Source organism: Trachurus japonicus, chromosome 1 (assembly GCF_045865225.1).
Source record: "Trachurus japonicus isolate A0001 chromosome 1, Traja_1.0".
Classification (NCBI taxonomy): Eukaryota; Metazoa; Chordata; class Actinopteri; order Carangiformes; family Carangidae; genus Trachurus; species Trachurus japonicus.
Window position 1 is genome coordinate 26,681,665 of NC_140907.1, and position 141,942 is coordinate 26,823,606.

Sequence of the window (141,942 nt, forward strand, 5' to 3'; positions counted from 1 at the left end):
CTCCAGCTTCAAACAAGAACTAATGATTTAAATATGCCCTTTTGCTTGATTTAATAAAAAGGGGACTTGGAAAGATGAAAGCTGATTCACTTGCCGAGAAGTTGCAAAGTATTGAATTTTAAAAAGGTCTAATGGATATCAACCTTGTTCTTTGAAATGATCATCGTCAGTTTCCATATTCACAATTTCAGTATTCATGTTTTAAGAAGCTTTGAATGCATCGTGATAACGTTCTGGGATAACTATCTAAAATACACTCTTTGAATTACTGTGTATAGACCATGCAGGTTAAATGGAGTGGAGCCAATATGGTTTAAAGCGTACATGAGTGACTTCTCTGGACACAGTTAATGATAATATATTTTTAGATATTTCATGTCTGTGTGAACTGAAGGTTTTGTTATATTTTATTTCTGTGAGTTTTATCAGTTTGAAGCAGTTGAGCCGAGTTCAGTGCTGGTGTTGACACATGGATCCAATGTCAGAGTCACTGTTTCCTGAGCTGAACTCTGGAGAGCGTCTCGGAGATGGTTTTATGGTTGATGGAGATGTAACAGGCTTTTACTTGATGTCACATGTTCTCTTGGCAACTGACCGTAACCTCTCAAGGTCTCGCTGCCTCGGTATACTGTTAAAAGCAGAGCTGTTACTGTATAGCCAATGGGCTGATTGAAGGACTAATTCATATATATGTTGTTTAGCATCAACTATAAGTCTTTGAAGAGCAAGGTTGTTTTAACATATGCCTATTTTAAATTATACATGTGTATATGTATTACTTGTATGGGAATATAATTTTTTTTCAGGATCCTTGCATTTTTTGCTGTTTAATTGTCCTGTATTGCTATGGATCATTATGAACTGAAATGAATTTTATTTGAGGATTTGACCATGTGTAAAGCTAAATAATGTAAACAACCTATAGAAAAGAACATGGATCCTCATGTATGCCAAGTTACATTCACAAACACTGCCACAAAACTGGATCATATTATGCAAAGGAAGAATATTTATGCAGTTAGACCATAACAACCACATAGGGGAGTGAATAACGCTCAGGCTCTGACCCTGAGTGAGTCGTGTTTTACTGCTGACACATAACACATATGTGTTTAGTGGCACTTTAGTCTGAATTGGAGAGCAGCTGTAGCATCAGGATTTAGTTGTTTGCCATAAATACAATATTCTAAATCACTGGGTGTAAGATGTGAATGTAGCGCTCGGTGATTTTCACACAGTCTCTTAAACACAGTCTTTATCATCACTGACTGCTTGAGCGCCGAAGCCTGGGTCATCTCTGCCTCAATTCTAGATGCAAATCGTCAAAACGTCAAGAGCAGTAGTCTCACAAAATCAACACCAATGACAAGCACAGACAATCTGAATCACAGACAAATATCCATTATTATTTGACTCACAAAAACACTTGATCTGACGAGCATTATTGTTTGGGATTAGTTAGTAGGACCCAGTTCTTTGTACGGACGGTTATTTAGTTTTGTTTTTGGGTTGTTTTTTTTGTTGTTTTTTTAAGTCAAAGCCCTTTTTTATGTTGATTTCCATTCCATCCAACCCATAAACAATTTTCATTTCCAGAGCAAAACGCCCACAAAAGCAAATGCAAACTTCCCATATCCACAAATGGTAATCAATGAAGCTTCCTTGACTGTACATCTTACACATTTGTTGATCTGCTGTCGGTGCACGCCTTGCCCTCCCCCTTTAGTGTGTCTCCGTTTTTTGAGCGTCTCGACCTCAGACTGAACGGCCTGTAACACTTACACACGGACAAAAAGGCCGACCTGTAGTTGTTGTTCATCCAGCCGTACAGGATGGGATTGACAAACGTGGAGCACATGGCCACAATATGGAAAACGGTGAAAAGCAGCTTGAAGTCTTTCATGTAAAGGACGGTGCTGTCGATGTCAACAGCCAATTGAAACGCATGGAAAGGCAACCAGCTGACGGCGAAGACCACCACCATGGTGAACAGCATCTTGGTGGTCTTCTTCCTGCGCTGATGGCGGTCATTACGGCCTCCGAGAGTCATGTGGTTCTTCAGTTTATTCCAGATGCGGAAGTAAGCGACAGAGGTAATGGCCAGTGGTAAGCCATATTGAACCAGAAGCATCGATAAACTGTAGACGCTTCCGTTCATGCTGTCTTCCGGCCACTTCTCCATACACACCTGAATGGATTTGTCTGGTGAAAGATCAAATGTCCCGTACTCCCTGAAGATGGCGAGCGGGCTGGCCAACAGGGCGCTCACGGCCCACGTTATGGCGATGACCACTGCACACATGTCTTTGGACATCTTGGTCTCCATGTGGTAGACGATGCTCCTGTGGCGGTCCAGGGCGATGATGTTCAAGGTGATGGTGGACACGTGCACGGCCATGCCCTGAGCGCAGGGCAGCATGAAGCACAGCACCTGGCCGAACATCCACTCGCCGTACAGAGTGTAGACGAGGGTGAAGGGCAAACACAGCGTGTTCACCAGCAAGTCTGCCACCGCCAGGTTCACGATGAAGAAGTTGGTCACGGTGCGAAGATTTTTAAACTTGTACACGACGTATATCACCAAGGAGTTCCCGATGACTCCGAACAATATGATGGTGCTGTAAGCGAAGATGAGGATGATCTGGACTCCGATCAGCTTGGTGCTGTCGTCCAGCTTCAAGAAGTTCTCATCGACTATTGTTCCTGCAGTTGAGCAGCAGTTGGAGGATTTGACTTCAAGTTGTGAATCTTCGACTTGACTCATGTTGAGCTGATGTACTGTATCCATGGCTCACAGTCCCCATATGTCACTCTGTGAAAAGATTAACTTAAAATTCAGCAATCGACATACAGTAGGCTATATGTTGTGACCCAGACAAGGTCAATTAGTTTTTTGTTGTTGTTGTTTTTTATGCATTAAGCAATCTGGCAAAATGTTATCAGCATTCTGTCAAAACAGTTCGGTTCTGAAAAACATACAATACACATCAATCTATGAGTAGATATTAACAACAATTGTCTTAATTAGGGCCACTTTGATGCTGACTAAACATCCAATGTGCATTGCAGAGGAAATTGATGGGATGGGACATAATATCCTTCTTTAACATGGAAACAGTGCCCAGAAACCACATCTTGAATATTGTGCAGCTCAATGAGCTGATGACAGGGGCAGGCTGCAGATGACACCTTTAGGAGATAGACAAAGAGAAAACTCTGGACACTGACAGCAGCTGTGATTTTTTTTTTTTTTTTTTTGGGGGGGGGGGGCACATTTTCTGATCCATAGCTATCTTTTAGTAAAGCAGCATCTCTCTGACCTAATACTGTCAGTAGCTCCATACAGTGTCATCTGGTGAATTGCTCTTTGTAGATATCTACTTGTCCAAACAAAAGGCACAAAATACACAATATTCATATTTCCACCTCTGGAAACCACCTCCACCACCACAGCCACACTCTCCTTTTAATAAGTTGCTCTTATCTATTAAGGATCATAAAACCTGAATTTGTGATTATGAACTAAGACAAACAACCTGCTTTTAAATGTTTATCTCTGAGCTGCCTGCCTCAGCCTCTATAGAGCTACTGTATGGGACTGCCAAGCGTTATTTATCTGATACATGTGTCACTTTAAATGGCTTTATAAGTTAAAATGCAGTTGTGACTGAGTCCTACAGTAGCAGGTGATAATGCCATACAATAAAAAATCACATTAAATACAAGTCCTGGGTCAGTTGCTATTACATGCAACAGATCTTTCTTTCTTTTTTTCTCACAACTGTCCGCATCAGAAAATCAAGCGCACGCCATCAACAAGCTTTTGGTTCAGATTAAAATCCACTCACCTCAATCTGCGGAGTGAGATTTTTTAGATTCTTCTGAATGTTTCTGTCCAGTTAAGTTTTTTTTAAAAGCGTCTCTTCTTTTCCTTGTGTTATCCAGACTAATAAAACGATCGATATCCATCAAGGGAGCGCAACAGCAACGCGCGCAACATTTTGCCAGTGCGCACTGCAGCCGGTTTGGCACTGAGGGTGCGTTACTACCTGCCCCGTGAGACGCAGAGAGACTGATATATGAGGCGGGTTGAGCAACAGGGAGGAAACGAGTCCTTCCCTGAACAACATCCTGAGACACACTGATGTCTGACTGCTGTCTATACCTCTGTCTCCACGTGGCTGCGTTTTTTTATGCACTTCAATCTGGGAAAGTATACGCGTCTGCTCGCGCTGGAGTGGAAAATGTCATTTATCCTGCTGTCTGTCAACAGTGGGGAAAAGCTAACGCATTGTGTATCTGGAGCGTTTTTATTATAAGATCTCAGTGAATAAAGTGTGAGGACATCCAGCTTTAAAATTAAAAACCGTCTGAAGTATCTAGAAGCAGAGCATTAATACACTTCATCATAATCTGCTTAAATTGATCTGTTTTTCTTCAGGGTCTGAGGCTCTGCTCTGGGTGTGCCTCTCTGCAGACCAGTCAGCTCATAGTTACACAACAGACTGAAATGAAAAAGACACTCATGACTAGATCATATTACCTATCAGTCCTTTTTAATAAGAGGCAGCAATTAATTTAGAAAGGATAATCATTAATGTACAGCATTGACATGTGATTAGAATATATATTTGTTGTGAATCTTAAAATGGACACAGCATCATCACTTTGCTCAGATGACATTTAACTGATGTTACAGATGAGATGTTACATTCCTGAAGCCTTATTGACTCCAGCGCGCATAAAAATATATAACTAGAAAACTCACTTGCTGCAGTGATAGATTACTAACATGTCATACCATGGTCAATGAAGTGTAGTATACAATGTGGCCATCCCATCCCAAACAGTGAAAGCCCCTCGATGGTAATTGGGCTCATAATTTAATTACTGCTGTTATAAACCAAGACACCATGTAGCCGTTAGAAATTGAGTTACTGTCAAGCAGCCTCTTTGGCAAAAGCCCACTTCGCTCAGAGTGCAACAACACAGATGGTGAAGTAATGAGAAAAGCCAGGAAACCCTGAATAGATGGGCATGTTAGTGGTGCCCCCATGATTTTAGGAGTTGGAGCAGATTGTAAATAGTGACCTTGCTTTCAATGTAAATGTCAGCATCAGAAAAAGATTCACCTGTTGTCATTTAACTGTCCTATATCCTGTATCATTTTGGACTTGTTTTCAAGTTTTGATTTGTGAAAAATACCTTTTGAAATGTCTTTGATCATCGTGATCCTCAACCCTTTTTTTTCTGAATGCCTATACAAAGAATAGTTTAGTTTAGTTTAGTATGTTTATTTCGGTCTCATAAAAACAAATACAGTAGACAAATATAAAGGTATAAATACAAAACAAAATAAATCAGAACAAAAAACACAACAAGCAAATCAATTTACTTTGACCGAAAAGGTGTAGGCTGAAGCATCAGCTTATTTTGCCTACCCTTCTTAAATTAACATTTTTCGTTCACTCAATAAAGTGCATGTCCTTACACCAAAGACTGTGCCGGACCCAACTCCAGGAAGAAGAGGAGTCAGATACTTTCATGTCAAAGAGAAATTAATTGAAAGTTTCGAAAAAGTAAAATTAACATTTTCTCTGCAGCAGCACATCATGCAAATTGGGTGGCTGAGTTAAAAAAGAATTGTGATTTGGGAGCACAGATCCACTGTTATCTTATTGGTGCTTGGTAGGTAGCGTGCAATGAATTGATCAACTTTTTTATAGAAAAAAAATCTGTGCTGCAACTACAAATTAGATTTAATAAGAGCAGTGAGAGTGAATCAACATGATGGAGTTGCAGAAAACCATAACATTTGCAGAGCACAGGTGAACAACCAATAAATCTCTGTGGGATTATTTGACACAGCCCACATTCATATTGTCAATCATACTCGATGTGAAAATATTGATTATAGCAGGATTACATACTTATGAAAGGATTTATAGCAAATCAAAATCCCACTTTTATTAGATCCGACAGGATCAAGTTGGATTTTCTTGGTCTCTTGATATTACATTACATTTCTACATAGTTATCATTTTACCTCTGGCAAACCAAGTTCCAACAAGACTGCTTATAGCGCTTGATGGCAATTTCACCAACAAATATTATTTCATTCTAACTGTGTCCATGTATACCTCACGTCTCTCAGTTGGCTGCACAAAAGTAAAATGCTAAATGTATTTCCTTTGTTTTTTTGTGCATTATCTGCCCCATTTAGAGCTGAATTATATTGTCACAATTCACATCCGTTGAATAAGAACTATCCACGGCGCTAAGTGGAAATGAGCACTGAACCGGTGACTGAACATGACGGCACAGAGAAGTGACTGATTATTGATGTCTCCCATCTAAATAGAATCATGCTCCAGAGATATCCGGAGTGATTGAAGCATACCTAAATACCTGCAGGAGTTTCTGTGGCTTACCCACTGTGTCTGAGGAGGACAGCTGCACATTTATCATCCTGAGCAGCAGAGACATTAAGATGCAAAGCTACACAGGGCACCTATGTCAGGGATATTTAATCATAGCCTGTTAGGATTATTGACCACATGTCACCAGTTCTTTACAATGCTGCCAACTCCTGTGTCTAAGTCTAAAAAGCAGATTTCAGTTTGGAGCTAAACTGTTCAAAAAACTTCTCACTGCATTTACTATCATGTTGACTGTGCTGTTGTTGTTTCATTCGGGGCTCTGTGTGTTTACTGCCTTATCTCTAGAGGCAGCGGAGACTAAACAGAATCTAAATGAGGTGATCATGATCCATCTTCAGTCATTCCTGCAGCAAATTCGCAGTCAGATAACAATAATACGTTGCCCCCCACTTTCACACACACCAGGCTTCCATTGTGAGTGTATATAGTCAATTTAGACATCTATTACCACACTGCTCTCGCACAGTGAGTGAGAAATAGTCTTTCTGCCTGCAGCCTGACTGCTTCTCTACCTCCCTATACATCATGATTACTACAGTTGCAGCTGAGCCATAGTATTTAATATAGCATTGGAAAACAAGAACTATACAGTCTGTGCTCTATAGATTTCCTAGCAACATGGGTTTTTCTTGAAATACCATTTTCACATCAGCAATGACTGAACTGCAGCAGTAAATACTATATTTTGGAGGGAATATAACTCCAGATAACTCCATATAACGACCAGATTGTTTTCAGCTACTCCAAAGACTTTAAGCATCAACATTTGGGACTTGAAAAGTGAAAAAAACATCATAGAATAATTTTAGGCACTCAGTAACCTCAGAGTGCGTTTGATGCCTAAACAACAAAACATATTTGCTGCTGCAGATAGATGGATATGTTATTTCCAGCAACAGGTGTGGAATCAGAGTTTTTTTTTTCCTCTTACAACATATGAGAAAAGATAGTTTTTTTTTCCATTTTTGTCTTGTCCATAGGGACAAGGACAAACCAGTTATCTATTTCCAAGGCTGAATTCAAGCCTGGGGATGAAGCTTTAGTCACGGTTCCATATTGCTACTCACAGAATTGCCTTTTCTTTGGTGGCATTATGTCTGATTATTATAAAGTATTTTGAACATGTAGCCTACTATAATGTTATGAAGCTTAGAGCATTAACTGGGGAACTGCACTGCAATCAAAACAACAAAAAAACATGCAAAGTGTTCCTGTATAATCAGCTCTTTAATGTAGTTAATAGCTTCCAATAAAATAGCAAATTCAAATATCATTGACTACAGGACAGGATCATACTTTTTTGTTTGCTTGTTTAACTTCAGTCTAAAAACTGAATTGGTGTAGAAACAAGGCAAAAACCTGAGGTACTTAGAATAGGTGATCACTAAAATAGTTGTGATTCATGTCACAAAACTGTTGAAGCCAACTAACTGGCATCCAAGGTTTGGTAGCAACAAAGGAATGCAAATTCTAAATGTGACTTTTTTGAGCGTAGAACACTGGTTCATCAGACACAGGTTTTAAATGGTCATGAGTTTCAATTTTGTTTTGCAGTGCAGTTGAATTTACAGTCCATAGCTGTCCCTTGCATCCACCTGCCGTAGGAGCATATATAGCTACTCCCATATATCGATAATGCCATGTTGTGCAGAACCAACATTTGTTAAGGCACCAGACTGCAACTAAAATCCTGTTCTGTGCATCACAATAGGATGGCACCACAATACCTGATTATTGAGGTTGAGGAGAAGTCCCAACAGGTGATTGGATTCATTTGCAGGCCAAAAATGTCATGTGCTGGACTGGACCGTTTTTCAAACCTTGGCTATGGCCCTTTGTCTACACTAACTGTTTTCTATGTAGCCTTTGTGGTGATTCTGTTGTATTTTCCTTCACAACCTCTCTAGAGAAAGCAAGTCTTTTCTGACAGTCACTTCCTAGATGTTCACAGCCCCTGGGAAGTTCGTCTCTGAATTCTAGAGAAGCTTGGACCTGAATTGCAATGTTTCAAATAGACTATTGCTAAAGAGGCAATCATTTATTAGTCTTGCAGTGGTGTGGGAACTATTTCACAGCTGGAATGCTTGGACTTGGAAAATCCCTCAAGGCTGTGGCTGGGGTGAAAAACTGTTCAAAATGAAGAAATAGCCCCTTACTTATATGCTCGAATAGGCAATACAAAGAAATAACCTCTTTTTAGAAAAATAAAGCCTTTACATCAGCAACAAGAGAACACTGATGTCTTCTGTTTGCTGTAATGATCCTTCTGAATGGTGTATATTATACTGTAGGTATGTTTATGCTGGAAGGAGAATGTCCTTTTATCCTGGAGATAGGATGGGTTTCTGTTTGTCTCCTATTTAGCCTTCATCCTTTATTTTCGAAGAGCCCATGTGATTTGGATTTGATGTATGTATTGTTTGCTAAATAAGGGAGACCCTTCATACCATGTGCGGAATATAGAAATGAAAATCGAATTTCCCTCAGTGAGTCGAGACTAAAATCAGAAAGGTGTCAGTTTTAGACGTGACAAAACCAGGTTACTCTTCAATTTTACAGGGGCCGTGCACCTGCACTCCACTTAATAGAACTTGTGTGTTTCTGCCCATTACATGAGCCTCTGTGAAATCAATACATACATCTTCTCTGCAGGATAAGTGCCCTAGTGTAATGGCGAGGCAATTATCCTTAATTAGCATCGGTCTGTATCGCTCAGGTTCAAGGTACAGATGATACATTTTTTCAGTTTGACCTTTTCTGCATTGTCTTCTTTACATCCATCCTGAGTGTCTAGCAGGTTTGAGTTTGAAAGAAAACATCTCTGACATCATTCATCTCAGGATGAGTTTCTGATTTCTATGATGTTCATAGGCTACATGAAGACTTGAGGTCTGTTTACTAAAAGTCCTGATGGATGTGGCTCAGTTACTGTAATTATGGAAACCGATGTTGTGACCAGTTTTGGTCTTGTGTTCACTTCATATCAAAATGGTGCTAACAGGAAGACAGAACACTAAGCCTGCAAGGTACAGATATTTACTTGTCTTTCAGATTGTTTTTCGATCTTCACATTGTTTGTTAATGCATTTACTCATTTGGCACACGCTTTTATCCAAAGTGACTTACAGGTAAAAGTACCAGTAGACTTCAGTGCAGAAGAACCACAGTGCAAATATTAAGTGCTTCATTTATTCAATAAGTGCGAGGAGATTATATCAAGCAAGCGCACCAAAAACTGATAGTAAGTGCTGGTTAAATGAATTGGGGTATTGCAATTCTGCACAAGTGTCTTCATTTTAAGTTTAGTCAAATTATTATTACTTAGGGAGAATTTGTATAATATTGTGTATTGCCAAACAACAAATGGTTTTAAATTTGCTGTGCTTTGTTTTTGATATTGTTCATCATGGATTTTTGGCACAAAATGTTATTGACACTAAGCTTTGAATCAATAAAAGAGTCTAAGATGAGATCCACTTCAGAGATAGGTACAAGATACAATGGTTTTAACATTTTTGCTCTGTTTCCAGTTTCCACAAACACCACCTGACCCTAAATCCCTTATTAACTGCACAGTACAGTATACAGTATATATGTGGACTTTGTCCTTTGTCCTCCTGGATAATATCATGTATTTGTGTCACCAGTAAGCCCAGCTCTGTATTGACCAAGCGTTGGTTTGTTTTTTTAGACTTTGCCCCTTTATTTTTTAATTTTTTGGTCACAGCAATTCTCAGATTTTTCCAATCAACTTCTCTCGTGAGATTATTCAGCAAGGTGTTTGAGTTTAACGTTTTGAAGCCCATTTTGTTCCTTTGACAGGCTTTCATAAACTCATTGTGGGTACATATTCACCACCAACAAAGTATAATGACAATATATTGACTAGGGTTGCACAGATTGTTGGCCAAAATACACAAATATGTCAGATAATTACATTTTTTCCAAGAAAAAAAAAGAAGAGTTATTGTGCATCCTATAAAGATTATTCCTTTCTCATGTCTGTTTCTCCTCTGGGTCATGAAGTTATCTTGAATGTTGTCTCTTGATCACATTTACCACTCTGAGCCTGAAATTGATGAAAGTATTCATCACTGTGAAATTCAGAGTTGCTTGTATGAATAATTCTTTATCACAGTTGAGTATCTCCTGTGTTCGGTGACGGTCCATCTGGGTGATCTTTTTTTTTTTTTTAATATGAATCCTTAGGGAAAATGCTAAAAATAGGTCTTACGAGCATTGCCCAGTGCACAATGCTATGCTATTCCTGTTGTGGTTACAGTGACAGAGAGTTGACCACATTCTCTGTAGTAATCAGTAAAACAGTTAACTCAAATTGAATTTTTTTTTGTGGCTATTTTTTCCCAAGAATTTATTCAATAAGACGTTCCCATAGCCCCTTTTAAATGTATTTTAAATAAATGTTTTTCCACTGGGTAAAACTGAGACACGGAACGTAAATAACTTAGATGGCAGCAGAGAAGATGTGAACATAAGTGCAAGAAACACAACGGGAAACTGGTAGGAATGCAAGTTTAATGGGCTGACAACAACATATACGCCAAACATCTGTCAAACTGATCTATCAAAGTAATATCACACAACAAGGTTATTGCACTTTGTCCAAGCCAACATTCAAGCTACAGCATGATACAAGGAGTATCATACGGATGGCTTTGTTTATAAAGCACATAAAAGTTATTTTCTTCTATGCTCCGGCTACGTATATCATTACTATAGGATAAAGTATATCATAGGGGAATATCTTCACTGAGCTTCATCTCAGACCTCAGGACTTTGCCTTTGTGCTGAGTCAGAGTTCATATATAAACCATGAGCTGGAGCTGCTGAATGAGATTGATGTCGAATGTCGGAGTCTGAACATTAATGATGAATAACAGATAAAATTAGACATCTAACAAAAAAAAAATGGGTTTCTGATAGCACCAAGGAGAAAATCCCATTAATGTAAAAAGAAAGATAAAACATCTGTAGATATAAAAACAAAATCAATAACTGCTCAAACAATGTAAACACACAATAACAGCATTTCATTATGGTGTACACATTATCTCCCAGTGCCTTTTTGTCACACAGCTAAAGCACGGGGTTTCATTTCACCGTCCACCAGCTATACCGGTTACTTGAGTCTTTCCCCCGTGAGGCCTTTAGGCCGCCATCCAGATGGTGAATGAGATGAGCACGGTCGGCAAAACCGTCAGCGGCGTCACACACCCCAGGTACAGCATGATTCCCACACCGCAAAGAGCAGTCAAATACGCACTCATCCTGCTGCAGACGATTTTCCTTACGGTTGTGCAGAACTGGAGGAGAGGATGTGAGAATTAGACAGTGATTTAGGGCAAAGTAAATAATAAAGTAGAGGAGCAGCAGCTGTGTGTTGTCAGAGGAAGCCTTCATTACCTCCAGGATGTCAGTAAATTGGACATAAGGCAACACTAGATGGAGCTGCTCGCCTCATGAATAAGTGACATTACTTTTCACTGCAGTGGACTGAAGCCAACAGCCCACTGCAGTGAAAACATGCCTATACTGCCATGGGTGAATAAGTCCGGAGTTCGAACTCTAGCCAGTAATTTCCTCATAAGAACATTCAGATTAGCATTGCTTTGCACTGAGTGTGACTGGCAAATTGTCCAATAATCTCTTTATCGCTAAACTCCTTATAATAACTGAGGGGTTTCCAAATGCCACACGTGCAATAATAACTTGTGGTTCTGCATGTGACCTTTTTAGTAATGCAGGATGCAGATGTAGAAATAAGGATTGCAGTGGATAGAGACTGGTACTCATTGTTCTGTAATGATCATTGACAGTAAAGCTGTTTGACCGTGACAAACAATAGTTTTGTACAGAATATGTTGAAATATTTACTGTTAACACAAAAACAAATGCAATTCAATAGCATGTCTTTTCAAATCTGTCTTAAATCAACACTCGCACATACTGTATTACATTGGTTATTGATTGCCTTAATTGTTCCTCTTGTCCACAAAGGCTGTGAAAACATTTCATCATCTTCTAATGTGATTTAAGTCTCAGATTGAACAAAATGTATAGCTACATCCAAGCAAAACTGTATTTCAAAGTTTAACTCAGTGAGATAAGATATAAATTATATTATCTGAAGTTTTTTGTGCAGTATTCCTTCCCTTTTTCTGTGTGTTTGTGAGTTTGGGAAGAGTTATGGACACACACAACTGCAGCCACTAAAAACTATCTCTCTGTGATAGGCATGTCAGGATTGTTTTAAGACACACTTGTGAACCTATTATTCAATCTCTCACTGACTGGAGGCCAGTAGTAGACTGTAGTACCTGGTATGTCTGGTAGCTGATAGCCATGCCGTATCTGCAGTACATGACATAGTGTTCACAGTTGTACCACAGTAAACTGTAGGTGACGGAGCCCAGGAGCTTCTCGGCCCTTCGAGCCACCTCATCCCCGTCCAGTGGAGGCTGGCTGCACACCTTGTCCATGTGGTTGACCAGGATATCTGAGCCATAAGCGAAATCCACCAGCGAGTCCACCCTGACACTGGCCACTTTGGTGATCACCCCAAATAGCAAACGGTTATTTGTTACCATCTTGGCAACTGCAGATTTATTCTTTGTTATCACAGGCAGGATGTCCGGGATGAGATGAGCCACACGGTTGTCGCCCAGGTAGATGCCGAAGTGGGTGAACAATGTCCTGGGCACTTCCAAGAGATCGCCACGCTTGTAAATTGACAGGTCATACTTTGAGTCCTCCTCCTCCTCCTTTTTGGAAGCTACAAAGAAAAAGTTGAGTAGCTGGTAGAGAAACATGATGTCGATGTGCAGCACAGTGCCCGACTACCTGAGCATTTTATGTGCGTTGTGATTGGGGAGGGAGGGGCCATGGCTGTTAGTAGGATTAGATATTGGTCAACCTTTCAATTTGATTTTGACAGAAACAAAGCAGCTTTCTCTAATCACTTTGTTCTGTGGCTCGGATTTTGAAACTCAGGCCTTGTTCGTGGTGTATTAAGGTCAAGGGTCCTCATTAAGACGGCTGAACTGGCATTGAAGTTAAATCCTCATTTAAAAGGTTAGATATTGAGTGATTGTGCACAAAAAAACAGCCTTTGTTATTCATTGCTAGATTGGTCTGCGACCGTTTCATCATTATTCAGCACTTTCTTGAACATTAAAGGGACAACGAGGAGTTTTGGAAAGTGAAGTGTTTTCACACTACATTTCCCATGAGCCTCCACGCACACAGTGATATTCTTGGACTGGCGCAAGACGGACGAAAGCGAAAACATTTCCCAAGAATGTTTTCATTCATCAAGAATGAAAGTAGGAGGTTCGAAGACGATTCGGCGCCGTTATTCCCATGACCCGCCGGGCAGCATCAGCGAAACCGAAATGCTGGGCGAGCTGACCACTAATAATAATATCAAAATAACGATAAAGACAAAACTATATATTATCGAAAATGGACCCATTAACAAGTGTGGGTAACGTAGATTCATCCACATTAATATGAGACTTTTTTTATAAGCAAATACAAACTCCTTGTTGTCCCTTTAATCCTTAAATCTTATAGAAATATAATAGTGATGTTCATTGTGACAATATATCATCACAGGTTCCGATTTAGTTGTAGAATTGGGTAGGTTGATGAAGCTCAATGTAATTGGTTAAATTTGTTTTCAGTTATTCACTTATTCTTAATACTAATTATTTGCTTACACCGAACAAGTTCCACAAACAGCGCAACATCCTAATCAGCCATTACAGCTAATTTAAGCCTCTGCTTCCACTGGCATATTGGTAGGACCACATTCACACAAGACACATGGGTAAAAATAAATTGTTTATTAAACCTTTGTCATATTTACATTGCTATAATAAGTACAATACTATAAAATATCCACTATATGTACATTATGATGCTCAAAGATATTGTTATCAGATATTGTTACAGTCCATGATGTGCTGTATTTTGTGAAAACTCATAATGTTATCAATGCATTTACCACACTGTTATGAGAAGACAAGTACAAGTCATATAGTAAATTATTTATGTACAAAACATTCAACATGGTCTACACAATAAAATGAAAGTAATTGTAGTAAAGTAGATTCATGAGGCATCACATGACGAGCATTTGGAAGGGGTTCCCGGTCAGTCGTCTCTGCCAAGTAAAAGTTCAGCTCAGTTCATTTGAAAGGTCTTTGTGCTGAGGCCTCCCTTTTTTCATTTTTACCCAGCCATCCACAGAGTGAAGGGGATAAGAACTGTGGGTAATGTAGTTGAAGGCGCCATCCCGAAACAGACGATGGAGATAATTCCTAGCAGTCCTGAAACAATGACGCTGCGCTGGTCTCTGATGATTGATTTCAGACGCTCGCAGAACTACAAAGGGGAAGAAGAAGAAAAAAAGTGAGTGACTTCACGTCTCTTGGCTGCAGACAGTTTCAGCTCTGCCGTCACCTGGAATGTGTTTGTACAAAAAATCATCACATATGGCCCCAGTCGTTAAACTGCTGTTGTAAATCAGTGTGCAAGGTTAAACCCAGTTCACCCGGTGTTGGGGTAGGTTGTGCACCACACACACAAGTACAATATGAACTCTGGGTCGCCCCTGTATTATCAAGGTTTATAGCAGAAGTAAAAATGAAGACGACACCCGAGAACACATTAAGGCTCTGGGTAAAAGAGCTGTGGCTTGGTCTCACACAGCAGATGTCATTTAAGGAGGTTGATGAAACAGGATGTGTCAGCACCTGGGTGTAAGGGAAACCCTGACTTAAACTTTTGGTCGTGTCTGGTAGGGGGGACATCAGTCTTGTTTTTTTTTAGACCTTATTTTTGCACTATGTTCCTTTGGTGCAGCTCTATTAGGCTACAGTTCAGACTCAATTTGAGTTCCTGTTTGTTTGGCTGTGTTGGTATTTGTGTGCCCTCTACTAAACCAGAACCTGGATTTGTCAGGATTTATGGGCTAAATTGGAGGGGCCCTAACTGAGGGAGTCAGTAGGGGCCCAATAACATATTTCCCACCTGCCTACAAACATGTTGTGGTCGATCTTAGATTTCTGATTATGGATTTGAATAACAATGGGCTCTTTGCACAGCTACTTCCTGAACTTAATGCTGCTCCTTTCTTTCCTGTCTTACATTATTGGACAAACTGATTAATCCAGGTGTGTCTGAGTAGTCACAATGGTCAGACACACCTGGATTAATCAGTTTGTTCAATAATGTAAGACAGGAAATAAAAGAGCAGCATTAAGTTCAGGAAGTAGTGGAGCTGTGCAAAGAGCCCAGTATGTGATGATTCAACTCCAACATGTAGAATATAACTGTATTCATCTAAACCAGTGCTTACTCTGCGCCATTAGTCTACTAATGACCTGAGTGTTGGCCCCAGTGCCCATCCATACCTTCTCTGTTTGGCGGCTCGCTGCGTGTCCGTATCTGCAGTAAGTCACAAAGTGTTCACAGTTATTCCACAGCAGACTGTAGGGGATCGCTCCGATCCTCTTCTCGGCTCTCTTGGCGACATCTTCATTGGAAAACGCCCGCGCCTTCACCATCTTATCCATGCGGTTGACCAGGATGTTGGAGCCGTACGCAAAGTCCTCCAGCGTGTCCACGCGCACCGTGGCGCACTTGTAGATGCAGCCGAGGATCAGTCTCTTGTTCGTGATGACGGAGCCGATGAGCTTCGTGTCGTTGGTGAGCGCGGGGAGGATGTCAGGGATCAGGTGAGCCACTTTGTTGTCACCCAGGTAAATACCGAAGTGGGTGAAAATGGTTCTCGGGACCTCGAGCAGGTCTCCTCTCCGGGGGGTGCACGGTGGGCCGCGGTGGTGCGTGGGGGGCTCGTGCTCCTGCTCCTCACTGTCCAACCAGCTGGACTCAAAGAGTTTGAAGTTGGAGAGGAGGGAGAGCTTCTCCACCAGGAATGTCAGCAGCTGCAGCATCGTGCGAGTCGTGCAGGGAAACGTCTGTGAAGTGCTTCAGTGAAACGAGCTTTTTATCCTTTAGTGGCACGAGGAAGAGGGAAAGCCTCCTGGACACGAGTGACCTTGTGCACGTGTGCATTCTCCTTCCATCACCTCCTCAGCTCTGCTGCATTGTTTTCTTAGTCAACACATGTGCAAACGCTCTCCTCTAATCCTCTCTGCTTTTGCAGTGCAGAGGGAGAGAATTAGCTGAAATAAACAGAACTTGTCTAATTTCTTCCAACGTTCATTCTGTGAAATACAACAAATACACAAAGCTTAGTTTAAATGCGACTGAAAAACATTTTAATTCAGTCATCATTTCCCAGGATTAAAAACATATCCCGTTGGCTTTTGCTTATCTACCTCATGAACTGGCAACCCAAAAGAGGTTCTGAGTAATGAACTCCATAGCCGGAAGATATTAGGCACCAATAACCCATGTAAAGCCATTCATTACTCTCTATAAGCCATTATTACAAGGTGAGTGTTAGCAAGATTATTTGAAAACAGCAAAGAGGAAAGAGGAGGATCTTTAAAATCAAGGAACTTTCTAGCTGTGGAAAGATTTATATCTACAGTACAGTAGGCTATGGATGCACTACATGGGCACAGACCTGACTAAAAACTTGCATTCATTTTCAAAGTTCCACATCTTTTATTTGAGTTTTTTTTTTTGACAGCAGATTGAGTCCTTGAGATTTTAGTCTGATCTGCTGGTGGAAGACATTCGGATCATTTATTCAAAGAGGCTCTCTGTACATTTTCTGTGCCACATAATGTATGTGGTTTCTTGCTGGGAGTGAGTGGTGATGGCTGCTTGACATCTGACCTCTGAGCAGAGCTACATCATGAGTGCAGACTGGAGGCTGCAATTTGAAAGTGATGAGACAAGGGTAGCTGGTTAGCATGCTAAAAGAAAGATTGATTTAAAAAAAAGAGTTAATTGGCTTTGCTTTCCACAGCAGTTGATTGAACTTAAGTTGATGTGTTTTGTTGCTTTCTAATGTGTAACTTCACATCTCAGTAGTGTAACACTGGTTAGTGTTCATTTTCACTATAAAATGAGTTCTTATTGAATGACTCTTCATTTGGGGCACTTTGCCTACTTTGGGCTAACATAGGGCCCATCATCACACATTGCTTCTTCCAGGGCCGGCCCCTGGCATAAACACTCTATGCGGTTGTTTAGGGCCACAGCCGTTAGGTGGGGGGCCACATGATCAGAAAGGTACCGGGGTTCATCAAGTCATTTAAACATCCTGAGGTCTGCACGCACGCTATGAGCTTTATATGTAATTTAAAGTCAATATTCAACTTCTTTTATCTCACATTTGAGACATTTGGTGAAAATAGAATGGCAGAATGACAACATTTGTGCTCAAAAAGCAATCTTACAAAATGTCATTTTAGACTTGTTTTCTACACTTATCTATTACTGTATTCATATCCCATTTCAAGCACCAAAACAGTTCATTCTCATGACTGAAGGTGTGTTTTCACAAGGGATTTGACATTTTTCAAAAAGCAGACCTCACATTTCCAGAATTTGGCCTAAATTATTTCTTTATACAGTGTTCTAGGACAAACTGGCCTCAGTGTGCTTACAGAGGAGGTTCTAAAATTTAGACGTAAAACACTTGAGTATTGTTACATCTGCAAGTATCTTAAAAAGATCAATCACACACAAAACTTGTTTAGGGTCACCAAAATCCTAGGGCCGGCCCTGGCTTCTTCACATCATATCTCTCTTGTCTTAACCATTAGTTGCACACAGGCAAAGTGGATCATTTGATTCAGTTTCAATTCAGTTTAGCAAGAATTCATGATTACATCTCATCTCATGGCACTTTAAATGATAAGGTTATGATCTTACTTTATTAAAGCAGAAGTAAGCGGAATATTTGTGTTAATATACGTATATCTTCCAACGGCAATCACTTATACTGTATAGAGTGTTTGGTCCGACTGTCAGTCACTCTGCTCTGCTGTAAGCCGAGGAGAAAACTTTCCTTGTATCCTACAACCTTTATCCAATGAGGAGAGAGAACGGCATAAAGGGGCGGTCCTCTCTGTGTGTGCAGCCAAGGGATGCGCGTGAATGTGGTGACGTAGGGACGAGGACGGGGACTGCTAACTCCATCTGCTGACAAGAAGTTAGCCAAAACGACCGGATCACTTACTTCTGCTTTAATGAAAAGAATGCATCATATGTTGTGTGCTTATCTCAGTTCTTTCAATAAATCAATAATTCAACAATAAATCTCATCTCAAACTTGGCCTGATGAATGACAGATTAGTTTGGGCCCCTGACAAACTGAAATGTGCTGCAATGAACCAAAATAATGTGATTTAAAGATAAAAGTTTTAAGAAAAGGTCACTATTTTCCAATTTGATAAAATAATGGCTGTTGTTGTTTTGTTGTGATTTTTCCCCCCTTCCCAACTTCTAATTGGCCTATTAAGCTGATTACAAGCTACCTTAGCAAGTCATTGTCTGGAGGTTAGACGTCGCAGACACACAGAGGCCGGTCTGTTCTGTCTCGTCATCAATCCAGGATCAGCCCTGTGGCTGCGCTGGATGCCCTGCACTTTCTCTGAGAAAACTTATGATAAGATTCTTTTGACCAGATTATACTTTAATCCTTTAGGATTCGATTACACGCTCATCCTTTAACCCAGAAAATACCTTGAGAAACATTCACAGCCTTTTTGATCTTGTGTCCTTTGGATCATTTGTCACAGTACCTTTTCTGACCTAGATACTGCAAATTCCTTGAAAATGGGGATAAATGATTGGTGGTATTTAATTTAGGCCAGTCACTGCTTTTTCACACTGTGGGAAAGCCCCTTTAAGCCACAGAGCATACATACCCTACTTTTGAGGAACTGTCAAGTGCAGGCACCAAACATATTTTACACACAAGCCTTGATTAATTAAGGCAAAGCTAAATGAATATTCATTAAGTTCATACACCAAAAACATCACATGTAGTTTATGCTGTTTTAGTTTTTGGACCAGTCAATATTGAGTTACAACAAAGAGCCGAACTTAAACTGTCAGTGGGTGTACAATGCTGAACTGACTTGAAACAGTTTCATTTATTTACAGACACATAACATTATAGCGTATTGTGTATTTCGGTGCAGCAGTTGCAAAGGAGGCGAGGCAGAGAGAGTCGGCCAATAACCAGAGGGTTGGCAGTTCAAATCCCCTTACCCACCTTTCCTCGGGTGAGTGCGTATGAATATGAATGTTTGGCGGTGGTTGGAGGGGCCGTTTGGTGTGTGTTGTGCCATGGAAGGCATTATATTTTATCATGATGTAATTTCTAAAAAAATACGAAACAAGTGCGTACAATATAAATCAGAGAAAGTTATGAGCCAGCACAGGCATGAGGAGCAACGTAAGACCAATATTAATATCCTAGTAGTGTAAATAACATGTAAGATGTGCCCCACATCTTTTATTACGGAGCAGCTGCAGGACAAAATGAACCCACAGCAAACTGAGATGTAGGCAAATTAAACACGGAAGCAATAAATTGACAGAGCCGAGTACTGTGGCATGTTCAGGTCAACTCGGGTGCTTAGTAACGAGGTCAATGAAAACCAAAGACTACTGCGTCATATGACAGATGTTTTCCCGTATGATGATGTACGTATTATTACGCCAAAGTGGACAACAAAGTGTCAACCTGGCTGCATGTTGTAGCTCAGATCACACCATGTTCAGCTGAGTCGACTTACCGTCTGTGACCGCAGCTTGAACCCTGTGGTGGCATTGCAACAAACCTTTGCCCTCTGTCCTGGGGAGATTTACACCATGGTCAAATGGCTCCAGACTTATAGTTGCGGCCTATGAGGCACCCTAACAAGGCTCTTTCAATGTAATTCCTGGACCGACGACCTGTTCACTATGCTGACTTTGTTTTTCAGCCTTGAAACTTAAGTTGATTACTGAAGGACGCATTTCCTAAAGCCGTGAAAAACAATGATTCAGCACAGTATTCCTACAGTTGGATTTACAGGGAAAACCGTGGGGGACGTGCAGCTGTCAACTTTTTTTATATAGAAAACTTATAATCAATGAACTAATCTTGAATTCTGCTTATGTGTTGTTTTTGTATTCTGTCAGCCTGTCCGAATACATCAACAAGTTGAGAACAACAACAACTCAAAGCACGTCTTAACGTCCTGGACACAGTGTTTAAAAATGGGTGTCCGTGTCTTTCATGGCACTTGGAGGAACAGAGAGAGACACTTTCCATCTGGTGTTTCTACACAAAGAGGCCAGTTCAGCAAAAGTTCAGCACTGTTTAGGTTCATGTCCCTGGCAGTTCATTCTCAGGTCAGCAAGGCTTTATATCCATCCTGCGCCCTGGTTTTTCCCACATTATAAAACCCTCACAGAGGTAGTTAAGGTGAGATTTATCATCTAATGTCAACACGGGGGCAACAGGCAAAGCATTATTAAGCTCTATCTTGTTACATGTATCTTCACTGTTTGTTTTGATACAATAAAAAGGGGTGTGTTTGCCATGTGTAACCTGAAGAAAACCCTCAGGATAACCTCAACAGTGATGTTGAACTGTACATTTAACAAAATATTCCAGCGATAGTACAATGTGTGGTTGAAGAAAACCATTCAAACATTCCTGTTTGACCTCAAAGAGATATATTTTCATTCACCACAACTCAAAAGGAGCACAGCAGCATGAAACCCGAGTCATGTGTTTATAACCTACTTTTACTGTCCATAATATTTATGTACTATATATGTCTTTGAACACACCACTTGATAGATCAGTTCAGCATGTAGTTTCTGTATGAAACCTTAACAGCTCTGTTATTATTACTGTGAGCTGCATCTGATGCTGATGAGCCACATCTCCACCATACATACCTTTAATCTCTTGACAATGAATTGAGAGCTCTGTCTGATACAGTTATGCACAATAGACACATATTTAGAGACTATGTTCTTCCAACAGGAATGATATTATTTGTTATTTTCAGAAAGTCCAAGCCCAGAATGACATGTTTACCTCCAAGTGACAAAGCCCTCCAGTGGCTGCATCAATTATGACAGGAGCGGAGTCGGGTGATGACATCACACTCAAAGTCCATGCTGAGAGGAGGTAACCTTGGTCACTTTGGTTTGGGGGTTTTAATACTGGAGATTAAAGGTTATTACCAAATTAAACTGAAACAAATTTTCCTGGGATAAGATTCCAAGCCTGGAAAACTTTTATTTGTCTTGTACAATGATGTTTAAACCACAGCTATTACCCACAGAGAGGCTGTGTTCAAAACATTATCCCTGTTTGTTTGTTTGTTTGTGGTCAGTTTTAATCGTGTTTTCATCTCATACAAATGCAGCTGCCACAGTTATCTGCAGGTTAAAATATGATATGTTATATCTTGATGTAAAGTTGTGTGTTTGTATGGAAGCCCAATACTGCCAGCAAAACACACAAAAAAATGCGATGCATTATTAAAAAAAATGGTGAATGTCAAATTTACAATTGGATAATGATCTAGAATTGTGACACATTAAAATCAATGTATTGTATTTCTAATGTGTTTATGCCATAAATTAAGTCTGACCTTTTAATTATGAGTAGTGGATCGGTCAAAATTGGGGGTTAGCAAATGAATATCAACAAGTCTTCCCAATTAGACAACAACATGGGCCTCACAAATGACATATGATATTAGGATTTTCTTTTTCACATCTCCCGACACCATCTGTCAGTCTCTCCTAAAACAGTTGAATAAAATCAAATCATTTTCTACTCGAATTATAGCTAAACAAATATGGTGATTAGGCTTTGGTACAAAACTGATTTGCATAGGATTACAGATGCTTTACATTTTGGCAAATACAACATTTATAGGTTTCATAATCTAAACAGTAACATTCATGACTTCTTAAAGTAAGGGAACAATGGAGGCATATCATTCTTATTTTCAATCCAAAAGTTCAATTTCCAGCATCATCATCATTTTATTTTTGATAGAAATGGACTTAATCGTAGGAAATTTTAACTGACATCTGCCAGTTCATTTGTTTATTCATTAGCACATCTGCACAGACAACATGTTTTAATGTTTCATGTCTGCTAACAGTGACTCATGATCCCATCTTTGATATTTGTCATGATGTCAGATGAATAAGAAAAGGTAAATACACTGCCCTATCTCTTCACTGCCCGTAGGTTTATTGGTCGTTGTCCAGGTACAAAAAAAAGTGTCATTGCACACAAAGATGCGTCGTCATTCTTTTGGATTTGCCGTGTCACCTTTCCGGACACAGAGTTGCAGCTAAATATACAGTTTGGCGATGAGTCACATACAGCTGTACTACTGTCAGTCAGTGGGATCGGTCAGTTGACAGATCCCACCGAATACTGGAAATGACGATGGTTGGACATTTGAGTCACAGCCTTGTCTGAACAGAGTGAGTGGGATGTTTGCGTTTGAACCCCTTATCGAACACTGAACTGATGACCCTGTTCAGATAAATATCCCGCAGAGTCAGGCTGCACTTCATTCTCCAAGAAGACAAGACCACAACTGGTGGCTAAAACAACATGGCTCCATCACTTCTCGAAACAGCAGGAGGACTTTTGTTACTTTTCTCCGTCACTTCAGCAGTAAGTCCCCGGTTTACTTTTAGAACCGATGCGTTTCTCTTGAGTGGAAAATCAATTTAAATCATTTTGTCCTTTTTTTGTGTGCAGCAAGTAAGAGGAGACAACCTCTCACCCGTCTGCAACCCAAATGATGGCTTTGTAAGTAAACAATAAATAAACTAGACTGTAAAAATAACCTTTTTACGCTTGCTGTGCAAATGTGTCTATTGATTAACACACCATCATTGATATTCTTTATTTGCTTTATGTGCACTTAGGGACAATACTGTCCTACAACATGTGGAGTGGCAGATTACCTACTGCCGTACGTTTCAAGAACGACCAGGGATTTAGACAATATGCAAAGAGAACTGGAAACAATTGCTAATTTGACCCAGGGGGCTGAAGAAAAAATTGTCTACATGAAAGACTCTACTGTTGCAGCTCAGAAGAGTTCCCCACAAGGTACATATGTGTTCTTTTATTATTATTATTATTATTATTATTATAAACAAACAGTTGCATGTATTGAAAGTGTTCTATAACTGTTATTAATCTACTGCTGATATTGAACCTTCATTTCAGACTCATACGTCAAGAAGGCATCAAGCATGATGGATGATATCCTTCGCTATGACAAGACCATCATTGCACAGGAGCAACAAATTTTGTAAGTTACTTCAACTGCAATAAGATATGATGCAATAGTCGTTTATTAGTTCTTCGGTGTAACAACTGCAAAGTGGACATTACAAATGAAATGCCAAATACATGTCAAATACAACAAAATTGCAAAAGATAAAAATGGATGAATAGATAGTGTAATATAGTATGTACAGATGTTTTTAAAAAAAATAGCAGCAGATGAGGACATGACATCTGACATTTGTTTCACAGATTAAGGCACGAATCACTTTTCACATTAAAGTATCCCTGGACAAAGAAATGAACAGCTTATACCTTTTGATGCATTGTACTTTTAACAGTATGTGAAGAATATAAAATACTCCATCTCTACCAGTGTTAATGTGAAAATGCTTCTCTCTCATGAAGCTATATAGGTAATGATAATCTGATTGCATCAAATGATATTGAATACATGTTGTTTTGACATAGCTGAACTGGTTCTACTGCCCACGCGTTCGGGTCATTGCACGCCAACCTAACACAGATCATTGGGCAATTTGCCACCCACCCACTCCCACTCACCTTTATACACTTGTGAGCTCAGACTCATGTGCTGACTTTATTTAAGGCAATTCAATTTGATTATGCCACTTTTCCAAATTTGATTTGTCTTTTTTTTTTGTTTTTTTTGTTTGCCGCTACTGCTTTCCCATCTTCTTGTGTGTGATGAGTGTATTGTATTGTTTCCTTCTTCCCAGTGAACTTCAGAACCTCATTTCAACTAACGAGAGGAGAATGTTAGAACTGAAACAAGCCTCCATTCAGCTGCAGCAGAGATGCGATGAGCCTTGCCAAGACTCAGTTGAGATCCAACCCATCACAGGAACAGGTAAAAAAAAAAAAAAAAAAAAAAAGATCTGTGACCCTCGGGCCATTCCCATTTCACAAGAGGTTTCTCAATCCTGCCTGGTCTGAGCACCGTTTGTCCTTGTTCAGTGTTTAGTTAGAGACTGAGATCAATAAGGTGCATCAGTGCAAAGTAAACAGATTTATTCCAGATGTAATTTGTTTTGACCTCATTTCAAAGAACTTTTCAACTTTAAAGTAAATGTGGACAAAGTCACTTTAAATGTAATTGTGAAATAAATCTGATGATTTCATTTAGGATTTACTATTAAGGAGTTTAAGGATTCAACCAGATATTTTTTTAACCTTACTTACTTAACATACTCAGTGATGTTGAACTATTCTTTCTCATCTTCTTTTCCTTTTCTTGTCCATTTTTTTAATCAGATTGCCAGGATATTGCAAACAAAGGTGCCACTAAGAGCGGTCTTTACTATGTGAGGCCTGTCAAAGCCACTGAGCAGTTCCTGGTCTATTGTGAGATTGATGAATTTGGACGTGGCTTCACGGTGTTACAGAGGGTATGTGTACCTGGGAAAAATGCACTTGCACTGCTTCCATTATTTTATTATTTTGTAAAACAAGTTGATAGTAATAGATTACATGCTATTGATCTGGCTGTCGCCCCTGAATGCAAACCACTGATATGACCGTCAAGAGACTGCACAAAAGTCATTAAGGAGGCAAAGTGACGGCTGTACTATAGTTAATACTATATAGGTTTTAATATTTTCAATATTTACTTTGGATCCTTAAAATAAAAGTGCAATGCCCACTTTCATAATCCCAGGCTGGCAAAGCAAACATATTTAAGGTGGTATAGCCTAGTTTAACTCTAACATAAACATATTCTTTTACAATAAAATGTTGCTGAGGCCTGTTGTGTAGGTCCTTAGATGTCTGACTTTCAATCATAGCTAACGATTATTTGATAGACCTAGATGACAAGGCCACAACAAAGCTTAATTTGAAAATGTTCACACTGAGTGAGCCACTTAATGAGCCACTCTCTCTAGTTACATACAGAATTATAGGGAAATGTTTTGTTGGCCAACTGGAGAAACATTAATTAAACATTAAATAACATTAAGTTCTTTCGCCTCAACAACACATTTTGACTCTGCAATTATATTTGTGTCTGCATAGAGACGTGACGGCAGTTTGGACTTCAACAAAGACTGGGTCCAGTACAAGGAGGGCTTTGGCTATCTCTCACCGGACGACACCACCGAGTTCTGGCTCGGTAACGAGAAGATGCATCTGCTGACCGCCAGTGGGACCATCCCAACTGTGCTGAGGATAGAGCTTGTTGACTGGGAGGGGAACAAAAGGTATGTAAACACGCACACATGTACGATAACAGATTATATAAGAGGAGAGCAAATACAGTCAATTACACAGCAAACATGACCCCCAGACGATGAGGAGGAAGAAAAAGATGACTAAGCAAAACACTCCTATGTGCCCTCCTTACTCCAGGTATGCTGACTACAACATGTTCAGACTGGGATCAGAGGCCGACAATTACCGTCTCACCTATGGTTACTACTTTGGTGGTGACGCTGGCGATGCTTTTGATGGCTTTGACTTTGGAGATGACCCCAGCGACAAGTTCTACACATCCCACAATGGCATGCAGTTCAGCACCAGCGACAAGGACAACGACAAGTACGACGGAAACTGTGCTCACCAGGACGGCTCTGGCTGGTGGATGAACAGATGTCACGCTGCACATTTGAACGGCAAATACTACCAGGGTAAGACCACATACTCTGACCGATGCTGACCGAAGCCCTGTAATTATGATGTTGTGATTAACAAATTACCCACAGTGCATCATCCAAAACCCTCATCCGAGTACATATTACAGCGCAAACTCCTTTGAGGCCTTGTCTAAAACCTACACTGTGCTCTGTTCATCCAGGTGGCAGGTACACAGAAAAGGATGCAGGTGAATACGGCTTCGACAACGGCATCATTTGGGTCACATGGCACAACCGCTGGTACTCCCTGAAAGAGACCACCATGAAGATCATCCCCCTCAACCGCATCGCAGCAGGCGGCGGACAGCAGGCCGGTGTGAAACAGTTTGGTGGACTTGGAGATAATTAAAAAAAAAAAAAAAAGTAAAGTAAACGCACATGCTTGAGGTCAATACTGAATGCGTCCAGCGCAACAACCCTGACGCCACTGTTGATCAAATAACATGTCTGGTTTGTGATTTGTCACCATGTGATGTTTGCATGCTTTGGTGATCTGACCCAGCTGGACACTGATGTTGTCATTTCCTTTTCCTTCGTCAGTGTTGTTTTGAGCACTGAATAAATAAATGTCTTTTCTGTACCAGATATGGTTTTGTCCTTTCTTCACTGGGCAGCCTTTGGACTAAGTTGGCGCCAGTCTGGAAACACCTCACAAAGTCCATATGGCAAACAGCTGTTGTATAAAACAATATCCAACTGAGACTTCATGTCTCAGGAAAAAAAGAAATTCAAAAATGCTAAAAGATGATGTGTCTGAAATGACTCTGCAATACCCTTAAATGTTTTTTCATAGTAGGCTACACATGAAATGCAGGGCACCGCCCTGTAGGAAATATTATCTTAAATATAAGTGTTTCTGTCCACATCGTCTGCTAAAGGTATATAATGTGTATAACTCCACTGTGACACAACAATCATAATCTATGAGTTTCTTTGAATGTAGTTTAGCACAAAACCTGTGATTTAGTTTTCCTCTCAGTGTACACGTGTCTCTGGATTACTGACAACAGGTCATACTCGTAAAGATTACAAACACCCACACATGGACACATAAGCATGTTTGTTTTGTATTCAAATAAAGAGCTTTTTTTTTATTGATGAGCAATTTGTCTTCACAGAAAGCAATTTAAATACATTCAAAGAAACATGGCGAAAATTAATTTTCTTTTCTTTTCTTTAAAAAGCAGCAAAGTGCAATCAGTCAGCTGCCTCTTGTCTCCATGAAATTAATAATTAAAAACTATTGACCAGCACAGTGAGTGATCTTCAAAGCACTTCATGAGGCCACTTGGAAATAAATAAATTTAGGAAGTATATAATTAATTTTCTTTTACTTAAAATTCAGATGAGCAGAAAAACTCAAGGTTGCACTTCATAGCTCGGCCCATCAGGTTGTTTACAATGAATAAAAGCAACCCACACTTATTTTTCCAGGACAGAATTTCAGTTTCAGTTGAACTGATGAAGATGAACTAGCAGGAATAATGATTAGATTTTCAATATTACAACAGCAAAACCTCACCAAAACAACTCTTCGTTATCAGCTCTTATCAGGACATTCCTCTTTTCATCAGTATGATTCACATTCGAACAGTTTATTTACCTTGCATTGTGTAGGACTACTTGTGCCCATGCATCACTTGTGGAGTCCAAATTCCAGCTGGCACAGTGTGATGGTTGTGCCAAGATGGCAAATGCCTTTGTATGGCCTAACGTTTAGTGTTTGCATAAAGACCATGCAAGGCCGGGACTCCTGAGAGTCCCTGAGGTCAGCTGCTGTTTTTGAGAATTGTATCTCCTAAAATGTCCTTTTATGCCAAAACATGGCAACCCACACATCAGTCACTGGCTTTTTTTTCCCTTTTTTTGTGCCACTGAAACATTGGAAAGCCATTGATCTCTGTACTTTGTAGGGCAAACATGACCTGGTACACAAGGCAGGACAATCAAACTGTAACCTGTGGTCACAATAAGTTACACTCACTCAAACTGCATCCATTGTATTACAATGGTATCAGTAAAAATACTGTATTTGATAATACTACTTTATTATCGACGATTAGATTTTCCTTGGAGAAAGTGTTTTTGTTCTTTTAGTTTAAAGGGATAGTTCAACATTTTGGCAAATTGGCCCATTGCCATAATCGCTATAGTCATAGCAGTAGGTTCATTACCTTTAATTGTAGGTGTAAGTAAATTTTCAGTACGGCGGAGCGCAGCAGCTGGCTGCTCAGAGCTACGCTATGGAGGCTAACGGAATTTCTTGGTTTCCCTCATTAAACTCATCAAATTCAACATCCCAAAACTCCACAGCGCTTTTGTAGACAAGTTGTGACCTGCACAACCACCACGCTATGAGATAATGACGGAACGATACGAAACGGAGCCGTTTTCGAGGTAAATACAGGGTAAATACGGAGACTGCTTGCTGAAAAACTGTCCCTGAACGCAACGCGCATCAACGGTTTTGTATGAATTTACCTCGAAAACGGCTCCGTTTCGTATCGTTCCGTCATTATCTCATAGCGTGGTGGTTGTGCAGGTCACAACTTGTCTACAAAAGCGCTGTGGAGTTTTGGGATTTTGTATTTGATGAGTTTAATGAGGGAAACCAAGAAATCCCCTTAGCCTCCATAGCGTAGCTCTGAGCAGCCAGCTGCTGCGCTCCGCCGTACTGAAAATAGCTTACACCTACAATTAAAGGTAACGAACCTACTGCTATGACTATAGCGATTATGGCAATGGGCCAATTTGCCAAAATGTTGAACTATCCCTTTAACAGAGTAGCAGCTTGCCATCCCGGCCGACAGGGGGCGATGTCCTATTTCCAGCGTCTGCTGTTGGTGTTGTTTACTTCCGGGTCACCCAGTCGTCAGTCTGTGGTGGTGGAAGTGGTGGTCATGTTTTTACGTTTGTGATACAATTTTCGAGTGCGACCAAGCGATATATATTCAAAAATAGTATTTTCTTCAGCCGGGGTGTCACATCTGGACATTAAAACGCCACCATGACGGAGGTAGGTCGATGTTTTATCTCCTCTCGTGCCTTTTTCTTCGCTCCCGCTCACGCGCTGCCGCACGGGCAGCCACCGGGTTGGGCCCCGGCTATTTACTGGAAAGCGTTGCAGTAACGTTGTGTTTTCTCCTCAGGAAAACATGTAGTAAATGATGGAGTGAAATAAATACATTAAAGTAAGAAACACATGTTTTTTTTTCTCCCAAGGATGTCCAGAAACACTCGGTCCACACTCTGGTCTTCAGGTCTCTCAAAAGGACCCATGATATGTTTGTGTCCGACCATGCGAAATCCATCGCACTGGACGAAGAAAGGTAAATCTGGTATTTTACTTTTAAACCGTGCAGCAAAAAAACAACAACAGCCTTTTTACTGTGCGTTGTAATCCTTCCAACGCTTTTACGGTTCTTGAAACTCTCCTCGGTCTCTCCTACTTCTCCTTTACTTCAGTATTTACATTTCATGCTACTTCTAAGATCTATTCCCCCAGAGTTTAGACGCCGACACCACACTTTATACTCAACTACCGGTACATTTATCTGATACTTTTAATTTATACTCGAGTAATAATGTCGATATCGAGGCTGAGACAATAATGAACAACCATAATAAATGTCTTAGAATAATGTCGAGTAGTTTATTGAAAGTTGTGTAACAAAGGAGGATACAGGCAGAGGAGTGTTTCCCTTTCATGTTTCCAAAGAAATCAGCTGACGAGATTCACTTTATCTTAGGTCTGACAGTATCCTTAGCGAAAATAAGAAGCACAATCACAAATACATACAGCAGTAGTAATATCTGCCTGTATGATTGCAGTATGATCATTTTTACATATTGTGCACCATCCTAGGTTCTGGCATTTATATTATTGATACTGTTATATGGTTTGTGCATTTATTATAAGTAGCTACTCTACAGGCATGAGAATGAATAGTTGGGGTAATATTTTACTGCTGTGTGCAAAAGTTTGTCTACCAAAGAGCAATTTACATAGAGCCGAAACTGTTAATTGGTTATTAAAATTATTTTTCATGCAGAAATGATTAATATGTGATAAAAATTGAACAGTGCTGTTTTCTTATGTCAATAACCATGGTGGGTTTCAGACTTTTGGCAAAGAACTAATGAAAATTAAAAATTAATAATTGCACCCCTAATCAACAAGTAAGTATTGTTATATACAGTTACATGTGTGACACAGCAGAGAGGATTTTCTCTCCTTGTTTGTGCCAGTGTTATGCACTGTATCAGACAAAAGTCTAATGTTTTGTCCTGTAAAATAACAACACGATAAGATCATATCATCACTATAGGATGCTCATTCTCATCGTCTCCTGTATTTGCAGCCACAAAATGAAGATGGGCGTGAAACTGAAAGCGGACTATGATGCCGTTTTACACATGCCAGTCCTGAAGGAATGCAAAGAGAGAGTCTCACTTCTTCCAGGCAGCATGCTAAGCCAACAGAGCTACACGCAGCCAGGTGAGGAGGAAACAAACACTGCATGACAATTAATTTACCCGTCATAGTTCACTTAAACCATTTCTTTCTGTTCGTGAATACTTATGTATTTGTTTTTAATGTGTATTTGAAGATGACCCAGAATACCTGATTGCCGGGACACATGCTTACCCATCTGGACCTGGTAAGTACGATGCTCTAAATTGAACTAATCTGCATGTTTCTGAGTTTAATGAGCTTGTTCACCATATTGCACTGTTCTTGCGAGTGTCACACCAGTGTGTCTCTCTCAACAGGAGTGGCCTTGACCGCTGACACAAAGATGCACAGGAATCCCAGTGACGGAGGAGTCCTCTCGATGGCACTGGCTCTGCCACCTTCACAAGCCAGGTGAACATTTACCCTCCACCACATAGGAGTGAAATTATGGATAACTGACAGTTTGTCATAAACACTTTTTTCAGGATTTCCTGCAATTTATTATATGTGAAATGAACAATAATCAGTTGTTTTTTCTTGTGTAACTGAATCACAGGCAGGATATAAGCCGCACAGCAGCGAGCGTTGGTGACATCCACCGACACGCAGGAGCAGCAGAGAGAGTTCACCCCCACTCGACCGCCGTGGTAGGTCGCAGAGGATTTCCACGTTCAGTTTATGTGATATCCTCATTATCCCTTAACAAAGTGCAGAGTTGATAATGGATTATTATTATTGGAAATTTCAGTCACTCCTGGAAGGAGGAGGCGGCACCAGAAACTCTGCTCTCATGAGGAAAGCACCAACCATGCCCAAACCTCAGTGGCATCCACCATGGAAACTGTTTAGGGTAACTACACATCATTTTCCCAGTGTTTTCCTTTGCCTTTGTAGACATACACGAAATACCCGTGTTTTTAAGTCAGGTCTGATGACGTCTGTTCTGTCTGACAGGTCATCAGCGGTCATCTCGGGTGGGTGAGGTCCATCGCCGTGGAGCCTGGGAACCAGTGGTTTGTCACAGGATCCGCTGACAGAACCATAAAGGTGAGAAAAGTGGATGACAACAATAACTTTCTCTGTCAGATATTTAACTGATTACCGTACTTTTCAGACTATGGAGTGCACCTGAGTATAAGCCGCACCAGCTAAATTTGAAAAGAAAATACATATATAGGCCGCACTTGAATATAAGCTGCAGCTTTTCATGTTGTAACATGAGATGAACTGTGCAAGTCCGCTCCCTTTTCCGCTGTTTTGGTTACGCTCCTCTCGCCCATGTGCATTTGTTGACAACGAAGCCGGCAAGAAATCAATAAATGGAGCGACCGGATAACGTTACTTGTTTATTTGTTTATTTGTTAGGATCCCCATTAGCTGCGCTCTAGAACGCCGCTAGTCTTCCTGGGGTCCAGTTACATGGGGTCCGGTTACATGACATATACGATGTTACGGCGTGTGTTTGTGTAGTCTTAACCATCATGAACAAAAGATTACGGGTTACGGAGCGCGTTTGTGTTCAGAGACGAGAGCTGGGACACCGGGGCGAGGGAAAAAAGTAGCGGCTTATAGTCCGGAAAGTATGGTAATTATTCTGTGTATAGACCTTCACATATAATAACAAAGATGCCACAGAAAAGTTATCGTTTGGTCATCTTAATGTTGAGAAATCAAAATAAAAGAAAGATAATCTTGGCATTTTTGCTTGTGTATCTACCAAGTTTAGTATTTAGCCCCTTTTGAGTTTTCTGCTCTTGTCCCGTGTCCTTCACCTTTCATGACAATATCCCTCATGTCGCCTCAAGGTGGCAGTCTTCTACAGTATGATGATCCTAATATGACTGGAACAATGTTTGTTGTGACAGATCTGGGACCTGGCCAGTGGGAAGCTGAAGCTCTCTCTCACCGGACACATCAGCACGGTGCGCGGCGTGGCGGTCAGCAGCCGCAGCCCCTACCTGTTCTCCTGCGGTGAAGACAAGCAGGTCAAATGCTGGGATCTGGAGTACAACAAGGTAACGCAGCGTGATGTTATTCAGAGGATCTTAATATACAACTTAGTGTATATAATGAGGCATTTGTTGTCTGTGATGTTGCATTTCTTGTAGAAGTTTCAATGACAGAAATGTGTGTTTTCAGGTCATCAGGCATTACCACGGGCACCTGAGCGCCGTGTATGACCTTGACCTGCATCCGACCATTGACGTGTTGGTGACGTGCAGCAGAGATGCCACAGCGAGGGTAAAACTAACTCTGCAATACGAGATCTAAATGTTTGTCGTCTTTGCTCAGAACAAGGAGGAGACGTTAGATTTTAGATTTTCATTTCACCGCCATAACAGAGTCAAACCGTGTAGAGAAATTTTTAATGTGGATTCAGAAATGAGTCCGTTTTGGAGACGCCAAGGGTGTTTTCTGCATGAATGGATGAATAACTGCTGATGTCTAAACCTGCCACAGTACACAGCCTTTTAGAGAAGTAGCACAATAATAAGCAACACACTCGTCACACACTCACTCAGAGACCTGTATTGTTGATCAGTTGAGGTAAATTCATGCAAAACCGCTGATGTGCGTTCCCGTCAGTGCAGTTTTTCGGCAAGCAGCCTTGCACCAACAATTAAAGGTAACGAACCTACTGCTATGACTATAGGGATTATGGCAATGGGCCAATTTGCAAAAATGTTGAACTATCCCTTTAAAGTCCTAATCACAAACATTTAGACGAATCAGCTGTGCAACACAACAATGTTGTTGAATATGTTTTCATTATGATACTGATCAGTGTGATCAACAGGCATCTGCAGGATTGTTTTGTTGGACTTAAAGCAGAAGTAAGCGGAATGTTTGTGTTAATATAAGTCTTAAAGCCGAGGAGAAAAGTAACTTTCCTTGTATCCTACAACCTTTATCCAATGAGGAGAGAGAACGGCATAAAGGGGCGGTCCTCTCTGTGTGTGCAGCCAAGGGATGCGCGTGAATGTGGTGACGTAGGGACGAGGGCGGGGACTGCTAACTCCATCGGCTGACAGAAAGTTAGCCAAAACGACCAAATCACTTACTTCTGCTTTAATGTGGTTTCCTCTCTGGTCACACAGGTGTGGGACATCAGGACCAAAGCTAACGTCCACACGCTGACCGGTCACACCAACACCGTGGCCACAGTCAGATGTCAGGCTGCAGAGCCACAGATCATCACCGGTAAATACATTTTACAGCTCCAGTCCTCATCAATATATCGGCCATGTTGGTCTCTGTATAGCTGCTGCCTCCACTCCTCTGTCGCTGCTTTGTGTTTGCTGATGTTGAATTAACTTGTTGCAGGAAGTCACGATTCAACCATCAGACTGTGGGATCTGATCGCTGGAAAAACCAGAGCGACACTGACCAATCACAAGAAATCTGTCCGAACTCTGGTGCTGCATCCCAGACAGTAAGTTCACCTGTGGAGTGATGTGTAGCGAGTTAGATGGTGACTCTTCACGCTAGATAGTCAATTTACTGGAAACTAATAGTGATAACAGTGTTATTCGATCAACTCCCGTAAATGACCTGTCAAGTTAATGCTGATCTTTATCATTCTAAAACATACAAACTCGAAACTTCAGACAGGAACGCAGTGCATGGAGTGCTTCTTGGGTGTTGCAGAAAAGTGTATCCCTCAGGTGCTCTTCAGTTGGGGAGATCCATAAAGAGTTGCAGACAGAAAACCGAGGCACTCGTGAGGGTACGACCAATTAAAATGCCTTTATTGGTACATGGCTAATCTATTAAAAGCGAGTTAACGCGTTTCAGCCAAACTGGCCTTCGTCAGGACAAAAGTGAAATGTTTGTCAGTCTCAGTTCACAGTTAAGTAGGTAATTGCAGACAGCTGCTCAGTGTGAGCAGTAGAGTCACATGACCTGAACAGCAAGACCTGCCAATGACAAGCAGACTCTGTACAAAAAGAAAGAAATAATAAAATCACAGAGTCAATAAATCAGCATTGCACATTACATAATCAATTAAACAAATCAGAAATGCATACAATATAAATATTGAGCCTAATAAGAGACTGAGGAGCCGTCATCAGAGTCAATCTTAAAGGACAACAAAACACACCAATAGTCACAAAATACACTCACAGAAAAGGAGAAAAATCGAGTTCTCCATTCAACCCTGGATACTGAGTGGCCTTTAATGTATAAATCCAGAATGACTCACTTTGCAGGAGTATTTTGAGTCTATCTCCTCCCCTGATAGAGTCTTTAATATGTTCTATGCCTGATATCTTTAAAGAGTCGCAACTACCATGACTTACATCTTTGTAATGGACAGCCATGGGGTACTGTGGGTTACTAGTTCTAATGGCATGCTTATGTTCTGCCAATCTTGCCTTCAATTTACGCTTTGTTCTCCCAATGTAGAAGCGTCCACAGGGGCACTCAAGTCTGTAAACAACAAGGTATTGCAATTAATAAATGCATTTATGTCAAATGTATGACCAGATGTCACATCAGTAAAAAAATTGGCATTTATCATATTGCTACAGTGATTGCAATGTCCACACCTGTGATTACCCTTTAAGGTTGAAAGCCAGGTTTTCTGTGATACAGGAGGGAGATGACTCTTAACAAGTTTGTCAAACTCTTCGAGACAAACTCTTCGAGACAAACTCTTCGAGCTCCTACTCTGAAAGACAAACTTGTTAAGAGTCATCTCCCTCCTGTATCACAGAAAACCTGGCTTTCAACCTTAAAGGGTAATCACAGGTGTGGACATTGCAATCACTGTAGCAATATGATAAATGCCAATTTTTTTACTGATGTGACATCTGGTCATACATTTGACATAAATGCATTTATTAATTGCAATACCTTGTTGTTTACAGACTTGAGTGCCCCTGTGGACGCTTCTACATTGGGAGAACAAAGCGTAAATTGAAGGCAAGATTGGCAGAACATAAGCATGCCATTAGAACTAGTAACCCACAGTACCCCATGGCTGTCCATTACAAAGATGTAAGTCATGGTAGTTGCGACTCTTTAAAGATATCAGGCATAGAACATATTAAAGACTCTATCAGGGGAGGAGATAGACTCAAAATACTCCTGCAAAGAGAGTCATTCTGGATTTATACATTAAAGGCCACTCAGTATCCAGGGTTGAATGGAGAACTCGATTTTTCTCCTTTCTGTGAGTGTATTTTGTGACTATTGGTGTGTTTTGTTGTCCTTTAAGATTGACTCTGATGACGGCTCCTCAGTCTCTTATTAGGCTCAATATTTATATTGTATGCATTTCTGATTTGTTTAATTGATTATGTAATGTGCAATGCTGATTTATTGACTCTGTGATTTTATTATTTCTTTCTTTTTGTACAGAGTCTGCTTGTCATTGGCAGGTCTTGCTGTTCAGGTCATGTGACCTCCTACCTGCTCACACTGAGCAGCTGTCTGCAATTACCTACTTAACTGTGAACTGAGACTGACAAACATTTCACTTTTGTCCTGACGAAGGCCAGTTTGGCTGAAACGCGTTAACTCGCTTTTAATAGATTAGCCATGTACCAATAAAGGCATTTTAATTGGTCGTACCCTCACGAGTGCCTCGGTTTTCTGTCTGAAACTCGAAACTTGTTTTGTTTTTTATTGTCGACAAGAAAATCCAAAAAGTAAATCATCAGGTTAATTAATAATGGATATAAATGTTAGCTGTAGTTTGTCTTGAACAACATGTTTACCAGGCACAGAAAGACATTTGACTAAATTCTCTTTCAAAATGCTTCAATAAACAACAGAAACAAATGACAGAGTCTGTTCACTTAGCCTTTTTTGTTTTGTTTTGTTTTGTTTCCTTGTACAGATACACGTTTGCGTCTGGTTCTGCTGACAACATCAAGCAGTGGATGTGCCCGGACGGCAACTTCATCCAGAACCTGTCGGGCCACAACGCCATCATCAACACTCTGGCTGTGAACTCGGATGGCGTGTTGGTGTCCGGAGGTATCAATCACTACCTACACTGTTGCTTTCCGACATAAAGTACCTTTATTCACCTACTGATATTGATCAGATAGAAATGACAAGAAATTAGCTTTTCAACATCACCTAACTGTGTTCTCTCTTCAGCCGACAATGGGACCATCCACATGTGGGACTGGAGGACGGGCTACAACTTCCAGAGGATTCATGCCGCGGTGCAGCCCGGGTCTCTGGACAGCGAGTCGGGCATCTTCGCCTGTTTGTTCGACAACTCAGAGAGCAGACTGATCACCGCCGAGGCCGACAAGACCATTAAAGTTTACAAAGAGGACGACACAGCGGTACGTTTTAGGAAAGGTATTCACAAGTGGGTCGATGTCTCTGTGCTCGTTTCCAGCTACTTTAACGAATCTGTTTTGTGTTTCTTCTCTCTTGCAGACAGAAGAAAGCCATCCCATCAACTGGAAACCAGAAATCCTCAAGAGAAAAAGATTCTAAGGATTTTATTTTTATTATTATTATTATTTGTTGCTCTTGTCACAGTAACAATGTTATATTTTTATTTCTACCAAACCCCCCTGTTGTAGATACATCCATCAAAAATGCTTGTTTAGTGATTTATCATCAGGCAGATTTCTTCATAGCAAACATCTTTAACAAAGGCGAACGCATCTTTAGACAAAAAAAAAAAAAAATCAATTTGTCTGCTTTATTCTAAAAACCACTTGCAGTCTTGATTATATGATGTCAGTCCGATGAGGCGGCCATGTCGAACGGCCAGGAACTTCCCCGAGTGTTTGTTCTTGATGATGACGGCCCTCTGGTGGCTCTGGTCTGTCTGGTCCACCAGAAGCTGCCACTCCTCACACACAGAGGGACTGGTGTGGGAGTGGACCTCGTTGCTGCTCGGGTCCAAACCTGCAGACAAAACCAACAACATGTGTTGAAAACTTGGTAGAAAAATCATCTTTTGTATCGACTCGAGAGTTGTACAGGCTTGGAAAACAAAAAAAACATTGCCCACTTTTTTTTCTGGCTTGCAATGTGAAAGTTATTTTGTTCCATTTAATAAAGACACACATTTTTCACACTCCTGATGACTTTCTCTACTCACCGAGGTATCTGTTCGTCACAACGTTTCTGTAGTATTTACAGCCGGAGCCTTTGATCTCCTCCCAGTAGCAGCGATCTCCAGGTGTCTCATCGAGCTCCACTGTGTTTCTGCTGTCGCTGGTCGAGTTGATCATCTGCTCACCTGTAAACGCAAGTTTATGATCTACATTCATTGTTGAAAAAAATAACTCATTTTATTTCAGTAAAACCTGTTAATCGTACAGTTTAGTTTCAATGTGTAAATCCAATCTTCAAAATTAAAGTCACTTCAACCCTGGTTAACAAATAATATCTCAGCTCAAGACTTATAATAACGACTGTATCAATGACAGCATGTCTGCTTCCAAATGATGATTGGAACTAGCTTCAATCAAACAAAAAACCTGTGCAAACTCAAATATCACCTTAAACCTTGTTTTGTTGTTTTGGCCATATCAGGAAAGACAAATGACTATTGTTTTTAATTGACATTAACCAGGATTGTGCCCACCATGCTTTTGTCTGAGGGGGAGTAGAAATCTCAGACACCCTGTTTGTGTGACTCTTTAGTTAAAAACTTCAACAGTTCTTTTTTTTCTTTTTTACATATTTAAGAAATATTTACCCAGGATTTTTATTCCTAGCTCGATTGGCAAGTGCTCTGAAATCACATTTAGACTTTATATTGGGAAAATAAAATGGTAACACTACATTTTACAGGTTTATAATTTCATGAAATCTGATTAATGGCATCTTGTACCAAGTATGTAGTGGATGGATAATTTATTCTTGTGCCATTTATTACATAGCTAAGTTTATTAATGCTTCATTTTTAAAGTTTTTACCATCAAGAATTTCATCAAATCAAAGCAAAATGTAGCTATGGTTGGTGTTTATTCTGTCACCGCTATTATATGTGTTTATATCTTAAGAAATCCTAACAGCTCAGGAGAATAAGAAGCGTTTGTTTGCCTGTAATTTGAGTAAACCGGCCGTTTAAGTGGTTTTCAGAGTGTATAGTCTGTTTTGTTGTTGTTGCCAATATCTACCTGACTCCTGAATGTAGAGCCTGGAGAGGGCATGACGAAAGGCTCGACCTGGTTTCTTCTTCAGGCAGGGTTTTGGTGGTTTTGGCTCATCCACCTCTTCTGTGGGAGGTTCCTCCAGGGCCAGGAGGTGACCGGCGTTAAACATGATCTCCTCCTCCAGAGACCTGAGGCACATCTCGAAGAGCTCGTCGTCATTTTCTGCATTCCTAGAAGATACCAGCAAGGATGGAAGATGTTTTTGCAAAAGCTTCCCCTGTGTTTAGGTATCTAGAAAACATCTAGCACACTTCTAACATTACATATTGAGCATCAAAATTTGTTGTTGTTCTGTACATATTCTTTCACCTGCGCCCCTCCTCCATAGGGTTGCTCACCTGAAGTCCACCCACAGCAGACCTGCAGTGATCAGTCCCAGCCACTCACTGGCCTCCCAGTTCTTGGCCAGCATGACGGGCACCATGATGACCTCCCTGGTGTCTGCGTAGTTGAGCTCCTTCTTACAGCTGCGGGACGCCTGGTAAGCCGGGGTCATGAACGGACAGATCACCACGGCCTCCTCCACACCTGCAGCCATCCTGAAGACAAACACACAGACACAGCTTTACAGAGTTTATATTCTTATCCCCAACATGTAGGAAAAATGCTCACTGTCCAAAAAACTCTCTTTCCAGGTGCGTAGGCCAACAAACATTTAAGACAACAGGAGGAAAAAGCTCATACACTGGTCAGAAATGGGAATGTTCACCAGAGAGATTGAAACATTTAATGGTCCATCAAACACACCAGGTGTGTGATTTTCCCCTTAAGACAGACTGAAGATGGCTGTGTAGGCTGAAACGTTTTTGTCTTAGTTGCTTTTGTTTCTTTGGTTTTTATTTTATCACCATGGTTGCACTTTTTTGTTGTTTTTGATAGACCATTAAATGTTTTCCTGCATCCATCAATCTCTCTGGTGGACATTCCCATTTTTGACCAGTGTGCGAGCTTTTTCCTCCTGTTATCCCAAACATGTAGAAATGTTAGATAAAAACAAACCACATTCCTCTGTACTTACGCATCGTTGATGTTCCCTGTCACCCCTCCTTCGATGTCCATCCACACTGGCAGCCCGTCATCTTTGAGACGGTCGTAGATCTTTTTCACAAGAGCCTGGTCGTCCCACTGGTAAGAGAGCATTATATGAGACGGCATTTTATCTCCTCTCAACTCAAGTGTATCTGGAAATAAAAAAAGCTGCTGAGACGAGGTTTTCAGTTTGCTCTCAACAAACCAACATGGACAAAAGGAGAGTCCGTTTCTATGCAGCTTGTTTACCCAGGTATGCTGCTCAGGTTACATCTGTTGCCCGGTTACAGTGGCTGCGTACACCAGTGGGACAACACTTGATGGAGACCTGCAGGAGCAATCAAGTCGTTAAACAGAGATGTGGCCTAAGATTAAAAGTGCTTCAACCAGTGAAAAGTGGCCTGGCACATTTGTATAGAAATGAATACTCTCCATATTTGGTGTTATTTTGAGCTCAATTTAAAAGACAATTACTTCAAACCCTCTTTTATCCTTAGGAATATCATATTCATCAGTAAAAAAAAAAACAGAACAAAAAAAAATAGATAAGTAAGTCAATGTTTTTCATTTTTAATTGATTACTGAAACATTATGTAAAGTAAAAAGTTACTCCAAGTTTTTTTTTTCTGTACATTTAAACAATATATTTAAATTTAGAGTAAAAAATAATTCAGATTAGGGTTAGGGTTAGACTAATTAAAGATTTATTGTCATTTGCTCTATACAGAAAAACAATTAGAAAGGTAGGGAAAGTTTTTTGTGAGTTCATATAATGTGTGTGACTTAATTTTATGTTTATATTCTAATAATATTATTATAACCTATTTATTATTGCTGATCGTGATAATGCATTTATTCTCTATTTTAATTCTATGTGTTTTTATGGATATCTATCAAGTTAAGACAAATAATTGAGATAAATAATCATAATATTTACAAACCCTCTCTATAAAATGTACAATTTAACAGATTAAATTAGTCCCGTTTACAACAAACTGCATTTTCATCACTGCACATTTTTTTGACACTAATTTGACTCCATATACCTGTTGCCCTGGCCTTCTCTCCTCCTTCTCTCCGGTAGAGGGCGCTCTTACAGCGCTGTAACTTTGTGCCAAACATTAAAACGACCTCGTAAAATCACTCACTAGATGTAATTTCCTTAAACAACTTCACCAGAACAAGATGAGTTAAATCATAGACTTGAATGCTCTGAACTTTCTAATATGACTGAACTCCTCCTGACCTGAGCTGTAGTATCTTTACTCCTCCACCTTTCCTGCTCACTTTATGACCTCCCACGGGTCAAACATACACCAACTGTGAGCACGCGGCCCTCAAGGTAATCTCCCGGCCTAATTAAATCTTAAGCAATCAGGGCCACAGATGGAGCCGATCAGCGTGGGACGAGCCGCCTGCCAGGAGGTGTGTTCAGTTCAGTGCGCGCAGCCGGAGCTCCGTGTCGTGTGGCCACTCTGTGCCGTGCCGTGATGTGTGGAGGAAGACGCCAAAGGGGATTTGCGCCCTCGGATGTGCGGATTTCAAGTCTCCAAAATCATCACGCAAGGAGGAGCTGCTGCTGAGACACTGCGATGGAGAATGACTGCAGGCTGCTGCTTTCATGTGCGCAAAAATGCCCCGATATGCGTTCACCTGTCTCTAAGTGGAAAAGTCCCCTAAAACGTGAGTGATGCGTGTGTGTATGACAAAGAAATATGTAGTCTTAATTGGACTCTCAAGCCAAGAGATCTGAGGTTATGTATGAAGGAGAAATGGGTTGCAAAAATGCCGCAGCTTTGCTCCTGCGGACGCTCGTCCTGGCGCTGCTGTGCGCGCCGTCGCTTGGACAGGTGTTCAACCTGACGCTGTCCGTCAAAGAGGGTCTGCCCGCGAGGACCATCGTTGGAGACCTTGGAGCGTTGCTCAGCAGGCCGAGCACGGGCTTCTTCATCTCCGAGAGCAGAGACTCGTATGTGTTCAGAGACCTGGAAATAGACGCGGACACGGGGATCATCTCCACGGCCGTGATCCTGGACAGAGAGAGCAGGGACAAGTACGAGTTCGTCGCAGCCACTCTCACAGGTGAGATGATCAAGGTGAAGATAGAGGTGGAGGACGTGAACGACCATTCGCCTGTGTTTCCCTCAGAGGTGGTCGACCTGGAGATATCAGAGCTGAGCCCCCCGGGGAGTCGCTTTCAGCTCGAAGGCGCCAAAGACAAGGATGTGGGTGAGTTTGGTACCCGGGGATACAGGGTCACCGAGAGCGAGACCGGAGGTTTGTTCCACCTGGATTATCGCAGCGGATCTGAGAAGAACCACATGACCCTGGATCTGATCCTGGACGGCAGACTAGACAGGGAAACGCTGGACTACTACTCCCTGACCATCGAGGCCTTCGACGGCGGCATCCCGGCCAGGACGGGGACCCTCCAGGTGAACATCCACGTCCTGGACGAGAACGACAACCCACCCGTGTTCAACGAGACCGAGTACCACACCTCGGTGGCTGAGGATGCTCCGCTCATGTCCGCCGTCTGTCAGGTGCGCGCAACCGACATGGACCTGGGCGACAACGGCAGAGTCACCTACGAGATCAACAGGCGCCAGAGTGACCCCAACGAGGTCTTCTCCATCAACGAGACCTCGGGGGTGGTCTACCTCAACAAGCCGCTCGATTTCGAGACCCAGGCCTTCCACGAGTTGATCATCAGGGCGAGCGACAACGGGGCTCAGCCCGAGTACAGCAGCACTTTCGTGGGTGTGAAAGTCCTCAACATCAACGACAACAGCCCCACCATCAGCATCTTGTTTCTCAGCGAGACGGGAGATGCGGTGGTGTCGGAGGCAGCGGCGGTCGGGGACTACGTGGCCCGGATTTCGGTGTCGGACCCCGACCTGGAGGAGCAGGGGGTCAGCGTCACACTGGAGGGAGGCGATGGGAAGTTTAACCTGAAGCAGACGGATGATTTTCTTTACGCTTTGTGTGTCAACGCGGAGCTGGACAGGGAGGAAAAGGATCTGTATGAGCTGAAGGTGCAAGCGTCGGATTTCGGGAGCCCACCGCTGAGCAGCGAGACGGTCTTCCTGCTGAAGGTGGCCGACACCAACGACTGCCAGCCGCTGTTCGACAAAGACGCGTACATCGTCAGCATCTCGGAGGACGCCCCTCAGGGGAGCTCGCTGATCCAGATGCAGGCCCGAGACGCGGACGAGGGCGTCAACTCGGACGTCAGGTACTCCATCCTCAAGTCCAGCCAGGACGCTCTGATCAGCGTCGACCCGGAGTCGGGCCTGGTCACCACGGCCGCGGGTCTGGACAGAGAGACGCAGATGGAGATGTGGTTTCTGGTGGTGGCGGCGGACGGAGGCGAACCGGCTCTGTCGTCCACGGCCACGGTCACCGTGCTGGTGGAGGACGTCAACGACAACGAGCCGGTGTTCCAGCAGCAGCTTTACAACGTGTCCATCCCAGAGCACAGTGACCCCGGGAGCTGCTTTTTACAAGTATGTTGGAGAACCAGCAAAGAAACACATTTACATCACTCATTTTCACAATTTTTATGAATTTCTGATCATAGATGGTAGGGGTGGGAATCTTTTATTTACTATCTCACGATTCGATTTGATTCTGATTTTTGGGGCTACGATTCGATTCAAAATCAATTTTCGATTCAAAACTATTTGATTCATAATCTGCTTCAGTTTATCGGTGTGCAAAGGATCCTCATGGTCTACTCCAGTCTGCTTTGCAAGACAGAATGACTAAGACATTTTTATCCATGCTTAGATGGGATTGTTGAAACTGTTGCATAAAACAAACAAAATTAAAAGTGCCTCTTTAGTAAAAGAAAATAGTGCAGTTAAACATGCTGCCTTTTAAATTCTAAGGAAATGGAGGCCGACAGCCAGCAGATTTGTTTCATTTTTTTATTTTTTAAAATCGATTTTGGGACATTTTATATTGATTCTGAATCGTATTAAATGAGAATTGCAATTCTTATGTGAATCGATTTTTTGGCACACCCCTAATAGATAGTGATATAGAGAAAACAGACAACAACACAAAGGTCTTCAGCTTGACTAAGACAAAAGTAGCTTCAATCTATATCCACAAAGCCATCAGTGTTTCTCACACACACACACACACACACACACACACACACACACACACAAACACACACTCTGGAGTTCAGTGCTGTGTCACTGATATGACAGAAGTGATGCCTGGTACTGAACTCCTGCTGCCTGGCACGAGCTGCAGCCAATTACAAAAGAGGCTCTGTTTCCATCCCTGAATGCACAGTACGTAACCTCGGCCGCTACGGGTTGGATGATGTAACAAAATGACATTGGATCATCTCCTTGTTGTGATTCCTTCGCTGTCAGTCGTTTCGGTTTAGAAATCTGAGTTCTGCCAGCACAGCTCAGCAGATAGTGGGCAGGACGTCTGACAGTTGTCTAACATTTATCATCCAGACGTCAAATGACTGAAATCCTTCATCTAGATAATACATATATTTTGAAAATGACCAAAGTTTAAAAAAATGTTTTGTAGCTTCAAACTAGATAAAAGTCCAATTTTGGTTTTTCCCAGGCAACAACAAGTCTGACGCATGAACACAGTGGATATGATGCAACTGACCGGCAACCAAATGATGCAGAACATGCTCATATAGAAACAACACATTTCTCTAGGAGGAAACATTTACTAAGATAAATAACACAACTCAAGAGCTATATATAATATAGGCCAATTCATTTTTAGACATTTTGATACGGAAAAGTGGTTAACTGTAAATACAGTTTTTCTCAGTCGCTTTGGTGCTATTCTCAGATCAGAATGAAAGTTCTAATAACTATTAGTTCAACCTCCACAACATGTAGTCATTTGTCCACATCATAGTAGCAGTTTCTCCTTCCTCGGAACAAATTGCAAATGCTTTTGGACATGTATCAGTTGCTCTCATACAATTCTCTGTTGTTTTACAACATTATCATTTGTTTATGTCCTGTCAGTCAAAATTAACTATACTTTTGAACGCTGAATAGTCTTTACAGTTTTTCTCTATTGGTTTGGCTCAATTCTTGAAACAGAAATTACATTCTCAAAATAACATGGACAAATCTCCAAACCACCTTGCAAATGTTCACAACAGAATGGCATTTCTCATTGATTTCATCAAATTGCAAATGTCTTAGTACATGTCTCAAGTGTCTTAGTGCATCTTTGCAAATGGTTATGTACAAGTACCCTCGAGTTAGCACAATGAGCATACATTAAGCACATTTTCCAAATGAATAGATCTTGCTGATCTAAGCTGATTAGTTGATTCTCAGTCTAATGGTTGCTCTCTCCAAAACATGTCAGCATGATTTCACTGTGTAAATCATCATATGCACAATAGTCTGTTCAACTGTCAAAATTAATCAACATACTGTAGGCTAATACCATGAAAACCATATGAATTTCTTGCAGCATTTCATGAATTCATGACAGTAATTGACAGTCAGGTGAAATTAGAACTTGACTAACGAAGGAGGAGTTCCTACATCTCAGATGACCAATCAATCAGCTGTTTAGCTACCTGACTGGTGCTGTCTATGATTGTGAATGCTGCCAAACGCGTATATATAGAGCTTGGCTAGGGCCTGTACCTTTTGCAGTATAAACATACATACACATACATACATGTACAGAGAACTGTGCCTATACATTTTGTTTTTACAGTACATAATCTTGAGTTACTTTATGTAGGCTATATGTGAATAAAAATGGTTACAATTTCCTTGGCAATATGAGTGCAGTGTGTGTGATGTCAAACTTTGGAGGCTGCTCTTACTGTAAAGTCCTTTTCTTAGGTTTTATACGTCTCTGCCACAGTGACAAAACATCTAAGCATTTTGACTTGCAGTGCTCACAGAATGCCACAGGGATGATGCATTTTGGGGGCACTGACTACTTACATGAGAAAGAAGTTTGGTTTTGACACATAAGTAAACTGTTTTGGGAGAGATATGAGGTTCTGCAGCTCATCCATGGTGTTATGCTGAACCATCCAGTTTATTTTTGGTAAAAGCACTAAGTGAATGCAAATAAGCCAAAAGCAATTGAGAAAGATCTTTGCCATTTTGATGGTACTGACACTTTACATGGTAAAGGAATCTAGTTTTGAAGCATGTGTGAACAGTTTTGGGAGAGATATGCGCTTTTGCTAGTGAGCTGTAATGTTGTGCAGAACTGTAAGACTGTTTGGCCAAATGGTCTTATAGTTTTAAGAATGTAATTTCTGTTTCAAGAAATGAGCCAAACCAACAGAGAAAAACTGTAATAGTCCTCATTTCATTGCTTGAGTCATTACATACAAAATTGTTGAACTAGTTTTCAAAATCTGTCAAACTAATTTTAGGAGAAGTGCAAGTGGATGTGCAGGAATGATTTACAGTACTCTGTAGGTTCAGTTACTGTACTGCAACATTGTTTACGTAAAGTTGTTATGTTTGTTGTAGATGACTGTAGTGTATTTTTCCTTTGCACAATGCTGTGAACAAATCAGAATTGCAAAGAGCATATGCAGTAGAAATGTGAAACATACATATTCAGTATCTCCACTAAATACAGTAATGTGTAACTTTACTGTAGTTTTCACATGGCTGTACAAGTAGTGTATAGTGCTGTCTTGAGCATTTTCAGGTAGTATCATCACTTTTTGCATTGGAAAACACTTAGAGAATAAAGTGTCCTAATGAAAACATGACAAAGCCATTTGACTATCTTGTTCATAAACGATGGTGTCAGGACTTCTCATTTTGACGACACTGACAGTTTCATTGACATGAGTACTTGCTTTTGAGGGATGGACAATCCATTTTGAGCAAGTGACGCGCTTTTGCAGGTCATCCACTAGGTTTTGCAGTTTGCAATAATTGTTCTGAGAAATGCACTAACTGTTGTGCAAATGTTAAGAGTGATGTGAGAAAAGCACCAAAGCGATTGAGAAAAACTGTAAAATGCTGACATGACAAAATCAATGGAAGTGATCAAATTGATAGATAAGATAGATAGATAGATAGATAGATAGATAGATAGATAGATAGATAGATAGATAGATAGATAGATAGATAGATAGATAGATAGATAGATAGATAGATAGATAGATACTTTAATAATCCTAAACAGGAAATTATGGTTGTTACAGCATCAGCATTCACATGTCATTCATTGTACCAATAAAAAAGATAAATAAACAGATCTATCTAAAGAATTGCAGACCTAAATATAAAATTAAGCTATAAACACCCAATAAACTAATAAACCTACAAGTAGAAATAAAAATAAATAAATAAATACATCAGAGGTAAAAGACTAAAATCAGTTAATTATTATTACATTATTATAACAACAAGTTATTTTCGTTCTTATTCACACACACTACAAGTTGCTCTGTTAAACCCTCTAATAAGGAAACAATGGACAACAGTTATGATTTCACAGAAACAGCACGGCGAACAAGTGATGTAAGATAGAAATGAAAAGTGAAAGCAACAAGGTCTGGTTCCTTTATCCAAAAGACCTGTTTCTCATAAATTAATCAACTTTTATTTTTATTCAGATCAGTTTAGTCATAAAAAAGACAGATTTTTCTTGACCTCCACGAAGAAATCAGACAAACTAAAACTAATGCAGATCTTTATTATTGACTTTGACCTTATTCCTCAACACTGGATGGTTTTGCACTGACATGAGGAGAAATTCAAGATTTTAAGTTTGTTTTCTTGGCATCAGCACAGCCATAAATAATCTTATCCATTGCATCAGTTTCAGATTCATATGAAACGAAACCCGTCATTAAAAAGACACAGACCATGATCAGGATGTTCGGCTAAATGCTCTGATGACTCTTGATGTTCACAAATGTGTATGTGACATGAATAACCGTGGTAACTAAACACACGTTTACACTGATATAACAAGGACTGACTGTGTGTGTGATGTGTATCATCAGACTTTGACCCATGATCTCAACGACTTCTGATCAGAGTTCACTCAGCCTGACGTGCTATCGTCTTTCTTTTTTTTTACGAGTGGTAAAAGCGGTCTGTCTGTGAAACGTGTCTCTTTTAACGAGCACACGGAGACATGAAAGCAGCTGTGTGGGATCAGAGTGAGGAGTGGCTTTTACAGCGGCACTACGTCTCCTGTCTCCTGTTCTCCACCGACCGCAGTGACGCTCGTTCACTCTTTCATCAGGGGGATTTTTCTTTTATGCTTTTATTATTATTATCGGCCTTTTCAGTCAGATCAAAACTAGTAAAATGATCGGTTACTTCAGAGGCTACATCTAAACATTGACAGATGACGTTGTTGCTGCAGGGTCGCAATACTGTTAATAAAAGATCTGTTGTTACAGTTTCATGTTTAGTATCTTTTTTTTATTAATTATCGCTCAAACACAAACCTTTTAGTCATAACTCAAGACGATTATTTTTCATGACTCTGGATAAACAGGGATGTAACCTGAAGATAGTGTTAGAGGAGGAAACATACAACTATGCGTTGGCAATTATAGTTTGATTTAAAAAAAGACTCATATAGTGATTATGATCATTTAATGCAGTTACACTTTTTTTTTTTTTAGCTCGAACAATATCATTTAAAACAACATGGACAATCATCATAACTGGGATGTGCAAAGGGGAGGTATAAAACCCAAAAGGGCTTATATAAAAACCTCACCCACATATTCAAAAACCAAATTTGTTATAATTTAAAAACAATAGACATAGGAAATAATTAAACAATAACGAAAAATAAGTAGAAAAGTAAGTGATTAAACAGTAAATATTAGGAAATAAGGAAAAATACATACATAAATGAATAATACAAAACAATAATAATGAATGAGATGATGAGAAAAAGAAGGAGAGAGAGAGAGAGAGAGAGAGAGAGAGAGAGAGAGAAAAAGAAAAACATGACAATAAACGTCTTATGTCACTTAAACAATGTTTTTATTCTCTTTGGTTTCTTAGCATCTCTAACAGTGTGTTTTGTTTTTTTTCATCTTCAGGTTGTGGCCACAGATGCAGACAGCCCAGACTTTGGCACGGTGCTCTACTCTCTGTCCGACGGTTTTGACAAACAGGACAAACACCCGCTCTTCCAGATCCACCCACAGACCGGAGAGCTGTGCGTCTACCAGGATATCGATCGAGATGCCGGACAAACTGTCCACGACATTCTGGTCAAAGCTGAAGATCCGGTGAGTGGATTCATGCATGAATACTTTTGTGTGTTTCATGCTTTTGTGTTTTAATGATCACAGAACGTCATTCATTCTTCTCTCATCTTCCCAGGGAGGCCTGAGTGCTCAAACCTACGTGCACATTGAGATAGAGGATCTGAATGATAACGCTCCGGTGTTCAACCCTGACGAGTACGCCATGAGCATCAGCAGCCACGCCCAGCCCGGCACTGAAATCCTCAACGTAATCGCCACGGACCGAGATTCTGGCAGGTTTGGACAGGTCACCTACGACATCCTCCCCGGTGACATGTCCAGTTTGTTTGCACTGGACAAACAAACAGGTCGGTGCAGACACACAGAACCGAAAGAAAACATGTAGATATTTAGACAATGCTTTTAATGTCTACAGTTGTAGATCCTTTAGATTACAGTAATAGATTTTAATGTTATTTGTGGAATAAGTTATTTTCTTGACCTTGTCCGTGAAGGTTCTCAGTCATCCAGGTCATCTTATTCTTGTGGAGTTGTAGTAAAAAGCAACTGGACTTCTTTTCTTGCTTGAAGACGTTTCACCCCTCGTCCAAGAGGCTTCTTCAGTTCTGAGACTAATGCCAGAAACCCAGGTATTTAAACCTTTGGTTTCACTAGAAACCAATCACAGGACCACCCACTCTGGGTTTAAATACCTGGGTTTCTGGCATTAGTCTCAGAACTGAAGAAGCCTCTTGGACGAGGGGTGAAACGTCTTCAAGCAAGAAAAGAAGTCCAGTTGCTTTTTACTACAACTCCACAAAAATTTCTTGACCTTGATTTATCTCTGTGTCCTTAAGTCCTGTAAGTCCTTGTGGTCCTGAGAGGCAAAAACATGACAACACGAGATGAAATATGTCAACAAAACAGAAAACAGTTCAGATTATGTTAACAACTTTAGAAAACACAAGAAAAAAAAAGACAGACAAAATGGGAAAATCTTCCTACAAAATCCAGGTTTGGTCAGTGATACCCATCAACACCCATGAATGAATGAAAGTTTTGTGAAATATTGCTGTGATTTGACCCTCAGGGCCACCATACACACTCTTTGTACTTGAGTTATTACATCACCAGCCAGTTTGTCACAATGAGATCAACTCCAAACACAAAGTCACACATCAGTTGAGCCTGTTGTTTTTTTTGCTCTGTGTTTGGATGACGTCTCTTGAGCTTCAGTGACTTTAAGTCTTTGTGTGACTGTGATGCCCAGAATTCAGGGATAAAGAACAAGTGCTTACTTGGTGTAAGTCCCTGTGAAATGATTGGCAGTGTCACTGCTCAGCAGGAGGGGGCAGAAAGCCCAAAGCTTTAGATCCCCATGTGGCAGAGAGTAAGATAAGATTTAAACCCCGGCCACAATGTCACACTAAATAAAACTGTGACTAAATGCAGTAAGGGAACTATTTTAAGCTCCTTTTAGAGAGTTTGAAGTTTCTCTACCTGCAGATGGTTCAACACGCCGTCATCAGGAGGAGGTTTGAGTCAGAGCTCCCAGCAGGAGACACAACAGTGTTGTTTTATTGTGAGATTGAAAATAACATGAGGTGACAACAATTAATCCCAATCTTTAGCCTTGAGTCTGTGATGCAGTAGTTGACTGATGTAAACGTTGCTCAAATTAATGTTCTCTGTTACAAATCTGGATCTGAACAAAGGAAATTCAGCATCATTCAGTGTGGAAAATAGTTGATGAGACCAAATGGAACTAATTTCATCGTTAAAAAACGTATTTTCAGAGGAAATCAGCAAATTCACATATTAAAGAACCTATGATCAACTTGTCTTGCTGTTGTTAAATTAGACTTTTATTTGGTTAAATCTGGAAAAATAACACTTATAAGAGGGTTACTAAAATGAAACCAAAAGCCTAAATGTCTAACATCGGACCTGTTGCTGCAGGCATGCTCTTCCTGTCCTCCACGCTGACGCACCTGGGCGCAGCCAGCGTGAAGCTCTCCATCACAGCGCAGGACGGCGCCGGCCTGACCTCGGTCAAACCCGCAGAGGTCACCATCAACGTGTTACGCAGCGCTCAGGCTCCAGCTGTGTTCCAGAGGTCACGCTACACCTTCACCGTGCCTGAAGACGCACCACCAGGGACCTCAGTGGGGACGGTGGAGGCCATGAACCCAATGGGTGAGTGTGTTTCCAGACATTATCCTGGTTATTTGCTTGTTAAAAGGGTTTTCCATGGAGTTTTTCCTCAGTCGATGTGAGGGTCTAAGGACAGAGGATGTTGTTATGATGCCATGTAAAGCCCTTTGAGACAAACCGTTTGTAAAAACGAGCTATACAAATAAAATTGCCTTGCCTGTATTGTAACAACAGACAACTTATATTATAAAAAACATCTTTCTTTCACAGCTTGTATTGTTTGTTTTTTTTTGAAGAAAGTTTTTGTTTTTAGGGCCAAATTTTGTTTTCACTGTCAAAATGTTATTGGCTCTCTGCCCCTTATATGACCTTATACCAAGTCCAGTTAAAACACCAGGATTATGAGATACCATAGATGTTCTTTTTATCTTCCTGATTAAAATGAAATTAGCTTGTTGTTTTATGCGGGGAAAAAGCTGCTGTTTTATTATGAGTCAGGGTCGAGTGAGTGGGTCTTGAATTACAGGTAAATGTCATTGTTATCCAATTGGAGTAGGTGTACCATAATTATATTTACTTACACTAACACTTACTTTTCTCATGGACCCACTTCAATTGAATAGAAGACCACAGAAGTTCAGTGAACTAATTCATTTAAAGAGCAAGTTTCTCCAACACTGGACACTGTAGAGAAGCCGTATTAGAGCAGGATTTGTGCCGACAGATGACGGTGACAAAGACAATTGAACGAGATCATTGTCATGGCTCAAATCTCCTTCCAGACATGAAGAGGCAAAGAGGAAGTTGCAGTTTAATCTTTAATCCGCCTCCTATAAGCCTTGTAAATAGATGACAGATGACAAAGGCTGCAGGACAATTGTTCAACATGTCGTATCGGTGTCGTTACAGGTCAAAGATAATCCTATAATCATAAACACAGACTGGTGGAGTTATAAAGATTAATGATGTTGTGTTGTTATCTAAGTATGTGTGAGTTTATGGTATGATGTCATTGTAGGTGAAAGTGAGCAACATTTAAGATATTTAAATATAAAACAGGATTCTAATTAAAAGACATATACAGTAGCAGCTTTTTTTCTTATATATTATATTTATATATTTATATTTATAACCACACCAGATATTCAGTCTCCTCTTTCCCTGAAGGGTTTTCCCAGGATTATCCTCTCCTAGTCCACTTGTTATGTGCCACTAACCCCACAGCAGCTAAACAACTCCACTACACTAGACAGTCATTTAAGGTTGTCTAGTCAATTAGCAGATTAGCTCCTCAGCTTAACGCGGACACAACAGAACTGGGCCTGTTTGACAGGGGGGCGGGCGCCGCTAAGCTCTCTGCTTGTTTCAGTGGTTTGTTGTCAATGTTAAGGTGCCACAAACACTTGGAAGGGATTAACAGGATCTGCACTGTAATGACTTCATTTGTTTTACAGAGTGTGTGAGCTGTACAGAGTGTGTGAGCTGTATATTCCTGTTATTGTTGTGATATATACGATATGTTCTGCCTCTTTACCATATTTTCCAACTGTGACTGTCTACTATAATGACCTTCTCCGCTACTTCTTGTCATCACATTTGTTTTCTTTATCGGCACACACGTCCCTACAAAATGGTAGAGATTTAAGCTTTCCTGCACACACTCTTACCCACAACAATATGTACTATATAACAGACTCTTGTGGAAATAGTAGCAGCATTTCTTATTCAGGCATCATCACACACACTGCAGTAAATACACACAATACAAACAAACCAAACAGTCCAAGGCACTTAATGGACTTGGACACGTTTTTTCTCATTCTCAAAAATAACCCTCTCACTTTTGAAAACCAGAAAGCAAATAAGCAAATATTTAAATTTATGTTAGCACTATTATATAATTTGAGACCATTCACATCTGTAACACTCAAAAATAACTGAATAGATCACTATAAATCAACATGATATTCTTCTTTCTTTTCCCATAAAATCCCTCTTGTCACTGCATTTACATTCAACTATGAAAGAAGTCTTCATTTTTATTCATCTTCCCTTCTCTGAATCTTAATTGTCAATGCACTAAATTACAACTATTTACTACATAATTCACAAAGGTCAGGATGCATCATATGGAAATCTTTCATTGTCTTTTTGTGAAGTTATATCGACCATCCACTGGTGCATGTATATACAACTTCCTGTTAGCATCAGTTGGAAAATGTGTTCATTTATTGTGCAAAAGCATTGTATAACACTATAAATATTAATATACCACAACTAAAGTTAAGGAGAAAGATCCATTGAGGCGAACCAGCCCTTTAATGTTTCTCTCCATTCTTCATGTTATCAATACAGTAAAGACTCTTTGTCTTCACAGATTTCGGGGAATCCGTATCCTACCGAATCTCTTCTGGAGACCCTCAGGGTTTGTTCTCGGTCCATCCGAAGTCCGGCCTGATCAGCAACCTCAAGCCTTTGGACCACGAGTCTCAGCCGTACGCACTGCTGGTCCTGCAGTCCTACACCGACACGTCCCCCGTTTACAGCACCACTCAAGTCAACATCACTATCGTCGACGTCAACGACAACGCTCCCGTCTTCCCCAAACTCGGCGACACCGTCACCGTGTCCCAGAACACGCTCCCAGGAACAGTGTTGTTCATCGCTCATGCACATGACTACGACAGCGGCGCCAACGGGAGGGTGCGCTACTTCCCGAAGAGCAGCAGGAACGGGACGTTCGTGGTCGACCCCAACCTCGGGACCGTGACCTTGAACCGGAGCTTACAGGCGGATCATCAGCAGAGGTACAGCCTGAAGATCGTGGCCAAAGACGAAGGAGAACCGTCCCTGAGCTCCACGCTGACCCTCTCGGTCAACGTGGACCGCAGCAGCACCGAGGACAACCTGGCCTTCGAGACTTTAGTCTACCAGGTGGAGATAGGCGAAGGGTACCGCAAAGACTCCCGGGTCATCCAGGTGAGGGCGCACCGGACGCGCGGAGCTCACATGTCGAACTCGGGCCTCGGCTACTCCCTGGAGGCGGAAGCCGGGTTCCCTCCCGCTCCGTTTCGGGTTCACCCGAGGACCGGGTGGTTGTATCTCGCCCAAAACCTGGACTACGAGACCGAATCCACGTATCGTTTCCGAGTGCTGGCCGCAGCCGGAGAGGCCTCGCTGGCCAACGCCACATGTTCGGCCACAGTCATCGTGCTGGTGCTGGACATCAATGACAACGCTCCGGTGTTCAGCAGTGACGTCTACTACTTCACCGTGTCGGAGGGGTCGTCCCCTCAAGGCCTGGTGGGAACAGTCAGAGCTGTGGATAAGGATTCTGGGAAAAACGCCCAGCTGTCCTACATCCTGCTCACAGATGGGAAATTCTTCCGCATCAACGCTAAAACAGGTAAAAAAAAAAAACATTCACGTCATTTCATCTTGAGCTTCGGTTGCTGCAGCTTCACATCCTCACCTCACCTCACTCTGTCCTCTCTGCGCCCGTCCAGGTGAAATCATCAACTGGGTGGCGTTGGACCGGGAGCAGCACAGCCAGCACAGCCTGAAGGTCATGGTCACAGATCAGGGTCACCCTCGACTCAACGCCACCGCCACCGTTCACATCCTGGTCACCGACATCAATGACAACGCTCCGCAGTTCACACACCTGCCTGTCAGCAAACAGCTCAACGTGCAGGTGAGAAAGAATCCACGTGGGAGTGAAGACATGTGATGACCAATTACATTTCTATAACTAAATTTGAAATGACTCAGTGCTCCATTATATGGTGCATGTGTAGGAGCATTAACAGTAATGTTTCTAAATGGCCACAGTGAGGCCATGAACAAATGCCTGGCAAAACTAACACAATGCATAAACAAACCACTTAAATCAATACATGACATTTTATTTATTTATTTATTTGTTTATTTGAATGGGACAGTGCAAATTAATGGACATAAGAACATGTAAATATGCCGGATGCTAGTGTCACAATAACATAAAAACAGTTCAAAAACAATACACATTACACACAAAAGGCAACGATAACAATGAAAAACATATTGAGAGACACATTCATTGAAATTGAATAAAATCATCTGACACATGAACCATTACTAAATATGAATCTTTAAAATGTGCTGCAGGCTTGATATGTGCTGACTGTTATTTATCCCCTGCAGATCTGGGCTGGTCTACCCACAGGATCTCTGGTGACAAACATGTTTGCCAAAGATCTGGACGCAGGAGAAAATGGAACAGTTTCCTTCTCATTGGTCACAGGTGAGTCACTGAGTGTCACCTGTGCAGTATGTATGTGTGTGTGTGCTACCATGTGGCATTTAACATCACATTAAGGTTCTGTATATTCCCCTTCCCAGCTGATTTTGATGAAGATGATGATCTGGGACACTTTGAGATCGACAGTGAGAGCGGAGACATCCGAACCACAGAGCTGTTCAGCCAGGAGGCCGAACTCTACTACACTCTTAAAGTAACCGCCAGGGACAGTGGAGCCTCGCCTCAGGAGGACACGGCCGTCGTTCATGTACAGGTAACAGTCTCTCCTCCACCATCATGCTGTGATATCTGGTTTTCTTTTATACTTGATACCAACTCAGCTTCAAATGTGAGTCTTCACTCGTTTATTGATGTCGTGATTATTGGATTCATCCTCTTGGTTACTGCAGTGCAGCGTGGGGAAGAAAACAATACATAAATTGCCAACAAAAATAATTTACAGAAGAGATGGGTTATATTAGTTTTGTGTAGTAAAGGATACCCTTCTCATTGTCTTCCACAACCAACAATGATAAGTTGTTGGAGCTTAAATTTAAAATCAGATTTAAAATCTGTCTTTCACAGGTGTCAGTGGTCAACATCTGCATCTTTAAATATTATACATCAACAAATTCTGAATGTTCAGGCTTATCAAGGTCTAACAGGCTGCAAATGAATCAACTCTGTATTAAGTGCATTTGTTCCCCAGAGCTCCTCACAGACCAAGTCAAAACATGGTATTACTAACTGCTTGTGTTTTGTATTGTTCATTCATACACACTGGTAACAAGTCCAGCGCTCTGGTTTTGTAAATATGATCTCTCTCTCGAGATTTCAGCTTTACTCTTAATGGAGAATAAGTTTAAAACATGTAAAACAAAAAAGCCAAAACAATGTTTAGAAATGACATCTCTAATTAGGAGATTAAAAAATGATCTTTATATAATCTCCATAATGTTCCACTGTGCATATGATAAAAAAAAAAAAATACAATATATTATAATATAATATAACTCTATCTTATGGCCAATGCACTGCATGTGGTGCACATCTGGCACCAGGGGGAGACATTTATTCTTTTTTCATGAGTATACCTCTGTGACCAGTGGATGAAATGTTATGTTGTATTTTTCTTTCCTTTTTTTATGTTTCACATTTTATGTATATTTTGTTTGCTTTTTACTCCTTCCTTGCTTTCTTACATGTTTTAATTTTGTGTGAGCAAATAAACAGTTTTTCAGTATTTGAATATTCATGTGATCTGCAGGCTCATGGCTTAGAGGCTCCGTACGGCCGCTCCGACCACCACATCGTGAGGCGTTTCACGGTGAGAGAGGACACGGAGCCGGCGGCCGTCATCGGCTCTGCAGCCGTTGCAGATAAAGGGAAGTTCCTCTACTCCATCTCCGAGGGCGACGGCAGCGTTCACTTCGGCATCGACGGCTCCTCGGGCGACATCTACATCAACCAGCCGCTGGACTACGAGTCGGCCGTGCAGTACTTCCTCATGGTTCGGGCCGAGGACGCCGCCCTCGCCGCAGCGGCCAACGTGACCGTGCTGGTCAACGTGATGGTCGAGGACGTGAACGACCACACGCCCTGGTTCCCGGATAAACTGGTGACGTTCGGTCTGAGGGAGGACGCCGCGGTCGGATCGCTGGCGTTCGCCTTTCACGCCAGAGACGCCGACGGGACCCTCCCCAACAGCGCCCTCCGCTACACTCTGACCTTTGACCCCGAACTCACCGCTTCATCCCCAAGCCTCCCCTTTCAGATCAACCCCCGCACCGGGAGTTTGACCGTAGCGGCGCCTCTGGACCGCGAGACGACGCCCGGCTTCGCCTTCACCGTGACGGCCACGGACCAGGCGGAGAGGAAGGAGGAGCGAAGACAGACGTCAGTGACGGCTCAGGTGTTTCTGCTGGACGTCAACGACAACCGGCCGGTGTTTGTGTCCGCAGACACGGTCCAGGTGATGGAGGACGCTGAGGTGGGGAGTCTGCTGCATCATTTCCTGTCCATAGACGGAGATAAAGGAGAAAATGGACTCGTCTCCTTCGTCATCATCGCTGGAAACAAGAATGGGTTTTTCACATTAGAAGAGAAAACAGGTAAGAGTTTTATAACCGGTGTTGGACTGTTTTTAATTCAGATAGACTCATGGACAAGCCGTGCTGGTATTACACCTCTCTGTATATGTCTTTGGAAATTATGTATGTAGAATAACAAAACAAAAAGGTGTCGTTAGTAATAAGAATTATTTTTAATAGTAATGATAATAATAATCTTTATTTATACAGCACTTTTCTCAGCACAAAGTCACAAAGTGCTTCACAACAGTTTAAAAACACAGAATACAAGCAGAAACAGAAAAAATCTAAATAAGGCACCATATGTGTGACAGTGAACATAATAATTAACATGCAATTCAAAAGTTTTTAGCTGCGGCTTGAAGACTTTATGTGACGTCCTTACTTATCAAAGGAGGTCACTTTTTAACTTTTATTTTAAGTACGACTGCCCTTCTCGCTCATCACCCACCCTCCCTCATCTCCGTCAGGGCTTCTGTTTCTCTCGGCCCCTCTGGACTACGAGAGGCAGCGTTTCCACCGGCTGACGGTCCGAGCGGTGGACCACGGCCTTCCCTCGCTCTCCTCCACCCAGACTCTCACGGTGGAGGTGGGAGATGTGAACGACCAGCCGCCCGTCTTCACTCAGAGCGTCTACAACGCCAGTGTGGCCGAGAACAGAGACCCCGGTGAACCGGTGGTCAGGGTCTCTGCCACTGACAAGGACTCAGGTAAGATTAAGGGGAGACAACATTATTATAGCTTTTCATGTCATTGGTCGTTCAGCATGAAGTTGCAATTTACTTGTGTTTTTAAGGTGTATTATTTATTATTGGAATCTATCTTTCGTATTTTTTTATTTTATTTTATATTCTATGCATATGTTTGCACTGAAGGAGCTGCTCTTAATCTCATTGTACATGTGTATAGTAGGGGTGGGCGATATGACGATATTAGATTGTGAAGGATTAGAGCATGTAGACGATCTGCCAAAGTGCAGAGATCGTAGGATCGTCTCTAGGGCACATTCTATAAATTCCAGTTCTATGCTGATGCACCGACGCACCTGACGTAGCCTATTATGTCATCAACCTGAACGACCAATCATAGTGAATTACGGGCAGTGACGCGCTTTCTTACCCGCCTGCTTGTTTGTGTGTGTAGCGGTAGCTGCATGGTGAGCCATGGCTGATGAATCCAGGTGTGTCTGACCATTGTGACTACCAGACACATCAGTTTGTCCAATAATGTAAGACAGGAAATAAAGGAGCAACCTTAAATTCAGGAAATAGTGGAACTGTGCATAGAGTCCATTAAAATCTGTTCAGAAAGGCTCTTTGACCTAAATTGTCTGTTTTTCAATTTTTGATTTAAGATCGTGATAAAATCGAGATCGTTATTTTATTTTTTTTAAATCGTGATATGATATTTTTGCCATATCGCCCACCCCTAGTGTATAGTGACAATAAAGGCATGAAAGACACATGCAAATAGACAAGCCACAATCAATTCAGAAAACATCATCAATTTTGTGCAGAAAATACTCACAATACAAGCAAATACACAAAAGGCTGCAGGTAGCACCGATGACAATGTAAGGACACTGTGACAGACCTTTTGCTGTTCAATCAATTTTTTGCTTAAAAGCAATAAGCTGTGCATGGATGCAGTGCAACACATGTTTTATGATGAATCTACATCTGTGCTTTTTGGTTGTGTTGTGACTGTGAGTATTTGCATTTGCATTTGTGTTGATCTGTCAGGGCCACCGTAGCTAGGTGGCAGCACCAGCATGCGTCTGTAAAGCCTCACAACCTCAGACCAGAGTCACATCGTACATTTAACCAAACTGTTTCTTTTAATGTGACTCATAAGAGCTGTACTTAAAAACACTTGTTTGACCAAATGGTGAAAAGAGGAAACTCCCTGACAAGCTTTTTCAGAGTTGAGCACTTATGTTATGTTTTGGTTAAACCAAGGTTATCATTTGTTTTGTTTCACTCCATTAGCAGCTTCATTCAGACCGGTCCCTGCCCCTCTTCTCCCCATGTGTTGCTCCATTTGTGTCTTTTTTTTTTGTTTGTTTTTTTTGTCATGAGCTACTTTCACTGTACATCCTCGCAAATCTCATTCATCTGAGCCCCCCCCCCCACTAATCACATTCACAAATCTGCACGTCGGCCCTGTTTATTTTAACACGTTGTGCGCGGGGGCCCGGCCCGATCCCCATCTCTTCTCGTCGTGTTGACAGTACGAGTCCTTTTTAAACAGTGGAGGTGGAGGGCATGTGGCAGGACAGGAGGGGTTTCCATGTTGAACTAACATTCTTGGGGGTGAGAATTGTCCAAGAACAGCAAGCACACAGCTCCTCTGGGAGAATAGAAAGGTCCCGTCTCGTGATGATTTCCATAATCCAAGCCATCTGTGCCAATAGGCGCCGTGTTTTCATCTGTCTCCTCAAATCGCCGCGTCTGGCAGCTCAGCCCGCTCTCCCACCACCCTTATTTGATTATCATTTGTGCTGCTCCTTCCCCCCCTCCCCCTCCTCCTCCTCCTCCTCTTTCTCTGCGCTCCCTAAAGATGACCATTGTTTTGCGCCCGTGTTGGTCTCTATATCCAGTTTCCATGTGTTGGAGTCGGTCAGAGGAGATGTGCAGTATTAACAAGTGTGACAGCTAACCTTTGTTGTACTCTGCATGTCCCGGGTTTCACTCCGTGGAGCACATGTTCATACGTTTAGAGGGATTTGTGTTTTTTTCAGAATGACTGTGCTGTCTTCTCCGAGAAACAGATGCAGTCTTGTTAGTCATAGACAACTTTCATGGTCAGATGCGATCACCACATCGTTAGTCATAGCATGGACACATTTGTATCAGGACATCCCAGTGACAAAGGACGAAAAGATGCAGCACACACAGCACTCAGTTAGTTACAAAATAATAACAGGCTTTTAAATTCTTGCCAAATATTTCAGAAATCAAGATTTGAATGTTGAGCTTGTGCACCGTCTGAAACCATTTACTCTTTCACACACTTTTAAGACTGATTAAAGCTCTTTTTCTAATGAAATTAAATAGTTATATAAACTACTTGAAGTAATATTGTTATCTCATTTCCTCAAATTACAATTTCTCACTTACCTCCAGAAAAAAGAGAACATACATACAAACAGTTACCAGTTTTCATAGGGATCGTTTGTTGCCAAGAAGGTAGGATAAGTATTCAAGTCATTTAAGCGTCACCCACTGAAGTTCATGTGTGACTCTGCAGGACTTTTGTCAGTTTTTGAAGGTGACACATGACAGCGAGTGATGCCAACCTCATGCATCTGTTTCCAGTTTGACAATCAGATAAGGCTTATAAATCTTGACCTGATGAGGTGTTGAACTGCAGCTTAAGTTTGTTGGTTTTGATTAAAAGCATGAACGTTATTCTAAAAGTATGATCTTGTTTTACACGTAAAACAATGATCATGTATCATATGCATGCATTTCTTTTATACTTCTGTGTTCTATTCTTGTATTATTGATATGAGAATACAATAATAGCTGCAAAAATACTGATTATTTACTCAGTAGCCACTTTATTCCACCTGTACAGTGTAATAATGTAATGCAAACATCTGTTCTGTCTATAACCGTACATACTTTTGACGCCTATTATGTCCTGTGTTTTCGTAGTCTGTTTGACATAATGTAATTTAAATTACGTGCTTTAGCATTAGGGATCACAGTCAGACGTGTGGTTGGACTGTAATGAATTCAGAGGAGTCTCTAATCATACACTTTTGCAGATATGTATATGTACCTAATAAAGTGGCTAATTAGTTTATATATCAAACATATTATAACCTTCAGCAGGACTATTCTGTGAAATACTATTGAAATGGTATGGAGCTGCAATTTTTTGACAAAGGTAAAGTGTGTCGAAACAAACCATTTGTTGTGTTTGAAGTTGATATGTTGACTTTGCTTTTTAATGAGTATATTTTTTATTTGACGGCTAAAACAGAGGGGCAGAGTATAAATCTATTTTACAATCTGCCATTTGATCATCTTTTTTGTCGCTGTCTTATAACCGCACAAAAAGAACAAAAATTAACAGGACTTCACTTCAGCTTCTAGCTAGTTATTCTTTAAAAATAACATTTGTTGGGCTCTATAATGGCGTTAACTTTGACCTTGTGTGTCCCCCCCTCAGAGGAGAACGCTGTGGTGTGGTACAGTCTGTTACCGAGCCCCGGCTACGACCTCTTCAGCATCAGCCCGTACACCGGTCTGATCACCACCACCTCCTACCTGGACCGAGAGCAGCAGCAACATTACACACTCAGGGGTAAGATACGCACTAACACAATCCTGGTAACTTAGTTATACTGTAAATATACTTATAATAAGTACACACTATTTAGCATTAGTTAAGCATTAATAACTACTGAATTCTTCATTTATAACACATGAATACTCATTAGTATGTAGTTTAAAAATACAATTAGTGCTTATCAATGATGAGTAAAACATTTTAACTGTGTTTATAAACTACATACTAATGAGTATTCATGTGTTATAAATGATGAATTCAGTATTTAATGCTTAACTAATGCTTAATAGTGTGTACTTATTATAAAGTGTTACCCTTTGTTCAATCAGGTTTTCCTTTTGAGATCAACATCTCTGTAAGAGATCAAGAGCACACACACACACACACACAGCATCAGAAACAACCACACACAACTTCTGAAAACGTTTCAAATTTAAAGTTTTGCTGGATCCAGTAGGACTCTCAAGTTCAAGGTTTAAAGTATTGCACCATTTCATATCATACACAGTCATGAGTATAATATTTAACTGCATCTCCTGTGGTGAAACAAGCAATCCAATGACGGAGGGGATTTTTAAACTGCTGCTATGTCCTAATAAAAGATGACGGGTCAGACTCGTTTGATTCAGCTCAGCAGGTGAGTGATGGATCGATCTCGTCATGTGTTCAGCGCCCAGCGATTAATCAGAGCAACATGTTGCAACGTCCGAGGAGAAAGGTTTGGAAAGGTTGTGAGAAACAGTCCAATCAGTCACAGTCCAGTGCTGATGTCTGAGGAGACAAAAAAAATAAAAAAGCAACACCTCACAAAGCCAGTTCCAGTTGGACGTGTTTAGCGTCTTTATTGAGGCAATATAAGTTCAAAGTCCTCGTATTGATCGTTGTATTATAAATGGCTGTGATCAGGATTTCCTGGTGGGGGGAGCAGTTGTTGTGTTTTTTCTTTCTTTCCTTTGATACAAGCAGCTGTGATTCTGCTCTGGCCACCTACTGAGGCCAAATCCTCCATGTGAAATGCAATAAAAATATCTCATAACGAAATGAAAATCAGAAGTAGTTAAAATGAAACAATCGTTACCCATTTTTTTAATCCTTTTTTAAAAAAATATTTTTGTTATTATTCTCTGCTCCCCTCTGGTTTTCATTCTCTAACCTCCTCTCGTATTGCGCTTCACAGCCAAACTCATTAGGAATTTAAGGTCGGCCTTCTTCTGCGTGGACGCAACATTATTCAGCAGATTGATTTATGTCCGGGAAAACAGTAGACTTTTTAATGGGCTGAGGTACAGTGTGTCTAACCTCTGCTGACTGCGCTGCTTCACCCTGAGCCTTTTGAAGTGTTTGCCTTCGCTCTCTCATGGGCATACACAGTAATTACATCCAAGCTGTTCAGCAGTGTTTAGTGATAAACTGCTCTCAGATGTTTTATCATAATATTTGTACAGTCGAGAGAATGATGAACAATTAAATTTAATAACAAAATATAATAATAGGAAAGCCTTGAATGTCTTGAAGTTGTGCCAGAATCACACAGAGCTCATTGGGAAATACGTATGAAATATGTGGGGGACAATTTTCTCTGGCTGCACATGAATTTGGAGAGAAATAAAATACCAGCTTCTTTTCAGCAAGTATTAAAAGCTGTCGCAGAATACTTTATGTTGACAGGTTGTTGTTTTTTTTTTACTGCAATAAAAAGTCAAATGTGGCTTCAGTCTTTGGTCAGCAGAGTTGGAACCAGTGAGACGGCTGCATTTTGACATACTGAGCAAAACTGTCTATTTCAATTAACTGTTACATGTATAACTTATGTTTTCATTATTGTGCATCGAAGGGGGCTATTACTATATTAGTGTGTGGGAGGGTAGCAGCATGACTCTGGTCGTAGCAAAGCTGGTCTGTTGATCAGCTGCTCCGCCATTTTTCCTCTTAACACAAAGCAGATCAAAGTTTTTATGTGTAGACTTAGGCTACAATATATTTGGTTTATGACCAAATATCAGCAGAACTAATGACATTCCCATGAGCCTCAGCTCTGCTTTGTGTTCACTGCTGATTCACTGGGGTTAGGATGCTAACATGCTAAACCAAGATGGTGAATATGGGCAACATTTAACCTACGTAACATCAAAAAGCCATCATTGTTAACATTTACCAAGCAAAGCTGTAGTCCTGTTCCCCATTGCTTGTTTTAAAGGCTGGGAATGAAACGAGAACCATGAATTGGGTGTTGTGGAAAAGCAGTTTACTGTTTTTCGTCGGTCTACCTCTGTGTCTATGTACCACTACCTCCTAATATTAATTGATTTACTATTGAATATTGATTGTGTCTCTGTGAGCTAGATGAAGGGAAATGTCAAGGGATGTCACAGGACAGAGTTTCTTTGATTTGATACTTTAAAAGGCATTCAAATAATTCCTGAATCAATCAATCAATAAATACTTGAGATTTAGAAATGGATTTACAAACACAGCATAGATCTCTCAAAATTTAACAATATGACTAAGTCATGAATGAATCCCAGAATATGAAAAATGGTTTTAAAAGGTAATTTAAAAATGTTTTTCCTATCAGCTAAATCGATTAGCTTTATAGTTTCTCTTATTAGTCTTTCCATAACACTCTGTGGCCTTCATTGCTGGTAAAAACCCCACAGTCTGTGGATATGATATTAATCTCCAACCAACCAATGAGGTTGTTACAACAAGTTTACACATTTTGAAAATGTTGTGAAGCTGACGAAAGCTTTCACTAAAATCACAGTCATTTTCGTACCTTTATGGTGTCTCTGTGGTGATGTTTTGATATTATGAGTATACGTGTGAACTCCTCTGAATTCCCTGCCCTCAGTTCAAGCTCGTGACAGCAGCTCGCGGCCGCTCTCGGGCACGGCCACGGTGCACTGCTCTGTGCTGGATGACAACGACAACCCTCCAGAGTTCATGCAGTCGTCCTTCCAGATCAGCCTGCCAGAGAACCTGCCGGCTGGCGTGGTCTACACGGCTCAGGCCTCCGATCCAGACCACGGAGAAAATGGAACAATTCATTACTCCATACTGGGTGAGGAACATGGATATCAAACAGCTTGGGTCACAATTGAGCCATTTTAGCCATGAAGTTACTGATCTATTTCTAAATTGCTGTCCTTTAATTTCCACTGTTTTCTTGTCGTCTTCAGGTGACGACTACAGGGGTCGCTTCACCATCAACAGTCACACAGGTGTTGTCGGCACCACGCAGGTCCTCGACCGCGAGGACAGGCAGAATTACACGCTCAACATCCAGGCCCGAGACTACGGCCCCACCCCGCTCAGCTCCTCCACCCAGCTCCAGCTGGTGCTGCTGGACCAGAACGACAACATCCCCTCCTTCACCCGTAAGAGCTACCACGCCTCCGTCAGCGAGGGCCTGCCCGTCGGAGCCGAGGTCCTGCAGGTCAGCGCCTTTGATCCCGACGAGGGGCCCAACGGGGACGTGACCTACTCTCTGACAGAGGACAGCAGCCAGGGGGCTTTCTCTGTCGACACTTTCACAGGCGTGATCCGCACCACCAGGGCTCTGGACAGGGAGAACAGGGCTCAGTACACGCTCAGGGCCGTGGCTACCGACGGCTGCACCCAGGGGCCCCTCAGCTCCGTGGCGTCCGTGACCGTAACGGTGGAGGACGTGAACGACAACGTGCCCGTCTGTGACCAGAATCCCATGAATGCGTGGGTGTCCATGAGGACTCTACCGAATCAGATAGTTACCACAGTGACTGCAACAGATGGCGACCAGGGCGAGAACGGGACCGTTCATTTCACGTTGTCTGACGAGGAAAATCTGTTTGACATCAACACCGAGTCGGGAGAGATCTCGCTGAGGAGACGAGTGCGGGCCGGGTTCTCGGGGAGGAAGCTGCAGGTCGCGGTTTCAGACCGTGGACGACCTCCTCTGACCTCCACATGCCTGGTTTTCATCCACCTGAAGGGAGAACACGAAGGACTCCACTTCACCAACAAAGTGTACAACACCACCGTCAAGGAGAACAGTAGAGCTGGTAGGTTGCACCACCTCTTTTTCTATTGTTCACCATTTGATATCATTGGAAAAAAAACCTCATTGAACTTTTCACTTTCCCTTTGTCCAAGGCACTTGGATTGCAAAAGTGGAGGCCAGTGACCCAACCAACATCAGACAGAGGATCACCTACACTATATTTAGTGGCAATGAGAATCACATTTTCTCCATTAACCGTCACACAGGTGAGAAACATAAAACTATGCAAACAAAAACACTGTTGTTTAAAATGTATTTCTCTTGCTTTCCATCCAAAGTTCAGTTCTCTTGCTTATGATTAGCATATTGTGTTAATTTGCAGGAACATTCTTTCATCATTTAAGTTAAGGCTAATTGCACAAATTCCTATTCACTGATGCGTTTTATTTTCCACAAGAGGATCCAGAAAATCCAGAAATCCTTTTGATTTAATTTCCTCGTCAGCGTTCATGTTCGACCAATACGAGCTTCCAATCAAACTGTTTTGAGGCTCCACCGCTCTCTCTGTGTGCAAAACATCCTTACAGCTTATCGCATTCATCTGCTTGTTTATGCAACAAGTATTTCCTAAAGAATTATGATCGTTGCCTGCCCGATTTTATCTCTTCTCAACCCAAATCTTTTTGGGACTCATGTCTACATACGGTATTGTAGTAGGCACAGACACAGACACTGAAACACTGAATATTATACTAACATTTGGGCTGAATTCTAGGGTTACAGCAAAAACTTGAAGCTGAGATTGCTTCCATCGACACATTTTTTAATGGTTGAAAAGTCATGTTTTCTTTTCCACTACTTTCCCGTCATTTTTCCCTGATCCAGTAAAAAACTTGACATTACAAGGCCACAGAGAAAAGTAGACCATTTACTCATAAATTAATCTTATAATTTGTGATATATTGTTGAGTATGGTAGATTGTGTTTTAAAAGAAACGTTACACTCAGGCCTGTTGTTCTGAACAGTACTTTCCTCGGGTTAACGTCTTGTGCAGGTGAGATCCGGGTGCAGAAAGACAACTCTCTGGACTTCGAGGTGAGTCCTCAGATCCAGCTGGTGGTGCTGGCCGACAACGGGCTGCAGACGGCCCACTGCAGGGTCTCCATCACCCTGCTGGACGTCAACGACAACGCACCGCTGTTTGAACACAGCAGTTACAGAACAGCCGTCTGGGAGGGGCAGGTGCACAACACCTACATTATGCAGGTACACTGCCCGTACCCACACTAGGAACATCGAGACGATATGTCATATTTAATTGCGATGATTTGGTGTCCTCATTAAAAATCCCACTTTTTCCAAAGGTGTTTGCGTCCGATGCTGACAGTGGGCTGAACGGGCAGATTGAATACTCCATTGTGTCCGGTAATCATAATGAAGCATTCATCCTGGACTCTGTGCGAGGGATCCTTGCTACCAACGTGTTGCTGGACCGTGAGATCACTCCATCTTACAAGTAAACGCACACATGTAACAGTATGAAGTATTCTCCCACAGTTAGCACGGCATTTAGAGAATCACTAGTTCTCTCAGTTTAACAGGTTGGTTGGTTTATCTGAAGCTGAAACGTGGTCCTAGGGTTTTCTTTCCATATTCTCACCAAATTAATATAAAGTACTGTCCTTTTTTTGTAAAAATTTGAATTTATTTCATTGGCAAACTTTCCTGGGCACATACAGTAGGAGGAGCTGTGGTTTGTGAATGATATGAAAAAAGACTTAAATTTTTTTTTTTTAGCAAGGGGGCGTTATTAATTTATTATTTGCTAAATTATTTTAAATGGGAGATCACCTTTTATATCAGTGTGTGGTCACAGTTCAGGGCTGTAGGGTCAATATCGCATTGTGATTTGCGAACACTACCTGTATACAGATCCCACATTCTGTAGTGGGAGCATTAACGTTAAGAAAAAAATACCGTATTTAAGATCTTCAAGGCCCTAATTAGTGAGTGTTGGTTTATACACTGTTGCCCATAAAGTTGGAATTATTTTGTTTTCAGACACATTCCTATTTTTATTCTTATTATAAAGGTACGTTTTGAGAGGATATACACTTTATCTATCAAGAATAAATCACAATAATTTCATGAGAAGAGGTAAAAAAAAAAAAAAAAGGTTTATTCAAACTTCATGGGCAATTGTGTTTGTCTGAATAAGAAAATGGAAATGTCGTCATTTTGCAAATCACAGCTTCCATTATGCAAATCTGACGCAACGGGCCCTTGGTCTTAATCCAGCAGTTTCATAATGGCTGTGCTTTTCTTTATAAGACACACTGCTGACAGATTTGCTGACAACATAAAAACTCAAATGGAATATTCTTCCGACTTCAGCCATGGCAGCATCACCGCGGGCCGTTGTGCAATTCTTGCTTTTCAAAATGACACATTGAAAATAGTCAAATGGTAGCAGTTGAGTTGTTTTTGATTTGGAGGATATTTTATCTTGTATAATAAAATCAATACTCTCCAGAACATATATTCTGTCGAGTGCAAACATTTGTTTACCTCTGTACCGAAGGCTGGTTCTGCAGGCAGCAGACAGGGGGAACCCTCCACTCAGCAGCTCCACCACCATCAGGGTCCAAGTGGTGGACGTCAACGACAACAGCCCCGCCATTCCCCCCATGGAGCCGGTAGTTATAGCAGAGAGTAAGACCAAGCTTCACCTCTTAACGCTTTTAATGACACATCCTCAAGGATAAATAAATAATACTGTGTTCCCTCTATTCATGCTCCCGTCTTCACATGTTCTGCTTCTCTTCAGATCTGCCAGCAGGTTACATGGTCACCCAGGTGACCGCCAACGACGTGGACCTGAGCTCAACCATCACCTACAGCTTTTCAGACAACAGCAGCACCAACAGCCCCTTTGCCATCGACCGCTACACGGGCGTGATCACTCTGACACGAGCCCTGGACTACGAGGAGGAGACGGATTACGCTCTGACAGTTTGGGCGTCCGACTCCCTCCACCAGACCACAGGGGAGGTCAGAGTTCAAGTGCTTGACGTCAACGACAACGCTCCGGTCTTCACCCAGGTCTCCTACCAGGTACAGATGATATATTTCTCAATAAAAAAGGGAGACAACGTTATACAGCAGCTGGTTGGGGTCAGCGAGCCATGAATAAGATGATAATTATGTTCATGGTGGAGATACAACTTTCTATTAAGACATTTCAGGATTTATAAGATTAGGCATAAATTGTTTATCAATGTCTTAATAAAGAGATACTAAGGATAACTTTTGGTTTGCCAGTTTAAAGAAAGTCTGTGTGCCTTCAGCATAACATGGTTTGTCTTTTTTAGGTCACAGTTTCGTGAAGAATGTTTTTTATATTATTATTCTAGATACTTTTTCTGAGAGTAAACTGTCTATCAGTGGAGCTAAGCTGGGGGACGTTTGCAAACCTGGAAACCAACTACTCTTTGATAGTTTATTAACAACTAATGTAGCTTTTAATACCCTTACAAATCCTTTGTAAAGTATATCTTGTCAGCGATTGGCACCTTAAATACATCATGATGTGACTCATTTTTTTTAAGGTGGAACTGTCAGAGTTGGTCACAGGAGACACACTGATTGTGTCGGTGTCTGCCACGGACAAAGACTCAGGACTCAATGGCAAGATCATCTACAGGCTGCTTTCATCTCCTCTGCAAGGCTTCTACATCCAGCCAGACGATGGTAAGAAGACTAATGAATCCTCCAATAGCGCTGATATAAATGTCGATTACAGCAAACCACTTACTGTGTGAATAGAAAAGGAGGACTTTAAGAAGTCACTAGAGAAAAAAACAATAATACCATAGTTCGATAGAAACATAATTCTTTTGTAAATTATATTACTTTAAATCTTTACAAGATTCATAACTTATGACTGTCTGGTGGTCTGATTCTCATATCCATCCCTCTTATTCTCTCCATTAAAATCAGTTTCTCTGGCACTGTTAAAGCAGCACACGCCAAAGAAAAGCGCAGAGAGAGTCTTTGCCTTGTTATGAGCAACTCGGCGAACAATATCAGCCGTTGCTTGGAGTTTTCATTGTGCCAGTAGCAGTATATTTCTCCAGTGTTTGTATTTTCGAAGTCTTGGTTAAAGTGCTTCAAAAGAGTCATGCCTATCCTATTATCTCCCTTTTAAAAATCCAAACCCCAAGAAAGAAGATAAATCCTGCTGAGCTGAAAACCAAACCAGCAACCCCCTCTGTACTGGCCAGTCTTTCCCACTCATGAGTGATTTATGGACTTCTACGATGTTTGAACCCCAAAGTTTAATATTAGAGAAATGTATTTGACGTGTAATGTGGTAAGGAGCACTAATGGAAAGTGAAATTTGTATCAACGTTGACTAAAGCTCTCTAACTAGAATCCAAAGCTTTAATGTGATGCTTTTTGCAGCGCCATGCATCTCAGTTTTTCCATGCATTATGTGTTTCACAAACACAAAGAGGTGGTGCTGCGTTAGAGTAAAGCCTCAGAATTAATAAAGTCATCCCGGAGAAACGTTTAAGTGGCAGTGAAGTGGAATAATAAATTGGATGGACAAACACTTCATTGTCATCCAAGAGGAAAATTCGCTCTTACAGTCTGCATATGGAATTCATTTAGGAATTGTCATACAGGAAATTATGTTGCATTGTGGTGTCTAATGACAAGGGCAATTTTTGATTCAACTCAGCTCGCAGTATATTGTCATGCAAACAGACATGTTTTATAGTTCTTATTCTGGAGAGAAACACGTCCAGTAACAAACTGCATATTTGTTAAACCATCTGTTAAGTCAATTCAAGGGATTTTTTTTATAGCTTTACATTGGTGAGGCCATGTCTATATACCATGTAAGCAGTTTCACATTTAAAAAGTGCACTGAATTTGACGGCAATAATATTTAGATAGTAGCATAAAAGATATAGAAATTGATATATTATGACCTTATTGACAAAAGTTTGAGCCAGATGTGACCAATGTTTCCCGTCAAGCAGAGAAAGAGAATTAGCATAAAACATTAGTTTCTGGCCCCCTGATAGTAAATCTGAAACCATCTCTCTCTTTCGATTTTTTTTCTTACTCTTTATAAGCCCCTGAGAAAAATACCAAGGCTCCTTAACTGCTCTGCTATGTTTACCAGCTAGTCTGCTGTTTATTGCTGAGCCTGTATGCTCAAAACAGCTGCATGTTTCTGCTCAAAAGCTAAATAAAAAAACAAAACAAAATGACAACACTGGCTATGAGCTGAAGTAAACAACATTTTTATATTAATCCCAAGAAGTGACACCTCAGCAGCCATTGTATATAGCACTGTTTATTTCCATGTCTTCTGCATCATCATCTGTCAAGCTTTTTTTTTTTTTTTTAATATGTAGCTTTAGCCTCAGCCCTTTAGCACAATAGCATACATGTCACCATCAAGTGCTTGGCCCCTACTATAAGGCATTTTTTAACAAGCAAGACAACATGACCTTGATAAGCCAGCTACAACACATAGACTGCCAATTCAACAACAACATCAATAGCTTCCTAGCTAGTAATGAGAGTCTGTGTTATGTAATGTATAAAAATTGACGAAGAATTTATGGTAGTAAATCTGGCAAAGTTATCGCTGTAAACTGCAACAGAAACTGGCTTCTTCACTATGAGAAACTCCTTTTTACATTTTACAGGCATTAAATCCAGTGCTAATATAAAAAAAATTGCTGTCTTACAGGCTCTGTTTTCACCAACAAGCCTCTGAAGGCCATCACCAACAGCAACTTGATCCATCTCCTGGTCGAGGCAAGAGATGGAGGCGAACCCACGCACTCCACCGTCACCTCCATAGACATACTGATTCTAGACACCAACGACCACGCGCCCGTGTTCCACCAGGACGTCTACACCCTCACCGTACCGGAGGACACCCCGACGGACACCACCCTCCTGACGCTGTCCGCAGAGGACGAAGACTGGAGCCCCGAAAACACCCGTCTGCACTACGCCATCACCAGGGGAAACGAGGAGAAGCGATTCTGTCTGGAAGTTAAAATGCTCCAAGTTGAGAATCAGATGAAGAATCTGGGGAAACTCGTTCTGTGCAACCCTTTAGACCGAGAGACCACGGAGACGTACACACTGACGGTGAGCGTGTCCGATTGGGGAACGCCTCCGCTGAACAGCTCTGCAGTTGTTATGGTGACCGTGACGGACTGCAATGACAATGCCCCCGTGTTTTCCAGCAAAGAGTACCATGCACGGGTGAGTGAGAACAGCCAAGTCGGTACCAGGCTGGTCCAGGTCAGCGCTCATGATCCCGACCTGGGGATCAACGGCCTGTTGAAGTACGATATCATCTCTGGGAACAGCAAAGGACACCTGAAGCTCGACCCTCACTCTGGCCTGTTGGTGATCAACCACTCGCTTGACTACGAGGAAGACTCAAAATACACCGTCACTATCAGAGCCACCGATGGAGGCGAGTCGTCTGAAGGGCATAATGTTGCTTTTACAGTCGTCTTCATCACCATTATGGATGAAAATGACAACACTCCATACTTCACGTTTCCGACCATTAACTGCTCTGTGTTCGAGAACCTCCCGGCATTTACCCACGCCTGTTCGGTCCACGCCCTCGACAATGACTTAGGCCAATACGGTCAGGTCGCCTACTCCATTCTGTCCTCCTGCTTCATGGACTACGGCAGTGGCAGCCCAGACAGGAAGGAGGCCTTCGCCATCGACCCACTCACAGGAGACATTCACACCAGACAGACCTTTGATTTCGAACGCGAAAGCGAGTACTGCTTCGTGGTGGAGGCCAGGGACAAGGGCGACAAAGCAGCGACAGTGAGGGTGCAGATGACCGTCAAGGGAGTGGACGAGTTCAGCCCCATCTTCACCCAGAAGCAGTACCACTTCCTCCTGCCTGAAAACGTCCAGAGCGGCGAGACGGTCGGTTATGTGATGGCGATGGACCACGACGGAGGGGTGGATGGGGTGGTGGAGTACTCCCTAGCGAGCTCGTCATCGTTTTTCTCAATAAACAAAACAATCGGTGCTATCTTCGTGTCAGGTCCTGTATTTCGCAGGCGAGGTCACACCGAGGACATGGTGCAGATGGTCGTGTCCGCGAGCAGTCCCAGACCGGGCTCCAGGTCTACCACCTGCATGGTTTTCGTCAATATCTCTAGCTCGGCAGAAGCATTCACCGGGGTTCCCCTCGACGTGCAAATGCTCAGTCTGAGCGCCTCATTAATCATCTTCCTCTTCATCCTCGTTGTTTTTGTGGGCATGGTTCTCCGGTACAAGATTAAAGAGACTGCAATCAAAAAGGCAGCCGCCATCGCCGCAAACTTGAACCGTAGCACAGGATCGTTCAGTCGATCCAACAGCCAAACGCCGAGTGTCATCTCACTGCAGGAGATAAAACGGCCGAGCATCTTGCTGACCACCAGGGACGTATCAAACCAATACAATCAGTCGGACTCGAGCGGCCGTGGGTCGGCAGAGGGTGAGACAGCTGAGGACCAGGAGATCAAGTGGATTAATCAATACCCCTGTCGTAAAAGAGACAAATCTGTGCAGGACAACCAGACCAACGCAGAGATCCCAGATCCTGCCTTAGCTGGAGATACTGTCTCCTGCCATTCTATCGACGTAGGGCCGGAGCATCTTTTATCAGTCAATAAAAGTTTAGTCTCAGGGATGGCCAGCACAGAAAGCCTGCACCACTTCAAAGAGGAGGGAGGAGGTGAGGGGCTTCTTCCTGCAATCCTTAGGGTGAGGGATTTGGAGGAGAACATGGGGGCGAAAGGGTACGCTCCCCTCGCTGAAGCCCACGGCTCGGCAGATTCTCTCTCCTCGCTGATTTGTCTAGACGAGCAATGGCAGGGCAGCTACAGCTGGGACTACCTGCTGGACTGGGAGCCACGCTTCCAGACTCTGGCATCCGTCTTCGCAGATATCGGGATGCTCCCTGACGAGGAGCTTCAAGGCGGCCGCGAGGATATGGCGGCAGAGTCGAGCTACCTCATGCCCCCGCCGCCTCTAATAACAGGAGTGGCTCAGGCTGGCATCAGAACTGTACCCCCACGAAAGCTGGGGCGAGTGCCAAGTCTGAGCAGGAAGCCCTCTCACCGCAAATATGCGTACTCGCCCCTAGCCAGGAACACGGGACTTACCCCGTCAGTCATGACACCAACTTTCTCCCCGTCACTGTCCTCTCTCACCATGAGGACCCCCAGTGCCTCTCCAGTCGTCTCTGAGACGGGCGTAGGGGGCATCAGACTTGACTCAGGGCCCCTCACTGCAAGCCTGTTGGAGGCAGAAATACAGGTGTAGGCAGGAGGTTTGACCTAGATGCATTTTATTTCATCTTCCATACACTATCTGAGGGTATTTCCCCCAAAGGGACACTGCACAGTTTGACTGTAACTTAGGTTTACTGATAAGATTTCAAAGAACATGTGAATACATAAGTCATTTTAGTGATAAAACGATTAAGTTCTGGACTCACTTTCGTTTTTTCAGTTGTTTTGGATCCATGTGTTTCATGGGTCTACTGTATCTAGACTCAAGGGGGCGATACCAGGCAGCACTGACATATGAAGGTAATATAGTCGTTTAATTTCTTAGTTTGAGGCTGATTCCTTAACTTTGTTCTTTAATAAAAAACTAATATCTGGAAAAGCCCAAACTCAGCCTTGCATTATATTTTTTATAATGCAGCACTCTGAATGAGAGCAGATGTTTGGGTCAGCAATTAATTATTGAATGTTTTATTGTAAACATGTCTACATATGCAGAAAATGAAACACTCTGTTATTGCAGTTGGTTGCAACTTCTAAATGGAAACTTTTTCAAGGTTGGTTTAACTTTAATAACCAAAGAAAGGCAACATTGTTCTGTGGTTGAGTCTATCTTCCTGGAATAATAAAAGCCAGCGTTTTGAAATCAGGCCCTTCTTTGCCCCCCTCTTCTTTAATATATTCTGCCAATAAAATGCCAGTAAAATCCCATGACGAACAGAGCTTATTTTATTCCTTTCATATAGGACAGTTCTTAATTTCAGTATTATGTTGTTTGGCCAGAAAAGAGTCAAGGCGTATGCAGACATCATCCAAAAACAAAAACAGAGAAATATGAGTGATTCTTCACTGACACTAATTTCATATGGATTCAAGACGTGGGATCTACAGTATTGTACTACTGTCACTGGTCAGCATGTTTGCAGATTTTTTATAAACCACTTCCAGGTTTTCACTGTTTTACATTTTCTCATGGATAGAAATGATCTGTTCCCTCCATGGTTGTTATGTGTGTGTGCTGACTGTAGACTGTGGACACCTTGTTAACAAAAAAGCACTTTGAATTTTGAGTTTTCATTTCAATAAATTTGCAATAAATTAATTCTGTATTGAGTGTTTTCAAGATTTTCAATCAGGAAGATTCATCATTCGCTTGTGTAAAATGTCTTATTCAGGACAGGCTTTCTTCATAGATAGATAAAAAATTGAATTAGACAAGAAAACTTGCATAAAAGTAAATAAGTTGTGATTTTTAAGGGCCACACAGAGCTAAGACCAAACGGCTGCATTTTCATTTACCCGTGCTCGAATGTAAGAAACACTTTCCCTGAATTTTACACTGCTTGGTTTGGCTTTAGGATAATCCCACTCGGGTTGAGCTGTCTCTGCAGATTGTTTGCAGTAATGGAATCAATTTATCAGTTCTTCAATGTTTCCACAAAGCAGCGCCACATCTTAAAAACCTTGTCAGGTTTAAACCGCGCTGATGATCGCAAATCTCTGCCTCTGAATCCCTGCCCATGTCGTAGATGCGCTCAGCGATTCCAACATGAAATGTGAAGGGATTATGTGAAATAAAATGGCTATTCAGTGTGGTTATCGGGCGAACAGCGTTCATCAGCAGCGACCCAATCCTCGTCTGTTTACTGATGGACCATGAAATAAGTCATTATCCAGCATTGTTGCATGTTTTCTTCTCTGTTATTTGCTGTAAGAGGAGGCTTTGGAGGAAACTTGACATCCTTTTGCTAACAGTGAACCTGAACATCTAAGAATTCAGCTTCTCCAAGAAAAGTAGAGAAATACAAAGTGATTCAACGTGGCTCCACTTGGTCTGCTGTTAATCCAAAATGTGTTGCCCGCGGGGAACATACGAGCTGAGGAAGCTGAGGAGCTAAAGTCTTTATCAGATAGTTTCATGAAAGATAATAAACAGTCGGCCCTCGAACCGTACCAGCCAAGTGTGCCCTGCATGTAGTCACTGATAGGTGCGTAATTATTTATTGACTCAGTTCAGTCTCTCCTCTGCACCGCAGTGGGTTTTGAAAAGCTCTGCACTCTTCTGTGTTTGTGATTTCAGCAGGTCCTTGGCCTCGGGATCACGGCGTTGGAAGAGATCTGGAGCTGTATCAGGTGATCTGACCAAACAAGCTTCTGTGTTTCAGTGCAGAGCTCCACAGTCCACACCAGCTGATCTGTGGATCTTTATCGAACACGGCCTGTCACTCAGTCAGGCAACTCAATTTGCTGAGAGAGGTCAAGAGGTCTCAGGTACAATCTGTTTTGTTTTTTTTACATTAAGGTTTTTGGATTGTGATAATTCAGCTGTATGCAATCTATGATTACAGCCCTAGGTTTGCTGAGTATAAAATGAGTAAATCAATTAAACACTAATCCATGAAAGTATATAAAACATGATGACAAAATAATGAAGGATTTCAACACAATCACAGTTTTTGTGAGTATAGCTGTCAAGTTGATCAGAGGTTAAGGGTGAGCCCCCCACCACAGAACAGTCTTTATCTCCATAACCAAAAGAAAAGATTATCATCTGATAAAACACAGCTGTGCTCTCATCCTGGATTGGATTTCATATTTATCTCAATTTGCATTCTACAGGGATATGTAAAACGCATATATGTTCTGGCTTGTATCTCAAGAGACTTGCGGCCATATGATGCACTGGAGGAATTTAGCTTGCATTCACTTGGCAGAGAAAAAGTTGTGGAGTGGGAAGGTGCAGTCGAGGTGACGGTTGATTTTATAATGTATTATTTATGGATTGCTTCATTTTCCACTTGCCTCAACATGTGATGTGATGTTTCCTCGACTAGAAGACAATATACAGACTGTATATGTTGCCCTGTAATGTTTATATATACTGTATATACAACATATTTTTGTGTTATGGCTTAGTGCATTCAGTCTGTGTCAAGTGTATGCAAATGGCTTTTTACTCTACACATGGCATTTTAGTTGTCAATCCTTTTATGTTTGAAAAACTACATATGTTTGGTGAAACTGCAAAACAACAACTTCACCGTCTTTCCAAACTCATTCTCAGCACTTGGTTTCACCAAAGTAAAGCAACACTGTCAAGTACTGAAAGCTGACATCAATGTCTGGTAAGATTCATAACATGTTTACTTATCCTGTGATCAGACACTTCCTGATCTCAGTAAAAAAAAAAAAAAAAGAGAAAACGCTCACATCAATGTCCGAACAGAGTCATTATAATGTTTACTCGCTCTCTGATCAGACACTTCCTCATTTCGGTTCTATTATCTCATGCAGACAAACAACTTTTGTGACTGATTGTATTATACGACATTTAACATTTGAGATTTTTTGTCATTTTTGTTAAATGAAAACAGCTTTTATGGGAGCAAGGCTTAAGCCAGAAGCCGCTCTCCCAGGTTCAACTGGGTATTTGAAGAAATGCAGTTTTTTGGTACAGTACTGCCGTGTTAGCTTCATTTTTCAGTGCAGGAAGTTGCTGCTTTGAGCTTGCATCAAACCACACAATTCATGGTAGATTATCAAACGTGAATGCCTCACTTTTACTGTTTACATCCTGTTTATGTGGTGACGATGACCCTAAAAATTCCCAACTTTGCTTTTTTCTGAACTTTTTGTTGTAAATAAATAGGAAAAAAAAATAACTAAGTGATGCTGGCACTTCAGGAAATTTAAAGGAACTGCTGCTATTATTGATCCTATCTGTGATAAGCTGTACAAAATAGTATCAATCCACCTATCAGTCCTGCTGTATAGGTCTCAATTTGGAGATGCATCCAAATATCAAATGCCCAAAGATATTAATACTGTTTGATGAGGGGTTTCAGACACTTTTTTGGAGACAAGTGCGGAACAGCAAGGATCAGGGTCTGGTTGCCTCTTATTAGTGGTGGATATGCGGTTGTTGGGGAATGATATTTGCCCCGATGCAGCTTTTACAGAATGCAGATAAGATTTTAGTTTAGAAGTGAGCCAGAATATGTTTATGGTCTGAGCAGCAGGATTTTGGCACAAAACATAAATCATCATCTTCAGTATTATAAATCACCACTGGGCCCTTTGACTCCAGACAATCAACACATGTGCAGAGTCTAGATAGTTTTCCATAAACCTTTAAGTTCATTTATGCTGTGTTGTTGAAAGATTATGTAAACATTGTCACACAGAGAGCATGCTTCATGCTTCATTTGCGAGCTGGAAACAATCCAAATGTTTTCTGTTTTCTCTCTTCCACCTTTTTCCCCCCACCTAAAACAAAGGGGGGCATACTTGACAGGAGAAGGAAAGGCTCACCGTTTTTGCATTTAGGCATTTTTTATCATTTATTCATATATGGCTTTTTTTTTCCATAGACATATATAATCTCATCAAAGAGATAACAGTGCAGTTTACATAAAGAATTAATCACAGAACAGGAACAAGTAAACTGCACTCAGTGACCAGCTTACCTCTGTTTTTATCAGAACCATGTGCAACATCCTTTCTATGCTTTTCAGATGTTTGACAAGTGTGTGGGACGATATATGCCAGAGTGCGTTGCTGTGCTTGCTCCTGATGGAAATTAATACAGACGTGATGTGGGATAGCTGAGCAGAGCTGGGAACATGAGTTTGAAGTGGGGATGGTAACATGCAGAGCGTACAGTGTAGAAACTGGCTTGTTGCTCGATAAAAAAAAATTCTTATTGAGGCTCATGTTTTTTCATATCTTGAAGACTTATGACTCTAAAACAACAAGCTTTGCAATTGGAAAAAACATACCAAATTGTTCAACCATCAATTTCAAATGCTGAATATGAACATATTAGCACATTAGAGAAAAATTGAAGTAAATTAAATTAGATTCAAAGGGACCAGTACATACTTTTTAATAGTTAATGTGTACCTTACATTGTCATAATGCTATATTATCTTAACTTAAAGACACATCTACAACACTACTTATCCATTTTTCCTTCCAAAACTTGTTCAACAATGTAATTTTAGAATAAAACTCTGCAGAACTGCTTGGATGAAACACTAAATATACATATATTCTGGGCAGTTTCTACCCCGAATCCAAAACATCCACAAGTCCAAAGAAAGTATAAAAATGTACAGAAGCTTATGAAAGCGATCCAAATACAAATCTAGCGCTGCTGTAGGGATGGTAATGTTGGCCTGTTTATCAGTCCACCACTTTGGTCCAGACTGAAGTATGTCAACAACTATCAGTTGTATTGCCATGAAATTTAGCACAGACATGTGCAGAGCCCAAAGGATGAATCCTAATGCGTTTGGTCACCCTGCAACCTGTTTCCACTAGTGCCACCATGAGGTTGTGGTTTTGAGTGAAAAGTCAAAACAAATATGGGATGGATTGTTTTAAGTTTTATTTCGTCAAATATTTTAGTTTATGAAAACGATTACTTTCCCTCAATCCTCAGCTGTACTTTTGGTTTAGCACTGAATAGTTAATAGCAGATGGTGGCCATGTTCAATACGATACCTGTTTAACATCAGCTTGTTAACTTTGTCACTGAGAGCATTGTTGGAAAAAACAAACAGCGAACAATGCTTGCGTCAAGTGGGTCTCCACTGGGAACCATCACCGCTGTTGTCAACCGAGGAAAAACTTTTCAGAGCCACCTTTGAAGTCTGCAGGTGGTTTAATACAGAAATAACAGGTTTTTCAGTTGAGTATTGCTCACAGTATAAACCTAGCCTAGCTAGCAGCACAATAAGTGAGACAAGACTCCCTATTCCCGCACACACACACACACACACACACACACACAGAGTCAGGCCTGGAGCCCCTTGAATGAGACCAGTGGGGAGAGGGAAAAGGGAGCTTTGTTGGTGGAGGGCAGGAGAAGGAGGGTCAAACAGGCTTTGGATGTATGAAGGAGCCTCAAGCATCACATTTGGGTCCAATCAAATCAGTGATGTTTTTTGGCCACAATATATAAAACAGATGGAGGAGTACGATTCTTTTGTATAAACGCTGTTCGGATTGAAGAAGTAGCTTTCTTTTTCTTTTGAAGGCGATTGATCTTTGCTTAGCAGCTTTCCTTTTTGTTTTCTGAATTGTTGTCTTTTCTTCCACGTCTCAGACTGAAGCGTTTAAAGCTCTTATTTCTTCAAGGTGTTGTTTTGTAGTTTTCACTCTTGGTCTTTCTGTGATTATTTTCGTGTTTTGACGGTCACTTGTGTAGCCTTCTGTTAACATTAATAATACTTCAACCTTTGACCTGCCTGTAATGTGAGGCCTAATAGATATAACCGCAGACTTGAGTGTGAATGTCACCTCACCGGAGTGTCTCTGGACATGCAAAGTTGTCTCACACCCTCAACTGACCTCTGACCTCACAGGAAAGCAGCAGGGGATGAAGTGTGCTCGAGGGGTGGAGTGGGGGGGTTGTCGAAGCCACAAGGTGAAAACACGAGGGCAGGTGCTCCCTACAGGGGCCTCTGCTCCCAGAATAAGGGGCCTGGTTCTGCTGTGATGGATGCGTCTGGATGAGATGCCAGGCCGCTTTGGGGCAGAGTCCACAGCAGGGGGGGGCACCATCTGGGACCAGAATGTCAAGGCTGGCCCGAGGGTGGAGATTTATACCCCAACCTCAGGTTCAAACGACTGTGTCTGACACAGTGTAGACGAGGTGGCAATGACAGCTTTCCTCCCTTCTAATCCAAAAAGAGTCCATCCATATTTGTCTGTGGGGACATCAGAAGGATGAGGGGTTCAAACAACTTTAGGGTCAAGTTTTTCCAACTTAAACGTCTTCCCTTTTTTCACTGGGTGTCCCACAATGCATATCGCAGAGATCTCTCCAGTGGGGCCGCAGCTTTGACTCGCTGTGTTTGCTCGAGTGAACAAAGGGGAAGCTGATGTTATGCACAGCTCAGAAAATGTGCAAAACTAAAGGGATCTTTTTTTTTATGTCCAACTTCAGCAGCATGCATAAATTAAGGACAGGCAGACTGAAACAAACAGACCAAAACTTTTTTCTCCGTGTTTTCCTCAGCCCCCTGAAGAACTTTTTCCAAACCACTCCACCATCCTCCACACACACTTACATACACAATCCAGCCACAACGACCATGTGGAATAAACACAGATGATGTGTAGCATGAGTTCATCCACTGACCAGTGAAATCTCCATGGGTTAGCTCAGGGTAACAAGAATCGGAGGCCCTGGCAGTTTTTTGGTCGGACCTATTAGTGCCTCGACTGCACAGGGAGGTTGGACGGGGAGAGGTATTAAACAATTAGGGCCATAGACACAGATGTGGGAGACAGAAGGAAAAGCTCAGTGTGTGTGTATGTGTGTGTGTTGGGGTTCCCAGGCCGATGAAAGTGGTTGTGCAGGACTACGCGCAGTGTCCCATGTGGAGCTCATTTTATCCCTTCACTTTGAGAATAATCTACAGTGTAGAAGCATAAAGCATGTGTGCATTTATACTATTTAGTTTACTGGAATATAAAAGGAATGTGGCTCTGTCTGTGTTTCTTAATGTACCTATAAACAGAGCAAATACATAAAAGAGACGGACACTATAACTGGTGTATACAGAGAAATGAGTATAGAAACAGGCCGTATAAAACAGGGAGCCAAACAAATAAACAGGACAAGTGGGTATATATACAGGCTCCATATGTATATGAGTAGAGAGCCTGGCAGCCTATGCAAAGATATTATGGAGGATGTATTTCAGCTCTGAAAAGTGAAAATACACTGACATACACTTATTCTATAAAACAATATTTGATTTTTGTTTTTTGTTTTTGTTTTGTTTTTTAATCTGCCTTTAATTTAACTTCTGTAAACCATTGATTACAGGCCTATATTCACTTTCTGAGATTTATAATAGGCCTACAAATTCTCTTCATATTATCTGTAATTTAATTGTCTATTAAAGTCACACCTGAAAAGACAGTATTGATAGGCAGTTTTTTTACACACATAAACATAATGTATAATTTCCTCACTGTATACCTTAGGTGCAAGGTCATTAGCCTAGCTTAGCATGGATTAGTCTGGATGTTAGTTGAAGCAGCTCAATGAAGCAATTTTATTTCTTTAATCTATGCCAATAGTAGGCTCTTTTTTTTTCAAGGCTACGGGCCTAGCTAGGTAGCCAACACCTAGCCTAGCTGTTCATAGCCAAAATTGGCGGCAGTGGTTCATGAGGTAGAGCCGTCCAATAATCAGAGGGTTGGCCTGGTTGGTTCGAATCCCGCTCTGTCCCAGTCTGTCCTTGGGAAAGACACCTTACCCACCTTGACTCGTGTGAATGCTTAATGAATGATCGTGGTGGTTAGGGGGGTTTGTTTGGCGCACATTGGCAGCCACGCTTCCATCTGTCTGCCTTTGGGTATTCGGTTTCAATTAAAAAGCGCTATATAAATGTAAGCCATTATTACAGCCTCTAATTTTCCCAACATAACTTTTTTTTTTTTACAATTCTAGTAACAAAACCAATACATTGTGTTCAGTCATGCATACTTTTATTTACTTTTTATTTACTTTTATAGTGTTTGCAGAGGGATTTCCCTTTTACCATAGAGCTAAGTTTCTGTTCTGTTTCTTCCTGTTTCATATGCTTAACTTTTCTATCGCCCAATTCTAGCTCCATAATTAACATGCAAACAAAAACCCTCAGAAATAACATGAAAATTTCCACAGTATGTTGCTAGTGAATTTCACATTTTGGTTTTCTAAAACAATGAAACACATTTAAACTTACATGTAGGCTATTATTTTTGTCTTATGATGTCAGTTGTGTTGGAAAGCCTAAAACTAAATAGCATGGTCACCAAAGCAAAAGAAGAATGACTCTATTATTCATTATTCATTATGCATGGACTACGACAACCCTGAAATGATTTTAATATTAAGTCATCTGGATTAAATGCAAGTTTATATTCTTCAGAATATAATGGAGCTTTTTGTTCTAATATTCCTAATAAGCAATGGGATGTTTCGTTGATCTGCTCCCTGGGCAGAGCCACGGAAACCAACAGTTTGAGGCAAACAACAAAACCGTCTAACCACCTTGACACTGAGCAAGTTTGTCACTACCTGCTCACTATTTCAGTTGTAATAGCAGTTTTAAAATCCAGGCATCATGCATGGACTGGATTCGAATAAACGTTATATTTAAGCTTGTATACACTGGATGTGTCATCTGATAGGGCATACGTAACCTCTGGCAGGATGAGGCTGAGCCAGGGCGATGTTTTGGTTGGAACGCTTTGAGTCGATATTGTGCCATCACCATAATTTAACCAGGACTGTCAAGCAAAGATTTGTAGAATATTTAATTAAGCACCACCACAGAGAAAGATAAGCATGGCCGTGTGTTTACTTTCTACTCATGTGCAAACAGAGCCCTCGTAGCGGGGTGACGTTTCAGCGCCGTGTGACAGATACAACCAGGGTTTCAAACGATTCGAGCAGAAGCACTTTGGGGGACTTAATTTTGTTGGATGTTTGAGGTTGGAGAAGCCCTCTGTGTTAAAGGGGGAGCCATCATTTAGTTAATGTGAGGCCGTTTTTTTTTTTTTTTAAAGTGTGTGCGCAGTGATTTGAGTTCAGGATAACTCTAAGGTCTTTTCCTCCTTACTCTCAGCAGGACTCTGCAGGTTTAATGTGCACCGCCTCAGGCTTGTTCCATCCGCCTCCACACACCATTAGACTGAAACACACACATGTACACAATGTAGTGACGCTACTGAAAGTCAGGGCTAACACACTCTTGTCTTCTGGGAATGTTTTTAGGAATAATAAAGGGCTTGGTGATTCCCTCTTACTGCATTTTGGCTGCTTTACTCTGTTGCCACCGTAGGAGAATTCAGCATGTGGGGTTTTTAATGTTTCCTTCTTCATATGAAAACAACAGGAAAACAATGATGACATGTTGGTGGGTCTACAAGAATACCTAAAGTTAATAGTTGGCACTTTTACAAAAGCATTTACTCCTGTGGAGGACAAAATGTCTACATTTGGAAACTGGCTATAAAATAAAGGTTACAGCTTAGTGAAATAAGATGGTCAGACATTATGTAGCTACCAGAATGAAAAGATGATATACAGATGCACAGGTTTAGAAGTAAAATGAATAAATTGATCAAGAAATTTCAGTCGAGTTTTCTTTAGCGTGCTCCTGCATGGAGGCCGGCATTTTCAACACACTATTGCTAAATACGCCTTTCATTCATCGCTACTTTGGTTAGCTGTTTATCTTTGCTGCACACATCTACTGCATATTTGCTTGTGTTGGTTGCCAATAACAAACATAAACAGCTAGCTGTGCTGGTGATAAATGGAAGCAGTGTTATTTAGCCACATTTCAGGTAAGATATGAGTGTTTGGAACATAATGTTAGACAGACGGACAGCAGAGAAGGGGATTATGTTGCAGCAGTGGTTTGAGAAGTTATGGGCATTTTACACCATGAAACTGCAGCAATTGAAGTCCATTCCAAGCTATAAACATTTTAAATAAAGAAAAATATCTCATACTCATACTTTTAGAGGAGTCCTATAAGGATCCTATTCAGATTCTGGGTAAACACTATCAAACCAAACTACAAAGGTTTAAGCCTCGTTATGTTTAATACTATTAATGGTACACAGTACACAATCTATGTGTTATAATGTGCATGTCTGTAGGTGCATTTCCATAGACACAATAACTTTATTTGAGGGAAAGTGGGAGCAGTAAGTGAACACTGGAGAGAGACAAGTCTCCTCTACATGTTTATGTGGAATATTACACAAGGAAAAAACAGCTTTAGTCACGTTACATCACTCATTGGAAACACAGAGCATTTACAATTGTGTTTTGTGGACTTTTCTAAAACTGCATTGGAAACCTGGCTTGTGATAAGAAGGTGTAAGAGGGCAAACCACAGGTAAGAAGTTTTTAAGTTTGGCTCTTTTGCTTCATAGCTAATGATAAGCAGCTGTTTACCTAGAATTCAGCATCAAAAATAATTTTGTTACTCAGTGGTGGCTTCAAAGGTGGAAAAACTTTACACCCTTAGCTTTTGTCTTTATCACATCTTTTCTTCTTTTGAAGTTAGCATGCTAACCAGCTAGCTCTGGCCTGTCTTGTCACTTCCTGTTGGCGATGCACTGTAGCCTTCACTCTGCCCTAAAGACAGGGGGCATATTATAACCTCTTGTATTAACAAGACAATGATGTTTAACTCAGGTGCTTACAGTAAGTGGTTTTAGCATTCATTTTGATGTGACTTTTCTTTACTTTCAAATACATATAAATGTATTTGTCTTATGTTGACAGTGACACCATGATTTTGTATTTTGTCTTGTGATGCATTTTAGGCTAGATGTAGGCTGTGACGTGTTAAAAGTACAGTATGTAAGAAATCTAAATCAACTGGCCGTAAAATCCTCCTAATATGTCACAGAGACTCAGGAATAATGTTCATATAACATGATGAACTCACCAACAACAATAGTACAGCCAGAGTATTCGCATTAAAAATCTTTTTTTGCAGACTGCAAATCATGTTTATGTTTTGAATTTACATGTTTACATGTTGCGCCACCTAGCCCTCTCTCCCAGTCACGGCAGCATCAGTGGCATTTCAGCCTCCGGCCTGGTCCACTGAGCTGCCGCTACGACTGGGAGAAAAAAACAGATCACTGTGTTTTGAATTTGACTGCAGTAACCATTTTTGGCCACATTCTTACATATTGTACCTTTAAAGAAATCAAGAATCAAGAAATTTCTGAATTCCGACATCATTGCATTCACGCGGGTGACGAGAAAAAACATTGATGCCTGAAAGAAGTTTGGCATAATATGGATGATTAACATGAAAAATATATTTTAGTAGCCTATGCTTATTTTGGAAGCAGAAAGATGCATGAAAACATTGACAAATAACATTCTTGCCATTAACGATGAAGGCTGCCATGTTTCATTGCTGTCACTGACGACCAGTCGGAAAATCGGAGCTCTGAGATGATTCCCGGATGGCCGACCTGTAATTTCCAAATTTGATGCCATTCATTTCATTTTTCACAATTCGAAGCTCTTTTTTTCCGAGTTGCAAGTTGCCTTGAACGCATAATTGGATAATTACAAAAGTGCTAGAAAGCATTTCTCTATTGTAGCTATATCAGAAGGGCTGTGCTTGGTCCTGGTATGGTTTAATATTCTAATATTTGAATTAGGTTTTCTTAGTAAATAGGCCAATGGGTGTGCAAAACCTTCTTCACTTCATAATTGCCTCTGAGGATCAACCACAGTTCTGATATTAACAGCAGATAGAAAACACAACAAATATGATTTCATGGGATGTTTTCCTTCTGCTCTTATCTACGTGCCTTTTCATTCCACAGCACTTTCATATTTCCTAGAAAACGATGTGCACACTCAGCATACTCAAGCATGAGTGTATTTTTTGGCAGGTTGGGGGTATCTGGATAAAATTACCCTAAATTACATTTACTTAAGTTGAATGGAGTTATAAGTCTTATGCATAGTAGAAAAACTAACACATTTTATAGTGTTAGAACAGGGGGGGAAAAATCACTTACATCTGGAAAATGACAAATGATTATGCTAGAGATCTGTTTTCTGTCCATGCTGGTTTGTGTAGGAGATAATTATATTTTGATGGTTTTGCCCCATTCTTGAAACTGTAGAAAGCAGCTGAGAGTCAAATCCTGTTTCATGGTTCAGAGTGGCTGTTTTGAAGTGTCGGGGTTGAATCGGTGAGCAGAGGTTGCTCAGAGTTTGGGCTGAACTTGGTGGTAGGTCTGTTTCTGTTCAGGGGACACACTTCTCAACTATACCTCCAAACAAAATGTGTCCTTGTTGTGGTGTCACAACTGTGAATGAATACCAAACCTTTATTTACACTTGAGCCTGTGTCTGGTATTCCAGAGGTCACTGTGGGTCACTTGCTAGCCCGCTGCCACCATTGCTAAATTAAGAGGGGTGAGTTTTCTTTTTTTCTTTTTTGTAACCCCCAAATTCCTGGGATGAAGGTATGTGAGATTATATTTCACAACACAAACTGTCAAAAGATAAATGATCCATGACTTCTGTCAGAGTGGTAATTTGTTCATGTCATGGAGAACTTCTCTTTGTAGGCTAGGAAGGAAAACGAAGCACTAAAACAAGATCAGGATCATCTCTCCTTATTATTTCAGAGTTTAAAAAATAATAATAATTTGTTCAGTAATAATAAATCACCACAATTAAAAACATGTTAGTGAGCTAATGCAAAAATACACTATTAATCAGTAGGGCCCATATTTATCACATTTCTCTAAGAATATTCTCAAGAGCCAAGATAAATTGACCAAAAGAAACCTTGATGACCTAGCCTGATTGAAGTAATGATATTAAGGAGCAGGCACAGCTGAATCATCCAAAGTAAAAAAAATAATATGCATAATGCCATTTGGACTTTTTAAGTTAATTTTATTCAAGCAAAATCTTGTCCAACTGCAATTAATTTATAATATAAATATAAGATTAAATGATGCAAGCTTTATCTGTTCCTAAACAAATGTAAACAGTAATGGTATAAAGTCCTATTTGTGAATCAAATGGCTTAAACTATATCATATCTATCATAAGTGTATATTCAACAAATTATTTGTCATGAATGATTCAGTTTTGTGCAGTCACTCCTTGATTTTTAGTTATAGGAAGTTTGAACTCTGCAAATGCATGGAGCTAGGATAAACATATATTTTTTAATTGTTTATATATTTTTTTTAATTGTTTATATATTTTTTCTGCTTCTCATCAATAAATGATTCAGTAAAAGCTCATTAAGTCATTTCAGGGTTTGAAGAATGTGTGAGGATGGCAAGGGGCAAGACTGTTGGTTTCCCCCCTCTCCATATGCGGTGGAGATCAGCTACGGGTCACTCAGAAAACACTTCTCTAACTGCAGAGGCTCTTGTACTTTGGTCTGTGTTGTAAAATATCCCTGGGAGCCCTTTCACAGTGTGATTCTTCCAGCTTCAGTATCGGTCAGGGTTCAAAGAGCAGGGCCCGGCAGAAAGATCTGCTTGTCGCACTGATCCATGGACATCCATCCTGCATGAATATAAACCTGTCTGTGTTTTATGGTACATGACACGTTTCGTCGAGCCTCTGACACAAATCTGATCGCTTCCAATACTGAGAAGTGTCTTGATTGTTCCTGTGTGTCTCTGTAGTCATCACAAGCCTATTAAAGCAAAAGGATGGTCCCACTTTTATATGCTGGTACCGTAAATATGAAGCGACAGCCAGGAACCAGACCAGTTAACCTCTACCCAGAGGTAACAAAATCGACCCAAAGTAACCCAACTTTAAGACTCACTAATTAACACATTGTGTGTTGTTTATATTAATCCAAAAACTGAATGACGTTTGGTCACTTTGGGAACAAGTTACTGCTTCCAGGTCAGAAATACTAACCCCTGTAAAAATGCAACTTTACATTTTTATAATCATATTCCTGTAGATTAAACAGAGGGCATAGTTTATTAGTGACCTCTGAAGCTGTTTCCTTAACTCCGGCACTAAGCTAAGCTATAAGTTAGGCTATCTGGTTGCTGATATTAGTTTTCCTAACTCTCACCATATTTCTTAAATGTCAAATTATTGCTTTAAATTGCTCATAAATGACTGATCAAGTAGTATTGCAGACCTTTAACTTCAATAACAGGAAATACAACTATTCCCCTGCCCTCTCTCACCATGTTTGTCCACTGCTATATGTAGTCTATACATTTTAATATGTATCTGGTTATTGCCACAGTCTGGTAGAGTCGTCTACAAGTCCCACAGCTGCTCTGAAACCCCATACTGAGTCAATTAGACCAGCACAATGTGAACATCAATTACACCAAGGAGGGACAATCTATATGACTCTGGTGCTCTAATGAGATTAATTCCTCTTGGATGGGATAAATTCCTTCCCGAATGTCAATGTAGGAGGAGTGATTGAAGTTAACAAGCTCATTAGTGAACTTCAGTGCATTGTTCAGAGCTGTATGGCTGATTCTCAGTTGGCAGTCAAGGGGCCGTGGAAGATAAGGACAAACTAGTGGTTCTAACAGTCGAGCCTTGGGGCTGTTTTCTAGTGTGGTCCACTAAAGACTCCTTATTTTATCAAGCATTATTGTAGTTCTCCATAAATCCCATCCCAATCTAAAAAAAAAAAAAATCCTAAATAACATATTTCATTAAATCATCTTGCAATACTTTGGGAATTCCCCGAGTTCATTTGCTCCTAAATGTCACAAATATCGGTTCATATTTAAAAAATAGACAGTCATTTATCAAAAAAAGGGCTGGAGTTAGATGTATGCATTTGTAAACTGTGGCAGGATGGTACATGTTCGATCCTGTGTGCGTAAACTTTCAGTGCACCAATGAACATCCACCTTGGGCGACACACCTTACTTGTCACCATCAGTTCATTGAATTCACTGTAAGAGTTGATTTTCAAATGGGATTTGTTGTCAGTAAGATAATTCAATTCAGTCTAGTATATTGTAGTTTTTTGACATCCTCTGTGGGGCTGTTGGGAATCTACCTAGAAAGAAGACTGGTCTACTTTATCATGACAACTTTGATGCTCCTCCTATCAGGATTGTTCACAAGCATTCAGTAAATTTGTTCCTTAACCACCAACCAAACCACTCTTTTGAACCTGTCTCAAATATTCAGTGGTTGTATCTGACAGTAGTCTAGCCTTTGGTGCTTCATGAGAAAAAAGTTGGTGCATAGACGGACTAGAAGGTCTGACAAGCTGTGTCTTATTTCCCCAGTTATAATGACTTTGGTTGACTTTCAGCATCAGGCGATCTTTGGAAACTTGGGATCAGTTTACATCTATCCCGAGCCCCAAACCTTAACTGTGGTGAAATCGTATTGTTAATCAAAGTGAAATAAGATAGTGTTTGATCCAATCCAGTTGCATCTCATTTATCTCCCTTTTTTTGGTTCCTTATTCCTTTCCTTCACGTATCGCCTTCCTTTCTTGTAACTCTTAATGATGAACTGAAGTATGCGTCAGTTTGACCAGTTTACCACATGTTTTGCATCTAATGCCTCAAGCGTGTGTGTGCCAGGAGTCTGTTTACAGCTGATCACATTCAGTCACCTATGGGAAAGGTTAGCATGTGACCTACTACACCGCAGGTACAGTTTAGCCATGTTGACCTACTGCTCATCTAAAAGGAGTCCAGGTGCAGGTTAACAGGGGGCTCCAGCCCTTAAATGGTTGTGTAAGTGTTTCTACAGAGACCCAAACAGAATAGGCACACTTTGAAGGTAAGGGGATAAGAGGAGGAAAGTTGGTCTATAAAAGCAAGTAACCTAACCTTTGCTGGAGCAGTCAGTTTCCTGGCTCTTCGTGGTGTTAATCTTGATATATTTCAGGGATATTCTTTACTTTTATTGGTTAGTTCAACCAAATTTAAGACCTCAATCATCATCTGTCTTTGGAAGAAACAGTTGTTTGTAGCTTTTTTTTCTCCTTTGATTTGGCTACTCGCAGCATTTGGTGAAGGTTAAAGGAAAATACTGTGGTCGAGATTGATTCAGGAAAAGTTTATGGTGGCTTCAGACACAACTTGTTTATTTATATTTAACCAAACCCATGATCGTTCCCAAATCTTAACCAAAGTGATTTTGTTTGCCTAAACCTAAGCACAGATGGGAGTCTGGCCTCTTCCAATCAACACCATTGCTGTTCATAATTTCCAGGAGACAGAATTTCAAAATTAAATCATGAAGAGCAGAACAAATAATGAGATCATGAGACAAAAGTCAATGAAGCATTAAGATCCCTCTTCCCTTTCCTGTCTGTGGCACCATACCATAGGTCTATTCATTCAAAGTGGGGACAAAAAACAACATCAAACATATAGTTTAATTCTATAAAAAAAGGTGATGCAATGCCCTGAAACAGCTGGACGCTATAGATTTTTTTTTATAACTGTTACTCAAACTGAGGTAAATTGTGCATTTTTGGGAGAATATATCAGGTTTATGTAGATTTTGTGAGTATCCAGACTTACAGTGCAACAGCATTTCATTTGTAAATGACGTCTTAAATTGTCAGACGACTCTGACTGGCACCCCTCTCGTACTAGTAATAACACATTCGGCCCGTCACATTGTCTTAATAGGTTTTGAACACAACTTTTATCAACAAAAAGTAAAATGTTTAGACTTCCCATTTAATCTGATATTTGTCTCTGAGACAGATGTCTTAAAATCTCAATTGAAAACTTGTTGACATTGTTGAATCGTATACCAGTTATAACATGTGCCTTTGTATCACTACTGTATCACAATGAGTCACAATGAGTATCATAATTAATTAGGACTCCTTTGTTAAGGAGTTGGGAAACACTGCATCTCCAATGGCAACACAATCAAACACACAATTTGAGGGTGCAGACTATTTAGACATGCTGGTTTCACCCAAATCGCCATAGGTTCTGTCTTGTTTTCGTACGGAAAAGAAAAAACAAATTAAGTGGAACCTCTTGCCAAAATATCATCTTTGTTCAGGTCTGCTAAGAAAAAAGAAATCTTGGCACATGTGGGACAATAAACTTTAATGACAAGTTTAATTCGGAGCAAATAAACTGCAACTGTGTTTTCAATTCAAACACTTTTTTTCCACATGTTTAAAACAAATAACTCATAACCTTTTTTGAATGATTGAAGGAGCTGCTGAGTGGAGAGGGCAGGAGGTTCTGAGACAATACAGGAATCCACATGTGCCACTTTGCGCACTCATTGCCTCTGGAAAAAAAAAGGGGGAAACATATTGCTGAAGGTGCAACATGAATTCAATTTAGCTCCATTGTGCAGAAATCTCAGCAACATATCTCCAAGCCCTGGGTAAGTGAAACCAAAAAATATCAGCATATCTTGAAACAACAAGAGGGGATGTATGTATGTATGGGAAGATATACTTTTGTAATGTGGGTGAAGTGACCCTTTTAACATGGAGTTCCTCAGGGGCTTTTACTTCACATCCAACATTGAAGTGCTCACTTGTTTCACCAGGAGGAAGGTCGAGCCTGAGAAGAACCACACTGCCTGTCTGCAGACCAGACTGTAGCTCAAGGGGGTCTGAGAGCGGATAGGAGCCAGAGCTGCAGAGCAGGAGGAGGCAGATTTGGTTTCACCCCTGGGTGTGCTGAGCGGAGGTCTCCCTCTCACACCAGGGCGAACAATATTTCATCATGTGGTATGAACCTGCAGACATGCCCAGAGGATTTCACCACTATACTCCTAATGATGGAAAATTAACGCTCCACTGAACAGAGCTAAATGCCCCCACTGACAACATTTCCAAACTATTTACAGCGTGGGCCTTAAACGCAGCGAAGTCAAAGGATCACTCAGGATATATTTCTGTTGATTTGGGCGTAATGAGTAAAACCTGTCAGACACGTTTTGTTATGATTTCCATGAAGGGCGGGAGATGAAATAGAGAGGGAAATTGTTAAGAAAACCACAGGTGATAAAATACGATGTGTTATAATTAGAAATCAGAAATGTCTCTCAGACCCCGAGGAGAGAGAGAGAGAGTTTGTTTTTTGTTTTTTCACTTTGACTTGGAAGACAGATTTATCCTCAACCTTCACCTGATATGAGGAAACCGAGTGAGTGCGCTGAATGGAGCAGCGGTCTTTACGCACAACATCCAGACTCCACCCAGACATGCCTGGAAGAAAAAGCTCTCGGTCCAGTAGGGGCTGGCCACTGACAGAAGCTCCTCCGACCACGCTGACTGATGCTCAACAGCCCCTGATCAAGCTCCCGTGTTCATATCTCTGCAGCTTTTACGCGCAAACAAAATGAGAGTCCTCGTCTCCACCACGGTGGCACTGTTGTGGCTCATTGCGATGCCCTGCACGGAAGCCATCCACGGATTATACAGTTTCGGCCAACACGACTTATTCTACAAGAAGAACAACTGCAAGCCGATCCCTGCGACCCTCAAACTGTGCCACGACATAGAGTACACGGAGATGCGCCTGCCGAACCTGTTCGGACACGACACCATGAATGAAGTTGTGCAGCAAACTTCGTCTTGGGTCGCGCTGGTGGAGCTAGAGTGTCACCCCGACATGAGAAAGTTCCTCTGCTCCCTTTACGCACCCGTGTGTCTGGACGACATGGACGAGCCCATTCAGCCGTGCAGGTCCCTGTGCGAGACCGTCAAGCTCGGCTGCGCGCCCGTGATGTCCAAATTTGGCTTCCCCTGGCCGGAGGTGCTGGACTGTGACCGCTTCCCGGTGGACAATGATCTGTGCATACCACCTGCACCCATGGACAACTTTGTGCCAGTCACCAGGGAAGGTGAGCTTTTTGTTAATCTGTAGGCAAATGTACCATCTCTCCAAATCCTACGCGCACGTGCCAGACTCACTTAACTGGCACATAACTAATGAGAGATCATGTATGGACTTTTACAGCTCCTTACATGTGAACATACTGATATCTTAATCCAGTTTATTCTCTTACATTAAGCCAAATAATCTGTGGTCAGATCTTGTTGTGCCTTATACGTATTTAATAAATTGATATTTATTTAAGCATTACATGTTTATTGTCACTATATCACAAGTTTTATTTATTTGTTGTTGTTGTAGTTCCCAGAGTGTGTGATGCCTGCAACGATACAGATGAAAACGACAATGAAATTGTTGACAAGCTGTGTAAGAATGACTTTGGTAAGTCCATCCATTCATTTTATTAGAGCAGTAGTTCCTATAGTGAAGCTCAGAGACCCCAGGGGGTCATTAGGGGAAATCACTGCTGGTTGTGTTTTACTTCATTGTGATTAACAATATAGATGCATATATGTCAAAAAGTATGATCTGCATAGTGTTTTTGTGCCAAAACCCCGACCCTCACTCTCTTTGCTGCATGTTTTAAGCCTTAAAGATCAAAGTCAAGGAGATCTCCTACATCAACGGTGACACCAAGATAGTGCCAGAGACCAAGAGCAAGACCATCTACAAGCTGAACGGCGTGACGGAGCACGACCTGAAGAAGACGGTGCTGTGGCTGAAGGACGGCCTGCAGTGTATCTGTGAGGAGATGAACGACATCAACGCTGCCTACCTGGTCATGGGCCAGAAGATGGACGGCCATCTGGTCATCACCTCGCTGAAGCGCTGGCAGAAGGGCCAGCGTGAGTTTAAGAGGATTTCTCGCAGCTTCCGCAAGCTTCAGTGCTAGGAGGGGGGTTAAAAAAAAAAACACACAGCATGTGTTGAAGATAAAGTTCAGTTGAGCTCTTCCCCGTTCACATTTTCATGATTGGTGTACAGTCAAATTTCACTCTCTAGAGTTCAGCAAAGATGCTTCCCTGACCTTCATGTGGCTCTCACTGGTTTATCATTAACAAAGCACTAAATCTGCATCACTAAGCACTAAGGGCTTCATATTTTATCAGTCTTTTTCTGGAAGGTGCTATGCAGTACACACAAACTATATACATTAACCAAGCAAAGAATATGTATAAAAAGTCAAGTTTTAGTTGCTAATAATGCAAATTATATACAGTGAAAACACAAAGGTGAATAATAACAGACATACAGTATAACTCTCTGTTGTTGCTGTCACCTCATTAATTGCAGTTAATTGCACTCAGCTGGTCCCGGGGAGTCACTAATTATATGATTACAGGGAAAAGCAGAATTAAAAATGGCGAACTCTAATTAACAGACATGGTGTATTGGTAAATTCTGCAAATAGGATGATTTTCTTTTCTTTTCCACTTTCAAAAAGTTGTGTTTTTCTACTTTATTTTAAGGGGCTGAGCTCAATCAGGGTTAACTCCTCCAATTCTCCATTAAAATCTCATATTACAGGAAAAAAAAACCTTACATTACATCAAATGCCTTCGTTGCTCCACAGTTAAGATCCTATGGTGGGATGCTCATCTGTCCTAGCTCTATAGACACACTTACAAAGATGGAGTCGTGTGTGTGGTGCATACTGAGTGAAGCTGTGCATAGTGTGTGACGTTCAAAGACAAAATAATGTTTGTGTTTTTGTATTCCCACCATTTTTCTCAAGCATAAATGAGAGATAGCTGGCTATATTCTCTTCCTGTCCCACATTTTATTATTCTTGGTTAAAAAAAACAAAAAAAAACTTTTGTACTTGAGCCTCTGCATACTTTTCTACCACAGTATGATAAAATATACATATTTTTCTACTTCAGGCTTTCACATGTAAAGTTTTTGGTTTGCATCTTCATCCTGTTGTTTGATGAGTTACACAAGTTGGTTTCTTTTGGTATTAATGATGAATATCTGAGTTATGGTTGATAGTGTTGATTTTCATGAGCAGTAACTTGATAAGCGCAAATAACCACATGGCAGTGTGTATGTGTGCAATGTAAAGTTGTTGTGTTTTTTTTTCTTTTTTGAAAGTATTACTGTGTAAATATCAAATACTATGCTTTATTCTTGTATAAAGTTTCCAGCCATTAAAAGCTGGCAACATTTTTGTTGTTGAATTGAGTGTTGTGTTCAAGTTCACACCTGACTATCAGCAGAAACTTAAATAAATAAATAACAATAAAAAAAAGACCACAGAAAATAAAAAATAAATAAACTTGCTTATATTATTGATTAAATGTCGCCATCTAGTGGAACTCAGTGGTAATTGCAGTTTGATGCTTTTAAACATTTAAGTTAGTCAGTTGGTGCTTTCTTAAGACCTGTATCTACAGTGTCATTCCTCTAAAACATTTGTAGCTACTATGATTAACTTAATTGAGTGTTCAATGCTGAAAGAATCTGCTATTCAGTCATATTGAATATCGACTTTTCATGCTTGCTTGAATACATGCCTTTATTTTCTTTCGTTTTGACCGCGCTTTAAGAAACATCTAAGAAACGTGACACACATCGAGTTCCTGACACCCATTTGCTTTTCACTACTCTGACTACTAAGGGAAATTTTTGTACTGCTGCTCATAGTGCTGACAAGCATTGGGTATGAATGAGATGATTTTTAAGAAATAGTCCACATATCCTCTTTGCTCTTTTAGTTTATTTCTTTGGTTGTATTTCTTTTGAACATTTTAGTACTTTCCATTGTTTTTTGTGGCTGAAGGTCTTTGTGATGTTGAATTTTGATAAACCCCGCCATATAAGAGAAATCTTTATACCTAAAAGCAACAGATACAATTGTATCTTAATCTATGGAGGTCATTTTTGGTCTATTTGTGTGACCAACGGTCCAAATCTAGGTCAAAGGTATATCATCCAATAACGTGAGAATTTGTCTCTTAATCTTGAGAATGACTTGAATGATTCAATCGACTGCAAAAAACTGTTGGCGATGAATTAATAATTGTCAGCATTATAAACACCTCCACTTGATATGAGACCCGAGGTAGGACATTCTTCACATTCATCCAGGTATTGTACTACCTTGATGACTCAGACTGTACCGACATGACAGAATGAATCACTCCACTGGACTGGAGGAGTACAGTCAAGAAAAATGAGGGTTTCCTCTGTTCTGGTGATTGGTGGGGAGTCCCGGACATTTTCACCTCTCTAGGTGAATCACACTGGTGGCACATGAGCTGCAGAGGGTTGTCGGATGAATCAAGGTGTGAACCAAGAGAAATGTGGTGTAATCTGAAAGATTTCCTCTCATGAGGAGAGAACCCACTTTACTTGTGTGACATATTATATCAGAGACTTCATACATTGTCCTGACATCCACTTCTCTACTTCACACTTTGATCCATGTGCCTCTGACAACTGTCACATGACTACCATGTGACGTTCATGAGTCACTTACAGCTACTGTGTGACATTATAACATGATTGATCCAGAAATACCTGGGACTCCCCACCGGCCAGTAGAACAGATGAGGCCTCTTCAATGTCTGCCCTAAAAGTCTTTAAACCCTCCTACAGTCTAGACTGGGGTTTCACTCTGACCCAACAAGGCGCTGAGGTACAATGTTCGTATGGTTCAGGGTCCAATATCAAAGGAGATTTTGTTAAACATTAATAGAGGATTGTAAAAAAAAAAAAAAAAAAAAAAGCTGCTGCAAAAGGCAATACGTGTGTGATATTGTCGTGAATGCAAAGCATAGTCAGGGGCCTGCAGCTCTGATGGCTTTATACACAGGCCCTGAATGAAACTACATGCATTTATTCAAAGGGAAAAGGGTATTTGAGGCACTTGACTTGAGTATCTTCATTTTCTGTTCATACTTGTGCATTATACTTCAGTGGGGGGAATTATGTTTTACTTGACGGCATTTGTTTTGAGACAAACAAGAATTTTGAGAGGGACTTTATCCATTGTTTAGATTTCGGTCCTGGATGTATGCAAATTAGTGCATATTTCATTTGATATTGCCTCATTTACATATTTAAATTTGACAAAACGTGTAATAGTACAAAAAACATTTGTCTGAATGTACTAAGTGATAAACTTTGGAAGTTTAATGGTGATATGTGTTGGTTAAAAACTCTACCCTATTCACATGTAGTGTCCCCCCTTAAGGCGTTTAAATAGCCTACTTCTTCCATAGGCTACATTAGAAATGTTGCATTTTCCCCATGTGATAATGTTAACGCTGTGAGAGCTATACATGTCAAACTAATAGTGTCTTTGCAACAAGTGATGTTATCCTTAACATCCAATGTTAAATTGGTGTTTTATTTCCTTTTTGGAATTAATTATATCCATTTTAGGTCTGTATGTTAATCTATTATTAGATACAGTGGTAGACACAGCAATAAATGTCAACTTCTGAGGTTATTTTTGAGGCAAAGCCAGTGACTCAACAGAAAATATCCCTTGGCTCAAAGGCCATGTTTTGGTGGTTTTTAACTTTTCTTCATTGTGTTATTCTAAGTTAAATATTGTTTTGGACTATTGATTCAACAAAGATGACATTTCAAGGTGTCACCAGGTCATTTTATTAATAATTAGGCCAGGTTGGTAAATGTACTCTTCAGATTAACTGAAGAATGAAAATAAGTAGTTAGTCCGTCAGTTTGACATTTAAAGGAGATGTTATGCTTCAATCGTGTCATTAGATTTACATTTATTTTCTTACCCCCAATTTGTGCTTCTCCTCTCTGTCTCTTTCTGTCTCTTTCTGCCGTGGGTACTGCACGATCCAAATGTGCCACAACAGCACTCATTTATTATTATATTATTGCTGTTATTTATTAGTTACATTGATAACACAATGGCCTATGTGCAATATTATTTCCACCAATTTACTGTACCCTTTCAAACCATATCGATTGAGGTAGACAGTTTCCCACGATGAGCCTGGTTCTGTTATGGGTTTATTCCTGTTGAAAGGGAGTGTGGCCTATAATCTTTGTCAAAACAGTTGAGTTTCACTTCATAATAAAGTATAATATTGACTTTTCCCTGTGAAGTTCCTTGATATATATCATATGCAAATAAAATCAAATTGAATAACATAACACACTCATAACATGCTTCCTCCCCTTGTAAAATGGTTGATATGATGGGAATTTTACTAAAATAGTGACATCACAGGCAAAAAATTAAAGCAGCATGAGGTAATAATGGCACTAAGATCTGCTGTAATATTTTAATTCCTACATAGTTGCAGTGAAATATATTTCCAAAGTTTCAGAAGGCAGAAATACCCCAGAGGACCATTAAGGAGACAGCCAATGATCAGTCATACTTCATACTGTATGAATCATGTAATAGTCTGGACAGCTGGGATACAATCACTCACACACATACACACATACACACAAACGCACACTCACACACACAAGTTGTATCCGTATGAAGAACCAGTGAAGCATGTTGCCTTCAAAGATGTAGGAAAAAACACAACCTATAGGGTGAAGATGAACAACCCTTAAAGAATGACTGGCGTGGGCTATATGGGGAATTTGCTATGACAATACAAATGCCCTGGTGTGACGTTTAGGGGGTGGGATGCGTAAAAATCCTGTGTAAACTACCGTTGGGAAAATTGATGCTTTTGAATACTTATGATTGCAAAATATTGTGGGGCGGCCTGGTGGTGGTGGCGGGCGGGGGGGGGGGGGACTTCATTTTTGTGGTTACTTTCCACTGAAGCCCACGATGACAATTATTTTCAGGTGGTTTTTAAATTTAGCTACTTTGCTTCCCTTTTCATTTATGAAACAAAAACTAAAACGTGGTTCTCTTATCAGAAACACTTAATAACTGCGCCTCTTGCTTGAAGTGTCGGGTTTTTTTTTTGTTTTTTTTTATCTCTTTATTTTACGACGGTCATGAACGCAGCACGCACCCAGAAGTACTTTTCCAGACGTCGGTGGAAGCTTGCATAATAAAACGCTTTAACCTGTAGTTATTAAAAGTTTATAATAATCCCGTGTATTTCTTTTTACCAGTGGTGCCAACGGGTTATTATAAAAGCGTTTTACCTCCCAAAAGACGGTCGACGATGAATCTTTAGAGAGCAGGCAGGGCTCAGTTTGACGAAGCTCAAAAAGTACGTGGGGAAGTTCCCTAGGAAATCCCCCCAGACTCTTATAATATTCTCGACACTGCTCAGACCGTCGACTCGGTCCATTTCCAAAGACACACGGTTAGAAGCAGAGGTGCCAAATGTTGGATTATTAAAATATACATATTTATATTGTTTGTTTTGTGTTTTGTTTTTTTGTTTTTTTTAAACCAACCGAGCTCGTAATGGATAACTTCAGTATGAACACGGACAGCGACTTGTTGAAAGACAAAATCCGGAGTTACAGCACCCTGAACACTCTTTATCATGAGACCCGACAGGAAATCGACCTCCTGAACAAACAGATTAATGTAAAGGACAACATCATTGCGGAGCTGAAAGTGAGGCTGGGGAGATACGAGAGGATCTACATGACGGTGGGAGATAAGGAGCCTGTGGTTATAGGACCGTCCAAGTCTTTGCTGGAGAGCTTATGTAAAGAAATATGCAAACTGAAGCAGAAGAGGAACGATGTTGAGTTCAAGGCATCTCGACAAGAAGAGGTAAACTTCTAGGTTTTTACTATGTTTGTTGTTCCATGCAGATGACACTGCAGGGTGAAGAGCTGTAGCTACAATGTGAGGAACTGAAGAGCTTAAAATCCCCTTCAGTAACATTTAAAGTCTGCCTGAGTTGTGTTTTGACATGCAACCTACTATGGTGTTCACATCTTCAAACATCTGAGGGAATAAGAAGGATATTACATTTTAGTTTTATTGCATCTTTAGTAAACAATATTGCAGTGACACATTGCAAAGTGGTGTGCTCATGCTCATTCTCATGCTCATGCTCAGTTTCGTCACCCTTGTCTTCCTCCCAGGAGATCCAGAGACTGACCATGCAGCTGAGGGAGAAGGAGCTGGAGCTGGAGACGGTCAGGTGTCAGCCGGACCACGAGAAGGACCAGGAGATCCAGAGGCTGCGGTCGGCCTTGGAGGAGAGGGAACGGTCCGAGGCCACCAGAGCCGTCCTCTGCACCTCCCTGGCGGAAGAGGCCGACCAGCTCCGGGGTCAGCTCGGCGCCACCGTGAAGGTGTGCCAGGAGCTGTTGGCGAGGCTAGGGGAAGAGAAGAGGGGAGAGGGAGACGTGGAGGAGGTGACCCAGCTGCAGAAGCCCAAGGAGGTGTGTGTGTGTGTGTGTGTGTGTGTGTGATGCATCTGCTTTACCTGGTGGAGCTGGGGAGCCTGGGGGTCTTTATTTATTCACTTGGTATGGCCTGCTATAACTTCTCTCACCGTTCTCCACAGACAGCAGAGTCCTCTGACATGAGCAGTGTCACCGCTCAACTCCGCCAGCTTCACGAGGAGAACAAACAGCTAAAGCAGCGAGTGTTATATGTAAGTGTTACAACAACAAGGAAGTTATATGCTTTCATGGTTTTTTAAATAATCTAATAAATCACACATCAGCCTAATCTTTGTCATTTCTCCCTTTCCAGGTACAAGGTCTGAACTCTCAGTGGCAGAAGTATGACTCGAGCAGGGAGGACTACATCAGAGGTTTATGCCAGCGGTTGAAGGAGAGCACCGGGCACGGCCTGATGCCTGGGATGGGCTCCGTCAACACTGGGATGCTCCATCAGGAGATTTCCAGGCTCAATGGTTTACTGGAGGAGAAGATGAGCGAGTGCACAAGGCTGGGCAGAGATGTAGAGGAGACAAGGAGGCAAGACCAAGAACGCATCCAGACACTGGAGCAGCAGGTCGGTACCGTTTAACCGCCTACGGCTTTTATTAGCATCTAAAAGAAGAAAGAAAACAAAAACTTAGAGAAACTTGAGGACTAAAGTTTTGTTTCTTCTCCTTCCACAGGTTCTCATCTATACAGAGGACTTCAAGTCAGAGCGAGCCGACAGGGAGCGAGCACAAGGCCAGATCCAAGACCTGAAGGAGCAGGTTCGTCAGTTAAAACAGCAGCTACACAAACAGGTGAGACAGCCCAACCTACATACATACTTCCGTTTTATGGTTAACACGTTCCCTTATGTTAGTTATAGTGTGGCTGGTGCAATCCCTAAACATCTTATTTGTCTCGTGGTTTGTCAGCAGGGAGCTAGCAGAGAGAGCAGAGAAGTCCCCATGTGCCGCGTACACATAGGACACAGGATCTCCTCGTCCAGGCGGCAGAAGGACGACGCCGAGCACCTGCTGAGGACCGCGGCCGAGACGCAGCAGCAGCCCGCCGTGGCCGCAGCAGCAGCAGCAGCAGCAGCGACGCCGAGCCCCGCCTGGACCGAGTGCTCGGGCCAGTCGGAGCTGCAGTGCCCGCTGTGCCAGGCCAAGTTCACCGACGGGCAGACGGCAGAGTACCTGAAACACTGGGAAGAGTGCGTCAAACTATAAAAAGAGAAACAAACACTCATTTCGAAGAAGACGGTGGTCTCTTTGCTGACAGTAAACGAACACTGATGAGCAGCACTACACGGCAGAAAATAACCTGGGTGGAGTTTCCAGTTTGGAGAGGCTTGACTACACATTAAATAACTGACATAGGGAAGCAAAACTGTACAATCAGTTCCCCCTGTCGCAAGACAAATAAGTTCATCGGGCCTTTCTAAGTCTGTGTAGTTTTTTGTTTTTTTTTCTAAGTGTCAGGTTCTGAGTCTTCTCCTGTGGCAATGCAGGAGATTATTGTGGAGGGGAAGAAGATGTCAATGCAATATATCAAATGTCATATACCTCAATGTGTCAAATTACAAACCTGTTGCACTTTCTCGACATATAGCCAAAAACTAAACGTAGGATTGTACAGTTCAAAAAGATTCATAATGGATAAGCTTCTTATTTTTGGATTTAAATATCTATATCTAGTTGATAATGTGGTGCTATTAGTAGTTTTTTTTATTATTAATCTTTACATATTTCTGTTATGTAAATTATATATTAAAATGGACTTAAAATATATAACTATAATATTAATATTTATTCTTTTTGCATTTATGATTGGATTTCAGTCCAATGATTTGTTTGCCCTTTTTCCACCAAAGCCATGAAATGTATACTTTTCCTGGTAAACTGTTGAGATCAAGATGTTAAATGCATCAAAACTGGAAAAAAAATCCACTTTTTTGGAACAGTGTGTGCAAAAAGCTGCATCCCAACTGACAATAATATGCTTATTTCCTGATATCTGGTGCTGCTTTTCTGGAGGTAGCACGTTATTTTTGTAATAAAAGATTGTTTTCGATCGTTCGCAGCGTTCAATATATTTATTATTGTGTTGTGTGCTTTTTAGTTCTTGTGACAGTCTGCAGCCTGGAGCTGTAACCACAGATCACAACCTAACCACGAAAATGTTGGCGCTACTTAATGTAAGTCTGTGTGCATGTCATTTAGTGTGTGTTTGTGTGTCCATCTGTGTCACGTGTGTGTGTGTGTGTGTGTGTGCGCATGGTGGAAAACCCCTTCCCAGCTCTGCCTGAATGGGCACGCTGTACTGTGACAGCCAGATTCCCAGCTGTTGTGTGGCTGAAGCAAACACTACAGGGGTATGGCAGCTCAAGTTACACCTGAACCCTCCACAACTGCCTGCAGATCAGTTTGTGACTGAAAGAAGAAAAAAAAAGAAGAAGGAAAAGAAAAAGAAAAAAAAATTCTACAGTCAGTGGCTGTGAAGTATCATTTTGACACAAACAGTGGCGTCTGGTGAATCAGTTGTCATGGGTTTGGTGTAGTAAGCACAGGAAGCTGGACATCCCCTCTTCTAAAAGGAAGTAGGCAGTTGCAGCGCACATAGACATAGACAAAGCAGTGGTATTTATGTGTGACATATGCCTTGTGCTGCATTGTTTTCTGATTGAATGATATTTAAAGTATGACTGTGAGACTTTCAAAAACAAAAACAGTCACCAAAGTTAGGTACAATAGGCTATATGTAGCTGCGATTCAGCTATACACGGTTGTAGATAGGCCTACCACTGTGGTTTTAAATTTAGATAAGATAATAATAATTAAAAAAAAAAATTTTTTTTCATTTTATCTCTGCTTTTAAAAGAGAGTGGAAATTAGCTTGTTGACTTTCTTATCAGAGAATCAATACTACCACCACCACCCATTCAGTTAGCTTAGCATAGCACAACGACTGGAAACAGGGGGAGAAACACCTGACCTGACTCACTGATAAACATGCAAAGACTATTGTGTAACTGTTGGGTAATTTATATTTATAGTACAGACACGAGTGATATGAATCGTCTTCTTATCTAACTCTTTGTTAGCAAAGCAGATGAACACATTTTGATGAAAATCTCAGAAATCTTCTTGGTCTTTCTTTTTTAAATCCTTTAAACCATTACTAGAATTAAAGGATATTAAGATTTAAAGTCAAGTATACCACTCTGCAAACAAAATGAAGAGGTTTGAGGGTTGGTTCATCATCTAACCCCCCTCCTCCCCTCACCCCAAAAGTGTTCAAATGACACCACATGATGACTTACTCATCAGATAAGGGGACAATAGTTGTGGCTGAATTAGTTTCTAACACGTCTGCTTATAACACAACAGCCCTGCCTCCAATACATCTGCCCACAAAATGACTGGCTCCAATTTTGGCTCTAAAGGGCAACTTTTAGTATCTCGTCTACATGAGTACCACATGCACACGGGCAGAAATACACAAAAGCCCTAAAAAGGCCATGAGCTGTGGTGCTAGGGATTCCCCCCCACCACCACCACAGCCAGCAGGATACACCTACGCATTTACAAAAGGGTCTATAAGTGACTGAACTTCCACACACAGACACATACAAAACGCTCTACCCACCAATGTGAGAGTGGAAAAAAATAGGTCATAAGTCCCCACCTGAGTGTTTGGGAACTTTTCTAAGAAAGACCTAGTAAGAAAAGTCAGGTGACGGTGGTAAGATTAGTTCCTGTTGGAGCCGGGTTTCAAAGCACCAGGATGTACTGATACAAACTTTCAGCCTGACACTTATCCAGGCAAATAAAGAATGGATAGATTCGGCCTTTAATCTTCTGTATATCCTAAAAGAATGGGAATTTCCCGCCTTCAGGAGGGAATTCCCAAAAAAAGAAAAAAGTAAAGCAGACGAGCTTATGAGAAAATGGATTGCTGTCGACTTGAGTGGATCATTTTAATTGAACTTATGCTGGTATTAACACAGACTGTTTCATTAAGGCTTCTGGGTAAAGGGAGGGAAGGCCGAGGGCTCGGCCATCATCAACAGCAAGCAGCAGCAGTGTGGTGTGGTGTGGCAGACTGTCAGGAAAGACGGAGGAGAGCGGAGGGGTGGGGGGGGGGATTCCCTCCATGGAAATGTATGTGATCCTGAAGCGCTCCAGGCAGCTGACAATGAAAAGATCAGCGTTCTGATTACAAGCTACGAGGCAGCTCTGATCCCTTTTAATAATCCTATTGGTGCTCTTCCCCTGTCATTGTCAGACTGCTGAGTGCACCATTGTGTTTTCCTTCACCAGCCAAGACCAGCAAATTTCAAATCTACTCAATGTGGATGGAGCTTTTTTCTTTTTTCTGTTCTAGTGGCTACATACATATTTTATCAACTGAGGGCTTAAGTGGCTCTTGTCTCTTCATCCTGAGGGAAAAAAAACAAACAGAAATCTGTGCTATGTTGGGAGTTTTATTTAGATTACGTCCTACGTTTACCTCTCTCAAGACATTTTGCTCGGTGATTTTGCCCTGTCTTCATTTGCGTAGTTTTGTGGGGCATTTGCCTAAATGTGGTATATCCGATGTTACATCACCAGTGACTGAATGCGAGCGCGCTCTACAAACAGCCAGACAGTCATTCATAGCTGAAATAAATTATGAGTCATACCTACTGCGGTGCAAAAGAAAAAAAAAAAACTTTTTGTCTTGTCTTACACAAAAGCTGCGTTTGCCACACTTCTTCCATTCATCAAATTTGTTAGAGCGGTAATTTTTCTGAGTGAAATCCCTGGGTTTTAAGAAAGTTACTCTTGGAAAAGTAAAGAGGAAGCGGTCACTGTGAAGAACATTTCAGTAACTCACTTCCTCTTCCACATTATCCAGTTGCCTCTAGATATAACAAATGAACTTACAGTACTTTCAAGGCACAATATTTGGACAATTAAAAACAAAACAAAAAAAATCAAGAAGAAGAATCTAATTTTCTTGATGAAACCAGATCATTTTTACCATAATAAAATGAGCTTCAAATTGAAAGTGAAGTTTTGCATAATTAAGGTTTTAGTGCTATACTGCAGCAGCAGGGATTAAAAACTTTTAAAAAAGTTAACAAAAATGTCATTAAGCCTTTTTTTTTCATTCAAAACAAAGTGGTGGAAAAACACTATAAGCAGAATTACCACAGCTGATGTACACTATGAAAGGTATGTATTAACTCATCTACATCTAGATAAGCCAAAGCATGACCTCATTTCACACTCGCTTCACCCTGAGGGAATGTACTTGATTTCATAACTGCTTCAGTTCAATTTTCCCTAGAGTTTCATGTACATATATGAAATAAGAGCTACATGTAAATGTCTTAAGTAGTCTAAGTGTAGCGGCCTACTAACGTAGAACTGAAACAAGCTCAGGATCTACATGACTCAAGTTACGCTAGCCCTCGACACTGATTATGACTATCAATTAGTGGATTTCCCATAAGGAACACATATCCGAGGGTGTGACTCACCCTGCAACCTTGTGCAGCCGCAGACAACAACAACAAAAGGTAAAATTCCTGCCACAGTGGAAATGCTTCATGTTATTGTCTGGTCACACAGGAAAGATCATGTTGAAGTGAAATGGCTTTGATGAGTGTCTCATTTAGGCTTTTTGGGAATACACACATACACTTGTGTGCTTGCAAAGTTAGATAGATGTAAAGATTTATACTGCTTCCACATTTGTCTGTTGAAAATGAAACCAAAGGTAACAGCAGGTTAGCTTAGCACAAAGGCTGTGAACGAGGAGATAGCAGCCTGGTTCAGAGCAGAAAATATATTATTTCTACACTGTGTTGGGGGGTTTATGTGAACTTAAGAGGAGCTGATGGGTGGATTGGTTTTAGTTTTAGTAACAGTTGGACAGCCAGGATACCTTCACCGTTTTAGTTGAGCTACACTGTCTTGCAATTATCCCCCAAGTGCAAGCTATTATTAAACCATCGAAAGTGTATTTAAAGGCTGCAAACGGTTAAAAAGAAAAAATCAATAACAGAAAACATGGAAAAATACTCATCATTGTTCCCAGAAGCCCAACAAATAAAAATATTCTCACTTGAGAAGCTGCATCTTTGCATTTTTGCTTGCAAGATGACCTATTGCTCAATCAAAACCATCATTACTATTAATTAATTTACAAATTATTTCAGCTATTATGTGGTGTTTAGTTAAGGAGTCCTGATGAAATATAAGTGAAACAAAGGAAACACAAGTGTATAGTAGGGTTGGGTATTAGCCCATCAACAAATCTTTGCCCCTGGGCCTCCTGGACCTTAACCCAGCTACGATGCGAAGCTAATCAAGCTCCTTCCTGTAGCCGTACGTTTCATGGGCAGACATTAGAGAGGTGTTGGTTTTGAAAGTGAATATGTGTTTAAATGTATGTGTAGTTTTCAAGTGTCTATGTGCTTTGTTAATTTCTGCTGCATGTAGGAAATAAGGTTTGACACAAGACACATAATCCTGCCATACTACTGTATTCCATCTTTCAAAAAAGAAAGACAAGATTTAATATTACTTAACAATATGTTAAAAGTAGCCAGTTTGGCTTCAGTGTTAATACAATATACACTCTATAACAGATTGATAGTGTGAGTATTGTTCTTTTTCAATTTCATTCTGAAAGTATTCTGATACAAGCTGGCTACAGGTCAAAAATCAAGAAAACAAAAACTGTAACTGGTACACTTTTACTCAACAGTTTGTTAACAGAACTTAAAAACCAAAAAAGAACATTGTCAAGTATTACGCCTTCCTCCTTTCTGTGAAATAGGGTGGTGGTGATGGTGGTGGTGGTGGTGGTGGTGAGGGGGAGGGGGGGGGGGATCAGGGAGTGGAAACCAGCTGACCAAGCCCATTCCCTTGTCAATCATGTGGATGAGATGCCGTGCTAGGAACGGGAAACAATGGGATAGTAAGCCACAATATCTCAAATACAGCTTTTAATTCATTACATTTCTCATTTTTTAAAGTAGTTTCCATTGTCTCTTTTCTTCTTTTTTTTCTTGGAAGGAAACCATCCAGACATAGTAAGCATCTTTTGACTACAGGTAAGCCAGAATAAGAAAATAATTTCAGACCATGGCTTATTCAGTCAAGAGAAATGCCCAACTCAGACTAAAAGCACACAAGCACGCAAGGAAAATTAATCAGATGTAAAGTAGCATTTTGTGATTCTTTTTGTGTCATTTCATTTCGTTTTTGTTTTTAGTTCTGCGGGTGGATCAGTCCAGATGGGTCTGTGTTGGAACCACACAGCGACGAGAACAAAGCAAGGCAGCGTGGGTGTGATTTGGGCACAGCAGGAGAGAAGTTGTGGGAGAGGACAACAGTTGGGTGGAGGTACAAGGGCGGGCGGGCGGGCGGGGGAGAGAGAGGCGGGGGGCCGGCGGGTGGGGGAGGGGGGGAAGTGGGGAACGTGTGGGTTGGTATAGCTGTTAAGGTACTGATTGTGTCCTGACAGTCACTCACTAACACCCTCAATGTGCAGCAAACGTAGCTTTCTTCAAACTGAAGTTTGACCAGTTGATGGAAAGTCGTTGACGTGTCTGACGAGCAGAATCCAAGCAAAACCTGAGGAGACAGAAGAAGAAAAAGAAAAAAAGAATCACTGAGCTGCCACACTACCTGAGTTTTAGATACTGATGATGGCCCTGTGGAGTTTTAAAGGGGAACTATACAAGTCTGGTTGCTTTTTGCTGTTTTGCTGTTTTGCTAACCCTCCTCCCTTCCATGTGCATTTGTTTTCAACGAAGCTGACGAGAAGGCAATCTGTGGAGCGGTGATTTATCATATATGTGTTAGGATGTGTGTGTGTAGTCTTATCTGTCACAAACAAGAGATTACAAGATATGTGTTGTGGTGCTGCTGAGACTAAATCTGGGACACCTTGCAAGGTTGGTTTTCTGTGAAAGGCAGAGAGCCTCCATTCTCCCCGTAACAAGTCGTTTAACCATCACAATTACTCAGAAGCTGTTTAACAAATGACTAATTTAAACCTAATAAAAGGTAAAAATCTTACATAGTTACATAGGTGTTTATATTTTTGCAAATTCCTGAGGCCCCATAAAAATGATGAATACATTTATTTCCTACACGGTGCCTTAAAGAAAACAGCTTTGCTCTTTCAAAACATGCATTGTTTATATCCATGTTTGTTTCCAAGGAGACGACTTCTCCCTCGACTTTGCTGGCACAGACACGTGTCTCATAACTATCCAACTGTCTGTCAGTAGCAGAGCATAACAACTGAGGAAACTGTTCTTCTGCATGTACTTTTGAGGTCACACGTATGCAACACAAACAGAACAGGGACTGTTTGTGAAGAAAAAAAACAAAAAACATTACTCAACAGCACCAGCTATGGTCACACGCTCCACAAAGTCGCTTATGGACGACATTTCACAATTTTCCCCATATAATAAGAAAAGTGGTTTGCATACCTTTTGAAATATTCCACCTCCCGCTCTGTCTCGTCCATTTCAGTGCTGTCCAGGTCGATGTCTTTGGGCAAGAATACGTCATCTAAAATAAAAACAATCAAACACAGACATGATGAGGGCTTGAGTGTTTACATCACGTTTCGTCAGGTTTTCGTTTGCGGCCTCAGCGCTGACACAACGGTCACAGCGCAGGGCCGTCCAACACTCATGTATGTGAGGAAGGAAAACAAAATCTACACTAAGCAACTTGTCGTACTTCCTGCCCCTGAAGCAGTGAGAGCAAGTGGGAGCAGCAGTTTGCAGCGTGCACACATTGACTAACCACGCTGTTATGCAGTGGTTGTAACACAAAGGCCGCACAACAAGACACAAGTGAGGAAATAATAGATGCTGGTGTAACTTAGAGAAGTGGCGCTGTCCCCTGGTCAGAGTGTTGTGTGTGGGGGGCAGTTCACATCTTCACTAACCTCGCATAGCATCTGTAGTGTCAGACAGCTGGACATGAGTGAGATAAAAGACGAAACTAGGGATCGACCGATTTTTTCCAGGGACGATACCGATACCGATCTATATTTTATTTGCTGTTTTGTCTTTCCTGTTTGTGTAGTGTATCGCCATTTGTATTTTATTAATTGTATTGTTTTTATTCCTTGTGGTGTACTGTTAGTTATTAATTAGGGACTACGGACGTAAATTAGCAGCTCGGTTACAATCTGGCATATTTACAACAGTATTTTATACCAATGTTCATTAATATACACTGTCCCTACTCAAATAAAATATTTATTATTATTTATTATTATTAGTAGTAGTAGTAATCAAGGAAACCCATAACTGATATTTAGAACGATATTCATTTGCAGTAAAAATGAACATTTTGGTGTCAGAATTTAGAATAACACACCTGGGATTAGACTGAATACAGTACACTGTTTCTTTTTTGTACACTATGAATATCTGTGATAAAAAGACCTTCAATTTTCGTAGAATAATACTTTAACTCTAACACAGACCTTGGTTCAGTGAGCGGGACATTGTTATACAGCTAAGTGTGATGAAATCAGCCAGAGAGACGGCTACATTACAGCCGAAGGAGTGCATTTAAAAAATACATTTATTTTATCGGTGAAAAAACGGCCGATACCGATTACCGATATTATCTGCCATGTCGATAATCGGTCCATCCCTAGGCCAAACTACTGATGTTGAACCAGTGTGTGAATGCTGAGAATACAAACCTATTGAAGTGTTCATCTTGTCCCCCTTCTTCTTCTTGTTCTTCTTGGTCTTGCCTTTGGGCTGTGGGGACTCTGCACTGGGATGTTTGCCGTTCTGCTGGGTCTGCTGCTCACACTGGGGGGCCGGAGGGGGAGACGGGGAGGGGTTTGACACAGGTGGACTTCTCCTGTCCTCCTTTATTTGGGTCGGGGGCTGCTGCTGCTGCTGCTGTGGTTGTTGCTGCTGTGGTTGTTGGTGTTGCTGCTGCTGCTGCTGCTGCTGCTGCTGCCTTTTCCCACTGGCACTTCTGTTGTTACTCCTGTCCTCCCTCCTCGGCTCGGCAGCCGGGAGAGGAGCCGGAGCCTCGGCGGGCCTGATCTGTGTTGCTTTGGTGTCTGTCGTCGTAGTGATGGTGGCGAGGGCGGCGAGGGCGGTGCCGTTAGTGAGCTTTGCAGTCACGTCTGAGCTCCTGGGCACCTCGGGGGTTTTCTTTATTGCAGCCTCACAAGTGGCCACCTTAGCAGACTGTTTGGCCTTAACTTTACTGTTACTGACCTCGAGGTGAGGCGTAGAAGTGCCGTTGTGGAGGTTGGCTGGAGAGTTTGGGGGGTTGGTCTCAGCGGAAAGCCCCTTGTCGGCGGCCGTGGCGGTGCGTTTGGGGCTGTGCTGTGTGATGATGGGCTGGGGTACGGGGTCGAATCTCGCCTCCCTCTGGTCGGGGAGGCGGATAAGGGTTTGAAGCAGCTGCGATTTTCCATTTTGAAGGTTATCTAGAACGTTCTGCGCTGTCTGTTTAAGGGGCTGTGGGTTGTTTTGAGGGGGTGTGGTGTTTTCCTTTGCTTTCTCTTTCTTTTTCTTCTTGGCTGCGCGATGTTGCTGCAGCTCCTGCAGCCGGAGCAGTTCCTTTTGAAGCGCCGCCTCCTCCTCTTCCTGCCGCCGCTGCTGCTCCTCCAACAGCAGCTGCTCCTCCCTTTCACGGGCCTCTGCCTCCAGACGGGCCTTCTCCTCCATCTGGAGCACAAGGAAATGGACACTTTTAGCATTATGGCAACTTAAACACAATAAAAGACACCTGTATAATCTACTAAATGGACATAGCGTTGACGTATACCGAGACGTTCACCTTCTTTTGTTTGTGCCTGGCCCGTTTCGCTGCCTTAGAACTGGAGGCCGGTTTACTGTCGGCACTGTTGATGAACTGCAACAGGTCCTCCACCCGCCTGTGGTCCTCCACCCCTCCGTCTCGCTCTATCACCGGCTGCTGCTCCTCCCGTTTTGGCTGCTCCTCCTTACGTTTCGTCAGACGCAGCCGCAGCTTCTCCCGCATCTCTGCATAGTTTCGACTGGTGGGAGCAGCTGGGGGCTGGCATTAGAAACAGGCAAAAATGCAATCAGTTAGCACATTAAAAAAAAAAAGACAGAACTTGTAGAACTGTTGTCGATATACTAAACTAGACTTTTTTTCTTTTAATCCTTAAATAATTGGCACAGTTGCCCCTATTTACACACTTCCAATCTTTGTCGCTTGAGACTATAGTTTTTTTTTTTTAAATGTCGTAAATATTTTTCATATCATGTAAGACTCTGTGATGTGTTCTGTATGTTAATTGAGTGTTGTTGCCCTCCGACAGGTGATGCTCATCAAAAAGTTGAGCTCCCCACTCTTCTGATTGGTCAGTCGCACCCACCGGGAATAATAAAATGATAATCGAGAGTGAGACAGTGTGCTGGAGCTTCTTTTGATTTTTGAAAAAAGACAGAACTGAAATGCAAAATTGTACAAGGAACTCAATTAATTATTAGCAATTAAACTAAAGCCCTGATGATAAATACAGGTGTCTTACCCCGCCGTGCCCGAAGAACTCGCAGTAGCAGCAGTCACAGTACTTTCCTTCTTTCTGGTTGGTGGAGGTGGAGGTAGAGGAGCTGTGCTCAGAACAACTGTCCTCGTCCTGACTCTCCTCTCCGTCATACGGCTGGTGCTCGTACGCCCCGTTCCCCTCACAGCGATGGCCCTCACAGTCAGGATCACTGAAAGACACGATGATTTGTAAAACTGAGTCCTGCAGATACTTTAATCATCACTAAAAATCAACTTTTCAAAACAGTAAGCCAGATGTTAATATTATGTTCTATTTCATTTCATTAGCAACAGACTGCGGTCACTGTGCTGCTCAACAAGAAGATACGCAAAGTCGTTTGTCCCTCGAGCCATTAGACTGCACAACTCCCTGAGTGGGAGGAGGAGGCAGGGGGAGGATGAGGAGTAGACAAGTTCTACCTCTTGTTATTATTTATTTGATTTTTAGCTATTTATAATCTGTTTTTATTGTTGTGCTGTGTCTGACTGGTTCTATGAGAGCAGTTGAGCACATTTGAATTTCCCTCAGGATTAATAAAGTACATCTATCTATCTATCTATCTATCTATCTATCTATCTATCTATCTATCTATCTATCTATCTATCTATCTATCTATCTATCTATCTATCTATCTATCCATCATTGACGACTTACCTGCAGACGCTGGGCGGGGCACTGACGGGACCGTCTGTCGACGAGGCCGGAGGCTCTGCAGGCGGGAGACACAAACCCTGGTGGGCTTCTACGAAGTCTGGGGCGGGGGCGGCCATCTTTGGGAAGGGCTGTGATCCCATGGTGGGGAGGTGCGTGGTGGGCGCTGGGGGCAGGGCGGGGCCCGAGAGCGGAGGGAGGGAGGTCAAGCCTGTGGAGCCGTTTCTGGGGGCGACTGGGGCGGGCTGCCGGTGGTCCTCTTTACCTAGATTGTGAAATACATCATCTAGAGGAGACAAAGATGCACTGGATGAGACCTTGGTCTAGTTTGTCTTAAGCCAAAAAAAACAAGAAAACTATTAAAAAAAACATCTTTGTTACAAAACATTGTCACGTATAATCTGACATCATGTAATAGCAGATAATTAACTGGGATTCACACTTTTCAAATAAAATATTTAAGTTAAAGTTTGAATTTAAAACTTTTTTTTATTTCTAAGCAGCAGTCACTGTGATTTTCACTTTTATTAGTTTTATTCATTATTATTCAATAACAGTGTTCCTGAGTGACATTAACTAGCTTCTACTTTTAGCCTAACTTGCTTGCGTGCTAAGGTAAGCAGGGGGCGTTACATGTTGTAACTGGAGGGACGTCTTCAAGCAGCGTTATGTGGGTGGTGGTGGTGCTGCTGCTGCGGGGGGGCGTGAGTCTTTAGACATAGTTTCCATTGATTCACATGTAATTTTATCCAAATTCAAATTTAGCACAAAAAAAAAGACTATTAACATTTCATTGCATAAAATTAATATTTCACTTTGACCTTTAAGCAAGTCCACGAGTGACGGTGCTGTCTTCCTCTTTTGACACCACTGTCGCCACATACTTCTGTGTTTAACTTGCTGTGAATTTCTTGTGAACGGTAGTTAAAGTGAGCTCACTATGTATCATTTCATTCAGTATTTGTTCAAGGTTGTTTTTGGTTGTTTGGGTTTTTAAAGAGTTTAAATGGCAATTTGTTAATATTACAATAGTAATACTAATAGTACAGTAAGTTACAATACAATCCGAGGCTGTAATTTTGTGTACTTGTTGGACCAAATGGATTTAATTGATGTGCATATTGGCCATCTAACGTAGATCCCTAGCCTATTATAAACACTTGAGGAGCTTTAACAGTGTGTGGACTTCACCCTTTTTTCTTAATTAAAAAAAAACCCACTGCAAATTTTAAAGATTACTCTGATGATGTAACCAAAAATCTGCACTGTCACGACCTTCACCCGGTGAAAATTCATTCTTACGGTGCAGTTTGTGAAACTTTCCCCTTGGTCGGTTTAACACATCCCAGTTATCACTCTGCTCTCTCTAAGCGGGCCGCTGGTTAGTCAAGAAAAGGGCTCATCATCTATAAAATACAAACCTAAACACTGCTCCTACCCTCCTATATTACCTAAAGAGTTGGGTCTTTTAGATGCTAGGTGGATGGGTGGGTTATTACTTGACTGGACAGTGGTGGCAGTGCAGGACACGGAGGACGTGGAGGCGGAGGTGGCCATCACTACTCGGTTGGTCTCCATGAAGGCATCCTGGAAATTGTAGAGACACTTCTTCTTGGCGCCGCTCTTCTTCTGTTCTTTGGCTTCCGAAGAGGAGCACGATGACGACGACGACGACGAAGAGGACGACGACAATGACGAGGAGGAGGAGGGAGGGGGCAGAGGGGTGGGCAGCGAGGGATGCTCCCCCTGGGGACCGATGGATGACGTGGGAGGGAGAGGGACGTCGGCGAGGGGTGGTCCAAGCATGTCACCTGTTGATTAACAACAGATATACATATGAGACACTGTGTGTGCTACAGGGATGTCACGATGACTTGTTTTCACAATTAATCGCAGTATTAAACGTGACAATTAATTAATCATAAAGATTCCTAAATACCGCCACTTCCCAAAAAGATTATGTCAGAACCGTATCAGCAGATGCGCACCAAAATAAAGGTAAATGCTCAGATACTGGTCCATTTAACTAACGTAACATTGAACTGGTAGGAATTTAAATGTTAGCGTGTCATTTGTATTTAAAAAACAAAACAAAACAAAACAAAAAACGATTAAAATAAACTTAAACATTTGGTGAATTTGCTGAATATTTCAAACACTTCCCCTGGGGGGTTAATAATTGGTCATATATTAATAGATACTTGAAATATTTTGTGTAAACAATGAGTAATGTAATTATATTGTGGCTATATTTGATTTTACACATTCATAGTGTTGTGAAATTAATTAATGCATAATAATCGTGATAATCGTAACAACGTGATTATATAATTGTACCAAGAAAATGTGTAATCATCATGACATCCCTAGTGTGCTGTCAGATGATTTTTAATTTTGTCTTCCTTTTTTTTGTTTCCAGTGGAAATTTGGGGTAACCTATTTCTCTTTCGAGCGTCTCACCTGGCAGGGACTCAGGCAACAGCACAGATGGATTCCAGCTTTTCATCACAGCAGCATCCCACAGATTCTCAAACTTGAGCGAGAGGCACTGCAGCGAGCTGTTCCAGTCGCCTGTTCCACCTGCGCTGCCGAAGCAGTTCTGGTAAACGTGCTCAGGTAGTGATGGGCTAAAGGCTGGCTGCTTGGCTGCTGAGTGGTTTGATGTTGGGTTTGGGGGCAAAGGCTTTAGGGTGGGGGAGGAGGGGAAAAAAAGGGAAGATGTTACAAAACAAAGCTTGGATTTATGGGATGAACAATTCAGTTGTGGTTTCCTTTCCATTTGTATCAGATTGGGTTCAGTCTGACCCCTTGTGGCAGACAATGAAAACGACAGTGAAACAAGTGACAAGTGAAACTACATACACCTAAGCTTAGCGTTGTTCCTGGAACCTTAAAAAAAAAAAAAAACCCAGTGAAAAGGAAATGAATACATTTTCCCTTAAAGAGACATCTCCAATTTTACACAATGTTAAAAAAAGAAAGTAATCTATTACGTCTATGCCTTGTGGGTGTCGTTCTCACCTTGCTGTGTGTGAGAGGAGAACTGGGTGGGTAGAGTGTGGGGTGCAGTAGGGGCCGGGAGAAGTTGTGTAGGGGCAGGTGGCCGTGGATGTGGGGGTAGAGGTGGAGGGCGGGGTGGGCGGGGGGAGTCTTGCTGTCTGTGAAGAACTGGTGTCCGACGGCGGGGGGAGGCGCGGCGTGGAGCCGGCTGGGGGGCAGGCATGTGGCGAGGCCCAGGGTGGAGGAGCCGGGGTCCTGGTTGCATACGTGGCACTCGCAGGCATGCTGGACCTGCTCTACCTGAGGGTGGTGACACACATTCACAACATGTCGTCTGCTTTCACTCTGAAGTGGGTGTTGCATTCCCTAATGTGAGATAATAATACCCCCAGCATGTATGAAAAATATATATATTTCTCTCATTTATGTAAAGCTTTTAGTTGATCGAACTTGTCGTGGCTTTTATTTTCAGTCGATCATCAGAAAATGCCAAAATATTCTTCTTCAATTTGAGGATTTGTTAACTTTTTCCTTAATTTCCATTTAAAAAAAAAGGTAAAACCTCTCAAAAGTACACACTATTAAGCATTAGTTAAGCATTAATAAATACTGAATTCAGAATTCAGTATTTATAACGCATGAATACTCATTAGTATGTAGTTTATAATACAGTTAGTGCTTATCAATGATTAAAACATTTTTAACTGTGTTTATAAACTACATACTAATGAGTATTCATGTGTTATAAATGATGAATCCAGTATTTAATGCTTAACTAATGCTTAATAGTGTGTACTTATTATAAAGTGTTACCAAATACAATAAAGATAATGACCCTGGGGAGACATCTACCACCAGCTTTCTGTACTCAGCAGGTTTCACTACTAGTTTGTAATACGAAACCACTCTGATCAGGACCAGGAAAAATATGACTTGGTAAGTACCATCAGTGTGTGTGTGTGTGTGTGTGTGTGTGTGTGTGTGCGCGCAACATTTTCATTCACAACATTCCCGGAAAACGATGACAAAGACAGTGTGCGATTACCTGTTGGTGGTTGTAAGCGGGTGGAGGACTGTTGGTCTTTCCTGAGGAAAGTTCCTCTTGCTGCCCTGGGGGCTCCCCGCTGACCTCACCATCAGCTTCCTCCTCGTCCCCCTCAGATGAACTACTGCTGCTGGTAATGTGCGGAGACTGAGTGTGTAAAACAGAGAATTAGGAAATGCAGTGAATTACAATCACAATGAACCATGAATAAGCAAATGATACACACACACACACATACATAATACAAAATACATTTCCCGAATTGCCGGTAACCCACTCATAATGAATATTGGTCTTGTCATCCAGAAACCCTGCCGGGAAATTCACGACTAATTTTACTTCACAGCATCATGACAGCACAGAACTTACCCCTGCCTTTAGTGCCACGTTTTCCCCTTCCCCGTTAATGTTAATGTCGCCGTGGAGACCATTCACGGCAGTGGTCACAACGTTGTTCTCCTCATAACCAGTCATAGGGTAGAGGTCCCCAAATTTACTGGACAATGGAGGCACTTCGTCATCATCACTTATACTGGAAGAGGAGGGAAATGAGTAGTTAGGGGGAAGTTATGGGGGGAAATTACTGTTTTTCAGCAGAGACACTTATTAGATGCAACTAGGGTCGTCATGAGAACCGATATTCGGTACCAAGTTGATGCCAACACGCAAAAAACTTTTTTTCAGTAGGGGGGGATATACAGTCGAACTTGCGGTCCGCTTGTTATGTGAACGCAGCCGGACCTCATGCCTGGTGTACACTGACTCATGTCAACATAACGTGCTACGCGTCTTTCTCACGGATCTATTCTTTCTCCAGTCAGTCGTCATGAAAACATGACGCTCTAACATTGGTGCGGCGTAAACGCGAAACCGTGCATGCTGGAGAATGAAATGCATTTTCACATCTGTGAAAAGACCCTGAAAGTGAAGAAATGAAGACGACAGTTCTGTTGTTTAACTAATTGAAGGACACAGTAATGACTCCATGGCTTTGTGTTAAGTCATATTAGGAGTACGATATTAAACATTTTCTTTAGTCCGACCCACAAAAGCTTGAAGCAGGATTTTAATGTTTTTCTGTGTCTATTAATGATGTAATTGTGTGATGTTGGATAATGGTTTGGTGTTGTTTTTACTCTATTTCCTCATAATGATGAATTTTCGACTACGAATGGTGTTCCCACTGAGGACTGCAGCCTCCACATGGGGCGGCCGCCCTAACCACTGCGCCACGCACCGCCCCACAGTGAGGCAACTTTAAGTCGGAGGATGTGCCCCTCACCTTCAGGTTTGCCCCCTTTCATCCAACTGGACCACACATTGACACACCTGTGACTGATGTGGTTCATGTTTATATATAGTAGATGTGTGAGTTCTATTGTTCCAACGGCACCAACAGGTCGAAAACGTTTGTGTGCATTAAAAACCACTGTGTGACTATCAGTGTGCGGGCATACCCTTTCATCATATTTACCATTTTAACAATGTTCTTACTTCATGTTGCTGCCTGCTCTTTAAATCCTGTGCAAGTTGTTGAAGCACAGTGGAGTTTAAATACAGGAAAGTTTGATGTGAAACTGTTTTTTTGATCAAGTAGAAAATGTAGAAGTAGTGGGTTTTTTTATTTTTATTGTGGTATCGAATGAGTGTCGAGAATCAAGGAAATTCACTAGTATCGTAGGTATCAACTACTGATACTCCAGTATCGTGACAAGCCTAGATGCAACCAACATGATACACGATACTAAGCTGTGGCTGAAAGTGTTGTGACTGTGACCGGCCGACTTACAAAGTGTTGGTATCCCCTTCAGGAAGAATGAGCCTGGGATGTTGCTGAATGGTGATGGGAGAGCTGGAGTTGGAGCCAGACGCCGAACTGCCGGAGGAGAGGCTGGGGGGGTGAACCTCCGCCAGGTAGTCCCGCGTAGGTTCCCCCTGCAGAGGCAGCTTGATGTGGAGGTCCTCCGCGATGGGAGAGTCCATGATGCCACAGGTCAAGATGTGCGAGAGACTGCAGTCATCACACGTGCACCTGTTGGTTGGGGTGGACGATGAGGACAAGCATTAATATTGACAATCGTCACAGCGATGCGTCAATTAGTAGTATTGAAATTCACACTTTATAAACTCTCATTCATTCACATTTCAACGCGTTACTTTTTATTTTGTTAATACAATTATATGGAGAGAACAATAGCGTAATTGCCAAGTCAGAAATGCTGGGAATAAAAAGGGGGCGGAGTTAGTTCATTTTAATTTGAATCACAGATGCAACAATGCTTGTCGTACACCAACACCTGGTTCACAGTATCATCCCACACGTTAGTTAAAAACACTAACATGTATTTTTTAAGCGGTGTCAGTTTCCTGTCAACTCACAGGTGGGGGGTGAGATCTTTCAAAAACTGAAAAACATTTGACACAAAATATTCATTACAATAAAAAAAAAATTAGTCTCTTCTCATTTGTAAGTAAAGCCGATATCAAATATCAATGTTTTTGTTTCTTTTTTTTCAGTTTCATGTCACAATGTAATTTTTATGTATCTCTCCTTCTCATACTTCTCTACTTTGTTGCTTCAGACGGTGATTCATTCTTAGACCAGCAGCTACCAATTACTGATTGTCTCCCCAGCCTGTAAAGAGCACCTGGCTCTGGGAGCTATTAGGTCATACATGCAGAGTCTGCCCTGTAGCTGTATCAGATTCAGCTCAGATCCTGTTAGCTCCACACCACTTCCTCTAAAAAGGTCTCGGTGTGAACAACAGCTGATCCCAGGCCAGATAATAACACAACAGCTAATCCTCAAAACTCACCGTCTACGATAATTGCAGTTTGGACAGTCTGGGATACTCAGACGAGATGAGAGCATCCTCATAGTGTCTGTGAAGTTGTTGTCTCCGCTGGGCGATTTCTTACTGTTGGGTAACTATAAATAGAACAAAAATAAAAAAGCTGCTCCGGAGCAGAGACATGTACATTGAAGTCAGCCATCGAATCTGTATTTTCTTGTGGTGTACCTGTTCTTCTATAAATCTCCTCTGTTTAAAGAACTCCCAGTCTTCCTTCAGCATTCGCTGCTTAGTCTTCAAAGTCTGAAAATGAGCAGATAATGAGGGAAACGTTGGCTTCTAAAAATTATAAATAGAAAAACTGTCTGACTGGATTTAGATATGATCTTAAAATCTCTTACGTTTTTGCTTATCAAGGACTTGTGTGGCTCTGTTCTTTGGTTGGTGAGACTCTGACCTTCCACCTTAAAAAGCAGCTGCAAAACAGTGACAGTCATGTAGCGTAAACTGATGCATCTAGATCAAGAACCACATTTAAAAAACAAAGGCAACATTATTCTCTGTAACAAATGCAGCTATTTATGAATGCTGTGTACCTGTTCGTCTACGTAGTCATCAATCCTCTTCTCACACTCCTGCCATTCAGCAGCCACAGACGCCATCTCCTGCTGTAGCTGCTGATAGCTCTCTAACAAGGTCCTATACATGTCTTCATTGTATGAATCATGGGAAGCTGTGCCATGTCTGTAACAGAAAAGAAGGGGGGATTAGAAATAAGACAAAAACTACAGTAGACATTGCTGAATAGGGCAGGAAAGGATCAGTTTAAGTTCAACGTGGGTCTAAAGTGGCACAGAAATCCCGTTGATGAATGTCTCAGTCAAAGTAAATGGTATATTTCCTTTAACAAAAATGTCTTACTTCAGCTGTGCAACCAGTGCAGGTAAACTGCTGTGCAAGATCGGCTCCGAGAACACCAGATTCTCAAAAAGGTGCTTGTTGTGCAGCTCCCACGTCACCTGGAATTTCTGAAGGTGCTCATTCTCCTGAGGGGCAGAAAGGTTTGGATTACAGTCATGACAATGACAGTAACAAAGGCTACGAATGTAATGGATATCTCATGGTAATATATGTGACAGTTATGGTTCAGTTTCATTCATCACCACGCTATGAGATAATAACAGAATGTTACGAGAGTTGTTTTTGAGGTAAATGCAGAGACTGCTTGCCGAAAAACTGGAACGCATATCAGCGGTTTTGCATGAATTTACCTCGAAAACAACTCTGTCTCGTTATTATCTCATAGCGTGGTGAAGGTGCGGATCACAACTTGTCCACCAGAGCGTTTTGGAGTTGTTGGATTGTTTATTTGATGAGTTTGATGAGGGAAACCAAGAAATCCCATTAGCCTCCGTAGCGTAGCTCTGAGCAGCTTGCGGCTCTGCTCCGCCGTTCTAAAAATAGCTTGCACCGACAATTAAAGGTAACAAACCTACTGCTAAGACTATAGGGATTATGGGAATGGGACAATTTGCCAAACATGTTAAACTATCCCTTTAAGAGGGCAGAGGAGGAAAAAAAGTGAGCATTTGATGCCACCTACAGGACAACTGAAACAGTCATCTCTGGAGGACAGACTGACCAGAGTGAGTAGGAAGCTGCTGATGGTGCGTGCAGCTTGGCAGAGGGCACTGTACTCCTCCAGCAGCAGGGAGATGAACTGGTGGGCCTGAGGAGGACCCTGGGCTGCAGCCACGGCCCCCGATTGTCCCACAGTCTTGGAGCCTGCAGAGAGGTGCTTCAGTAGCCGCACCTTCATTTCCAAGACGTATTCACGAGCCTGCTGCTCCAACCGTTGATAGAGCTGATAGGGGTCTTTCTCACAGAGCCTACAGGTAGAGAAATAAAACAATCCTGTGTAAGTGAGTGTACATTTTTAAAAAGTCCAACCGAGAAAACTTTCAGAAATGTCCCCTGATGTTCCTACGGGGTGAAACAGGTTTTATTGCTTTTCTATCCCCCATTGTCTACAGTATAAAATGTTCCCATCAATGAGTCACGGAATGACCGTGAAACATGTCGCTTCAACAGGAAACGTCATATTAAGGAAGTAAAGAGTCCCTTTTATGAGGCTGAACAATAACAGTAGAGAAAGCAGTAGTGTCAGTTTGTTGACATCACAGGTTTCTGATTGCTTTCACAGAGGCTGGTTTCTTCCATCCACAGAGACTTGTGCAGTTCAGGAGAGACCCCTAGTGGACACATACCCTTTAAAAAAAAAAAAAATGAAGCAGAGCTGTGTTTGTCTTCATACCTGTCCACCAGCTCCTTCATGCCCTCCTTGTCTCTCTCTAGGGGCTGGTCGTGGTCATCTGCTAGTGGTGTTCCTGTCTGGCGGTAGATGCAGCGCACCAGGTAGCGGACCTCCGACCAGTGGTTCTGCAGCTGCTGTGACTCCCTCTCTGACTCAGCAGAGATCTCCCTGTTAAGTGCAGATACGGATTTATGAAGATTTCACTGACACATGCACACATGCGAAAGAATGAAACAAACGCAACTGAATCTGAATTCGCATTCAGGGGATGATCGATCTGAACTGACCGTCTCTCGTTGCAGGCTTCACAGCTGCACACTGTATCAGCAGGCATCGGTGCGGTAAGGTCTGGGGCAGGGAGCATGGGTAGTGTAGGCGCAGCAGCGGTCAGTCTGTCCACTGTGGCTGCCTCCTGGCCCAGGTTTCCATTACCCACAGGCATGTGCAAAAGGAAGTCCTGGTTCTGTGTGAAATAGCAAAAACAGCAGTCTGAGATACAAAACAATCTTCAGTTTGCTCAAGATGCAAGTGAGCAAAGCTTTTTAAAAAAAAAAAAAAAAAAGGACTTATAAATGGCCATGCTGTGTTTTTTATAACACGCTGCAACCATATGACTAGCACACTGGCCATGTCAACCGGAAGGTACAGAAAACCAAAAATAGAGCATATACTGTACTGTAAATAAGGTTCGACATCTTTTTTAATCTACATTTTGAAAAATGTCAGGTTTATTTACCAGAGTCAGCATTAAGAGACTTTGCTAACCTCAATGACTCAAAAACAGAGCCAGTGGTTTCTAATTATTTCTCGGCTACTTTCTAGACCTATGCTATAATTATGTGCCATTTGTCTGTTAATGCAAACTTTCTGCAGCTGCATCACCGTGAAGGATTTCAAGTGGTTTGGCCTTGTTTACTACAGTGCCATGATATTGTGAGTCAGCAGCACAGTGCCCTCCCCCTTTGTGAATGAGGATGCAATGGAACAATACATTTAGGAGGAAACCAAACCCAAGCTCAACAGTAAAACATCACACGCCCACTATTGAGGAAACGTAAACCCCCCATAGATTCAACAAGGCTAAATATAAAGCACAATCCGTAAGATGTGAGCGAACTTGGGAAGGTAGCCTAACATTTTACAGCGACTTGATGTCTGAAAACAGGATTTGAATTATGCTACTTTAGTTTACAAAGTGAGGGGAAGAATAAACTAGCAAAAACAGCTGTAAACATCTGGTTAGCTCAGATATGCGTGTGGCAACGACATGGATTGATTTTTAGAACCTACAATGAGACAAGAGTCAAGCAAAAATGGAAGAAGTACAATTATCTACATTTCCTTCTACAGTGCATCCTCACATCGAGCACCGGTGCACATCAAAGAAGCACGGCTCTATCTTACACCAGGTGTTAACGCTTTTGCCGGTTTCACGCCTACACGGTTGTCATTTACACATCCACAGCCTACGCTGTTTTAATAGCAACATGGGAGCGTGGATCTCAAATTGAGGTGTGATCGTGCACGTTGTTGGCAAACCAGCTATCTTGAAGCAGTGGAAAGTGATTGACTCGTCAGTGCGGCAGGTATTTTATTAGTTATTTATTCACTGTTTGTTATTTGAAGGGCACATTAACAAGAGAGTGACACACCCCGGTGCAGAGCAGTGCACAACACCGCAGCAGAGTGAGCTGAGAATACGCTTCAGATGTTTAGATGAGTTCAGTGGAACAAAATACAGCAAAGAGGCGGTCAGGAGTATTCTTTGTGACATGTTGTGTGTTGCATTGATTTGTACAGTCAATTCTATTCTTTATAAAGTTGTCTACAGGGCAACCAGCCTGTCCTTGCCCCCCCAATCAGGGTTAATAAAATCCTTTTCAGATAAGCAGCCGATGGATGGACACACGGATGAAAGAGATACTGTATATGCACGATTGGAGACCATAACATGAGAGAAGACTGGTGCACATTGAAGATTTCGTTTGGCATCTTTCAATATATCATATGAAATTTTGCGTGTTCAAAAGACATTGTTTTAAAAAGACGTATGAAGACATTTAGTAGAGCAATAGTAGGAGCGGGGCGGGGTTTCGGCTGTCTTTATATTCCCTGAGGGGAGGCTCACTCTCCTGCACTTTGAAAAGCTCTGTAAGTATTCACTTGTACGTGTGCATTTGTACAGTAATGAGTTAATCCTGTAACTAATGCACATAACATCTTATTGCTAGCTTTACAACTTTGAACCAGTGGGGGAGAAATGCTTTGGGGCTTGAACATTACCAATTCTTGCTACAAATAACTCCCTGTCCTACTCATTACGTTTCACTGTTCAACAAACCAGATATTGTATTAAAAAACAAAGAAAAAAAAGAAGCAATTTGCAATAAAAAGGAAACAAAAGTGAAAGATCATTCATTATAAATACCCCTATCAATTACGACCAATAATCACACCCTTAAGCACAATCCGAGGAATAGAAGTGACTTTGTATTCCACGTTAAAAAAAAAACCACTGCGCTGAATCACGAGATTTTTCCGCTGCTAAATTAGTGCTGTCGCTACAGAGACACAGCTGAGCACATATGACGGGCTGCCCAACATAAAAAGAAGAAAGATTGTTCTATGCTGACGTACTAACCTTATAAATTAATGGTATACAGCAAAGGTGAAGGAAATCCTCAACGGGAAGAATGGATTTCTGAATGGATTTGTGTCAGATTGCATTGAAGGTGTCTGATCTGCTGCGCTGTTCCTTGTTCTCTGATTTGCATATTTAACCTAGATACCATGATCTAAGTTCAACATGATGACGCCAAGTTGAAAAATCTAATTTGATGACGTCCTTTATTGCATTCTTTGCACAGCAACAGCTGCCGCATGTGACTGCTGCATCTGTTTTAACCTTCCTGGCAAGAGGACGAGAGGTGCCAAGAGAACAGAAGAGTTACACCATCCACTGGCAGACCAAACAGCCACAGCTGTCTGAGTTAAACTTCAGATATGTAGCATCAGTAACCATGCAGAGAAGCAGAGGATTTACAATCCTTTCACTGCAGCCACAAACACTTCCTCACACACTCCTATTAAAGAGTTTCTAAATGCTTTATACCCAGGTGACTTACCCCCAATGACTGCTCCAGCGCCGTGTGCCGGTCCTCCTTCTCTACCGTGCGCCTGCAATCGGAGCACACCCACAAAGGCAGCTGGAGGGCACTGGGCGTCTTGGCGGGCTGCGCTGTACCGTTCTGGCCTGAGATCCCTGCCTCCGAAGGCACCGCACTGTCTTTACGCTCGCATCGGCATAAGAGGCAGCGATCGCCGGCCGTGTAGGGCGCCCGCTGGTTCAAGCCAAACGTGAATGGGGTCTTTGGTGGATGTGTTAGCAGGGGAAAGCAGAGAGGGGAAAAAGAAACACCATAAGCTATGCAATAAGCTTAAAATTTACAATATGATTACTGTTCATAAAAAGGCATGACAATTTATTTTGAAATGATAACAGAAAGGTCTATAAGTCAATATACCCAGTTTATTGTCATTCACAGGAATTTAGGTTTGATTGACAGCTGCTTCACCACCGTATATTAAGCCAGATCACACAGTTATTTGAAGCCCATAACAATCTGGGACCTCTGAAAGTCTAAACCACCTTATTGTGCTCCACACGTCTCCTAATGCACACAAACCTTTCAGTGAGCGAACCACAGTGCAGCCCAAACACAATTAGCAGCTAGACATTTCAATTTATGACGGCCGTACTGACTGTGCGTCAATGAGCAATATGTTTATTTTGTTTGTTTTTTTAAAAAGGGTTGATTTTTCAGCCATTTCAGCAACATTTTACAGGTGTGTCAGTAGTTTCCTGGAGATACTGAATCTGTGGTTGTGGTTGGTTTTTCTCAAATCCATCCACTCCAGCAGTAGTAATTAATGACTCAATGACAGATACCACAAGAGCAGCACCTGACAACGTTTAATACATTTATACTTTCAGGTTACTGCGACAATGATCCTTCTCACCCGTGTGAACCAGAGTTCAGCAGTGCAGCAACCATCATATTTCAACAACAACAAAACATAAGGTAGCTACATGTATATATATATATATTCTGAAAAAGCCTGAGGTGAATTACTTGATCACTATTTATTTAGCACAACGTTTTTCTCAAAAATACACACACAAATGTAGTTAAAGCCTATTTACTAACTGTAGCGCATGTAAACATGACGACGTATCTGAACATGCTCACTTATGGATATGATAGTACTTCTGTTCTTATCTTAAGATAAAAAACATTATGGTTCATGTATCATGTAACCTTACATTATGGCACATATTAGCGGGAAAAGGTCATATTTAAATACAATTATCATCAGCAATCCTCCAGAGGCTGTGGTTTCCAGGTTAACTATTCCTGTCTATACCTAAATATATTAATCCATTACGTTCCCTGTCCAGAATCAAAGCAATCGTATAAAGTTTTGTTTATGTCAAATTTACCCCCTTGAAGCACGTGTTTGCTTGGGGTTGAATGCTAAAGGACAGCTGTTTCTGAGTGCCCAACACTGTAACACTGCTGTAAGGAAAACAAAAAGTGCAGCCAACACCGAAATTAGTGGTGTAATTGATCACTGAAAGCTGCGATTCACTGCTCCAGATATGTAGCCCAGTCAGTCGTACACAAATGCTGCAGCATCTTGATATTCTGCTGTGGCCAAACACACAACTTTATTTTGGATATTCACAGAATTTAATTTGCTGGATATCTGTGAAAATCGTGTCATAGTACTGGACAAAATCCTGTGATAGGAAGCAATGAAATGATTTAAAGCTAAGTAAAGATATTCTGTATGATGCTTCTCCTAGTGCACCTAAGCTTTTGGTATCTTTAGTATCATCGTGTTAATTGTCTGGCAATAGAAGCATAACTTAAGAAGTACACTTTTACAGTGGCTTTCTCATGGAATCAGTGTAAATGTACCTGTAGGACTCCGGAGAAGTCAGCGTTCACTGGTCCTTCTGTAAACTGTGGTGTAACGCTGTTGTTCACGTTGACCTGAGGGACAAAAAACACAACGCAATGGTTAAAAAGAACTGACCACTTTACGCCCATTATGCTGGATTTATTACATCTGCTGAAAAGTTAATACAAGGAAAGTAGTTTGGGATGGTGAGCGTGTGAACTAAGGGTACTGCATGTGTTGATGTGTGAGTGTGTGAGTGTGTGGTGCACACATGCAAGGCAGAAAACTGATAAGCAGTAGAGCCAGGCCTGGATATTCCTACGTTAGCAGACAGGTAGGCTACTATGCAAACGCTGTGTGTGTGTGTGTGACTCACGGGTGGATTTGAGTCAATTCCCCCAATAACAGTGGAACACTTTCCCACCTGCCCCTAGTGGCATCCAGCCATGCAACCAGTTTATATCTTATTATATATGTATATTTTTTGGTAATTAGCGTTAAAATCCTAAAATTATATACAAATTCACAAGTGAATGAACAGCTGAGACAAAACTACATCAAATGAATGCCCTGACACTTTAAGAGACAAACATCTGCATTCATGTAGGTAAACAGACATCTTACAGTTTGGTGTCAGTGTGACATACCAACTTTAAGCAGCATTTCTGAGTGAATAATTTTCTTATGAATAAGGGTGACTAATTCTTGTGATGTGAAAGATCTGTCTGGGTGGAGAGAGGTCACAACATCCTAGGGGCAAATACAAGAAGTGGTTAAGTTACATTATATATTACATTTACAGAACATTAACAAGGACTAATTTCACCACCACAGGAACACTACACAATACAAAGGCTTTGTTTATGATTTTAACAATCCCTTAAAAGAGGACTGATCATTTTTAACAGTGTTAATAATGTGCTGTTGTTGCTTTATTGCTAACTTCTGGTGTATAACCAAGCTAACGTGGCTAGGTGAAGTTTGTCACATTTTTGTTCATCTTCTCTATCATAAATGATCACGCTATAAGCTATTAAACCTTCATAAATAACAGAAAGTGAAAGATCAGCTTGTAAAAAAAACAAAACACATACACACACATCGAGGCCCGGCCAAGGTGGAGTTGTTAGTACCCTGAACTGTTAGCATTAGCTAGCAGCATTAGTTAGTGTTTATCTGTCTACCAGCACCAGCACCAGCAGCAGTAGCCTATAAGCCAACTAACTGTGTGTTTTTAACATAACAGTCCTAATAAGCGAATAATATAGCCATGGCAAATGTAATCTTCGTGGATCTGGATAAATATTATCTTAAAAAAATAATAATAAAATAAAATAATGTGCTTCGTGGTGTGTTAAAGTTATAGGTAACTAGGCGATCCAGCTAAGATACTGTACCTTACTTTAGGCTAATGATGATGGGTCCGGGTTGAAAACAGCCTTATGTTTACGACGATTTGTTACAACATAATAATAGTAACACTGGCTACATTACTGGCGTATGTGGTTTATAATCTGGCAGGATGATCCACGGTCATTTCTACCTACATTGTATGGGTTATGGGTTAGTTAGCTCGCTGCTTTCCTCGCATCAGTATCGGGCCCAGATCAGATTTGTGTCGTTGATAACGCTGCTAGCTAGTAGTCGTCCCCCCCTCCCTCTCTCTCTCTCTCTCTCTCTCTCCGCACCCCCTCCTCCTCCACCTCCTCCTATCTCCCCCCCACCCTCCCCCAGTTTTGACATGCACCGGTTAACATTGTGTGACACCGCTTACCTCTCCGTTTATGCCCGTGATGGACCCGATATTCCCGTTGCCTGCGCTCCCAGGTGTTAAAAAGCTGACGACAGAGGCAGCAGGTGTTGTTGCTGGTCCCGCACAGCCCAGGGCCGTGGAGGCAACCCCGGCCTTGCCACCGCTGGTGTTGCAGACAGCAGCAGCACTGCAGCTACTGCCACCGCCCCGCTTGTTCTTCCTGCGTTTAGCCCCTCGTTTAGCATCGGTGGGACTCATTTCTGCCACACACAGAAAGCGAGACAACTTGCCGTCCAGACTTGGCAGGGTCTCGAGTGGAATGCCAGGCGCAAATCACTCGGGTTGTGACTCCGGGGATAGCGATTTAGAGAGACTCCCAAAACGACAGACACTCAGTTCCATCAAAGTGCAAAGCCGACTTCATAGATTCCAATATGGCCTCTAGCTGGACTACTGCCTCAGCCAGACTTCAGCTTGCGTTGGAACGTGTGCGTCTCACAACCGCGGGGGCTTATGGGTAATGGAGTTTGTTGTCGAATATCGCTCTGTGACCAGCCACACGGGGGGAAAATTGTCGTTAGTTGGGTAGATGAATGGCGATGAATGCTTGCCCCGCATGTAAGACATCTTATTAAATGTAATATGTGTTTACCCGATCGCTAAAAAAAAAATGTCAAACAGACTTTTTTCTACACTTTAGCCATAAAAGTGCAAGCACCGTACTTTGACAGCAGGGGGAGAGCGCATCTAGCAAATGATGAGGGCTGGCTAATGCTGCGTTCGAGGCAACTCGGAACTCGGATAGTCCCTGTTGAAAACTCCGATTTCCGACTTTAAAGAGTTCGAGATGCACCAAGAGACCAGAATAACCAAAAACATGGCGGACTGGGACAAACTTTGTATTCAAAGTGCTTCATGAAAGGCATTAAAACATTACAAAAAAATAAAATTAAATAATTAAACAGATAATTTGAAACCGAATAGAAATAATGACATGGATTTGCTGTATTCCACAACATCAGTAAGAAATCTGTAAGCGTAAATGAATATTGTATATTTCATAAAGTTTTAATGTATTTTGGCATTGGCAAATCGATGTTTTACCATTGAAAGTGTGTTTTTTCTTCCTGCTTCATTGACAACAACACAAGTTTGCACACTCACATTTTGCAGTGACAACACCACAATGTACTCGATGTTATCTCTTGAACTATGGTGCTAAGGATGTTCTCGGCCATCTGTCTGTCCTCAGATATTGTACACATGTGCCAAATGAATCTAAAGAGTAAATGATGAACTCTTGAATGATGGTGTGTTTTTTTTGTTTTTGTTTTTGTTTTTTTTTCTAGTGGATAGGGTTAGGGGATAGGGGCTGGTTTGGGATTGGGCCATTGTCTTCTTTTTACAGTCTTTTTTATTATTATTAAACATTTATATATACAAACATACAAATATTCAAACAATAAACATACAATAAATAGACAAACAAAAAATATATACATATATACACTGAAAGGGGTACCAACACTATATTATTATATATTATAGGTATTATTAAATAGTTGTTTGCAATAATTTATAATATTCTAAGGTTTTTATAGCTTTTCTGTCTTTCATATTTTGTAATAGCTGCATGTAATATCTTATTTCTATTTTAAACTCATAAAAATATGTTTTTTTGGATGACCATTTACATTTATGGATATAATATTTTCCTTGTAAAATAAAAAGATTCAACAAAAACAATTCCTTTCAATGATGGTGTGGTTCTGTGCGGGTGCAGATTGTTCTGTGACGTCAGACAACTCACATGAGGTGGCGTTCGATTGCTCTTTTTTCAAGCAGGAGGTGGGAAGATTCCGAGTTCCGAGTTCTCTCGAACGCAGCATCAGATGACAGCCGAGGAGGGCCCGCGGAGTGGTTCAGTCTTTCCGGGGTTCAATCATCAAGTCCAGTGAGGTGGTGGCGGTGTGGTGGTGGAGAGTCACTGATGACAAGCTGCTAGTCTATCTATGTATCGTTTTCAGCATCAACAGCAGGCGCGCTAACATCCAAGATAACGTCCAGTGCGGCACGGCACGGCACGGCACGGCTCGGAGGAACTGAGGGGGGATTTTAAGTGAACTACTACAACGGCTAACAGTCCACTGCTAAATAGTTAGCCACGACCACGGAAAGGTAACGTTAACTTAAGTTTTGTTTTCCCTTTTTGATCATCGCAGTTTCTTTATGGCGTCCTTTTGTATATCTACAGAAATAGTTAGGGTGTTTTGACCATTAAAAGTGATGTTAGTGAAGTTTTTCATCAGTTCGTCATCTGTGATATCTTGTTTAGCTACGTTAACGTTAGCTAACAACACGTCAACGGCTGTGATGCGTTCACGTCCACTCAAATTAGTGATGGCCAGCCGTGTGTGTGCTAACTTGCTGGGAGGTGAACCATTTGCGCAATCTCTTGACTTTATCATCACAACCATGTTTTACTAATGTGACATGCCCAGCATTAAACGTAATTTTTAACACTTTTGGATGGATGCCTTCGTTAGTCACGTGACTGTGCTGCAACAGGTAATGCACCTTACTAACCTTGCTAAACCTAAAGAGCAGGTTCCCGGTGTGTGATGTTACAGGTGGGGGTGGGGGTAATGATGAACAAACATCGTGACAGCAGCGGCAGTTGTAATGTTTAAGGTATTAGCCTCCACCCCGTCGCCTATGTGATGTCAACACGGTGCCAAACCTGACTCTGTGACTACGAGATAAATGCGTCATATTTTCCTGCGGAGAGCAGCTGAAAACCTGGAAATGCACACCTGAGCTGTTGCCTTGCCAACAGACGCCTCACATCTGTTCATGAATAGAGAAAATGCTTCAATGTTTATTTCAAGTGATGGCTTTCTCTCTCTCAAAAGCCATGTACAGTTTAACCATGTTTGCACAGCACAATCATAATTGTGTTTTACAAATTGACAAAACCAATGCACTGCCAGTAATATGTCAGACCTAGTTGTAATAACAGGTTTGTAATTTCTGCTAGGTTTAATGTTCTTCTATTTGATCTATTTGAGTTTCACAGCCACTTCAATGCCTTGCAGATACAGATACTATAGCCTCAACTTGGGCCTGTGTATACATCCTAGAAAATGGACACACTGTAGAAACAAATACCCTTCAATCTAATGTGAATGCTATATCACTGTAACTATAACTATATAACTATAACTGTATTAAATTAGTTTTAAATCATAATAACATACGTAACAGTGTTATTAAACAAGGATTAATACTTAAAAAAACAGATGTTTAGCTCTTGAATGTAACAGTTCCATTACAAGCTGGGGCTTGTGTGGAAGTGCATCATCATAAGTCAGACAGCTTAATAGGATCTATTCATTACTCCTGTATCTGTCTATTTTCAGGTATGTCTGAAGTTAGTCTTGAGGCTGAACCGGAGAGGACCTCAGCCGAGGACCCTCAGGTGGATTGTGAGGATGGGGACAAAGCGGGGGAGAGTTTGAGCGAGGATGAAAAGCAAGAGAGTGTAGACCACAGCAGGGGAAGAGATTACACAGATGAGGAGCTGTACGACGTTGATATAGACAGCAGTGAAGAAAATGCAGCAAACAGTGACAAGGATGTTCAGGAGGAGGATGAGGCTGTTCAGAGTGAGGGCGTAGTGACGCACAGGGACGGTGGTGCTGCTGCAGACGCGCCTGGCAGTGCAGGCGAAGGGGGACACGAGACAAATCATCATGTTGAGCGAGCAGAGACACCAGTGGAAGGTGGAGATTCTCACACTGAAACAAAGGTGATATTTACCTTCACTTTGGTAAATCAATCTTCCAGCGCCAGCCTTTCTAGCCAAATCATCTAGCACTTCCTTTACCGCATCTGCGTCTGTTCATGTTGCTGTTTTTGAGCTTGACTTGCTCTGGTGGTGGCGGTCTCTTTTCTTATTTAATCAGTTTATTACTGGTTTGTTTGAATTCTGTTGTGAAACTTTATCTGATTTAATCATCATCAACATGAACTGGAGTTATTAGCCAGAAAGTGCTTGTGTTTGTTTCTCTCTTTTGTGTTTGTTGTTGCTGTTGTGGGTCATATTTAATTCAGCTTTTGCTGGAGGTTTTTAGAGAAATAATTGTTGTGTAGCTCGCTGCTGTTGGTGCAGTTAGTGTTTTTCTTCCTGTTTGGTAGTGTGTTGTTCTGTGATCTTCCCTATCTAAGCTTTGCTCTGTTTTCTGCCGTGTGTTAATGCTGCCTTACCGCAAAGTGATTTATCTTTACTACTATACGAAATGCATTCATCCTGCACTTTATTAGGAACACCATACTAATACTGTTTTTTTTCTGTGGCATTGATTCTACATCTTATCATTTATGCAAATTAATTTATCAGCTGCCAGTGTCCTGTTCCACCACATCCCAAAGGCCCTCTGTTGAATTTTTAGATCTGGTGACTGGTGACGCTACACTGACCTTATTGTTGTCATCATGCGCATGAAACTACTCTGACTGAGATAACTTTTGTAGTTTTTGTGCTTTGTGACATGGAGCATCTTCCTTCTGGAAGTGGCTATAGAAGATGATAAACTGTGGCCATACAGAGATGCACATTTAATATTGAGATAAGATTTATTTAACCAGGTAAAAAGACCCGTTGTGATCGAGATCTCATTTTCAAGGGCGACCTGGAAAGATATAAGATAAGATATACTTTATTGTCCCCTGGGGGAAATTCGTTGTGGGCAATAGTGCAAGGAGGAACACAGTACAAGACAAAACCACGTCACAGTACAAACACATGACAACAACAAGAGCGCTAATCGTAGGGTGACATCGCAACATAAAGCATGAGACAATAAACAGCACCAACAAGTCGGCTAAATAAATATCACTATTGCACAAACCCAATGCATACCAAAATTTGTAAGAGCAACACAAGAATTAAGAGCCAACAATACTAGAATAAAAGACGAGACACTACCATAGATAAATAAGGGTAAAATGTAGCCATTGGATTGGCTGCAACATTAAGATGATGACTTATTGATGTTGATTATTACACCACTACTACCTCCAGTCCATCTGCAGCCTGGCCGCAGAAATCCAGACTGATCCGACTATTAGACTAGATTATTACAGGTTTCAAATATCCAGTTGTGGTGACACTGCAGCAGCCTCATATTGCTGTTTTTGTCCGATGGGAGTGGAACCTGATGTGGTCATAAAACCACTCAACCTCAAAGTTCAAGGTGCTGTTCATTCTGTGATGTGAGTCAGTGTCACACACACTCATTTTATTTTGTTCATGATTTTATTCATGATTTTATTCATGCCACATGATTGAATAATTACATGAGCAAGAAGGTGTACAGGTGTTCCTAATAAAGTGCTCAGTGCTCGTTAATATGCATTGTTGTGACATGTTTGAGACATTGTTGGTTCATAGTCTTCCTGATTCCAGTAAGTATACACTCCTCTTCAATCATTTGTGCCATCTTTTGTCAGACGCTGACACTGTGTAAGTGAATGTGTGTGTGATGTAATTAATACCATTCCTCCGTAATGTTTTCCTGCTTGTAAATTGGGTGTACACATAGACCCCTTGACTTACATGCTGTCAGGCACATGACTGGTTAAGTGAGGCGGATTTGGACTGCCGGCTGCACATTCCCAGGCAGTCCCACATTTCTTGTGTTGCTGGAATATGTGACTCCTCGGTCTGAGGGCTCAGGGCCACTGCTGCACATCAGATCAGACACATTTAAAACAAAACATTAAAAAAAGTTTCTTTCTTGTCTTTACTTGATTTTATAACTCTAAATATTACACAGCTGCAATTTGAGACTTTTCAGGTTTGAACCCAGCATTGTGCAACATGGTTGTGTCATGTTCTTTCATAGTTTGAGAGGCAACACATGAGTTTTTCCTCTTCGCCTGTTGCAGCTAATTGCACAACTAGCTCATTGTTGTTATCCACCACTCCCCCCCCAACCCCACCCCCACCCGCACATCAGGTTAGCTGGTATCCAGGATACTGAACTGTGGGGAACGGCAAACCACGACACACCAAGCCTTTCCCTCATCATACGCCTGATTAATTCGCAGCCACTTAACTACTATCCCTGCTCCGCTAGGCCGACACTATTAGCAAGCTTGTTCCTGCTGAATGTCTACAGATGGAGGGTGGGATCAGTTTTGGCTCAGAGACCCCTGATCATCATCTGTTTGGCCATTGTTGAACTAGATCCATTATGCTTTGCTAAACAAGAAGACTCTTAAATCTAGATTTATGAGTAGCAGCTAAACAGATGAAGGCAAAACAAAGCCGGTCAGCAAACTTTGTTACAGTCTTTATTTACACCATTTTTCAAGTGCTCGTATCAGAGATGTGCCTCGTGCCAGACAGCCTGTTCAGGCCTGGTGTCGGAGAGGACTATCAGGACTCAGGACCGTCTTATCTGCAGTAGGTGGTTAGACAAGCTTAGCAGTATCTGTGCTGCCTGCCTGCCTGCCTGCATGCCGGCGTCATATGGCATTTAAGTATTTATGTGTCTGTTACAAGACAACATTCAAAGTAAAGTCTTTTCATCACACACAAAACCATCAAAACACTTACTAAGGTCCACTTACTCTGGTCTTTTTTTAATGTATAATATTCTGGTTGAGTTTATCAGACATCTTTGCTTCTGGATTCAGGCTTTGAAAGAGATGTTTTGACTTCCAGAGACACAAACATCCAAACACACTCAGCCTCTTTATATCCTGTCGTCTGTCTTACAAGACCAGTTCATCCTTTTTTAGTGTGTTTGTATTATCAATCATTTGACCCTCTTTTAATGCAATGCTTTAGTTAAACTTTTTAAAGAAACTATAAGTTTATGTTATTAATATAGCTATATACATTTTCAATCAATTGGACTGTTAACATTTTCCTATGAAGGTGACACTGCCTGTTTTTTAAGGGCTACCTTCTACTACAGAAATCCTCTCATTACCAATTGTTTATCATCCAAGGTTTAATGATACCCGGACAACTTTATTCATTCATGGCTTGTAAAAGAATCAGGTATTTTTTACACATTACTGTGAGGAGTTGTACCTCGTGGTCATACGTTAAATAAGTAAACTTGCTTACTTTTAATATATTAAACTGTGTGTTATCAGTACATTATAACCCCCTGATTTAAACTCACTTTTTTGCTCACACCGTGAAACCAGTCAGTCAGTTTAGACCAGACCAATATCCTGTTACCTGGTGATGCGGCGGCTATTTGCATTATTTACACTCCGGTTAAGGTCCATAGGCGACGGATCGTGTTCAAAGATGCAAATGAAGATTTATTTATATTTGAAAAAAAAAAAAAAGAGTAACGCAGTGGTGCCATCTTTGCCAGGTGTTAACCAGCTTTAGATTGTTAGGCCCAAGGCTCACACAGACACACACACACACACACAGCTATATAGTTGTGAAGTAACTGCCCTAGTTCCCAAGTCCACAGTGATTAGATCCAAAAAAATGTACTAAAACTAGCAACGCTGTAGCTTCAGCTCGCTGCAACAGGCAGCCAGTTTATTATAGTCTAAACAGAACTCGACGTGGCCACAAACTGTTGTCTCCACCCTGTGGCTTGTCAGGAGCCAACATGTAAATGTGTAGCTAAGCAGGCCAATGAGTCACTGTGTCATTTAATCCACAGGGACCATGATCTCAGTCTTTTCATATTTCCTTGTTTCTCTATTTAAATCCCAGTCACCTTTCACGGTGGTCACTAAAGACACAGAGCCATTATAAAACAAGAAGCTTTGTGTTTTATAGGAAATACTAGGAAATCAAGAGCATTGTTATGGAGAGCAACAGATGTAAGAGACAACTGGCTGATTCCCTTTTTCCATGGCATCATGAGTGTGTCGCCTTAACTTTAATAGCACACTTAATATAAGATAATGTCTATAATACTCCATCAAACCAGGGAAAATGTATGTAAAGTGTGAGAATGGTGACATTTGTGCTGTGTTTGGGAGTGAAACTGTGTTGAAAACCAATGGCAGTTGTTTGCTCAAGAACCTCATGCTACAGGAAATGCTGTAATGCAGCACCATTACTGACATAAAGCTTATTGAGCTCCTCATCCTGTCCCGTGAATGAATAGAAGGAACAGTTAGATTGCATAATCTCTCTCTTTTTTTTTATCTATGTCCTGCATAGTGTGTATAATAGGCATACTTATTGTTCAGGTGCATTAAGTATGAGGTCATATCATAAGTTTATGTTTTAGGGTTATTGAGATATTCAGTTTAAATTTGCCACGTCGTCATCACTGTATTTCCACTGTGCAGCTAGAAGTATCATAATTGAATCCACTGGTTCCCACTACGTCACTGTCCACAAGATGGCAGTCACAGCTGCTGTGTCCCACCAGTGGATCTCCACTCCTCTCTTCTTTAAGGTGATCCCTCTCTTTGAGGCTGACAGGGGAAGCTCAGACCACTTGCTTAACCTGCTTCATCTCCCCTTCCTCATTATAGGAGAGCACAATGGCTGAGGACTCCATCAGAAGCTCAGCCGCTGAGATTCCAGTCACCAGTAATGGAGACCTGGACCAGAGCCCTGAGACAGTTTTCCAGAGGGTAAGACTTATAGGTACTTTTGAGGACTGCTCCTCAAATTATGTGATTATCTTCTATAGAGACAGCGAAAGTTCTGGATTCCCAGATAAAACCTAAAATAGACCCTCAAGGTCACAACTCGATGTTCTGGTGTCTATCTACTCAAACTTACCACTGAAACCCAAATTTGCAAAATAGTGAGGTTGTAATGACCAACAGTTTGCACAATCAGTTTCTCTTTATGATGTTATAAAACAGAAAGCAGACATAAGATGTATGCTTGAACAACAACTCACTATTTATTGATTATTCAAATATTTGCATAATAATATGTTGCAAATGATAAATAGACAGATCTAGGCAAGTTTCAGGCTGTGTAGCGGTGATGTACTCGGGCGCTCAAGGTCACTTTAGGAGGTCGCTCTCGCCCAACCTCTCTCATCCATCTCTCATCCATCTGTCTGAGCTGGCAGAGGTTCCAGATGTTTCCTCCTAATGGCTCACTGTCACACTGACAGTCTGTGGCATAGTAGACACAGCAGCATGTAGGCAGCTTCAAAAGGTTTCATCTTTATCAAATTAGTTCAGATGGGAATTCATAAACTGCCCGGGGAATACAAGAGTATAGTCTCCCATTGATTATTTGTCACCGTGAACCACAGAGTTGCTGTTAACTCATTTAGGTCTTCACCCATCATTATAGTAACATAAATGTCAATTTACGTCTAAGTGCAGCACTCAATGAACATTTAAGACTCAAGAGTTTCAAATTTAGTGAATTCTCTATGTAATCGATAGAAAAGTTGCCAGAGGGCAGAAAGCAGTTGTGTTTATGTTTATCGTAATCAGCGGTGATTGATATGCAAAATGAAAAAAAAAAGATCATGATGTGATTATTTTGACAGATATTGTGATTGCAGCCTGAGTCACAGTTGTAGTGGAAATGCTAATCCTGACATTTCATTTTCAAATCAAATAAACAGAAGGGAAAAAAATTAATAAATAAAGATGATGATGTTTGTTTCTTTGCCGGGGTCTCTACCAAACAGCTATGGAGAATAATATGATAGAATAATAGGCTCACAGTGCTTTATTTATGGTATAATGTGACATTTATTACATGCAACAAAGATTGCACCCCATGCAATTTGAATATCACACTTAACTCCATAATCTTACATTGATTTATAATATTTTTTGATCCATTGTTCATTCCTAATTTTAACCACAGTAAATCTCCACCTGATTTAAAAAAAAAAAAAAAGATGAAAAAAAAAGACTGTGGCTGTAATTAAGAAGTTTTTAAAAAATATATTTTTTTATTTTATTAGGTTTATGGACAGTGTACACAGACATTAAACAAAAGAATGTAAAGATGTGTGTACCAGATTTAGCAGAGAGTTTATTTCCATCTGTAGTCCATTACATAGAACAAATAGCATCAGGAGTGGTCAACACAAATAATATGAGGAATATCTCTGTCTGGAATAAATACATTATTGAGTTGCGGGTGCCCTTTGAATTGTTGACAGGCCACAAACCTCCAGCACCAAATACACAGAGTGCACTAAACCTTTCATATGCCATGGCTGAGTGTTGGCATAATCTCTGTTTGATTATCTCCGTAGGACTCTTACCCCGGTGGCCCCGGAGCCCTAAACCTCTCAGACTCCTGTGTCACCTCCAGCAACTTTGCTTCGACAACAGAGGGCATCATTGAATCAGGACCGTACAAAGGTAAAGACTCCTCTCCTCCAAGTTGTTGAGTGTTGTGTGAAGCAGCGAACTGATCAGGCCTCATCAGCGTGTTACATCATTCGGTTGCTTTGCAGCGTTTCGTGTTGGCAAACCTAGTGGAGCTGCGTTAGGTTTTTAATCTGTGATATTTGAAAGGCAGACATTTGAATTTGTAAAGGTGGGCGTCCAATTGAATTTAATGAGCTTCTTCTGATCTCCAGGTTGTAACCCTCTTTTCCTTTTCATCATCACATCCTTGTTACAAATGCAAATAAAAAATCTCCCCATAGAGCAGCAAGCTGTTGTAGCCCGTTGACCACAATGTTGCCATGGCTATTTTCCGTTTTTATTTACACTGGATGAGGTAGGGGCTTTTGTTCAGTAAAACATTCATCCTGCAATGTGGGGAGAGCCACCGTAATTAAAAAAACACACACAGGAAATCAACATCAATGAGAAATTCCCCCCCTTTGCACTTGTGTAGGCGGGGATTGGTGACATACTAATGAACCATAACTCTGAATATCTCCCAGGGTCAGCAAGCCTGCCCACGTCCCCCGTGGCACCTGTAGCTCCCAGCTCGGCTGTTGCTAGCCGCCTGGCGCGCTCCTCCAGCGATAGTCAGGCTGAGACAGGTACCCGCAGCGATGGAGCATGAACAAGATGATACTGAATCATCAAACCATTTTTGCACACTAAATTAACCACAATCTTCTGTAACGTTCTTGGTTTTCATCAGTTTCTTACCCTCTCCTTGTTCCTACAGGCTGTGCTCCGCCCCGAATCAAATCTTTCTTCTTCTTTTTCTTCCCCTCTATTGTTTATTGGTTCTCCAAACTTTGCCTTTGCATAAGTCTGGGATAACTGAAGTAGCCTCTCTGCTTGGCAGTGGCTAATTGTTTATGTGTCTTTTAGAATCACTTTCCTAAAGATCTAGAGGTTCGGGATTTCTAGATCTCATGCAGCTTCTCGATGCCTAAAGCCTTTTGCTTCTCCTGAAAGAAAACTGCTTTCACATTTAATCTCAGGGGGTTTTCCTGCTTGCAACCTTTGTCCTTGCAAAAGTTGGCACCCATAGACTCCCATAGGTTCTGTGGAGCCTGAAAAGTGATAAAATGTAGTAAGATACAAGAAATTGATAATATAACATTTAAAAAATCTATTTCTTTATGTCACCATAACAGAAAATTTAACGGTGAAAACTGGTCGCATCAGGCCTTTTAACTAATGTTAGCTTCCTCACTGAAGTTACTGATCTTTATAAAGCTGATATACATAATGTGAATCATTTATATGCTGCAAACTAGTGTAGCTGTAGCATTTAAGCTTTGGATATTATTAAGTGAACAAACTACTTTTTGTAGTTTAGCTAATTGTCTTTTCCTAGCATTACTTTGTTGGCTAAAAGTATACTATAGGATCATATTTCTTTTTTCACTAAATCCTAAGATTAACAATATTATTTATTCATGTTGTCAGTCCTGTCTTTGACTTGTCAGACAGTCCTTTACTACACTTTGTCAGTTTTGGGGCTCCATATCTCTCAGTATTTCCCCTCTGTGCCCAAAACACAATGAAGCACTGTTCGTCACTTTTACTGTGATTGTTGGCACTTTGAAATGGGTTAGTCATGACTAATGGTATTTTCATTTTGAACTGAATAATCATTGATGTCATCAGCGTCAGCTAATGCATTTGGTCTTTGCTGAGGTTTCAGTGTCCACACGACAATCTAATTACACTGTTTGATCATTTTAACACTCAAAATGTACCTCCCCTAAATTTCACCATAGCTGTCTAGCCTTCAAATCCAATAACTTAATCACTCACTAAGTGAATGACTTTTAATTGTCCAGGCGCAATGCAAGCACAGCCAAACAGCGGAGCGGTGGTCCTGTCGGATGATTTAAAGAACCCAGCCATGGAAAAACTGGACCTCGTGAGAAAGTGGAGCATCAACACGTATAAAGTAATCCTCTCTGTCCTAAATCTGTTTTCATGTCACGTCTTTATTCTGCTACATTTCTCAGCCTTAGCTTCAACCATTATCTTCTCTGAGTTATGAAGTTGGCAGAAAAAAGTGAACTCTACCCCAAACTGACAACCACAATAACTGATATCTTCTCTTGCTTTAGACTTTGTGGTTTGGCTCCACTCTCTCTGATTGTCTCTTTTACAGCCTATTTCCTCTGTCTGTCTTGACTTAAGCACAAACTCCCCACAGTCATCCAAAGTGTATGAAAAAAATATGTTTTAGCCTTTTACCCGTTTGTTTACATGCCTGCTCTCCGCTGCAGTGCACCAGGCAGATCCTGTCAGAGAAGCTGGGTCGGGGCTCGAGGACCGTGGACCTGGAGCTGGAGGCTCAGATCGACGTGCTGCGGGACAACAAGAGGAAGTACCAGAACGTGATAAGACTGGCTCAGACGCTGGCCGGTCAGCTGTCACAGATGA

General features: G+C 41.4%; 11 protein-coding genes across 19 annotated transcripts in view; 6 read left to right on the top strand and 5 right to left on the bottom strand.

Moving 5' to 3' along the window:
* Window positions 1–1,321: 1,321 nt before the first annotated feature.
* Window positions 1,322–2,848, bottom strand: npy2r (neuropeptide Y receptor Y2). The gene has a single exon (XM_085792246.1). It carries the CDS (start codon window positions 2,786–2,788, stop codon window positions 1,676–1,678), a length of 1,113 nt encoding a protein of 370 aa, XP_085648372.1. The 5' UTR covers window positions 2,789–2,848; the 3' UTR covers window positions 1,322–1,675.
* An 8,112-nt stretch (window positions 2,849–10,960) lies between these two features.
* LOC146992027 (lecithin retinol acyltransferase) lies at window positions 10,961–13,284 on the bottom strand. The gene is made up of 2 exons (XM_085792260.1): window positions 12,779–13,284; window positions 10,961–11,764 (listed from the first exon to the last, which is right to left on the bottom strand). The coding sequence occupies exons 1-2, from the start codon at window positions 13,268–13,270 to the stop codon at window positions 11,609–11,611; spliced, it is 648 nt and encodes a 215-aa protein (XP_085648386.1). The 5' UTR covers window positions 13,271–13,284; the 3' UTR covers window positions 10,961–11,608.
* Window positions 13,285–14,291: 1,007 nt separating this feature from the next.
* lrata (lecithin retinol acyltransferase a) lies at window positions 14,292–16,543 on the bottom strand. The gene is made up of 2 exons (XM_085792272.1): window positions 15,878–16,543; window positions 14,292–14,846 (listed from the first exon to the last, which is right to left on the bottom strand). The coding sequence occupies exons 1-2, from the start codon at window positions 16,418–16,420 to the stop codon at window positions 14,694–14,696; spliced, it is 696 nt and encodes a 231-aa protein (XP_085648398.1). The 5' UTR covers window positions 16,421–16,543; the 3' UTR covers window positions 14,292–14,693.
* Window positions 16,544–22,995: 6,452 nt separating this feature from the next.
* fgg (fibrinogen gamma chain) lies at window positions 22,996–26,960 on the top strand. The gene is made up of 9 exons (XM_085783255.1): window positions 22,996–23,100; window positions 23,188–23,238; window positions 23,358–23,544; window positions 23,665–23,749; window positions 24,465–24,595; window positions 25,000–25,133; window positions 25,759–25,943; window positions 26,092–26,369; window positions 26,537–26,960. Exons 1-9 carry the CDS (start codon window positions 23,038–23,040, stop codon window positions 26,722–26,724), a joined length of 1,302 nt encoding a protein of 433 aa, XP_085639381.1. The 5' UTR covers window positions 22,996–23,037; the 3' UTR covers window positions 26,725–26,960.
* Window positions 26,961–29,238: 2,278 nt separating this feature from the next.
* On the top strand, window positions 29,239–37,885 carry plrg1 (pleiotropic regulator 1). 2 transcript variants are annotated; one of them, XM_085782951.1, is made up of 15 exons: window positions 29,239–29,391; window positions 29,598–29,704; window positions 30,737–30,873; window positions 30,986–31,036; window positions 31,149–31,242; window positions 31,388–31,478; window positions 31,580–31,681; window positions 31,786–31,878; window positions 32,697–32,846; window positions 32,971–33,072; window positions 33,930–34,032; window positions 34,156–34,264; window positions 36,677–36,816; window positions 36,943–37,136; window positions 37,234–37,885. In XM_085782951.1, exons 1-15 carry the CDS (start codon window positions 29,383–29,385, stop codon window positions 37,291–37,293), a joined length of 1,542 nt encoding a protein of 513 aa, XP_085639077.1. In that variant the 5' UTR covers window positions 29,239–29,382; the 3' UTR covers window positions 37,294–37,885. The 2 variants fall into 2 exon arrangements, with proteins under 2 accessions (XP_085639077.1, XP_085639085.1); XM_085782959.1 differs by having other exon boundaries at window positions 31,388–31,475.
* On the bottom strand, window positions 37,480–40,237 carry LOC146992031 (uncharacterized). The gene is made up of 5 exons (XM_085782970.1): window positions 39,991–40,237; window positions 39,311–39,511; window positions 38,937–39,142; window positions 37,910–38,050; window positions 37,480–37,713 (listed from the first exon to the last, which is right to left on the bottom strand). The coding sequence occupies exons 1-5, from the start codon at window positions 40,125–40,127 to the stop codon at window positions 37,505–37,507; spliced, it is 894 nt and encodes a 297-aa protein (XP_085639096.1). The 5' UTR covers window positions 40,128–40,237; the 3' UTR covers window positions 37,480–37,504.
* Window positions 40,238–41,501: 1,264 nt separating this feature from the next.
* dchs2 (dachsous cadherin-related 2) lies at window positions 41,502–75,464 on the top strand. Its single transcript, XM_085782981.1, has 20 exons — window positions 41,502–43,507; window positions 49,069–49,260; window positions 49,355–49,586; window positions 51,178–51,414; window positions 53,750–54,778; window positions 54,879–55,066; window positions 55,555–55,654; window positions 55,753–55,925; window positions 56,919–57,762; window positions 58,212–58,451; window positions 61,921–62,055; window positions 64,892–65,101; window positions 65,220–66,080; window positions 66,172–66,285; window positions 67,075–67,286; window positions 67,385–67,536; window positions 68,602–68,732; window positions 68,848–69,134; window positions 69,629–69,770; window positions 71,791–75,464. The coding sequence occupies exons 1-20, from the start codon at window positions 41,759–41,761 to the stop codon at window positions 74,397–74,399; spliced, it is 9,837 nt and encodes a 3,278-aa protein (XP_085639107.1). The 5' UTR covers window positions 41,502–41,758; the 3' UTR covers window positions 74,400–75,464.
* Window positions 75,465–93,120: 17,656 nt separating this feature from the next.
* On the top strand, window positions 93,121–94,765 carry sfrp2 (secreted frizzled-related protein 2). Its single transcript, XM_085782995.1, has 3 exons — window positions 93,121–93,740; window positions 94,034–94,114; window positions 94,321–94,765. The coding sequence occupies exons 1-3, from the start codon at window positions 93,236–93,238 to the stop codon at window positions 94,623–94,625; spliced, it is 891 nt and encodes a 296-aa protein (XP_085639121.1). The 5' UTR covers window positions 93,121–93,235; the 3' UTR covers window positions 94,626–94,765.
* A 4,948-nt stretch (window positions 94,766–99,713) lies between these two features.
* tnip2 (TNFAIP3 interacting protein 2) lies at window positions 99,714–102,670 on the top strand. 3 transcript variants are annotated; one of them, XM_085783005.1, is made up of 6 exons: window positions 99,714–100,427; window positions 100,745–101,047; window positions 101,173–101,262; window positions 101,364–101,627; window positions 101,737–101,853; window positions 101,971–102,670. In XM_085783005.1, exons 1-6 carry the CDS (start codon window positions 100,110–100,112, stop codon window positions 102,265–102,267), a joined length of 1,389 nt encoding a protein of 462 aa, XP_085639131.1. In that variant the 5' UTR covers window positions 99,714–100,109; the 3' UTR covers window positions 102,268–102,670. The 3 variants fall into 3 exon arrangements, with proteins under 3 accessions (XP_085639131.1, XP_085639142.1, XP_085639137.1); XM_085783016.1 differs by having other exon boundaries at window positions 99,721–100,427; window positions 100,832–101,047; XM_085783011.1 differs by having other exon boundaries at window positions 99,727–100,427; window positions 101,974–102,670.
* Window positions 102,671–107,557: 4,887 nt separating this feature from the next.
* Window positions 107,558–129,590, bottom strand: fam193a (family with sequence similarity 193 member A). Of its 4 annotated transcripts, none has more exons than XM_085783045.1 (24): window positions 129,160–129,590; window positions 127,403–127,477; window positions 125,546–125,788; window positions 122,708–122,883; window positions 122,421–122,588; window positions 121,749–121,995; window positions 121,028–121,152; window positions 120,703–120,850; window positions 120,508–120,582; window positions 120,335–120,409; window positions 120,131–120,243; window positions 119,104–119,346; window positions 117,684–117,846; window positions 117,315–117,461; window positions 116,291–116,569; window positions 115,730–115,952; window positions 114,769–115,080; window positions 113,273–113,555; window positions 112,601–112,787; window positions 111,880–112,119; window positions 110,777–111,767; window positions 109,539–109,620; window positions 108,568–108,669; window positions 107,558–107,986 (listed from the first exon to the last, which is right to left on the bottom strand). In XM_085783045.1, exons 1-23 carry the CDS (start codon window positions 129,394–129,396, stop codon window positions 108,576–108,578), a joined length of 4,926 nt encoding a protein of 1,641 aa, XP_085639171.1. In that variant the 5' UTR covers window positions 129,397–129,590; the 3' UTR covers window positions 107,558–107,986; window positions 108,568–108,575. The 4 variants fall into 4 exon arrangements, with proteins under 4 accessions (XP_085639171.1, XP_085639159.1, XP_085639166.1 ...); XM_085783033.1 differs by having other exon boundaries at window positions 114,721–115,080; XM_085783040.1 differs by having other exon boundaries at window positions 107,558–108,669.
* A 1,436-nt stretch (window positions 129,591–131,026) lies between these two features.
* Window positions 131,027–141,942, top strand: part of arfip1 (ADP-ribosylation factor interacting protein 1 (arfaptin 1)) — a 15,145-nt gene continuing 4,229 nt past the window's right edge. Inside the window, exons 1-7 of one of the 3 annotated variants that reach the window (XM_085783056.1) lie at window positions 131,027–131,316; window positions 132,558–132,946; window positions 137,671–137,772; window positions 139,380–139,488; window positions 140,022–140,123; window positions 141,345–141,457; window positions 141,786–141,942. The exon at window positions 141,786–141,942 is cut by the window's right edge and continues 65 nt beyond it. In XM_085783056.1, the coding sequence (XP_085639182.1) occupies window positions 132,560–132,946; window positions 137,671–137,772; window positions 139,380–139,488; window positions 140,022–140,123; window positions 141,345–141,457; window positions 141,786–141,942 (970 nt within the window). In that variant the 5' untranslated portion in view covers window positions 131,027–131,316; window positions 132,558–132,559. The remainder of the gene's footprint in view (window positions 131,317–132,557; window positions 132,947–137,670; window positions 137,773–139,379; window positions 139,489–140,021; window positions 140,124–141,344; window positions 141,458–141,785) is intronic. The other 2 variants (XM_085783063.1, XM_085783070.1) reach the window with 2 other exon arrangements.

Excerpts from the sequence above, each read along its gene's own strand:
- npy2r (XM_085792246.1), bottom strand. The coding sequence starts at position 2,788 with ATGGATACAGTACATCAGCTCAACATGAGTCAAGTCGAAGATTCACAA.
- LOC146992027 (XM_085792260.1), bottom strand. The coding sequence starts at position 13,270 with ATGTTTCTCTACCAGCTACTCAACTTTTTCTTTGTAGCTTCCAAAAAG. Across the intron at positions 11,765-12,778 it reads TCAGCTACCAGACATACCAG|TTCTGCACAACCGTAAGGAA; the intron begins GTACTACAGTCT and ends CCTCTCCTCCAG.
- lrata (XM_085792272.1), bottom strand. The coding sequence starts at position 16,420 with ATGCTGCAGCTGCTGACATTCCTGGTGGAGAAGCTCTCCCTCCTCTCC. Across the intron at positions 14,847-15,877 it reads CGAGCCGCCAAACAGAGAAG|TTCTGCGAGCGTCTGAAATC; the intron begins GTATGGATGGGC and ends TCCCCTTTGTAG.
- fgg (XM_085783255.1), top strand. The coding sequence starts at position 23,038 with ATGGCTCCATCACTTCTCGAAACAGCAGGAGGACTTTTGTTACTTTTC. Across the intron at positions 24,596-24,999 it reads CCAACCCATCACAGGAACAG|ATTGCCAGGATATTGCAAAC; the intron begins GTAAAAAAAAAA and ends TTTTTTAATCAG. Across the intron at positions 25,134-25,758 it reads GCTTCACGGTGTTACAGAGG|AGACGTGACGGCAGTTTGGA; the intron begins GTATGTGTACCT and ends GTGTCTGCATAG.
- plrg1 (XM_085782951.1), top strand. Across the intron at positions 31,682-31,785 it reads CACCATGGAAACTGTTTAGG|GTCATCAGCGGTCATCTCGG; the intron begins GTAACTACACAT and ends TCTGTCTGACAG. Across the intron at positions 37,137-37,233 it reads ACAAAGAGGACGACACAGCG|ACAGAAGAAAGCCATCCCAT; the intron begins GTACGTTTTAGG and ends TCTCTCTTGCAG.
- LOC146992031 (XM_085782970.1), bottom strand. The coding sequence starts at position 40,127 with ATGCCGTCTCATATAATGCTCTCTTACCAGTGGGACGACCAGGCTCTT. Across the intron at positions 39,512-39,990 it reads ACAGGGAACATCAACGATGC|GATGGCTGCAGGTGTGGAGG; the intron begins GTAAGTACAGAG and ends GTTTGTCTTCAG. Across the intron at positions 37,714-37,909 it reads TGTGACGAACAGATACCTCG|GTTTGGACCCGAGCAGCAAC; the intron begins GTGAGTAGAGAA and ends TTTTGTCTGCAG.
- dchs2 (XM_085782981.1), top strand. The coding sequence starts at position 41,759 with ATGTATGAAGGAGAAATGGGTTGCAAAAATGCCGCAGCTTTGCTCCTG. Across the intron at positions 55,067-55,554 it reads GCAAACAGCTCAACGTGCAG|ATCTGGGCTGGTCTACCCAC; the intron begins GTGAGAAAGAAT and ends TATCCCCTGCAG. Across the intron at positions 67,537-68,601 it reads GAGATCACTCCATCTTACAA|GCTGGTTCTGCAGGCAGCAG; the intron begins GTAAACGCACAC and ends TCTGTACCGAAG.
- sfrp2 (XM_085782995.1), top strand. The coding sequence starts at position 93,236 with ATGAGAGTCCTCGTCTCCACCACGGTGGCACTGTTGTGGCTCATTGCG. Across the intron at positions 93,741-94,033 it reads TGTGCCAGTCACCAGGGAAG|TTCCCAGAGTGTGTGATGCC; the intron begins GTGAGCTTTTTG and ends TTGTTGTTGTAG. Across the intron at positions 94,115-94,320 it reads GCTGTGTAAGAATGACTTTG|CCTTAAAGATCAAAGTCAAG; the intron begins GTAAGTCCATCC and ends GCATGTTTTAAG.
- tnip2 (XM_085783005.1), top strand. The coding sequence starts at position 100,110 with ATGGATAACTTCAGTATGAACACGGACAGCGACTTGTTGAAAGACAAA. Across the intron at positions 100,428-100,744 it reads AGGCATCTCGACAAGAAGAG|GAGATCCAGAGACTGACCAT; the intron begins GTAAACTTCTAG and ends TCTTCCTCCCAG. Across the intron at positions 101,048-101,172 it reads AGCTGCAGAAGCCCAAGGAG|ACAGCAGAGTCCTCTGACAT; the intron begins GTGTGTGTGTGT and ends CGTTCTCCACAG.
- fam193a (XM_085783033.1), bottom strand. The coding sequence starts at position 129,396 with ATGAGTCCCACCGATGCTAAACGAGGGGCTAAACGCAGGAAGAACAAG. Across the intron at positions 121,996-122,420 it reads ATGAAGGAGCTGGTGGACAG|GCTCTGTGAGAAAGACCCCT; the intron begins GTATGAAGACAA and ends CTCTACCTGTAG. Across the intron at positions 112,788-113,272 it reads GCCCCGCCCAGCGTCTGCAG|TGATCCTGACTGTGAGGGCC; the intron begins GTAAGTCGTCAA and ends CGTGTCTTTCAG.